This window comes from Mustela lutreola, chromosome 16 (assembly GCF_030435805.1).
Source record: "Mustela lutreola isolate mMusLut2 chromosome 16, mMusLut2.pri, whole genome shotgun sequence".
Classification (NCBI taxonomy): Eukaryota; Metazoa; Chordata; class Mammalia; order Carnivora; family Mustelidae; genus Mustela; species Mustela lutreola.
In genome coordinates this window covers 4,293,879-4,416,812 of record NC_081305.1, presented here as the reverse complement: position 1 = coordinate 4,416,812, position 122,934 = coordinate 4,293,879, and the positions used below count along the sequence as shown (strand labels likewise).

General features: G+C 53.9%; 5 protein-coding genes across 8 annotated transcripts; 2 read left to right on the top strand and 3 right to left on the bottom strand.

The window, feature by feature from the left end:
- Positions 1 to 6,734: 6,734 nt before the first annotated feature.
- Positions 6,735 to 57,023, bottom strand: MBTPS1 (membrane bound transcription factor peptidase, site 1). The gene is made up of 23 exons (XM_059150623.1): positions 56,866 to 57,023; positions 44,655 to 45,144; positions 43,771 to 44,028; positions 40,588 to 40,791; positions 38,747 to 38,857; positions 38,195 to 38,304; positions 36,614 to 36,730; positions 36,113 to 36,180; positions 32,598 to 32,700; positions 31,031 to 31,182; positions 28,076 to 28,237; positions 25,401 to 25,545; positions 22,156 to 22,338; positions 21,406 to 21,578; positions 20,114 to 20,229; positions 19,444 to 19,600; positions 18,714 to 18,838; positions 17,980 to 18,057; positions 15,608 to 15,748; positions 13,462 to 13,593; positions 12,291 to 12,417; positions 9,096 to 9,226; positions 6,735 to 7,524 (listed from the first exon to the last, which is right to left on the bottom strand). The coding sequence occupies exons 2-23, from the start codon at positions 44,815 to 44,817 to the stop codon at positions 7,328 to 7,330; spliced, it is 3,153 nt and encodes a 1,050-aa protein (XP_059006606.1). The 5' UTR covers positions 44,818 to 45,144; positions 56,866 to 57,023; the 3' UTR covers positions 6,735 to 7,327.
- A 2,755-nt stretch (positions 57,024 to 59,778) lies between these two features.
- Positions 59,779 to 78,846, bottom strand: HSDL1 (hydroxysteroid dehydrogenase like 1). The gene is made up of 6 exons (XM_059150630.1): positions 78,724 to 78,846; positions 71,175 to 71,244; positions 67,432 to 67,657; positions 66,319 to 66,764; positions 65,868 to 66,095; positions 59,779 to 61,249 (listed from the first exon to the last, which is right to left on the bottom strand). Exons 3-6 carry the CDS (start codon positions 67,649 to 67,651, stop codon positions 61,151 to 61,153), a joined length of 993 nt encoding a protein of 330 aa, XP_059006613.1. The 5' UTR covers positions 67,652 to 67,657; positions 71,175 to 71,244; positions 78,724 to 78,846; the 3' UTR covers positions 59,779 to 61,150.
- Positions 78,847 to 78,946: 100 nt separating this feature from the next.
- DNAAF1 (dynein axonemal assembly factor 1) lies at positions 78,947 to 100,466 on the top strand. Its single transcript, XM_059150629.1, has 12 exons — positions 78,947 to 79,210; positions 81,697 to 81,832; positions 82,309 to 82,400; positions 84,572 to 84,793; positions 84,916 to 85,082; positions 87,360 to 87,481; positions 90,515 to 90,681; positions 93,598 to 93,864; positions 96,758 to 96,867; positions 98,259 to 98,318; positions 99,120 to 99,480; positions 100,095 to 100,466. Exons 1-12 carry the CDS (start codon positions 79,087 to 79,089, stop codon positions 100,190 to 100,192), a joined length of 1,926 nt encoding a protein of 641 aa, XP_059006612.1. The 5' UTR covers positions 78,947 to 79,086; the 3' UTR covers positions 100,193 to 100,466.
- TAF1C (TATA-box binding protein associated factor, RNA polymerase I subunit C) lies at positions 100,359 to 110,029 on the bottom strand. 3 transcript variants are annotated; one of them, XM_059150626.1, is made up of 15 exons: positions 109,868 to 110,029; positions 107,539 to 107,677; positions 106,175 to 106,256; positions 105,893 to 105,990; positions 105,731 to 105,820; positions 105,564 to 105,637; positions 104,731 to 104,969; positions 104,467 to 104,583; positions 104,269 to 104,386; positions 104,106 to 104,177; positions 103,824 to 103,959; positions 103,489 to 103,632; positions 102,436 to 102,610; positions 102,226 to 102,363; positions 100,359 to 102,139 (listed from the first exon to the last, which is right to left on the bottom strand). In XM_059150626.1, exons 2-15 carry the CDS (start codon positions 107,674 to 107,676, stop codon positions 101,166 to 101,168), a joined length of 2,595 nt encoding a protein of 864 aa, XP_059006609.1. In that variant the 5' UTR covers position 107,677; positions 109,868 to 110,029; the 3' UTR covers positions 100,359 to 101,165. The 3 variants fall into 3 exon arrangements, with proteins under 3 accessions (XP_059006609.1, XP_059006610.1, XP_059006611.1); XM_059150627.1 differs by having other exon boundaries at positions 102,226 to 102,360; XM_059150628.1 differs by lacking the exons at positions 104,467 to 104,583; positions 104,731 to 104,969; positions 105,564 to 105,637 and having other exon boundaries at positions 104,343 to 104,386.
- A 5,089-nt stretch (positions 110,030 to 115,118) lies between these two features.
- ADAD2 (adenosine deaminase domain containing 2) lies at positions 115,119 to 121,457 on the top strand. 2 transcript variants are annotated; one of them, XM_059152095.1, is made up of 11 exons: positions 115,119 to 115,396; positions 115,505 to 115,648; positions 118,639 to 118,779; positions 119,076 to 119,123; positions 119,214 to 119,339; positions 119,444 to 119,594; positions 119,701 to 119,868; positions 120,143 to 120,372; positions 120,486 to 120,723; positions 120,981 to 121,101; positions 121,188 to 121,457. In XM_059152095.1, exons 1-11 carry the CDS (start codon positions 115,189 to 115,191, stop codon positions 121,290 to 121,292), a joined length of 1,680 nt encoding a protein of 559 aa, XP_059008078.1. In that variant the 5' UTR covers positions 115,119 to 115,188; the 3' UTR covers positions 121,293 to 121,457. The 2 variants fall into 2 exon arrangements, with proteins under 2 accessions (XP_059008078.1, XP_059008077.1); XM_059152094.1 differs by having other exon boundaries at positions 115,119 to 115,648.
- The last annotated feature ends 1,477 nt before the right edge of the window (positions 121,458 to 122,934 follow it).

Here is a 122,934-nt window from a genome sequence, read left to right as displayed (position 1 = left end):
CTGGGGAGTCCCCACGAAGGCTCAGCCAGGGGTCCTGGGGAAGGCCTCCCTGTTCTGCGGCCCCCGGTCAGAGAGCCGGACGAGACACCTAGGAGAGACCTGTCTGGCTGTGCCGCACGTTGAGACCTCATCTCTTCCTTGCAGAGGTTTTCCAGGAGTGCCTCGAGGTCGGCCCCCTGAGGAGTGGCACCTGGGGCAGGCAGGCGCAGCCCGGGCAGCAGCCCAGGCAGCCGGAGGGCACAGACCAAGCCCAGGACGAAGGCTGAAAAGCTGCACAGCGCTGGCTGGCTCCCCCCACCCCCACCCCCACATCCAGCCCCACATCCAGCCCGAGGCAGTGACAGGAGATCAAGAGCCTCACCAGCGGCTGGCTTTGTACTTCTTAATCTGGGCTGTGGAGCCAGGGGCTCCTCCAGGTCCCTGCCTGGACACCTCATTAGCTGCCCATTAACGTGCATGACTTAGAAATTGGCCACTGGGCTGTGAAATTCCACTGAGGAAAACCTCTTAGTTCTGAGAGGCTTTGATATGCACTCCTGCCGGCCTCCCAGGGCCGCGTGACCTTTCCAGGCTGCCTGGATGCGCCCTGGGGGCCCCATCCGTGTGGGCAGGCGGCTTGGGTAGCCTGCACACCGGGCCTTGGTGGACCAGGTAGGGGGTGGTCGGCCCAGTGCCTGGAGGGACGCAGGACCGGCCCCCATCCGTGTCATCCCAACAGGGGAGCACCTGCCATCAATGGTTCTTCTCCGGGGTGCAGCTCCTTTTCTTGTCCACAGAGTGTGGGTCTGACAGGTTCAGAACTGCAAGGAGAAAGATCTTGTTACCCGGACCTCTGTGCTCACCCACCCGTTAGAAAGTTCTGGAACATGGATGACGATGAGGACGAGTCCCCGGCTCCCCTCGTGCACTGGCTCTGTGGTCTGGGTCTGGGCCTTGCTGGGAGCCCCCGGGAAATAGGATCCCAACGGTTTCCACCCTACAGGGCTGTTGGCAGGATCAGGAGAATGTGCTCTTGGCGCAGACGTGCGCAGCAGGTGTCATTCGGAATAGCGCATGGCAGACTCTGTTACTCCCTCGGTCTGATTCTGAGCTTCCAGAACAGCATTCTCAACACTGGCTGCCCAAGAATCGTGGAAGAACGCTTATGGAGGAACGAGAGGCAGACTCACCCCCAGAGCTTCGGGTGACGGGGTTCAGGGGCAGCGCAGGCCTCCGGATCTCCACAAAGCTCCCTGAGAGCCGCTGAGACGCTGTGGAGGCGGCGCACGGCTCTGGGCAGGCAAGGACCCTGCCTCACCTGTACTCCTGGGCCCATGGCCCCGTTTCCCATGGCTGCCCCGGGGCCTCAGACAGCTTAGCAGAAGCGTCCTGGGGCAAACCAGGAGCCCGTGGCCTGTCACAGGCACCCCATCCACAGCAGACAACCACGGACCCAAAGTTCTCCTGCACAAACTCACCACAGCTTGGGGACTGAGAGACCCAGCGTGCTTGTCTGAGTGATGGCCTGTGAAGATGTCCTCATCCTGATCCCAGACCTGTGAATGCATGAACGGACACAGCAAAAGGGACTCTGCCAATGACAATGAAGGACCTTGGGATGGCGGGAGTGTCCTGCATGAGCCGGGCAGGCCCTCGATATCCTCCCAGCATCCTTACCACAGAGACACAGGAGGGGACGGAGGTCAGAGAGGAGAGGGCGGGGTCAGGACTTTGAAGGTGGAGAAGGGGGAGGAACACAGGCCCCTCTTGTGGCTAGAAAAGGCCTGAGACAGGTTCTCCCCCGGGGGGCCTCCGAACAGAACCAGCGCCACCCACACCTGATTGCAGCCCAAGAGGCTGATTTTGGCTTTCCAACCACCAGAAGTAGAGAATATATATGTTTTCAGCGCCAACTTTGCAGAGACTCGTCACAGTGGCAACATGAAATGGATTCACCCTGGGTTCTGATGGTTGGGCCCCTCAGAGAGGCTGGGTCTCCAGGTGATACAGAGCCCAAGGGCATGGGCCATGCCAAGTGCTGCTGTGCCCTCCTTCTAATGAGAGGCTGGTGCCCAAGTTAGGGCCCAGAACCCAGCTCTGGGGGAGAGAGGGCATTGCACCCTCGCACCCAAAGGCGTAGGCTGTTTCAGCAGCCAGAGAGCAGGCGGAGGGCAGAACAGTGAGGACGGCGCCCGGCCTCAGCAGGCCGTCACCTGGGTCCTGACCCCGCGCTCCTCCTCTTCACCCTGCCCCCACACCTGGGGAGATCTGGGGCTTTGGGTGTAAATCCTGTAATATAAAACCCACCATTGTTAGCCCCTGAAAAGCAGAGTCCAGGGGCGTACAGCACACTCACAATGTTGTGCAACCACTGCCGCCACGTAGTTTCCAGAACATTCCACCTCCCAAAGGAAAGCCCTGTATCTGTCAGGGGGCACTAGGCATCCCTGCCCAGCACACTAGCCAGCTGTCTGTCCCTCAGCCGCCTATCCCGGACATTTCACATACACGCGAGCACACATGTTGTGGCCTTCTGGGTCTGGCTCCCTGCCCTCGGCAGGAGGTTTTCCAGGTTCATGACCAGTACTTCACCCTCTAGTGGCTGACAAATGTCCCAGTGTCTGGATGTGTCACTTTCTGCTCATCCGCTCATCTGCTAAAGCACACACCTGGGTAGTTTTCAGCTTCTGGCTCCTGTGAACAGTGGGGCTGTGAACGGTCACCTACAGGTGTTCTGCTCAAACACCTGTTTTCAATGTGCTGGGTCCACGCCTAGCAGTGGAGTAGCTGGGTTGTATGGTCACTGTTTACCGTGGGGAGCTCTGAAAACAGATTTCAAGGCTCTTCCCAAAGAGCCTGCAATTTAGTAAGCCTGGGGCCAGGCCCAGGAATGTGTATGTCTAAGCTACTCACCTGTAGTGCCCTTTCGCCAGCAAATGAAACCAGCATCCTGTGTGTCATCCTCCGCTTATGAAGGTAGTACCAACCGTGAAAAAGAAAAAAAAAAATCAAGAATCTTACTATTTCTCTGGAAACTTCTATCTCATCTGTCGACGGGTCCTCAACTCCATTCTGTGTCCAGCAAATCTAAGTAGGATCCCCATTAATACCAGTAAGTGGGCATCCTTCCTGCCATGGGGAAAAGGGAAGCCTGGCGTTGAGGGGTCCAGGCCCAGGCCAGAGATGGGCTGGAACTCGGGTCTCACCTTGGTTTTCTCATCTGGGAAGTGGATGGGAGACATCACAGGTGGCTGGGACATCCACATGGCTTCACACAAGCAAGACCCAGGCCAACGCCAGGTGGGTGGGGGGCACTGTGCAGAAAAGGGGCGTGCACTCGCCACTGGGGCACCCTCCTGTGGGGGCAGAGGAGGTACACGGGCACATTCAAGAAGACCTCAGACCCTCATGTCCCCTTACACAGGCAGGGTTGAGGGTGGGGATGGGGCACCCGCCGTCCCCATTGCCAGCTCGCCTCCCTTCAGGGCCTTCCAGGATTCTGCAGACAGGACCCTGCCTGGGTCCTGAGAGAGCAGCACTGGGGACGAGTCGTGGGGCCCAAGTGCCACACCCAACCTGGCCCCGCAGGGACCCCAGGGATGTACCTGTGGTTGTGGTGGGTTGACTGCCCTATTTTGTTTCTTTTTTAAAGATGTAGCTGTGCTCTAGGACGATGAGAGCTCATGCCAGGGCAACAATAACTCCCTATAAGCAGGGAGTTGGCCCACTCTGGGATGGGGACATCCTCTCCAGAACATGCTGGTGCAACCACTGACCAGGGGTTTCTTCTGGGAGAGGGCATCTGTTTCCCAGACCCCAGCATCCACCGGTTCTCTTCGGAGACCTTGTCCCCTTCCAAGGAAGCGCCCCCCTCGCCCCGACTGAAGACCTCTGAGCTCAGCCTCACCCACTCCACTTTCCCCTCCGTCCTCTCACGGTTCTGCCCAAGGCCTCTGTGTCCAGTCATCCTCCTAGCATGTCACTGTCCCGAAAGAGAGGCACTCATGCTGAGTTCCAATCCTGCCTGCACCAGAGGTGAGGCTCTGGGACAGCTACTGTCCCCCACCCCCACCGTGCACGGAGACTCAGTGCACAGAGTCTGCTGGGTGCGGTCAGCCTGCTGCACAGCTCCTGCCGGCAGGCTTCGGGCTCCCACACAGGAGAGGATCCACCTCTTTTCTCCTACGTTATGCCTTTATAAACACGACGCCTTTGGGCAGGCTCATTATAGCACAGGCTGCCAGCTCCCAGGCACACCCCTACCCACCCCCAGGGCTCCAGGATGGCTGTGAAGCTGCCCCGTCCTCAGAGGCCCACTAAGGTCTTCACACGGTCGCTAGTGAACTTCACCCTGCTACATCACCCCCCACATGGTTTCCCGTCATGGAGCCACGGTAACCGCAGGTCCCTAAAAATCCTGCTACACTAACAACTCTCCAATTCTCGTCCTGTCCCAACTCTGCAAGCCTATGGACCCTATGCCCAAGCCTAAGTCATACACATGTGCGCCCCGGCTAGCACAGTCCACCCCACCTAAACAGGAGAGCCAGTCCCGAAGGCAAGGGTCACACGTGGACACCGACCTGGAGGGCCAGGTGAGGGAGCCTCCCAGCAGGCAGGGACAGGGGGCATCTACCAGGGAGGAGGTGCCCAAGTCTGCAGAAGAAACAGGCACACCCACGGCCTTCAGCCGGCATGGACTCTGCGGTCTAGCACTTTGTTCCACAATCACATGGCGTATCGTGTTAGAGTAACTCCGCAGCAGAACTGGAGAGACAACCTAAGTCACCAAAAATGTCTCTAATTCCAGGGTGTCTGGGTGGCTCAGTGGGTTAAAGCCTCTGCCTTCGGCTCAGGTCATGATCCCAGGGTCCTGGAATCAAGCCCCGCATCGGGCTCTCTGCTCTGCAGGGAGCCTGCTTCCTCCTCTCTCTCTGCCTGCCTGCCTCTCTGCCTGCTTGTGATCTCTGTCAAATGAATAAATAAAAAAAATCTTTTAAAAAAATAAAAAAAAAAGTCTCTAATTCTGTCACTCGCCACCATACACCGGGTTTCAGGCTTTTCTGGAATAATCTAAAGACGTGCTGTCCCCGAGGCAAGGCCTGGGCATTCCAGCCGGTCCCAGCTCCCACAGCCTGCGGTCCTGTGCCCAGCCCGTCTCCTCATTCCCAGGACCTGCCTGGACCTGTGCAGGAGCACAGGCTGGGACCCCCGACTTCCACAGTGCTGAGGTGGGTGGTGAGCTGCCCACACCTGTGGGGGACAGGCAGTGGGACCAGACGGTGCCTGAGCCCTGGGCTCTGACACACCCAAGCTACCCTCGGATGCGCAGCCCACCTGACAACCACGGGGCTACTGTATGCCAAGTGCTGATGTCCTCCGAGCTGCTTGGGGCACAGAGAGCTCTGTGGGGACCTAAGGGATGCCTGCAAAGTCACGAACATGACCTCTGAGGATGGCCCGTCGCAGGGAGAGGTGGGCCTTAGCGACTTCTCCCTCATCCCGTGGCCTGGCCTTCTTCCCAGGACCTCAGCAGCACCCTGATCCCTCGGGTCTCTGCCCCTCCGGTCAGTCTGTCCTCACCTGTGACACGAAGGCTGAGGTCAACCAGTCGGCATACGGAAACAGACCGGACAGGCAGGGGTTAAGTATTACTGGGCTCCCCTGGATGAGGCCATGGTTTCCTATGAATGGTGCCTAAGAGATAAAATGGCCTTCATCAAAAATTAGACACTTTCACGCTTCAAAGGAGACAATCAGGAAAGTGAAAAGACAACCAACAGAATGAGAAAAAACATTTGCAATTCACATACCTGATAAGGAACCTGCACCTAGAATACAAAAACAAGTCTTACTCACACCGTGATAAGAAAAACCCAATTACAAACTAACTCCAGACAGACCCGTCTCTAGAGAAGACATACAGATGGCCCACAAACAGGAAAAGGTGTTCAACATCATTCGTCTTTAGGAAAATGCAAATCCCAACCACAACGAAGACAGCACTTGACACCCACGTTGTGCTAGAAGGACGGTGTGGTCAGGGGCCTGGGTGAGGGCGCAGAGAGGCTGGGACCCTCGGAGCCCGCTCCTGGGAACTCATAATGGCACCCTCGCTTTGAATAGGAAAAGCTTAGCAGTTCCTCAGGAAAGTAAACGTGGTGCTCTAAGATCTTACTCCTGGGTATTTACATGCAACAGAGATGAAAACTGATGTCCGCGCAGAAACTTGTACACAAACATTCTTCGCGTCAGTTCTCCAAGGAGCTAAAAAGTAGAAGAGTCCCAGCGTCTACCGACGGAGGAACAGATATACAAGGCGAGCCCATCCGCACGCCGCGCCGGTGCCCGAAGCCACCACACGAGCGCGTCTTACAAACGTGTACACGGAAAAAAAAATGGGCCACGCATCATGTGATTCCACGCGCGTGAAATGTTCGGGCCAGATATAGCCGGGTACAGGAGGGGCTGCCGTGGGTTGGAAGGGAACGGACACAGCTAGACTTCCTGATGGGACAGCCTGTTTTGGGGGTGAAGAAGTAGTTCTGGAATCACAAGAGTGATAATTACACAACCTTGTGAATATACTGAAAACCACCAAATGGGACACATCGGAGAAGTTTATGGGACGTGAATTAGAGCTCAAACCACACCCTCCACCCCACCTCCCCCTGCCGCCCAGCAGGCTGACGGGGACCCTGTTCCAGGTGTCATCAGGGAGAACCGGGGCAGGTAGAAGAAGAGCCTGTCACACCTTCTTTTCAGCTTCATACAGGTAATGCATATTTATTGAAAATTTTCTTCACCGACAATGGTGAAATCAAGACCCCGAGTTACAAAACATGATGGCAGTTGATACTTAGAAAAATAAAGCAAAGGTCTATGTTTCACAGATCTGTGCAAATTTCCTTCAAATCTGTCTGTCCTTTCATCAAAAAGGAGATCACGGAATCTGTGTTATTTCTCATGATGTCATAGTAAAAAAACCACATTCCACTGACAAAAAAAATAGCTTTGCTTCCAAATAGCTCAAGTCTTTAAAGTGACTTTTCCCAACAATAAATATAGAAAATAGCCTTTGATGAGCACAGTTCAGCTTGGTCAGAGCTTCCGCTGGTGTAAGGCGGCGCACCCGCGCGGGTCGGGGGCCCCCAGCCAGCGTGCCCGAGGCCCCTCCGGGGGTCTCCCCGGAGACTGACCCACCCGCCCCGCCTGCAGGCCCCCGGGAGGCCCGCTGAGGACAGACTGTACGAGACCACGGCTGGAGACGTGACCCCTTCCCGGCGGGCTGCCCCTCACGGCCGTCCTCGAAGGCTCTCTTTGGCTCTCAGGGCCAGCGGGTCTGGGGTCACACGGAAGGCGTCTTCGGCGGGTGGGCCTGCTGCACGAGCTGGGGGCGCTTCACCCTGGGCTTCCTGCGCTTCGGCCGGCTCCTGGCCTTGTTGATTTGTACCACGAAGAAGGCCAGGACCACCATGGCTCCCAGGAAGGCAAACACAGGGATGGTCTGGCCCACCTCCTGGTTGTAGCGACCGGGCATGATCCCTGCAAGAGCACAGCGGTAACGGTCAGGGGCACCCGAGCGTCCAGCCACCGCCTCTGCCGCGGAGGCAGACGCGTCAGAAACGAAATGAAATGCATCAGCGAGGCTCATGGGGCAAACGGAATTTTGAAACCTTAGGTGAAGGGACGCAGGTCATGTGCAGAGAACAAATGAGAGATTCTCAGATTAGCAGCCTTGGGAGTGGAGGTGGGGGGTGGGCAGGTGTCCTGAGGTGAGGTCTTTGCTCCTTCCTCTCCCTATGCCCACCTTAGACAAAGCCCAGGACTGACCCTTCTTCTGTCATACACAACCTACACAAAGGGATGCAAAGAGCTGCTTCCGGTTCCTCTAAGAGCACGGGAAGGCGGAGGAGTCTGGACACTGGGCAGGAGACGCTGCTGTCAGATTGGCGGAGTGGGAGGACGGGGAGGGAGGCCAGGCGGCGCGGAAGGACGGCTGGCCACACCCCGACCCTCCTGGGAAAGCCGACCACAGACGGGACATGCGGTCAGAAGTCAAGAGTGGCACCTGGAGGACGCTTGGTTCCAGAATGAACCACCATCGGTACACCGCCTGACTGCAGGCAAGGCCCTCAGGAGCTGGGCGTCACCACACAAGGCCCCCGGGGTTGGAACACATGGGCCACGGCGCCAGTTCCTGGAACCAGGAATCCCACGGGGAGCTATAACCTCTCGAAAGAGCACAGAGCTCTCCAGAAAACAAACAAACAAACAAACAAACAACCTGCTGCCATGCTTTGCTGGAATGACTGGATCCTGGTCGCTCCAGGTAAAAGATGACCTGTCCCAAATGGTCTAGTCAGGCCAAAAGCCACTGCCCGTGGAGGGGACGTTCTGTCACTTGGGATGAGGGGGCACAATCAGATCAGCTGAGAGGCAGAAACACGCTTTCAGGGGAGCGTCCCAGCCCAGGTGGGCCAGAACGGAGAATCAGCAGAGACCTCTAGGCTGAGGGTTTGGAGGCCAGCGTGGCTCAGCCACTGGCCGGGACCCAAACCACCCAAAGACAGAGGTGTTCCCCGCATCAGACACATTTGCCTGCAGAACTTCGACAAGAGTGTGCAAATTACTCTACAGGAACAATTTCAGGTGTAACACCTGGCTATCACAAAAGAACTTTGTTTTTCTGAATTTGAAAATCACGGTAGAAAGTTCTGAAGGGAACACAGTATGTAATCCCTGAGGCCCACTTCTGGCCGTGCTGATTCATACCACAGAGAAAGCACGGGGGCGCCTGGGTGGCTCAGTGGGTTAAGCAGCTGCCTTTGGCTCAGGTCATGATCTCCAGGTCATGATCTCAGGGTCCTGGGATCGAGCCCCGCATCAGGCTCTTTGCTCAGCAGGGAGCCTGCTTCTCTCTCTGCCTACTTGTGATCTTTCTCTGTCAGTGTGTCTGTCAAAGAAATAAATAACATCTTCTAAAAAAAAAGAAAGCACAGACCAGATGCTCCCAGGAAGGCGAAGGCAGGCCTACCTGGCTCGCCTTGAGGGGGTTGGGGGGAACCAGAACAAAGCAAGTAGGGTCTAGCACACCGAAGCCCCTAAGAACTGACCTCCGGGAATGTCCCAGGCACCGCTCTCTCCGGGAGACAACGGCCTCACTTGAGGGCGGTTCGATCGGAAGTTGGGTAATACCACTTTGTCCAGGTCAATGGAGAGCAGCTTCTGGTGTTTCCAAAGATTACTTCATGTAAACAGATCAAAACAGAGTGAAAATAAGCAGTCGCACTAGCTTACGAAGCATAGCCAATACCTGAGAAGTAGGAATGGATTTAAGGAGAAAGGTGAAGCCATGTCCCACCGACACCGACCTAAGCCCAACTGCATAGCACACTACTGACAGCTCCCAGGTCCCAAGACAGAAATGTCAAATCGAGTCTGTACGTGGCCTACTGGGTTCCTAATAGGCCCCCAACGGTCTGCCTCTGCTTCAACTGGACACTTCGTCGCGCAGTGGGAGAGGAAACCACCCATGAACCTCTGAAAGGAGTCTGAAGCCAGAAGCTGAAACCAGGGCTCCAGATTGGTGGGAGCTGGCAGGGATGGCGGGAAAGTGCGTGGACATCTCTGCCAGGGGGTAGCACAGCCAGCAGAGCTTGCTTTCCGAGGAACCCAGATCAGCGCGGCCTAGGAGGCTCCATGGGTGCCAGGAACCAGCCAGCCTCTGTCCTCAAAGATGTCACCACAAGGGAGGATGAGGCAGACACACAATGGCGGAGCCATCAAGAAGAGCCAACCGTGGGAATGCACGTCGGCCTTGCCCGCTGGACCAGGACGAGGAAGAAGGGCGACATGTCTACTCTGTCAACGCTGGCCTCACTATGGTAGCTGCACAGCTAGTCTCATTCCTGATGCTGAGACCCAGCAACATTTTGGGGTCATACCTGATGCACAGAGAGGCTGACACGCTACACAGAGCAGCAGCAAGCTGGCAGGGGTGGGGGGGCGCCCCGATTAGAGCAGCGGGCTGCCAGGGGGCCACATGAAGACTGCTCTGGCCAACTCAGGAGAAAGGAATACAGTGTGTCTGCTGATTACGAGCTCCCTGTTTTTCTACTTCTTACACTCTTGGAAGCAAATAGCTGGCCTTGTACTTCGGCTAACTGAGGCAAAAAAAAAAAAAAACCTCCACTCTCTGGGCACCTGGGTGAAGGGGCACCAGGGGAGCCCGAGTCTGGGAAGGTGCTTGATGCACAGGGAAGGCAGAAGCTCCTCTCAGCTTCCTGCAGCTGGGTAGCTGCTTGGAAAATACCAGTGAGCATGACAACCTCTCCTGCCTCACAGGACTGGACTTTACCGTTGAGGTTCCATCCTCTGAAAATCAAACTGACAAGGTCAAGTTATAGAATCCAGACCAGATAGGACCCTGTGGCTGAACAGATGCGGGCTGTGCTGTATTCTGACATGAGATCCGGCTCTGGAATGTAATTATCTGGCGATGGCACCTTCTAGTTGAACAACGGTGGAAAACAGCACACTGCATTGTGGTCCTCCAACACAAGGACAGAGGGGTCACCCGGCCCACAGGTTCCTCTCGAGTGTGACATTCTTGCAACTGCTCTAAGTAAAGACACCCGGTGCCCAACAATGAAACTCAGAAAGGGGTCATTTCAGAAACAGACAGAAACTCGTGCTCAGCACTGGACTAACGGACACCAGCCCTTTCCAGGGCTGTCTAGAGCCATCTGACGTGGTCTCAGATCTCTCAGCTCCAGAACTGAGACCCAGATGTAGATCTCTGGGGACTGAAAATAATTTTCAGCAAAATGTTTCATGTGAGATAAGGGGGAGCCTGATGGGCGGTTAAGAAGCAATTCCCGGGAGTGCTGGCGGACGCCAACCCCAGGCGCTGCACGGCGTCCATGACGACTGGCTGGTGGCGGCCAGAGGCCCGGCGTGGGCGCACCTAAGGACACAGGACAGCCTTGTCTGCTTCTGAGTCCGCAGCAGCACGGGGGGAGAAACTGGGCTTCGGCAATTCTGGCCAACACGGGCTGTCCCCTGACTAGGAACTGCTGACGACAGCTGGAACAAAGTGTGGCCTGAATGCTACAATAATGGGAGGTTATGAAAAAATGGATGTAAAAATGGAATCTTATCAGAAATGTTTAAATGACAGGATATTAACTAGAATGGAAAACGACTCTGTAATTAAAGTTTCCGGCAGAAACAAGCTGAAGAGAAGATGACGTGAACACTGCACAATCCCACTGTCTTCTGCCGAGCGTGTTCTCCAGAGGACACACGGTCCGCGACTGGTGCACTGAGCAGTCTGTTCACGACGTCCGGGCCTCTTCCTCCCAGCGGATCACTGCGTCGACGGTGGTCCTCTGTCCCCTGCCACCCCTAGCCCCAGCCCACCAAAGCCTGTACACACCAAGACCCAAGCTAAGTGGGCAGCGTGGCAGGGGGAGCCCCGGCGGCCAGGAGGCAGGCGCCGTGCTGCCGGTGAGGCGGACGGCTGCCCGCAGCACTGCGCGAAGGAGAGGCGTGGGAAGACCACCCCCCAGCTGGCTGGGACACAGGTCCCGCCTCACTGTGCCAGGACCCCAAATCAGGACAAGCCCCCATTCTTCTGTCCAGAAACAGGGAGGAGGAGTGAGGGCAGAAAACAAGGAAAACAGCGTGCTCAGTGGGCTGCGGCGCCCAGAGAGAAACAGCAGGAGTAACCCTCGCTGTGGCTTCTGAAAGCGAAGGGAGCAGAGAAGGAGCCGAAGGCGTCCGTGAGACGAAGCAGCAGGCAGACCCGCAGTGTCCGGGCGCCACACGCGGGGGCGACAGGGACTAGGGGAAGGGCGCGGACACGTACTCCAGGCCAGGCCCCAAGCGGGAACGCACACCTCCCCCGAGCAGTCTCGGCCCCCTGGACTGACAGAAGAACCTGTCAGCATTTCAGAATCCACACCACAAACAGGGAGCACTCGCCTCTCGAACCCCAAATCAGAAAAGTCAGAGCTTCTGTTCAAGTGACAGCACTGTCAGACCTCAGCTTTTTAAGCAAGAATCAAGCAAACCTAACACAATGCTAATTACCCAAAGCGCTTCCTTAGTCAGGCAGGACACCACCAGACAGTGTAACTGTAAAGGTCGATATGGGGGCTCGCCAATTAAATAACATCACAAATGGCAAGCTAGAAGATCGGATGATTCGATAATGATGTCAGTAAAATTCCATCCTCTCTTATAAAAAAAGAGTAATGAATCACAAACCCCGCAGAAGGAGTGGAAAAGCACAGGAAAGCACTAACCTGGGAGCCGTCTCGTTTAGAGGCTGTGGCTTGGCCCACGACAGGTGCGGACAGGCCGGCAGAGCCCGAGGCTCCGGGCCTCCCAAACGGGCCTCAAGGACCTTGGAGTACCGGTGCAGGTGGTTCCCTGGGGCGGCAGCAACACCAGCGACACAAAACCACGGTTGTTAGGAAGACGCCAGGAGACAACTGGGAGCCTTAGCCTGTCTGTCTGCCTGCCAACAGGCCCACCACGTACCCTAGTAACCTGGCTCCCAGACGATGACCAGTGCCCCCAGGGGACGCGTGCTCACTGCTCACGGCAAGTGAACAGAGCAGAAGGGCCACTCCCTTTCAAGTGGCCACGCCACTCGCAAGGCCGTGGCTGGGCGACCTTCACTGACCACACTTCCACACACCTGTAGGAATGCTTCTGGAAGAAAAGCTTTCTCTTTTGGAGTGTTTACTTCTCAGGCAAAACAAAAAAAAATGTGCATCTTTAAATTTCAAAATTTCTTCTATTTCTCAGACTTGTGCTGTCCAGTACTGTAGCCGTGTGTGTGGGTACTAAGCACCTGAAATGGCGTGTCACGTTCCAACGGTTTTGGTATAATGGGCCAAAGAACTTCACTAAAATGAATTTCACCCTTTTCCTTTTACTTTTTTAGCGCGGCCACTGGAAGATTTACAATTATATCTGCAGCTCACGCTATGCTTTCGGTGGTCCCAGCGGTGAGGACCTGAACACTCCGGCCTGGTGCGCACATAGGCCAGCCGTGTCCGACACACAGTGGGCAAGGCCACAGGTCGCTGCGGCTCACCAGCCAGTGACCTCGACCAGTTATATCTCTCAGTTATATCTCTCAACTCCTGTCTCCCAGAGCTCTGAGAGGCCCGGGGCAGGTGATCCATGTACCTGGCACTCAGTGAGTGCCCAGGAACGCTGGCCCTTCTCCCCACAGAACCCCAGGAGCCACGGCTCCATCTGAGAGGGCGTGATACATGCTGACTTGGGGACGCGCCACGGCTCCATCTGAGAGGGCGTGATACATGCTGACTTGGGGACACGCAAGAACCTCGGCGTTTGCGGCCTTTCTGTCCCCACAACAAGCTGCCTGCAAACGCTGGCGACAGCCGGGGGCTCACCTCCTGGCTCTGTCCCTCGCAGGCACGATGGCCCACGCACACTCACCTTCCATCCTCTCTGGAGTGGCGGAGCCGGCTCCGCTGGGAGGGCGCTGCCGGTTCCCGGAATGACTGAGGCTGGGAGGGGTCACCCCGTAAGACGTGTACTGAAGGAGTGCATCAAGGAGCCAAAAGCAGTCTGTGGGTTCAATGGGCATGCCGTTTAGGGATTAGAGTGTTTTCAAGGAATGCCTATAGGAAATTAAAAGCCCCCCAAGTGAGGAGAAACAGGACAAGAGGAGGTCACCTATTCCTGAGAAGCCCACACCCTCTGCAGTCAGCGCCAGCCCACAAACACCAGCACGATGGACAGGACCTGACCGTGGGCTTCACTCCTAGCCCCGGGGCTCACGTGGGTCAGTGCCACTGGGCACTGGGCTAGACAGGCTACCCAAGCGCCACCTGACTCTGGGCCCCTCACCAAGAGGACAGAAATCCCACCCAGGGATGGCTGGACCACATGACACCTGCTGAGCAAAGAATTGCTCAGAAGAACAGGGCCCCAAAGCTGCTGCCCGTTCCCGGAGGCTGTCCTGGGGGAACTATCGGGATCTACACTTTGAGGGGTGAGCCGAAACCACTGAGTGCACGCCACTGGAAGTGAGTTCAAGGTCAACACAAGGGCAGAGTCTAGTAATCTGGGCCACTGGGCCCCACACACAGCACACGGGAACAGGAAGCAGTCATTCTGAGGGACCCAGCAGAGAGTCCAGGCGCTGGGCTGCGGCCCACGGCTCATCACAGGCCCACACAAGGGTCCGTGGGTCAGGACACGGAGACGATGTGGTGTCTGGAAACCGGGCCCCACTGCCTCCACGCAGGTTCGGCCCACGCCTGCCACCGCAGACCCGGTGCCACCAGCAGGGGCTGTACAGGCCACTGACAGGCGAGGGGCCAGCCAGGAGCTTTGCTCCCTCAAGGGCCCTCTGGCTGCATGCGAGAAGCACGGCCGCCAGCAGACTTCGAACCAGGACAGTCCTCTCAGGCATTTAAAATTTTAATAAAGACTCTTACCAGATCTCCAGTCTTAAAAGGAAATCTCTACGGAAATAAAACATTAATCTTCTTTCAACTGTGACTTTAACCTTTTTTAAAAAGATCAACCATAGGGCGCCTGGGTGGCTCAGTGGGTTAAGCTGCTGCCTTCGGCTCGGGTCATGATCTCAGAGTCCTGGGATCGAGTCCCGCATCGGGCTCTCTGCTCAGCGGAGAGTCTGCTTCTCTCTCTCTCTATCTGCCTGCCTCTCCATCTACTTGTGATTTCTCTCTGTCAAATAAATAAATAAAATCTTTGAAAAAAAAAAAAAAAAAGATCAACCATATTCTAAAAGATTTACACAAAATGCTAGGAATTCAGTCAAGCTCAACTTCACTCAGAGATGCACGCACACTCAGCTCACGCTCCAGGGGCTCGGCCCTCTGCTCCAGCAGGGCTCCTATTTGCAAACGTGAGACTCCGGCCTCCTCCCCAGCCCTGTCATCCGGGGAGCCCGAAGGCGAGCTTCAGACCTGGCTGTGTCGGCACCTCACCAGGCCAAGACACGCAACGCTTTCACCTCCCGTTTCCTCCTTCCCAGCGAGAAATAAACAGTCTGCGTCCAGGCTCGAAACCCCCAATGTGGAGGATGCACGGATACCGAAAAAGCGGACGAATGCCAAGGACCAGGCCCTCCTCGCCAGTTCCCCAAACTGAGGAGGGTACCGAACGCCCCAACTAATGAAGGCTCCCAACGGCCAAATCCCAAGTCTGGGAGGAGAGCCAGGCGCTGGCCCTCCGGAAGAGTGGGTCCGACCTGGGAAGGGCACCACACGCCTGGGACGCACAGACCCTGGGGGCGGGCGGGGGCGCAGCAGGCGGGGCAGGCAGAACCAGGCAGAGAGCCTCTCCGCGGACAGACCACGGTCCCAGCGCGGCAGGGAAGGCAGCACAGCCCACACACGTGAGTTCAGCTCACTCTGCGTGTCCAGACTTAGACACCCAGCGAGCGAGCCCCATCACCAAGGCAGCTGGGAGCTGCCCGGCCGCACCAGGCGTGCATGCCCCCGGATCTCCCAGCCCCTTATCGGTGCCTTTCCACGGCCCAGGGGGACAAAAGGTTTGGCCGCCCGTCAGGAAGCCCACGCTGCTTCACGGCCGCACCCCAGGTCCTTACCCCTCTGTCGGTGACTGTCGTCCAGGCAGTTGGAGTCTCCATACAGCACGATGCGACCTCCGCCCTCAGTGGGAATCTGATAGAGTCCCAAAATGGGCACGTTTTCAACAACTGCTGTCTCCTGCTTCAAAACCTCCAATCCTAAAATAATATCACAACAACAACAAAAAAAGCTGAGGAATGAATTATTTTGTTGTTGTTGTTGAGGAATGAAATGATTTTCCAATCGCTACTTGACATTTAATGCACACAATGAAAAAAATAAAGAATGAAAAAGATAAAAATCATAGCAAAATCTAATAATCTCAACAGTGCGAACTTTTACAACAGGAAAACATCTTTAGTGCCACTCATGTGGTTTCAGCGAAACTCACTTCTATGTGTATACACATCTCCATGCCATCCTCACACACCTTCACTTGCAACGGTGGAACACAGTATTCGTAATCCTGAAAACACACATTTATGTCCCCTCTGATTCTGACAAAAGGCCTACGTCCTGGGGCTGCATTCACAAGGGGTCACTGGCCAGGCAGCCCTCGGCACACAGAGGTACCTCTATGGCTTCAGTTACATATTCCTAGGTTTTGCATTTCATTAGTAAAAGCAAGGACAAAGATAATTGATTTTTAGAGCAGATGCCCACCTACTTAAATTCAGACTGAAGGCACTTGTTATATCCGTCTCACAATTACAAATGTTCCAACAGCAGAGCCTTCTTACCTCTCCCAATCAGATTTCACAGTTTGCAGTGGCCAATGAACCAAGAAGTCAAAAACGCATCAGGGCTAGGGGCAGCAAGTGCCCGGGACATCACTGCACACCCTACAAGGCTAGCCCTGAAGCCAAAACGTCCCTCTGCACCGCACAGACGCACACCTTCTGCGTGGTGTTTACCGTGCTGGTGACACCTAAAACCAGTCTGTGGCTATAAAAATACGGCATATCTTGGTCTCTGTGGATAATCCCACAAGGAACTAACTGGAAGAGAAAACAAGATTCTCTTTGTTGGAGGGAAAGACAGAGCAGGAAAACAGATGAACGGGGCAGGTGTGTACTGCGTTGCCATGCGGCCTCGTGGTAAGTCAGAGTTTGTTTCTTTCTGACAAAGGGTCCCCCCTGATTCAGTATAACTCAGATTTCAACATTCTTATTTCATACCCAAAAGATTATTCAACTTACAGGCTACTTGGAAATAAAAAGCCCCTTAGAAAGCACTTCAAGGTAATTAATTTTTATTTTCACCACCAGAACAGCAAAACACACACCCTGAAATCTACAGTGATTCCCCCCACCCTCCCGCCCCCAAACCAGGCAGCGACAAGCCAGTAACGCACACCACTACTCTCACACCCGCACCAGAAACCACGCTGCCCTGGAAGAAACAGATTCCAGAAAGAATCACCAGCCCATGGTAAACTCTGCCTAGCAACTGGGAACACAGAATCATTGATGTGCCTGAAGTTAAAATTCAATCTTATGAACACAGATCTATTTATTGACTGACCTTGCCTTGATGAAGAGGAAAAATCACTCTAGATAATTTAAAAAATACATTCTATTGTATGGATGCAAACGGATGACAGGGAAATTCCTTGTCATTTTTAACCAAAGAAACTGTCCCTAACTTCGAATTATAGGTAATAGCGACCTTCATTAGCAGCAAAACTGCAAGGGAAGAACTTTCTTTCCTTCAAATTCCTTTTTTTCCCCTTCTTCTTAAGATGTTAAGTCATCTCTATATCCAGCGTGGAGCTGAACTCCCGAGCCCCAGATCAAGAGCCGCTGCTCCCCCGACTGAGCCAGCCAAGTGTCCCGCTGACCTTCAAATTCTTAAGAGAATTTTAAAAGATGACTCCGTAATTAATATTCTTCACACAGCTAAGAACTTTAAAACATGGTCAGCAGTTTTCTAAAATTTTAGTGATCTGGCAATCACAGAGACAGAACAATTCACAGATAGTAACAAATTTTAAGCAACTTTGAAGGTTGTTAAAAAGTCACACATATTCAACAGCTGCCCTCCTGAAAGAGTTCTATTTATCTTGCAGTGATCAGCGCCTACAACTATTCAAATTCACGATCTCTGTAGCCCCCAGAGCCACCATCCGGAAGTCCTGCCTAAAGCAGGTAGCATACAATAAGGTTTTTAAAAACACAAAACTGCTAAGAGATAGAGGATAATGAAAATGTTCTGGAAGCAGATAATAGCCGATGCCTGTACATCTCTGTGAATACGAAAGTCACAGAATTATACAACTCAAAAGAGTAAATGTGGGAAAAAAAATTTTTTTTAAAAGTCAACGTGAATTATATGCAAATAAAATGCTTATTTAAAAAAAAAGGAAAGAAACTAAAATAGCTTTCCTTACCTTGGTCTTTAAAAGTCTGTGTTATCACTATGCCATCTTCTGGAAACTTAGCGATGCTGCACCCTGACGCGTAATACACTGGGGAGAGAGCGGGACCGGAGTTAGGGAAAGGCAGGGACAGGCACGCCGTATCAACAGCTACGCGTTCGCCTCAAGTGCAGTCTTTATGTCGAACGGTTTCTCGAACATTGTTTTTAATTCTAAGAGGCTGCTGCTTCCGCCTGTTCACATTTAAATGACAGGTTTAACCCCCAATTCAAGCTGAAAAAATGCTACTAACGTGAGGTCTCGGGCTAGAATTTGGAAGTCCAGGCGTTCAGTCAGGACGAGCGGGGGTAACCGTAATGCTCAGGGTACTGTTCTAGAGATGAGTTACCAAAACTAACCCGTGGGGAAACTTCTCCAAAAGTGATTTCCTGAACAGAATTTTATAAATCAGGGACCCCTGAGGGCTTCCCCCTCCAGGAACACACGTCAGTGCGGTCAAGAACCTGACCAGTGGCACCAAGATCAGGAACGCCCGCAGACAAGACTCTCACTTGAAGAATCTGGAAAAAGTGACAGCTCTACTGCAGGTGTCCTCTTTGAAGACAATGACCCGTTCTGCCTACAGACCCCGCTTCTTCGGGAATCACACCATCCTCTCCCTCGGAAACCGTGTCTTCAGAGACATGTGGCTTATGCTCTCGCATCCTGAGATCATGGGCCCTTTTAAAGAATAAACGAAACCTTACTGTCATGGTTTGCTAAAGTAAAATCCCCTTCGTATAGGCCATCGCTGAACCCCATGTTCCAGACGGAGAGAAGTTCGTTCAGAGCAGGGACATTCGCCCCTCCGGTGTCCGGCATCCACCACTGCCTAGGGAACAAACAGGGGGCTCGGTCTGTGAGGGGTTGCAACCACTCTCCCACCACACCCACACACATCCACACACACACACTCACACACACAAACTCACACTCACTCTCGGTCTTTTCATGATGAGACTAAATGTCGCTGCCAGGATCCAGCCTGGGCACACTAAGGTTTCAGCTGAAACCCCGTCTGGGCTAGAGCGACAATGCAACATACACACTTCAGCCAGCGTACAGAGAAAACCAAAGCTAAACACACTGGACGCCACGCACCATGTGTGCACAAACACACCACTCCAGAGCCTGGACCACAAGCAGGTTTGTGAAGAGATGAGAAAGAAGTCTTTAAAGCTGAAGTCACAAACTCTGAAGAAAAAAATTCAAAATATGTTCTAATGATACCTTCATAAAACACTGGGAATCCCTGATCGATAACTAATCTACTGGGGAGCACCGCTGTGGGGGACACGGAGCCTGCTCCAGCCCAGCGTGAGCCCATCTCCGGCCACGGAAGGACCGCCTTTACACCAATCCTCTGAAGTACGTGCTGGACAGAATTTAATCCTCAAAAGGCCAAATTTCTTATCAAATACCAACTCCCATCAGTACCTTGTGTTTTCATCGTAAAACTTGACTTTCCTCATGACAGACGTGTTGTACCAATCACTGAAGACAATGAGCGAAAGGCCATTGTCCACATCCCGTCTCAGCTTGGCGACCTCCTCAGGGAAGTACTCCTCCTCGCTGTCCACCATGAGCAGAGTTCCTGAGGGACAGATTGTGGGTGGTGAGACTCTGTGCCTCTGACCCGTGGGACTCGTGGCTTCAAAAACACACTCATTTCCCTGGCGTCCGCATCTCAAGCTCCAGCTTCTAATATTTTGGTCTGAGACCCCCATACCCCTCTAAAAGGGGTTAAAAACAGAGGACAAGGGTCCAAAGCACAGTCACCTACTGTGACTCCTTCGTGTGTGACACCCAGGTACACAGGTGTCACTCGATGGAGAAGCAGCAAAATGCAGCGCTAATTTCTTTCAATTAAAATGAATACCTAAAACGCACAAATATCCTTGTCCCGAGTTTGCCAGTGTCCCCTTTCCCCAAAGGTTACCACTGTCACTGTTGGACGGGAAGGCGTGTCACTCTGCCTCAGAGGCCGCTGCAGCCTCCCCGAGGAGGCAGGCCCCCTGCCCGCCCCCTCACCGCCTCTCGCTCAGCCCGCGGTCCGTCCTTCCCCACTGGCGGGAAGGACACGGGGCCGGCGCCCGCGGCGACTCACCATACTGACTCGCGTCGAAGCACGTGAAAGGCGAGCCAAGGACTTCGACGAAGTAGCCCATGCTCCTCAAGTGCTGGTACATGTCCCTGAAGTTGGTGTGGATGTGGTCGCCGTTCCTGAAAGACAGTGCACCCTGCCCTAGATGGCCCCATCCCTGCTGGTGACGATGGCTTAGCCGGCCACACAGCTGGCTTCCCACGCCAGCCGCCTCACACCCCGCGGCTCGCCGCCAGAGGGGCCTGGGGGCTCTCGCCGGCCACACGGAGCTCAGCCTCTGCAGACCAGCGCGCTCCTGGCTGGCACGTGAAACAGGTGGTGCCAGGCAACCTCGATACGGCATGAGCTCGCACTGACCCAAGAGCTGCTCTGCCCTGAAGCGTCATGCTGGCGGCGCCAAGCATAGCGAGCCACCGCCAGACGCGGCACGGGAGCGCAGAGCCTAGTGACATTAACCGGGCAGCACCGACGTGGATCACCTCCCATCCCTCTGCCCGGAGCGCGCTCGTTTTCCCACCGTGCCCTCTCCATAAGCCCCTAGCCAAGCGTCCCATGGAAGCGCCGGGGCCTCCCCGCAGCCCTCCAGAGCCAGCTTGCCCACAGCGTGAACCGTCTTCTCTACGGCGTGACCCCTACCTTGGCCCACCAACTTCTCACCACTCCTGCTCCCCCGCCTCTGGCCCGAGCCTTCCAGAGACATCTTCACGAAGAGCCCATCACACCTGTGAGTGTCCTGCCCCCAGCTTTCAAGGCTCCCTCCTCCCCCACTTCCAGCATTAAGTCCAAACTCCAGTACTTACAGAGAGCCACCGTGGGCCTGGCGTACGGGCCATGAGGAAGCCAAGCCAGCTGCCCTGGAGGGCAGGCCAGGAGGGCCGGCCAAGGGCTGGCATGGGGCAGGGTCTGGACAGTGGAGCAGGACATAGCAGGGCGTCTGGCATGTGAACAAGTCGGGAGAGTCTGAGGCCCAGAGTGCTCAGATCCCTGCTTTTTAAGGTTACCAGGGCTGTTGCATGAGGAACGGACTTTAGGGGAAGAGTGAGACTGGCCAGGAGGCTGCCGTCCAGGCAGGCAAGGACAATGACCTGGGTGTGGACGGGGCGGGGAGCAGAGGCACAGCAGCTGGCCGGGCAGGACTCGGGACACGCTGAGAAGGCAAGACCGAGAAGGTGTGCTGACTGACCCGGCAGAGTAAGGAAAGACAGCAACTGAGGACGAGCTCGGGGGGTGCTAAGTTCGGGCTCCCCTGCTGTGGGAGGATCGGGGGATAAGCGTGGCAGCTGGCGGCTGCTTACCAGTCCAGAGGGTCATTCTTCATCCTCAGGTTATCCCTGGGGAAGTAGCCAGGTGGGTAGCGGAGGTTGTGGTACTGGTCCCAGAGAACTCTCTTGCTCCGTGGAGGAGCGGGAATTATCTTCACCTTAATCGGGAGCTTCACGGTGGAAGTCTGTTCTGCACCATTTTTCGACTGAAATAAATAACAGGCATTCAAACTGCCCCTTTTGCTCAAAAGAAACTTGTCAGGCTTTTGGGTTTAAAAAAATCACTTCTATGTATCAATTTAACGCAAATAATGTGAACACAAGCATCCCCAATGACAAATGTGGGAAGAAACACTCACATGTCACAGTTCACCCCATTAAAATCCTTCCTTTCAGAATTTAAGATGTAAGATTTAAGGCACCTTGTTTCTAAAACCTACCGGACTACACAGGTTTGGCTCCACAGCCCCTTGTAGAGCATGAGTATTTGTGCAATCATTATGAACTTGAACTCTTACACGAGATACTCTTATCTGTTGTTGCTCAGCAAGACCACAGGAGGCAGCTCTACTCACTGCTGAGTGGGCTCTGAAACTCCGGCTGCTGCACAGGCCCGGGCAGCCCCGACCACGGCCCGCAAGCCTCATCACACCCCTCAGCCGGCTTCAAATCCCAGACCCCAGGCACTCGGCCTGCACCTCCTAGCACCACCCCCCCGCTTCCTGGCAGGGGCCGGTGGAAGGTCAAGGGCAGGCCCCCCCTACCCCGCACGCACCCTCTCACCTCAGCCGGGGAAGCCACGGTGACCGTGACGTGGCCCTGCGCAACGCCCTCCCACGAAGCTGCCTTCTTGGTGACAGAGATAGAGATGGCCAAGTAGCCGGACCACGGCCATAACACGGAGGAGTATGAGAAAGCAACTTCGATGTTGTCGCCATTCTGCGGTAAGTAGGGCTGCCAGTCAGGCTGCGGAGAGAAACATGCAGAGGCTTCAGTGAGACGCTCGCCTGCAGCCTTCCGCGTCTCGGCCTCAGACCCCTGCTCCACTCAGCAGCACCAAAGGACACTTACGTTCCGATCCTAAACTACCTACAACCGGGGCAGACTAGGTAAAGTCTGGAACAGCATCTGTTAGAACAGTTTAGAAACAACTAATCGAGACAGTCTCCAATTCTAAAGAGGATTTTTTGCCAAGCTTAAAAAAAAAAAAAGACAATGGTTTGGCAAAGAACTTTTATCTGATAAAGAATGTAAATAAACAAAAACTCTCCAATTTGAGAACAATTTTCAATTATTTGTATGCTCTAAGAATCACAGCAATATATAGGAAGAAAATACTAAAATGGTGTGGATTAACGGTCCAAACTCAGACCACACAGCCAGTGGCCGGGCGGGCAGGTCTCTGCGGGACGCCCAGAGGGAGAGGGGCCTGCGACCGGGCCAAGGGGAGCATGTGAGGAGCATGTGAGGAGGCATGTGAGGAGGCATGTGAGGAGGCATCGGGAAGAAACAGAGACTCGCTCCTACAAAATGGACCCGTATTTCAAACCAACCTAAATTACTCATGTCCCTCCCAAGCCAGAGAGCAATATTCTCCCCAAGTCAGCATATTTAAAAAAAAAAAAAAATCTGAACAAGATGACAAGTGTTTGTAGGATACGGCACCACAAACATCGAGAGAGGAGAGGGATTTGTGACAAATGCTCAGGGGATCACTGGTTAACAACAGAAAAAAGTTAGTTTTTATCCATCTTTTATGACATGTATCAAATGAATTCAACAGTGAAGAGAAAAGTAAGCATCTTACAAGCATAAAAGGAATAGTAATACAAAATAAAATCGAGATTTTTGTCCTACTGTGGAGAGAAAAGTTTCTAATTTTTGAAACAAGAGAAATTATGAAAGATGAAAATTCAAGCATTAGCAAAGTGTGGAACTTGTACAAAATCCAAAAGAACTATGTAAATAACACAACCACTAGCGTCAAAGAGAAAAACACTCATCTGGGAGAAACTGTTACATATAATACAACGATGGTTAATTCTTCTAGGACAGAGAGAGGTTCAGATCGACAGAGAAGCCCTGAGTTCCAGCAGGAAGAACAGGTCACGGGAATGAAAAGCTACCTCACACAAGGGCCGTACAATCGGGGAACCAACCTGGAGAGCGCCACCTCCCAGATAAGCGGAGAAGACCTCAGAAGCAAAACACGCATTTCCTCCCCTCTGAATTTAATGTTAAAAGATGAACCACCTTCAAACAAACCAAACATCCACCAACTGATGCACACACAAACGTGGCTCAACCCCACAACAGGTATCACTCAGCTCCAAAGAGGAACGAAGCACCAACAAGCTAGGACGCAGATGAACCATGAAGACACGCTGCGCGGAAGGCCAGTCACGACGGGCCACACCAGGCGTGACCCCCTGCGTACGGGCTGTCCCGTAGGACAAGAAGCAGCTGCAGAGACAAAAGGCCCTCAGGAGCTGCCCAGGGCTGGGAGGAGGGAGAATGGGGAGCGACTGCTATCGGGGCGTTTCCTTTTCTGGCGATGAGAATGTTCAGGAATTACAGAACATCGATAGTTGTGAATATGCTAGGAGCTCCTGAATCACTTGTTTTAAAAGGCTGCATTTTATGGTATGTGGATTTTATGTCGATTTTTAACAGCCTCATGGAATTAAAATTAAGAGCTGTCCCGAACCGTGCGGACAACGGAGCCCTCTGCAGAGCGCGGGCAGGTCTGCTGACAGCAGCGTCGCAGACCCAACTCCTGGCCAGAGTTCAGTAGCATGTACCAAGGGCCACAGTAACATCCATGCTCTCTGACTTGGGATTCCAATCCAGGGAGTTTACGTTAAAAATGTACTTCAAAAGAAAAGGAAACCACGTATGCAAAGATGCTCAGTGAGACATTTACAGCCAGAAACCCCCAGCTGTCCAAGCCCCGGATGCGGGCCATTTCCCAGAGGGCCCCGGCAGCTAATGTGACACGAAGCTGTCCCAGCTGCAGCCTCTGCGTGTGGACAGATGTGACATCAAGAATTCATACTGTGAAGAAGTGTGATACGGAAACCACTGGCAAGTTTCTGAGCTCTGAGGACAATATTTCAAACCACACCCTAAGGAAGGACACTCAGATTGGTGCTCAGTGGAGATACTCCACCGACGGAGGACGAGGGCCTGAGTGTGAACAGAGTTCTGTTTTGTCTTTTATGGACAACAAAGTAGAAATCTCTTTTAACTTAATGTCTGGATGATGTAAACTTGCACTGCAAACGCCCGTGTTTGTACACTCATTGCAACTATCTTGAAAAGAACAGCTTGTTCCCTGAAGGCTAAAAGAAGGGTTTTGGATTAAAAAACAACAACAGTAGGTAAATTATGATTTAGCACTGCTCTGTAATATCAAATAGCTGTCAGCAAGCACCCCGGACTGTGTGGAGTTACATCTGACAACATAATGAGAGCGGAGAAGACGAGACTGAACTTGGGCCTTACAGAGAACAAAAACACATCCTGGAGATAAAGGCTGGAAAAGAGTACTTTGCCAACAGTGGTCACGTGAGTGTGCTGGGGGCTGAAAGTGATTTCCCTGCTCTCCTTTCCCAGTCCTTTACTATCATGATAACGCTTATGCAGAAAGTAAAAGAAAATTTACAAAAACAAGACTAAAAACAAGAACACCCCTTTCCAACCAGAGGGCCCATTCGTGCTCACTCAAGAATACAGTAATGACAGGTGGCCACTTAATTACAGGTGGGAAATCATATAATGAAGAGTCAAATAAAATTAGTCCATTCGGGAGCCAAGTTTGAGATGCCAAAGTCAAGAAGTACCAAGTTGGCTCCATCAGTTTATTCTGAGCTTATCAGTTTCAGACTCGAGAAAAGAAACCACAGCTTCCACACCCTAGCACCCAGGATAGGAGGAAACCTGCCCTGCTTTAACAGGCGAGAGAGGGAGACTAAAGCACAAAGGCTGGGCCATGTCGGAGTTCACCACAAGCCCGAGAGCAGTGTCACCTTATCTACAATCCTTCCTGTGACGCCCATGCCGTTGAGGATGGTGATGTTGACGATCGTCGGCATCCCTCCATAATAGATGGGCTGGGAGCAGTATGGCCACATGTAGGGACACTCGGTCAGATCGATGTAGCTGGGGCTCAGGCTGAAACAAAGAACACTGGGTCAGAGAAGGACAAAAAGGCACTACAGCTGCAGAAGCGCATCTGTGTGGGGACCCGAGCCCAGGACAGCTGCTCATAGGGCCGCCCTGGGCTGACACCCAAGGACCTACTTTGCAACACTCCCTACGCTCAGAAGCCACCAGGCCAGCCTGCCCAGACTGCTCGTGCGTGGCACGGTGAGCGGGAAACACCTCTTTCCTTCCACGATTCTGGAACTCTGGAGGCCCTGGCTGGCACAGAACCACCCCCAGGGAATACCCAGGACCTAGAGTCTCGAAGGATGGTACGTCACATCCATGGGGCAAAGACAGACGTTTTGGAACGGGAGCTCACAGATGGGTGGCCGTGTGGCAAAGACACAGTAAGATCCCTGTTTCACTCGGACACAAGAATAAGCTCCACACGCACCAGAGAAACTTGAGGATATAAAAGGACGCAAACACAAATTAGAAGAAAACGTGGGTGAATTCCTTGTACTTTCGTGCAGAGAAAAGCTTTCTGTGACTCAAAATCCAGGCTGGCAACACCAGCAAGAACCTAACAAATGTGACTACTGGAAAAACACACTGAACACAACAAACACTTCACGCCAAGTCAAAAAACCGACACACAGAGAGAAAGATCTGCAGTGCGTATTGCTGACAGAGGCTCGGTGACCCTGTTCTGTAAAGAAGTCTTCAAAACTGAGGAACAAAACCACACAGGAAAACAAAAAGAATAAGCAGACGCTTCCCAAGAAAGGGATAGAAATAGCCCTTCAGTACAAAGTGTGCCACCTGGCTCAGAACCAGACACGAAGGAAAGCAGCGCGGAGTGCTGCTCTGTCCCCCATCAGACTATCAGACTAGTCGCTGGTTAAGCACGGACGGCGTCCTGTAGCGGGGGTGAAGCAGGCCCGCACACGCGTGTGGCTGAGGCCTGCCACCAGGCACAACCCTTCTGCGGGGGGAGCAGGGCGGGACCTAACAAACCCCTGCACCGTCTTACCGTGGACCCGGCCACCCCGGCTCTGCCCCTCCCGAGGACAGTCCCCCCCCCCCAACCCCCCCCCCAACCCCCCCCCCCCCCCCCCCCCCCGTGCAGCCACAGTGCGCGGGCGCGGCGGCACTCCCGGCGGCAGGCTGCCATCGGCAGGCTGCCATCAGCAGGCGCCGCAAGTCATCCAAACGCCCACAGAGAAGGAAGCTGCTGAAGAGACAAGGCCCGTCCACACCACGCTGCTGCAAAGGAGAGAGCTCGGCGAGCTGACATGGAGTGATTTCCAGGATGCCGTTAAGTGAAAAAAGCAAGAAGCAAAAAAACACGTGCAGTGATGTTGTTCTTTAACGGAGGAACGTGCACGTGTATCTGCTCATTTGTGCAAAAAGAAACACAAGAAGGATAAACCCCAAACTAATGAGACTGGTACTCACACGGGGTGGGTGGGGACCGGGTGGGGAGATGGGGCAGTGGGAGCAGGAATGGGGTGGGGGGCTTCCCTGTGCACCTCTATGTGGGGGGGGGGTCCACAAAGAGACACAAACTAAAACTGGATCAAAAATGAGCAGGGGGGTGGGGGGAGGCAGCGAAGCACCAGGGAGCACCACAGAGGCATGCGTGGGAGCCGAGAAGCAAGCTGGAGACCTCGGGGCACAGCAGGGCCACGTGCCGCACAGCCAAAGAGAACGAGACACAGACCCTGCACTCCAGTCAGGACATCTGTGTTTCACGACGGATGCACCTCATGAGAGGTATCAGGTAAACTCACATCGAGAGTCAGTCTACTTACTACCCACTACGTAAGTAACCAGCACTCCCAAACGAGTCGTGGTCACGAGCGACAGCAAAAGACAGATGAGCTGCGACAGGCTGGAGGGCCTGGTAAGGCAGGGCAAGAGCACAGGCCTGGATCCCAGCCGGGTGGGCGCAGCGCACCGGGGCCCGGGCACCTGTGAGCCAAGCCTACGGCTTCATCACAGCAGTGTCGGTGCTCCCTGGCTGGTTCCACACGTTCAAGTACAGTCAGCAAAGGTGCTGGCGTCGGGGAAGCTGGGTAAAGGGTATGTGACAACAGCAACACTACCTTTGCAAATTTCTGCAAACCTAAGATTATTTTTAAAAAAAAGCTCCGGGGCGCCTTGCGTGGCTCAGTCGGTTAAGCGACCAACTCTTGATTTCAGCTCAGGTCATGCACTCAGGGTCCTAGAATCGAGCCCTACGCTGGGCTCCGTGCTTAGCAGGGAGTCTGCTTGAGGACTCTCTCCAAAATAAATCTTTAACCAAAAAAAAAAGAGTAAAAAGAAACCAAGTCAGTATCTTAAGCTACATGTGTTCCATGCAGCAAAATGTGAGCTGAACCCTGCTCTAGCTGCAGCGTCCCCATAGCAGCGGCGTCCGCCCTCCCTGAGGGTCCAGCGCAGTGTGATCAGTGTCCAGCTCCAGCCCCGAGGCCAGGATCCCACGCAGGGAGTGGGGGCCCCACCCTCAGAGCCCAGGGCGGGAGGGAGGCCAATGCAGAGGAAGCGTACCAACCTGGCCTGCGGCTTGTAGCTGTTGAGGATCTGATAGGCCCTGAGGAGATCCAGCTTGCCGTGGCCCTGCTCAAACATATTCACGCCAGGAAGCCTCCGGGCGGACGCAATGAGCGCCTGCTTCATGCTGGCCGGGTTCACCAGTTCGCGCTTCTGCACTGTGCTGGACAGAAAATCACAGATTTGCTCATTACCTCTCGGCAGAAGGAGGAAAATCGGGCTATCCCAGTGGACGTGCAGACCTGTGACCTCGGATCTGGCGTCACATCTCCTGGGGGCTGCTTCGGTCAAGCCCATGCGGGTTGAGAACGAACGTGTCATTTCTGCACCTGTCTCAGGACGACTTCTTAGCCACGTACTCAGGGAGCTTCTGCCTGTTTGTACTGAGTCTATCAGAAACACTTACTTTCCCAGCGACACGACTCAACAGACCACAGAGGCGACAGAAGGCAGAAGAGGTCAGAGCGCCTGGCTCCTGAGGGGAAGGGAAGCCGGCTGGCAGAAGAAGTGGACCAGCCGCGACAGCACCTGTAGAAGAAGGAGCGGACACCAGACGGAGCCGCAGAGGACCTCCAGGTGGGACAGGCAGGAGCCACAGGGCCAAGTGACACCCACGGCCTCTGTCTGCTGCGCCGCCTCCCGGCAGGGAAGGCCCAACAGCACGCACACCTGGGCCGCAGTCTCATCAGAACGCACCGGACAAACGAACACACGGCTCTACCTGGCCAGGAGGCCGGGGATGCGCGGATGCCATCGGCGCTGGAGAACGCCAGCACGAACACGCAGTTTCTCTATGCTCACAAATCATCAATACTAGTGTCAACCCCCCAACGTGGGGAACAAAACCCAGAAAACGAAAAAGAGAAACAGACTCTGCACAGCTCCCAAGAATCTATGAGGGCGGCTGGTCTTAGAAGGGTGCGCGGGATTTCTACTCATCCAGGTGGGCCATCCGGTGTCAGGGGAGGCCGAGGTGGTCCAGCGGGACGGAGACCTGAAGAGCTGCCAGGAGCTCGGCCGCAGCCGCACACGCCCACCCCCGCGCTGACAGGCCAGACCAAAGGCCAGGCCCAGCCTCCTCGGGAGGGCTGCCAGGCTGGAGGCGAGCAGACTCGCCTGGGCACACTTCTGAGCTGCAGAGAGACAGGAAGGTCAAAGCCTTCCATGACACCGGAAGCAGCTGTACTTAAAGAAGCTCCTGGCAACGAAAGCCTCCTCTCCTCCCCGATCGCCCGATGAGGGGAGGTCCGCTGGGCTCAGGAGTGGAGCCGAGCCTCAGTCTGGCCCGCAGTCACAGTCGGTGAGGAAGGAGCCAGGGTCTCTGTGCCCGTAAGCAACGGCATAGCTGAACCCTAGTCGAGCGTGCTCCCCACACCAAGTAGGAAAGCCTGCGTGCGCCAGGCGACTCCACGGTCTGCCGGCCCTGGCCGCCGCCTCTCCACACGGAACATGGGGTCAGGAAAACGAATGGAAGAAAAAAGACAGGGTTCTGCTCCAGAGACCACCCCAGCCAGGGTCCGCATTTTCCGGACTATGGCTCTGAACGCTAAGGGAAGAATGGGAAAAGGAAGACCAGGATAGACAGCTGCCTTTATCAAAGATTCTAATTAAAAAACAGCCCAGGTCTCAGAAGCTAAAATCAACATAAACTTACTTGCTTTAAAAAAGAACTTCAAATATAAAAACATTTACTATCATTTCCCTCTTACTTTTAAAATTAACACGGACTACATTAACTGTCCACTACACAGGTTTATGTGAGTCCAACACAAAAGCTCAACCGACACCTCACCCCAGTAGAGAGCGTTTGGGGGGAAAACACCAAACGAGCACGAACTCCAAAGACCTCTCTGTAACCTTCGGACTGAGGCACACAGCCCATCTGACTAAGTCACAGCCCGTGAGCGTCACTTCTGGCCAACTGCCTCTGAGAACATATTCCAACTTCACTCTCTGCAGAAGTAAGGGCCAGTCACCAAGCTCTGTTCCAAGCGTACGAGGGATTCGACGAGACGGACTGATAAATTACACAGAGACGGTCCGTCCCGCGGCCTGACCGCAGCTCCTCGGCTAACGGAGCACATGGAAAGGGGACTCCCTAGGGAAATGAAGAAAGGGGACTCCCTAGGGAAATGAAAGGGGACTCCCTAAGGGAAGGAAGGAAAACATCAGACTTGTTGTGCCCTGCCTGATATACACACTTGTTCGGACTTAACAACTACAGCACGAAATGGGCATGTTAAAAAAATAAAATGGAGGCACAGGGTCCATGGCGAATCCCATACCTTCCTCACTATTGCCGTGAACTATAACCCCTTCTTATTTAAAAAGCTTTATTTGAGAGACAGAAAGAGCGCACGTGTGCACACGCATGAACTGGGGGGGTGGTCAGAGGGAGGGGGAGACTCCTGGCGGAGCAGGGAGCCTGAGGACACGGGGCTCAATGCAGGACCCTGAGATCATGACCCAAGCTGAAAGCAGCCCTTAAACAACTGACTCTTTAAGGGGCCCGTGGGTGGCTCAGCTGGTTAAGCCCCTGCCCTGTGATTTCGGCTCAGGTCATCATCTCAGGGTCCTGAGAACAAGGCCCGGGTCAGGCTCTGGGCCAAGCATGGAACCTGCTTAGGATTTCCTCTTTTCTTCTCCCTCTGCCTCTCCCCCCAGCTCAAATAAATAATTTTTTTTTTTTTGAGGTATTTACCATAAACCAACTGGAACAAAAGCAGATGCTGGAACTGCGTCAGGTGCCGTGCCCTCACACAGTGCTTTCCAGCCCGAGTCAGCGAGTGCTCACACCTGCAAATCCCCCCGCACACAGGACGGGGTGGAGACGCGGAGAGAGAGGGAGGGAGCGAGGTTCCCGGCACGCTCCTCGACCCTCCTGCCTGGCTCGGGACAAGAAGGACCCAGGTCCCGGTCTGTGGGCACCACATCCTCTCTGCTGAGCGGCACTCACCTTACCAGCAAGGTGACGGCGCCGGCGACCACCGGAGAAGCCACGCTGGTCCCTGACAGGGCCCGGCAGCCCCCCTTCACACCGGAGCCCCTCACTCCAGCACCATAGGTGACGATATCGGGCTTCACACGGCCATAGCCTCCCGGGAGTTCCTACGGAGGAGAGAAGCTTGGTTTCCCCCAAAACACAGCACCGGCACGCGGCTACCGCAGTTCGGAGCAGCCACGGGTATTTCCACACGACGTAACCTTAGCCACGCACTGGTTTTATCTGAAATTCACTGCGCTAGAACTCACGCTTAAATGGCCGTGTACAAAATGAAATTATTTTGGGTGTGCTTTATAATAGCCAGTGTAAGAGTAACGCCACAAAGCGACTGAAGGTGAGTATCTAAAAGACCAAAACCTGCAGATTGCTCTAAGGAATTTATGCGTTAGAATTACATTAAAAATATCAGAAAATTAGAATTAAAAATTAAGGAAAAGTGTTTCTTTAAGGGAAAGGATGACACAACACAGCTGGAGATTTCAGTCAGTCAGTCGGTCGGTCAGTCGGTCAGTCGGTCGGGTCAGTCAGTCGGTCGGTCAGTCGGTCAGTCGGTCGGTCAGTCGGTCAGTCGGTCGGTCAGTCAGTCAGTCAGTCAGTCGGCAGAGGGGAAAGAAAACACCCAGAATGATAAACGTAACTGCACCAACAAGATTTTAACTGAGTTCTTGCCCTTTTTAAAAAAATTTTATTTAATTGACAGAGATCACAGGCAGGCAGAGAGAGGAAGGGAAGCAGGCTCCTCACTGAGCAGAGAGCGGATGTGGGGCTCGATCCCAGGACCCTGAGATCAGGACCTGGGCTGAAGGCAGAGGCTCACCCCGCTGAGCCCCCCGGCGCCCCTAGCAGAGAACTCTCTCAAATGTCCTGGAAACGGAGGCAAAACGAGAGTGACGAGCTCTTACGCTGTGTCAGAAAGAAACACGCCAGTCTGAACCGAGCAGGTATTCCCCGCTCTCAAACGTAACTAGGTGTGGGATCCAGACTCAGCGTGGGGCACCGCGTGACCAAGCAGGAACGCTGCTCGAAATGCCGCCACAAAACAAGGCCCTGGTGAATGCCAAGGACACGACCCGTGAGTCAGAGCACCGGGAGGGGCAGACAGGAGCCCCCGCGCGCCACCCGCAGGGGCAGCTCTGCTCTGGGGGTGAAGGAGGACCACTCGGCGGCACCATGAGCCCCAGGGAGCCCAAATGGTGAATGTGCTGGTGCTCCTCGAGCTAACAGGATGATCTGCAGGGCAGCAGAGCTGAGGAAGAGCTGTTCTCACTGGCCTCTCCAGCCTCCTAAGACAAGAAGTACCCTCTTCCCCAGCATGGAGGAAGAACTGCTCACCTTCACCTGGGCGCCACGATGAGACGGCAGATGTCCACGGGGCCCGATCGCTCATCCTGGTGGCCAGGCGAGCCCCCGCAGCCCCGGCCCCTCCCCAGCTCTCCTCCACAGGCACACCTACACGCACACCCACAGCTCGGCCACACACGTCCTGTGCAGCACATCCTGCTAGTGAAGAAAAGCCTACCCAGGTAGTCATTCCCCTCGAAGAGAAGCGGGCGATGTTGTCCTCAAAGTCAATGCCGCCCACTCCAATCACATCCATCTGGTCAGCAGGGTTGTTCAGTGTGCTAGAGCGAGGCACAAAAACACAAGGGAAGAGAAGTCAGTTTACATGAATAATTCAGGGGGTGCCTGGGTGGCTCCGTCGACTAAGCATGTGATTCGTGATTTCGGCTCAGGTCAGGATCGCAGGGTCCTGAGATCGAGCCCCGGGTCAGACTCTGCACTGACACAGTCAGCTCCTCTCCCGTGGCTTCTCGACCCCCACCCCTGTCTCTCTCTCATAAATAAAATCTTAAAAAAAGAAAAGAAAAATGAGTAATTCAGGTAAGGGCCAATACTCCCAGAGAAACCCAAGACGGAATTAGGTTCTCATATGTCTCCTCGTGGCTGTCCGAAGGCCACGCTCTCTGCTGCCCACACACCGGGCTAAGGCCGTTACCTCGGACGTGGAGCACCTCCTCCTTTTATCCCAAGACACTCTTCTCCCTCGTGCTTCCAGGCCCGAGTCCTCTCTCCTAACGGCAAGAGCCGTGAGCTCACGACAGTCACCTGCTCACATGCTCTCACGTCACTCACACACCGCGCCAAGGGCACGCACACCGCCCCCACGAGATCGCACACTTCTCTGGGAAGCAGCGACAGCCACACACTGGCACCTGCCACCACCGTGAAGTCAGAGTTCTCAACTGGCCTGCCTGCCTCCAGGTGGACGGAGGACCGACCCCTCCATCCTCCTCGGGACCTCTCACGGCGCAGACATAAAGAACCACGCGATTCTCCTCGATACCTCAAGTGGGCCGGATCTGCACAGGAATCACAGTGGAGCAAATCTCAACAAAAGGTTTTCATTCTAAAGACAAGAGGTTAAGATAAAACCGAACTGCTGGAAAGTACCAGTTTTAATGCGTGAAACTTCATTTCTGAACTTCACCTACTACAGCTCCATCACCCAAACCAGAACTGTGACAACTCAATAACCACAAGTGACTCATAGGGGTGGAAGGGGTTCCAGAAGCAAGACTCTAGGGCACGCGCTTTCACCCAACTATTCTGAAGCACCCGGACTCAATCCCAGCACGGCCTTCTTAGCTCAGCGGCCACCGACATGCTACCAGCGGGTTACTCAGAGGCCCCAACGGGGATTTTTTTATTGGTTTGTGATAATAACAAAGTCCAAGTGTACCAAGAGTGTAGGATGCCGAGGGGGGCTGGCAGGCGGGGCATCCGTGGGGATGCGAGCATTACTTTCAGAGGCACGGGCAGTGCCCCGCCTGTGACAGACGACAGCTCTCTGAGCACAGCCCCGTCCTCCGCCGAGCGCACCCTGACGCCCAAGCAGGAAAGCATCATGGTGCGGGCTGGGCCGTTCCCAGCATGAGCCCCGTGTGGCTGCACAAGCAGACACGTGAGTCCGATGCAGGGCCCTTTCCAGAATGTTCCTCTGACACACGGAAAATGCACAACTCTTGGCTTGAAGAGTATGACAGCCCACAGAAGTCACAGAATTTCAGAAGAGTGACCAGCGTGGGGCAGAGCAGTCAGATGGCATGTGCAGGGCTGGCTAGAGGGGTGCGGACAGACAGAAAGACAAGCGAGGAGGCTGAGCAGCAAGAACAGGTGATGGGGACAGATAAATTGGGCTATTGCAGGGAGACCCAGGAGGGGACCGGGCCTGGGGAATGCGCGGGGGCCTGAGCGGCTCCAGTTCCCCGGCCGGGGCTGCGGACCCGAGTGGGCCCGCCGTCTGTCCGTGCACGTCATGCATGCACGTTTCCCTGGAACAGCCACGCCCACTTGTCCACACACATCCGGGGCCGCGTTCCCGTTACCAGGGCGGGTGGGTGCTGAAAACGAGCCCCGCACAGCCTGCAAGCCCTCAAGTGTTCACTATGTGAGCCTTCGCAGGAAAGATTTGCCAGTTCCAGGATAGAGTAGCGAGGACCTTAAAAAACAACAGAAAAGCGTTGTCTGATTAGGCACCGATGACCTACAGCAGAGTCTTGAATAAGAAAATTGCCAGAACGTGTCTGAGAAGAACAGAAAACAAAAAACGAGAACAGCCACCACTTCCAAGGGCTCGGTATTGGCAGAGCCTTCCCTGCGGGTCGAAGGTGTCCCTCACAAGCGCCCCTCGCAAGTGCCACCCAGGGTGGCCTCATGCCTATCATGACAGACAGCAAGGCCAAGGCCCAGCGACGAGAGGGCCCCACGGCCTGCGCTCTTCCCACAGTAATGACCTTACACTGTCCAGGCAGGTAGATAGGCTGGAAAGCTGATGGACAGTCTGGGGACTCTGGAGTGAGGGGGGACCAGAAATGGGAGAAGCGGCCAAGGAGAGACTCGCAGAAGGGGCAGTGAGACAACCGGAGGGGACTACGCAGTACCGGGGCGTCCCACAGTGGAGCCGGACACACATGGCAGGCGAAACAGCAAACCAGAACCGTGGGCACCTTCCACGGAGACAGGACCACTACCAACAATCAGGCCGGAACCACGGCTGCTGGCACGTACAGCTCCTGACCTATACCAATGGTCACCTCCCAGAGCTCAGCCCGGCCCTGGGCCCAGGGCTCCTCCTGTCAGTCCGTCAGTCGAGACCCCGGCCTGCACGCCTGGAGGGGTCCGCGCACGATGCAGGGAGCGACTGGAAGAGCACACGCACGCACACACACACTCGTCTCTCCCCACTGGGCTGCAGAGCAGTGGGCGCACTCTGTGTTTTCTTCCTCCCCATGGTCACCTCACCCCGTCACGGCACCAAACCACATACAGGAGGATGACCCACAAGGGAGGCCAGGATTCCAGCACAAGAGAGGACTTACACGTGTCGTCTACAGGAAAATCGGGAGCCGGAGGCGAAAGACTGGACAAGAACGCAGAGCCTGTACCGCAGTGACCGATGTTCCGCATCTCACGCTGCGTTAGTTCAGAACGACCCAGCACAAAGGGGCATTTCTGGGACAGCGTTCTCTCTGCCTCCCTCCGTGTGACCCCACTTGTCAACCCGCAGACGCTGGCCGGGTCTGCATCGCGGCCCACACTCTCCCTCTCCGCCAGCTCTGTAGCAGCTGCGCCCGGTCCGCCCCAAGACGACAGGCCCCTCGTCCCATTTTCTCACACCCGGGCTTTGCACAGAGCGGGTCTCCATAAATACCATGCAATCCACTTATTTCTAGCAGGTCTACTTCCCTGACTGATTTTAGGAAAAAAAAGTAGAATAAAAACTGCAGGCCTCCAAACTGCTTACAGCAAAAAGAAAGTAATAAATAAAAAATTAAACAAAAAGAGGCCAGCCTGAGCTGACCCAGGAGGCGGTGGGCACTGGCTCGTTTCACAGCCTGGCCAGCTGTGCAGGGAACGTCCCCGTGATACACAGTTCAAGACAGATAGAAAAAGGAAAAACAGAGACAGACGAACAACAGATCTGCAGTTCTTTCGGGGGAAACACCTGCAAGTCATCGCTGGGGGAGCACTTACCCATAAAGAGGCCCGTCGTTGCCAATAGCAGAAACCATGATCACGTTGTTAGCTGTTAACTCCCACACCTACGGGATTAGCAGACATTTATTTATGGAAGCAGGCCGGGCTCAATCAACATTCACCACACAACTGTCCAAACTGTCCTGCTCCTCAAGGAAGAAGGCTGACCTTAAAAATGTAACTCTAGACCCTCATGGACATGGACGTTTGCCAACCAGCACTTGCGTGAGTGTTGACGAGACCCAGGGCACGGGGCCTTCAGTCACACAGAGCAGAGCCCGCTCTCCGGGCAGGTTCAGGAACGCGCCGTTCGGAGAAGGAACCGAGCCGGCAGATGTGCCGCTCCCACTGCAAGTCGCCAAAGCTCACGCCACCACCCGCCGTCCTTGCGAGGCAGGCACACTGTGTGTGACAGGCCACCAGCGCACCAGAGATAAAGCGCTCAGAGCAGAAGCAGTCACCAGGCGCCACCGTCCTTCATGTGGGGACACAACCAACCTTGTCGACGAAGGGGTGGTCCATGAAGTCGGGGCCGCCAATGCTGAGGTTCAGCACGTCCATCTTCTTCAGGATGGCGTAATTGAAGGCGTCCAGGAACCAGGAGGTGTAGGACACCTAGTCAACCGCCAGACATGACTTTAGGGGTTTTAGTGGAAGTCTCCAAGGGTGACAACAGAGTTTATTTCTAAGTATCCCTACAGACTCTTAAGCAGCATGATGTATTGGGCGCCTGGGTGGCTCAGTGGGTTAAGCCGCTGCCTTCGGCTCAGGTCATGATCTCAGGGTCCTGGGATCGAGTCCCACATCGGGCTCTCTGCGCGGTGGGGAGCCTGTTTCCTCCTCTCTCTCTCTCTCTCTCTCTGCCTACTTGTGATCTCTCTCTGTCAAATAAATAAATAAATCTTTTAAAAAAAAAAAAAAAGCAGCATGATGTATTAACTCAAATGTCAGAAACGAAAACCAAGAACAAATAATGCTCCAAAATGTGAAGCAGACACCCGGAAACTCTAGGTCCCGGCAGCCGGACTCAAGGGACAGCTGTGCTGTGGGGGCGGCCGCGCTCTCCCAGCCCGCCGTCCAGCACCTCACCCCCCAGTACACCTTCCAGAGTGAACTGAACCCCACAGCTCGGTGCCTCCTCAAAAGGACTGATCACAAGATACATCCCTTTCAGCTGAGCATTTCTACACAGTTTAATGGACTTGTCTCATGTTCCTCATCCCTAACCAGACAGGAGGGAAACGGCATCAAAGTTATCTCACAGAATTATTTCTCGGACAGAGCTGAATCGCCTCATGTACCACCACTCAAGACGTTATTATAAAAAATACAATTAAACTTACAGTAAAAATAGGATTAGTGCAATATTTAAGAATTGTGTTTCTTAAAGGCTTTCATAAATAAGACCTGTTTACATTTGCTCATATGGGCAAACACAGGAGGAGGGAGTACAAGAAATTAAGAAACTATCACATGGGAGACACGAGGAAGGTAAACCCCTGCTGCACAGGGACAGCATTGCGGCAATGTTCCCTGCGTTGTCTTTAGGTATTTCTGAACTGTGCACAATCTGTACAAAATTAAATTTAGAAAATAAGGAACAGGGGTCTCCCCTTTTCTATGACTAGTTCTGAAAAGCCTGGGGACAGGGCCTGCCCAACGTGACACCACATGGTACAGAGGCAGCCTCGAGCCCGTCACAGCCCAGGAGGGGCAGCAACCACACCAACTCGTGATTCCTCCCTCATGTGAAAGCACCAGAACTGTGTCCGTGACGTGGGGGCACAGGAGCCCTGGGCAAGCCCGGAGGACAGGAAGGAACGAGACACAGGGAGTCCCTCCTGTTCAGTGCCCTTGGGGTGGGGTCTTCAGCGTCCAAGTGAGACCAATGAAGGGGTGGGCACTGAAGGGGCAAAGCCACACAGGGGCCACAGAGGGATGGTGTGGCACAGGCAGGACGCCAGAAGCAGCTCAGTTTCGAGGAGGGGTGCTGCTTCTAAATGAACGGGGTCTCCCAAGTTTCACTTTTTATGTTCTGATGTCAACTCCGTAAGCCTCAGGGGTCCTCAAAACACCTACCTGGTTATTGGTAAAGACCCTGAAAATATGGAGTTCCGCATCTGGAGCAAAGCCTTGGCACTCCCGCATGCTGGCTATCACACCTGCCACAAAGGTGCCATGGCCCAGCCCTGCAGACCACAAGGAGAAAAGTCCCAGAACACGGCTGATCCTGGGTGTGAAACCCAGCTGAAAAAGACCACCAACTCAAATGACGCCCTTTCTCTGAGCCCCAGACAACGAAGCTGCGCTACCCCGGAACGCTCCCCCAGCCGGAGCCCACGCCCTGGCTGCCCTGAATCCGGGCCTCGCACCCCCGCCGCCACCGCCCAAACCGGGAGGTCCGTGCGCCTCCACCAGGCAGCCCTCTTGCCTCCGACACTACTTCCTGACATCCCAGGACAGCCCGACAAACTTCTGCCCAAAGGCACATGAAAAACATGGGTCTGTCTCGGTAACGGCTGCCCACGACTGCGTCGTCACAGGCATGCAGAAAACCTCACTCTTAACCCGAACCACCGGGGACAGGAGCGAGGGTCAGAGACCAGGTCACACCACCACAGTGCCACCCACCGTCGTCCAGCGTCCGCTCATTGGTCCAGTTGGTTCTCTCCTTCACATTCTTGAAGTGGGGGTGCTTCTCACTCAGCCCAGTGTCAAAAACAGCAACCCTTACGTTAGCACCTTATTCCGAAAAAAACAACCAAGCACAATCATGTTTAGAAGAATCACCTTTTCGGATCTCGTCTATAAAACACAGTCCGGAGAGTGGAGGGTGATGGGCGCTGGGGAGCGTGCGCGCTGTGGAGAGGGCTGTGAACTGTGTGAGCCTGAGGAGGCACAGACCTGTACGCCTGGGGCTGATAATACATGATACGTTAATAAAAATAATTTTTAAAAAACACGATGTTCGTCCTTGGGACCTGTCACAGAGGACCAGAGATCACCCAACGTCTGCACATTAGGTCAGGTGCCCCACGGGCCCCGGCTGAGCCAAGTCGAGAAGGGGAGACGGGGAGAGATGCCGTCACGTGCTGCCAAGTAAGACCCGCGGTTTCAGGGGAAATCTCTTGGCACATCCCTCCACTGTCACCAGGGCTCAGTCCTCCACACGACGGAGTCTCCGCTTCCGGTGACCTCCCCGGGTCTCCCTCCCCTCATCTCCTTAGAGAGGCGCTATGGAACGAGGGGCACCAAGTAAGAGCACACCTCGGGGGACAGGAGACAATTCCCGTGCCCCCCCTCAGACACCGCTCATTAACCCCCTCTGCACATGGGGCTGCCGGCGACTCGCGGGGCTGAGGGCACGGTAAGGAAAACCGCACGCAGTACACCTCGCTACAACAAGGAGCCTATTTCAGATACGGGCCAAAAGCTACGTGCACCAGTGTTAAGACTGATATTGCCAGATGAGGAAATTCTAGAAAACAGGCAGAAAAACCTAAGACACTCGTATTGTTTAACAGCTAACAGGTGTCACAGAGGTAGGGTCTTTCTGTGCTGACATGTCCACACTATGTTAAATCATCGATTACACTGAGAAAACAAGCAAAACATACTGCTTACATTTAAATAATGCACATGATCTCAAAAACCACTTGGTTTGGGGGGACAGAAAACGCTTTTCTGTTTAGAGAATTTGCTTTGTGAAGAGTTCTCATCCTGAAGAGATAAAACCACGAGGTGACAATCATTTTACTGAAACCCCGGTCCACCGGGCCTGAAGAGTTTAACGGTCTCAGACCTACTGCAGGGCAGGGGCTGGGGAAATCAAGGAAGAGCTCAGGGTCTCCACGGCCAGAGGACATGGGTGAGGACACCAAGACCGGCGGAGACGGATGGGGTGGAAGGGAACTAGAGAAACAGGCTTCCATTTCAGCGGGGGTTCAAACCAGCTCAGTAGTTACGACAGTGATTTTCTGCCGTGATGCACGGGAAAAATACTGTATTGGCTGTTCTATTTCCTAGGATATGGTCACTAATGCCATCTGTTGCTTTGAAACTAAGCAACAGGTGCACGGACTGTAACGCAGCCACTCTGCACAGAGCTCCACTCTCAAGGGATACGCTCATGTTCACGTTGTCACTTCACGATAACCATGTTTGCACTCGATCTCATTCCCTGAGCAGCTGGTGTGTGTTCACCTGCATGTCAACAGGAGAGAAACGTTCCACCATCTACCCCCAACCTCAGAAACGGTACAGAAACACAGTGAAGGTACACAGGATTCAACAACCTAAAAAGGCAGAGCCAGATGCCCAGCACAGCAGAGGTAAAAGGCGGGGCTGCCGGACGTGTGTGGCTCCACACAGAGCGGAAGGGCCGGGGCCCGAGGCCGTGGCTGTGCCAGGCAACCGAGACGGAGGGCGCACGGCCACCAGCCCCATGCGGGTCGCGGGCGAACAGCACGCACCTGTGTAGCCCATCTGCCAGAGCACGTCCGCCTGCAGGGTCTGGGCGACCTGGCGCGGGATGGCTCTCAGCAGCCGTCTACTCGAGTGTCTCCCTGTAGCGTGCCAGAACCCAGAGCCCAGGGAGAGGCTGGCTCTTCGCAGCGGGCGCGACGACTGCCACTTCTGGCTCCACCGGGTTTCGTTACAGGGTGCGACGGGGTCAGCTAGAGCCAAGGAGAGAGAGAGATGAGCCACGGGGCGGCGCGGGGACAGCCCGAGCGGGTGGGGAGGGCACCCACTCTGAGAAGGGCGGCGACCAGCCCTGAACGCCCAGGTGACTGGAGGGGGAGTTCTCTACCCCTGCCAGAGGGCTTTCTCCATACAGTCACACCCACAAGACATCACTTAGCTGTCATCATTGTTCCCCAAGAGTCCTCTACTTGGCCTTTTCTAACTGACGGAAGGCAGACTGGCAGAACCACTGCGTTGAAACACTCAACCGTGGCTGCAGCTGAAGGACTGAGAAATTCCCGAGCTTTCGTGCAACCTGCTCTCACTGAGCCAGAAGGGTTCAAGACAACGACGACGACAACAACAAAACAAAAGGAAGCGAATGGCCCCCTGCGATGGCGAAGCTTCGCAGCACCGCAGCACCGCAGCACCGGGCTCCTGGCACAGGAAGAGGGGCTGCTGTTAACCCACCACACCTGTCTCTGGTCTGACAGCAGCGGGACCTTCTGCCAACTGTGCACCGCTCGCTACTCTCAACACGCTGCCTAGAGTGTCCCCCTTCCAAAGCAGATGCGCTAGAAAGGAGTCGGGGGTTCGGAAGGTGACAAACCGCGTCTTCTCTCGATCCTGCAGGCGGACCAGCCCTGTGCGCACCTGCCCCGTGGCACTGAGTCCATGGGTTCCGCTATCTGTAAGGACTCTACTGGGTGAAAAAATGGAAGAAAAAAGCAAAAGAACCACCACAGGAGGGGTCCTTACCTTTCAGGGCAGTGCTATCATGTGAAAACCTGCATCTCAGATCAGCTTTCAGCAGAACACAGCTATGCTGCTACGACTGACATTGTGTCTCTAGAGCTAAGGCCTACCGTGCAGTCCAGTCTTACCAGGCTCCCCACGAAAGGGTACAGGGACCTGGGAAAACATGTCGTCGTGTCAACTCCATTAAGTAATTATTTGCACAGACCAACTAAAATTATTCTGCACTGAACTCGCCATGCAGACTCTGCTCTTTAAGTCAACAGTGCAGAGGGGTGGGGGTGGGGGTCCCCTGAGTGGCTCAGTGGGTTGAGCCTCTGCCTTCGCTCAGGTCATGGTCCTGGGGTCCTGGGATCGAGCCCCGTGTCGGGTTCCCTGCTCGGCGGGGAGCCTGCTCCCTCCTCTCTCCCTCTGCCTGCCTCTGCCTACTTATGAACTCTTTCAAAAAAAAAAAAAAAAAAAAAAAAATCAACAGTGGGGGACAATACTGGAGGTGTTGACAGAAGACAGGTGTTGTGAGAGTCTGCTCTGTCAGACCAGACTACACCTGAGTAATGAACTTGGCTCTGTAAGAGCAATTCAGAGAGCTTGGAGAGTACTGGAAGGAAAGCAGTTAAAATGGTAAGAGGGCTTGAACCCGTGTCAGGTGAGGGACAAGCTGAAGGATCTGGAGAGGAGAATCCATCAAGGACACCACAGATATCTTGGAAATATCTTTAAACACTGTCTTGCGGCAAACAGGTTGGCTCTATCTTCCAACCCATGGAGAGGGCCAGGGACGGGAGCCAGGGTGGGACAGGCTCCAGCTAAAATAAAGCAGAGCCTGCTCACAACACAGCCAGAGAAACAAGCAGTATTTAACGTCTATTTACATCCTAAAAACTCTGCTAAGCTCTCACACTTGCACTATTTTATTTCATCTTCGTGAGAACTCTTGGAGGTAGGTAGCATTATCTCCAATTTTTGGACAGGAAAAGCTGGAGCCCACGGGAAAGCGGCTCACTACGCAAGGCAGCAGATGGCCACAAGGCCGATTGGGACTGCCAGCAGCGCAGCATGGCCTCAGGGGGCGTCAAGCTCTGTGTCTGACAACCCTGGCGGAGAAGCAGAGAAAGGAACCCGGCCCTGAGAGGTCAGGACTGCTCTGCTAAAGTCAGGCATTTCCATGCTTCTTACAATGTCCTGGGGCTCTTTATGGTAAAAAAGTAAATCAGAAAAGCTCATGTAAGCCACTTATCTGACTAAGTGGACAAGGTCTGGTTTGCTTTTACTTCCTGGATTGCTCTGAGGATACTGCTTTTCAAAGAGAAAAAGCATCACAGAACATCTGGCCTGGCACAGAGAGCTGAGGAAGCTGGACAGCTGACCTCTGGTGCGCCCGAGAGCCGGCGTGTCCCACTATGCAAATTCACACGGCTTCCCCCTGTCCCTTCCTGAACCTCAGGCTCTCATGCCTACTACCTGACAGAAAAATGGAGAAAGAGAACTTTCCTTCTCTTTCCTCCAGGGAAATAAATGACAGTAAATGATAACAGAGCTGGCAATCTGTTACCCTACTTTATCACAAATGGGAAGAAGCCCTTTTTTTGGTAGTAAGTATGCTTCAGAAAATGTTAAGTAATAAACCTATAATTTATTACTTAAGGGTCAGCTCTACCCTGCCGAGCCCAAGCTGTATAGAAGCAGGACCGAATGCGCCCTGGGGCTGAAAGGAGGAGCATCAAGTTCCCTCCGTCCTCACCCCTGCCAGCCTGCCTCACCCCTGCCAGCCTGCGACTGAAACAGGCCGCGCCACCGTGCGTGGTCAGAAGGCTCTCAGAAAAACAAAATGAAACCCATGGAAAGGTTGTTTTCTGAGACGCCTTAAAAATAAAAACACACACTGACAAGCACAGCGCAACCAAGAGGGAGACCCGAAGACCCGCCTTTCACTTTGGGATGTGAGGGGCGCAGGGGACTCCAGGCTCAGCTGAGCACTGGCAAACACGAGCATCACCTCCTGCAAACCTGCAGATTTTTTCCCCACCAAACAGCAGGACATCAGTTTCTAGTTTTTCAGATGCCTGGCAAGAAAATGTTCACCACGGACGAAACTGGATGAAGGGAGTCGGGGCCTCCCCGGACCGCTGCTGGCCGGCCCGCAGGAACACGCGCACTCTGTCCCCGCGCCACAGCCGAGCACGGGCCGCAGCGGAGCCCGAGCCCACGGTACTCACACTCTGCGTACTTGAGCGAACGGAAGACTTTCCGCTGGGGCGTCACCCGTTTGATGTTGGGATGGTCTTCGAGGGTCAGCAGCCCCGCTTTCTGTTTCTCTTTGATCTGAATCACCTCAAAATCACTAGGGTAGTCACTGGATGGGTTGTTTCGAGGAATGATTCTCCAGTTGTCTATTTCACTGCTCTTCAGGGCACTTGAAATAAAAGAATTTCTAGCTTTGGCTGTAAAGTATCCATTGAAAGCCACGATGTATTCTGAAATCAATGACCACAAATAAAAATAAGAATTTATGTCCCTGTATTGTAACATAAGAGTACACCTCCTCTCAGAGCTCCCTGGCAAAAGAAAACCTACAGATCCTAAAACTGACAGTAGGAGGAGCAGTAAACCAAGACTGATCTAAATGACCTACACAGCAGTCCTCAGGGCTCTAAGGTCAAGTGATCTGTATGAGCCCCCGATCACAGAATTCACCCCTTAAAATCAGATCCCTGTGCTGTTTTTCAAAAAGCAAAACTCAAGGGAATTCTGAATATATGGCAAAAAAATGCGTGTAACTTTTTCAAACAGGAGAAAGGGATTCGGAAGGAAGGCTCGGTTCGACTTTCCTGAGCATTTGGCATCTCTCAACGCCCCACCCGCAGCGGCGACAATGGCACCTATTCCACAGAATCAGGTTTTAGGGAAGAGATTCCCACTGCCAATGCATCCCGGGAAAGCCAACTTCAGCAGAGAGAACATCTAAGCACTGCGCACTCACCTCATGTGAAATCGTAGAAAAGAGGGAAATGACTTTTTTGGCAAAAGCTAATTATTTAGAGTTAAGTTTTTTGTTTTTTGTTTTTTTTTAATGGGGAGGGGGCTAAAATAGTATCATTACCATATTCCACAACCGTTGAGGAGAATTCCACCTTCAACGTCAGATGGGAACAGCCAGGGCACGGGGCCTTTTCAAAAGACTTCTTCTCCAACCTGTCCCCCAGATGTTTCCTCCCGCAAAGCAAAACCACGAGCAGAAGCAGCCAGATGTTCACAAGCTTCATGGTCAAAAGTGAATATGGTCATAAAATCACATAAATTCAAATCACACTTTTTTCTTCCTTGATTATAAGTTAATTTTTGTTTCGACAAAATGCTGAAACATTATTGATCAGCCATTTTACAGTCTTGTCCAACATAAAAAGAAGTTAAATTTCATGGCCTTTTGTGGTTTGGCCTGGAAAGAGGCTTTCATTTCTTTCTCCGTTTCTTCTCCATCTTGGGCCTCAGGCTCCCCTCACTCTGGCCCAGACGACTGAGTCCTCCCCTCCATCTGCAGCACAGAAGCACGGTCCGGCGGGCGAGCGGTCACTGCGGCAGCTCTGGGCGGCCTACGGAATGGAACGGAATGGAACAGAGCCAGCGCGCGGGAGTCGGACCCACACGCACCCAGGCCAGAGCGCCGCGGAGACCGCAGCAAGCAGACAGAGGGCTCAGGCGCCGAACACCTTATCATTTCTTTAGTCACTCCTCACTTCTCTAAGGGAAAAAGGTTTTAAGGCAGCTTCAAAATTCAGAAAGGTTAAAACAAAGGAGAAAAACGAGCAAACTGAGCATAACAAACAACGCCAGGAACACTGAGCCCCTAGCAGCCGGGGAGGGGGCTCAGTCCCACACATCGTCCTCCGCGCTGTCCCCACCTCACTCTCCGGTCTCACCCTGTGCAACCCTCCGGCTCCAGGGCTCTTCCTCCACAGCAGTTTATTCATTCCGTAAGTAGGCTCCACACGGAGCGTGGAGCCCAACGTGGGGCTTGAACTCACGACCTTGAGATCAAGACCTGAGCTGAGAGAGTCGGACGCTGAACCGGCTGAGCCACCCAGGCGCGCAGGAACAGCAGTTTAATTCCCCATACGTTTTGCCAAGTCTTCCGGCAAGAGCTTGGTAGATACATCCTCACCTTCTACCATAAAATAATTCCTAAGGACAAACTAATTTGCATCCAAGTCAAATCCTTACCACTTTCTTTTAGAGAAACTATGTTTTAAAATTATTCGAACGACTACCTTTCAGATTTTGAAATATTTCCTGCCAATTTTATGAAGAGGGCATAGAAGGATTCACGCGGTCATCCAGTGTATTTTACATGAAGCCTCACCTTAAAGGGATCTAACCTGCTAAATAGGTTGTAAAACCAGATTCCCTCTTTCCCGGAAGTAATACAAGAGAAAATGTCTGTGAGGTACACTGCTGCCAAAGAAAGTGTTATCTGAGTGTTAAATTACATACGGGCACAGATACCTTTCAAATATCTGAATGGCAGAAAAATGATCATTCTTCACAATGGCAAAAAAAGGAAAGAAAATGATGCCAGCTGTAGCACGTCCAGAAAGATCTGTTGCACTGATCCTACCAGAAACATAAATCATCCAGCGAGGGGAACACAATCAATTGAACAGGACAGGCCTTATACTGCTAACCTGTTTCTAAAAAGAAAACACTCAGGACCAAGAGTCAGTCAGCCCTCTTTAAACAGAGGTACAGAATTAAAAACCCTTCCTTCTGGCAGCAACTGGTACTTTGGAGTAACGAGGACTTTGTGGCTTATGGAATTATTCATACGTGCATCTATTCACAGGAAAACACTCATAGTTAGAGTTTCTAAAACAGCCTGTAGGGTTACTCTCTAGGACTTCACCGCTGGAGGCCCGCACGACCCTGAAAGCGGGCCTTCTCCGGCACTAGAGACTAAGGCAGGTTGAATGAAGCTCATCAGACAGAAACGAAATTCTAAAAGTTATTTCCGTATCAACAAGAAGAACAACAATAAAAATGCCAAACCACAAGAACAAAGTAATTAACACCAGAGATCAGAACAGAAAGCGTAAAGAAAGGCAACAGGGGGCGCCAAAAAAGCCACTCCCAACATACTGCGTGGCGATACGCTTGGGAGCGAACCCCAATTTTTTCGGCTTATACCTGGTATCTGCAGCAATGGCCCATCACGGCACAGAGTCACAGGAGGGACATGCGTCCGTTACAGGACGAGTGGTCACAGAAGACAGAGCTCAGCACCAGTGAGAAGACTTCTCATGTCATGTTACATGAACTTACAGTGCAAACGACTTAAACAGGTCTCTCAATGAAGGGAAGTTTTTAGAAAAATAAATCTCTTTCTCTCTCCTGCCTCGAGCTGAAGAATCTATGACATATTTGGGCTACATGTAACAAGTATTAGTGAATGAAACTAGTAAGCCCATCTTATCTAATTGTGTCACATCTACTGTCACTAAACCTACTCTTAATTCACACAAGGGTCCGGACAGCTACTACACAGCGCAGCCCGTGTGGAAGCGAAGGCTGGCATTCTACAACTGGGCCAGGAGACCAACTTCACAAGACAGAGGAACAGGAAGAAAAGGTCTGAGGGTTTTTAAACTTTAAAAATCCCTAAGATAATCAGCTCTCTCCCATAAAGAAAACTTTCTACAATCGTATATCGTGCTTATTACCAAGATCAAGGTGGGATCCAGCAAAGCGGCTGATAATGAGCACAAACAGCTGAACAGAGCAGGAAGACACTGGAGAGGAGGCCCGCGCAGGGCCAGGATGCTGCACCAAGAGCTCCTCTGGGTGAAACGCGAGCTCCTGCGGACGAGCCGGGGGGCACCCTCGCAGAACCTGAGCCAGCAGAGCCACAAGCATGGAAATGAGGAGGAAGAAGGGGAGCAGCCTGAACGAAGCTACATCACAGACCAGAAAAACACAGGATGTGCAAAGGATCAGCGAGTCATCGCACGCGGAGGGAGACCACGGTGTGCCAGTCTGGGGATGTAAAGACGGTGGGAAGCAGGCAGGGCAAGCAGGTGTGACCTCTGAGCAGAAGGAAGCACCGAGAGTGGAGTGCGCAGAGCCGGCCGGGGCTGCTGAGCAGCTCCGCTCACCCGCCCAGCTCCTTTAAGGTGCGAGTCACAGAGCCACTGAGCAGGCGGCAGGGACACAGCAGCCAACAAAACCCAACCCAAGCCTCCGAGCTCACGGCGCTGACCCAGTGTGTGTGTGTGTGTGTGTGTGTGTGTGTGCCAGCCTGGGAGGGGGCCTCTGAGGAAGGACCCAGCGGAAGCAGGAAGCTGGCCAGGCCAGCTGGGCAGAGTACTGGCGGCACTGGGCACGGCGAATCCAAGGGCCCAAGGCAAGGAACATGCGCTCTGTGTAAGGAAAGCGAAGGGGCCGGTGCGGCTGGAGCAGGGAGAGGAGGCGGAAATCAGACAAAACGGGAGATGGGACTGGTGGGGAGACAAACCGGGGAGGGCCCTGCAGGTCAGAGAAAGGACCTCAGCTTTCACTCCGAGTGGGAGAGAAAGCAGGATCTGGGCAGAGAAGCCACCCGAGCTGGTCTGCCCGTGAACTGGTTCACTCTGGCTTCTGTAAGGAGGGGGGCACAGGCAGACACAGGAGACGGACTAGACGGCTCCCATGACGCCGCCGGCTCAGGCCGGGGCAGAAGGAGCAATGAAGGGGGGGCACGTGACGGAGGTGACCGCAGTGAGACAATCTGCGGACAGCCAGACTGGGGGGCGCACCCGAGGAGCCAAGGACGACACCGAGGCCTTCCATCCTAACACAGGCGGGCGTCCGCCCCTGATGGAGATGGAGAAGGTGCAGGCAAAGCTGGTCTGGGGAAGACTGGCAGGTGCTGAGCTCTGACCATGTACCCGCCCCTAACTCCAAAGCCACCAGCAGCCCCCAGGCGGAAAAGTGCCAAGGGGCTAAGGCTGGAAACACTGAGACAAGGACACACCTCTCTTCGGTTTGGATACGGCTGACCTGCTTACAGTCTTTCAAGGTGAATAAAATCTAGGTTCTAAGAAGACATTCTTGTCGAAGACCCATGGCTCCTAAAAAATTCTGACAACAGGGGCACCTGGGTGGCTCAGAGGGTCTCTGCCTTCAGCTCAGGTCGTGATCCCACAGTCCTGGGATCGAGCCCCATGTTGGGCTCTCTGCTCGGTGGGGAGCCTGCTTCCTCCTCTCTCTCTGCCGGCCTCTCTGCCTGCTTGTGACCTCTCTGTCAAATAAATAAAAATTCTGAAAAAAAAAAAAATTCTGACAACAGATACTGAAGTTTCTGTGGTTTCCCAATCCCAGAATAAGAGGACTTCGAAATATAAATTTGCTTTTAAGAAAACAAAACCGTCACCAGGGGCACAGAGGCTGGCAAACAACGCCACCAGCACCGAGGTCGCAGGGCCGGCCGCCACACTGCTGGCCTGTTCTGAAGACAGCCCGTCCCCACACTGTCCCACAGGGGCTTCAGGGGCGCTGACCACAGCTCCCGCAACTGAAACATGGCCTCGCCTGTGCCAACAAGCAGTCATCCCACCGGCTCTCACGACGCGACACAAACCTTCGGAGCACCACCCCGAGCTGGCCTCACCATCTAGCCACGAGCATGGCAGCGGCTACGCGGCATATAAAAAGAGGCGCAGACATACATACGCAGGAAAAGACATACTTTTTAACAAGAGTTCTGTCCTTCCTTTTCTTCCTCCCTTTCTGCATAATCCAGCCGACGGCAAGAAGGTGAGATGCTGACGGAGAGCCATGGCGGCCTGGTGGCTGGGGCAGGGGGATGGCGTCTTGAGAGACAAGGAAGGCGTGCGGGGCAGAGGCACCAGGAAAGGGGGTCAGAGCCTGACTGGGGTGATAGCCGTGAAAGCAGGAAACTCATCAAATAAATATTTACAGATAATGGGAAGCAGCTTTCTATTGGCAGAGAAGAAAGGCATAGGTACGAATACGGGAAAACACCTGAAAGACCCACGCAGGATCAGACTGAAGCTGAAGCACCAGTGTGAACTCTGGGTTCTCATTACACAGACAGACAGATGTAGAAATGAACATATGGGAGAGTGTGTGTGTGTGTGCGTGTGTGCGCGCATTTCCTAGCTCTGTCTACTGCAAGGGCACGGGAGAAGTGGCAGCCCAACAGGAGGGAGCCCATCCAGTAGTACCCAGAACTGGTTTCCTTTTCTTTTTCTCTTTTTTTAAGATTCATTAATTTGAGAGAGGGAGAGAGAACACGCTCGCACGAGGAGACAGACGGAAAGGAGAGTAACTCAAGTAGACACTGTGCTGACCACGGATCCCCACATTGGTGCTCCATCCTGTGACCCCAAGGTCAGACCTGGGCCAAAACCAAGAGTCAGATGCTGATGGCACCACCCAGGCCCCCCAGAACTGGTTTTCTAAATGTCATTCTCCATTGCAAGAAACCAGGCTCCTGGTTCCAGGCGAGTGGCCAGCGGAGTCTGGAACATCGTGGGCCACAGAGTGAGGAAGCGCTCCGAGAGTGACGGGAGTGTGTCTGAGGACCAGAGAGGCCAGAGAGGGGCAGCCGGAGCATCAAAATAAACAATGAAAGTAACAGATGTTAAGCCACTGCAGAAAATACAAAACAAGCATCCACAGTAACATTCATAAGCAAGCTGGAAGCCTGAAGAATGAGGTATTCACAGAGTCCCAGCATGCCTCCCAACAACATCCTGATTTCCAAAGGGACAAGCTGCTTCTCCTACAACAGAGAAGCTTCACCAACTTGGCCAGCCAGGGCACAAACGGACCCAGGTACATGGAGCAGGTGACTCAAGAGGCCAGCACCGCCTGGCGGGTCCTGCCAAAGACACACAACCTGAGTCACATCAGGAGGAAAGAGCAGAAGCCAACAAGGGACAGTCTTCAAAGCCAACGCCTGGAATTCTCAAAATTACCAAGGAAGGTGAGGCAAGCCAAGGAATGCTAAGACACAGCTGCAGACAGAAGGAGACTCAGGAGACTCGACCGGTAACTGAACCTGAGGTTCTCAACTAGGTCCCTCGGCCGTGAAGGCACTGCCAGAACAGCTGGCAAACCTGGACAGGAGCCCGCCTGGGACGACACGGCGGGGGCGGGGTTGGGGGGGTATTGGGACTCATTTCCTGCACCTGAAGGCTGCGCTTTGATTGCGTAAGGACTGTGCGTGCAGGAAATGCCCCGTGAAGTATCTGGGGATAATTGGTATCAGGTCTGCAACTTGCTTTCACAAATGGTTCAGAGGGGGAAAAGGCTCGGTGCTGTTCCTGGAACCTTTCTGGTAGATTGAAATTGTTTCCAAAATATGAAGAAAAAAAAAAAAAAGAAGAAGAAGAAGAAAGAGAAAAAGAAGTCTTATATTTAGTCTCAGCTGATAGGAATGAATGAGAAAGATGGCAGTATTAAATTTTAAAAAGGTGGAGAGGGCAATTGAGGCTCTCTTCTGGTACTCCGTCTGAGCTGCCCACTGTGCACGACCAGACTACACACCATGTCAGACAGACTCACGCATGTCAACCGTCACACAGAATGACATCCTAACAGCCCAACAGATGTGACTGAGCTAGTCAAAGGGAAACTCAAACTCATTCCCCTTCTAACGAATTGAAAGGACGCCTGAAAAGTTTCATGGCAAAGTAAATTTGTTAAAACTGACTGCAGTGTTCCCACTATTTACATTAGATCAAGAAACTTCTTGAAAACTGAAATGTCAATGACACAGACTATCCTAGTACTTTTCAGGGCTCATCAGCTGGTGTTCTGATATTCTCACACACTGGAAGTGATCCCCCGAAGTCTGGCTAGCACCTATCACACACGGAGTTACTGCAGCGCAGCTGTGCCTGACATCCGACTTGTTCATAACCGCAGGTCCGTACCTCCCACTCCCCTTCACCTATTTCTCCTGCCCCGCAACCCCTCCCCGCTCTGGTAACCAACAGTTCCCTGAACTTATCAGTCACTATCTGTTTTGTTTGTTTATAAAAATCAAGTAACATTGTCAGAGACATAAACTGAGACACCAGGATAAAACACAAATCATGTTTAAGAAGTCAAGCCAATAAAAGGAGGACTCTCATATGTTGTGAGTGAACGTAAAAAAAAAACTGCTACCTTTTAGAACATTTACCAATATGTATTAAAAGTCTTAAAAATGGAAAACCGTTTCCTAATAAATCCAGAAATAACGATAAAAACTTAACACAAAGAGCATTTATTCTGCGGCAGGCACGATCTTAAGCAACCTTCACAACCTGTAACTAACCCCCTGCTTCCAGATGAGAACACGGAGGTGCCCACAGTGGCTCAGCACCGTGCCTAGAGCCAAGTGGCAGTGAGTGGGAAAGCCAGGCTGGAACTCGACTAGTCTGGCATGGAGGCCACCCTCTTAGAAGGCAGGTTACCCTGCTTTTCTAAAACCTCCCCTGGAAAGGCGCTCTGGTGGCACACTTGGTAAGTGTCCAACTCTTGGTTTCAACACTGGTCCAGATCTCAGGGTCACAGGACCAAGCTCTGTGTGGGGCTCTGTATTCAGGCCGAGTCTGCTTGATACTCCTTCCGTCTCCCTCTGCCCCTCCGCTCAGCTCAAAAGCGCACGCATGCACATACTCTCTCTTTAAAATCTTTTTAAAAGGGGCACCCGGGTGGCTCAGTGGGTAGGGCCTCTGCCTTCCGCTCAGGTCATGATCTCAGGGACCTGGGATCGAGCCCCGTGTCGGGCTCTCTGCTCAGCAGGGGGAGCCTGCTTCCCCCTTTCTCTCCGCCTGCCTCTCCACCTGCTTGTGATCTCTGTCAAATAAATAAATAAAATCTTTTAAAAAAAATTTTTTTTAAAGAATAAAACAAAATAAAATCTCCCCTAGAAATTCATTCCACAGAAGTGTGAATCTGAAAGCATACAGTGATTTACACCCAAAGATTACAACCAGGAAAAGCTACAGAGTATCCAAATGTGCAACAGCAGACCAGCTAACTGATTAAATTAACCGGGACTCCGAAATGCTGTGCAGCTACAGCAAAAGACATTCCTCTGGAAGGCTGCACAACAGTCCCCTAAGCGATCCACATCCTCATCCCCAGAAGCCGTAAACGTCACTCGATACGGCCAAAGAGATTCTGCACGTTTGATTAAACTAAGGATCTTAAAACAGGAAGTGTATTCTGGATTATCCAAGCGGGACCAACGTAATTGCGAGAGTCTTTACAAGACGCAGGCCCACTAAGCTACTTCTCCACCGAAAGCAGAAGAGATGATGGAAGCCCAGAGGCTGAGACAGTAAGAAGAGGAGGCCAGGAGCCAAGGACCGCAGGTGCCCCTAGAAACCCACAAAGGGAAGGAAACAATCTCTCCTGGAGCCTCCAGAAGGACTGAAGCCCTCCCGACACCCTAACATCAGCCCAGCGACACTGATTTTGGACAACCGACCTCCAGAACCGTAAGATAATAAACTGGTGTAGTTTTAAACCACAAAGTTTATAGAAATTTGTTAGCACAGCCACAGGTCTCGAATATACTTCCCAAAGAATACGGGGAAAGGATAATGCAATATTAAGTAAAACAGCGCACAATGACCCAAATTTCTATTTTTAGATAATGTATCTATATGCACAGGAGAAAAGGAACAGGAGAAGATCTCTGCCACAAGATAACATGGTCCTCCGTCTCCATGCCAGCAGTACAGGGAGTTAGGGTCTTAGTTCTAGTATTTACAATTTTACAAAGAGCCTGTTACACTTCCATAATTAGGTAAAATAACTACTTAGGTACTTTACTAAACCTTTTAAAATAAATTTTATAGAAAAACAAATTTTCTGGTTAAGTCAAAATAAAGGCTAGGGTTGTTTTTTTTTTTTTTTTTAATAAATTGTTTATCTTTAAGTAATCTCTAAGATGCCTAACATGGAGCTCAAATTCACAACCCTGAGAGTGAGTCACACCCTCCACTAACTGAGCCAGCCAGGCACCCCAAAGACTTGGTTTTATCTGTACACACAGAGCTTAAAAGGGATCCATTTCCTAGGAATTGTGTTAAAAAATCTGTCTGTGTCTACCTTAGAGCTCCAGGCCAAGCTTTTTGCTCATTCATTCTGAACAGGCTTATCATGGGCCGTATCACCTACTCAGATGGCCTGCTTAGAGCTGTTACTGGATCCACGGTTTACTAGATTTAATTCCTATAAATTCTTTACGTAGGTGACCTGGTGATCTTTCCAAACAAAGGTATGCCCTGTAAGATGGTATTTGCACAATTATGGATTTTCTGTTAGTAAGTATTCCTCTAAGGCAGGTGTAATCCAAAACATATTTGACATCAAATACTAAATGGAAAATAAACAGTTTGAACAATACATGCCAGGAAGAAGGTTTAAGGAGCTATGAGCAAAAACGAGACCAAGGAGAGGAAATGTGTTCGTGACCTGGGCAAACCGCTGGTCTGGCAGCTAACACTCCGTGCGGCTCAGGTGCCTCGACTTTGCATTATAAGAGAGTATCACTCAGATTATAATTCTGGGTATGGCTAAAGTATATCTGAAATCATTTCTTTGCAAATAAGAACACAATTCAGGGCAGAGGAAATCACTGATATCACCTGACAGTCATCTAGGTACACAGACACACCGCTTTTTCTAATGAACCTTTACTGAAATAGCGCCAGAGAAAACGGAATCGTGTTTGGGCCACGAGAGAGTAGCATTCAGTTCAGTTCAACTTTGGCTGTACAAGTACCACTTTCATAACTAATTGCGTCCTTGCTGTACTACCATTGTTTAACCGGCTAACATTCAAACGATGCCAGACAGCACTATCTTGAAATAAAGGTGTGTTCTTCAGGCTGACCGAACCACTCCTTCTGGCACATTCTGTCCATTGGCTTTTGTAAGGGGACAAAACAAGCAATTCGGCCCAAAGAGTCAACAATGCCAGAGTGAAGAGGTGCTTGTCTACACTGTCCTTCCTTCTTCCACAAGTGCTGTGCCCATCTCCTTATTCTCCGGATCCTCAGTCACCCAGTACTAGCGAGCTGCAGGAGGCAGACACCTCCAAAGCCAGTACTCTCACTTTACTAGAAACTCATTTCCTAAAGCAAAGACACCGTCAGGATTAGTAACTCCAGGTAATCCAGATCTCTGCAGCACGTCAAAACTGATTAGGCCACAGAGGAGGGAAAATCGACCTGTTCTTACCACCTCCTTGGCCTGTCTCAGGCAAGATGCTGAAGCATACCAAGCACCCCACCCAACCCCCAAATGCAAGGTCTAGCTTCCCATCCCTAATTAAGATTTCAGGTCACGAAGGGTTGGAGAGTTGTCGTTTTTCCAATGAAATACAAATAGTATCTCAACTCTCTCCTGGTGCAAAGAGGCAATTGCAAATCTCCCCCTAAAAACCCCACACGGGACACAGGTGGAAGCCAGGTGCAGTTCACCTGCGTGTTCGCCCTCCTACCTTGTTATTCCATTTGTGACACCTAACTGTGGCTGCCACACCGAAGAGGCAGTAGGTGGGACAGAGCAGTAACTATCTACCCTGAGAATGATAGAAGACGGAATCAAACATGTGAGTTTGAAGGGAATGCTAAAAACTTAGCCAGAAGAGCTCTAACTTGATCCCACTGGGCCCCAGGTGTTTCAAAGGTTCTGCAAGCACTAGATGAAAATTTCTCTTTTTTCACGGATACAGCCAACTCTTGAATATGAGAGATGCACGGGGAGTGCAATGCAGAGGCCTAACGGGCACGAGTCCCACTGACCGAGGCCGCTTGCAGACACAAAGGCCACAGATGATCCCACCTTAGTGAAATAGTCGAGAGACAAGTCCAGGGAGTCAGAGAGCAGATTAGTGACTGCCTGGGGCTAGGGTCAGAAATGGGTAGTGACTGAACATGGGCACCGGGATCTTTCAGGGGTGACGAAAATGTTCTAAGAGTGCGTTGTTGTGGGGAGGACCACACAACTACGCATTTATGCGGGGGGGGGGGGCTGTTTGAGGGCGGTCACTGAATAAGTACACTTAAAAGAGGTGAATTTGGGGCGCCTGGGTGGCTCAGTGGTTTGGGCTGCTGCCTTCGGCTCGGGTCATGATCTCAGGGTCCTGGGATCGAGCCCCGCATCGGGCTCCCTGCTCCGCAGGAAGCCTGCTTCCCTCTCTCTCCCTCTCTCTCTCTGCCTGCCTCTCTGCCTACTTGTGATATCTGTCTTTCAAATAAATAAATAAAATCTTAAAAAAAAAAAAAAAAAAAAGAGGTGAATTTTATGGTATGTAAATTTGACCTGAACAAAGCTCCCACTTAAAATAGAGAGAGAGAGAGAGAGTGGGGTTATGGACACTGGGGAGGGTATGTGCTCTGGTGAGTGCTGTGAAGTGTGTAAACCTGGCGATTCACAGACAGTACCCCTGGGGCTGATAATACATTATATGTTAATAAAAAGAAATTTTTTTAAATCGTAAAATAGAGACAGAACGTATGCTGCAGATTAAAAAAAAAAAAAGTTGTTAAGAATCAGCTCCGCAAGCTCCTCACTCCGAGACAAATGCAAACGGAGACCCCGCAGGGGGCGGCTTACGGCACGGCGAAGGCTAATGCAGGGCCCCGGGAAGACCGATTGTACGGAGTTCAGCTCGGCGATCCCACGCCACTCTGCTGCACTTGGAAGCGTCGCTCGGAACCTAAAGTATTTAACGTAATGTGCACAGACAACCTGGCCGCCATTCCCAGGGGCTCTCCCCAAAACGAAGGGCAAGCATCTTCATAAAAACGATGTGGAAAATCTCCCATCCGCTATCCCGGTCGCGGGGAGCACAGACACCACAGGGCAAGGCAGGAGCCCCTCGGGCCGTCCTTGCCCAGCAGCTTCCCGCACCGCACTGCTGAAAGCCGGCACGCCGGGCCGGGAGCTCGGACCCGGTCGCTGGAAACGTGACCGCGGCCCCTGCGGGAGCCGGCCCGGAACCGCGGGTGCGCCGGGCGCGCGGCTTCACTGCGCTCAGCCCATCTCCCCGGAGGAAACGCGAGGCTGAGCAAGCTAGCGCCGCGCGAGAGCCCGCAGACAGGCCCCGCACCGGCTCTCTCGGGTGCGGGAAAACGTCTCGTGCCCCGCCCCGCGCTCCGGTGCGGCTCCCGCAGGGTCCAGGGACGCAGGGAGGCCCCGGCCGCCGCCGGCGCACACCCCCAGCCTCGGGGCCTCGGGCGCGCGGGCGGCTGCACAGGCCGGCGGGTGGGGGAGCGGCGCTCCGGGCAGCGAGCCGCCACCGAACCTACCTGCGGCCGCCTCAGGCTCGGGTCCGGCGGGCCCGGGATAACGGCGCCTCCGCGGCGAACACGCCTCGCGTCTCCATTCGGGGCTGTTTACTCCCAAGTCTCGCGAGACTGCGCGGCCGGGGCGGGGAGACCGACGGCGGAGAGCGCCGGGAGCGCCAGCCCCGCCCGCCGTGCGTCCCCTGCGTGCCCGGCGCCGGCCTGCGTGCGCGCTCCGGACGCCGGGGGACGCCGGGCCCGGGGCTGGCCGACGGACGAAAGTCTCGCGACACTTGCGGCCCGGGACGGGGCGGGGCAGGAGGGGGAAAGGGGGCGTGGCGAGCCTTGGGTCCAGGTCGGGGGCGGCGCTGGTGGGAGGTGGGATGGGCCCTGGGTTTGGGGTCCGAAAGCGGCCGCGCGCGGCCCGGGCCCACGGATGACGGTCCTGGCGGAGCCGCCAGCGTTTGCCGTAAACTCCCGAGAGCTCCGAGCGCAGCGCCCTGTCCCTGGGGCCCGGGGCCGGGCTCGGGCGGCACCCCCAGGCACGGCCCTCTGCAGGCCTCGGCCCATTTGCCCGACGCGGCCGGCTCCGGCCCGGGGACCCGCACTGGAAGGCGAAACCCCCGCCGCAGCTGCGCTTGCTCCGCCCCAGTCCGCGCGTGGCCGGGACCCTGATGCCCGGCGGCTACCCCAGTGGACGAAACGAGGCTCGGTGCGTTCGACTGGGAAACGCTGGCCTCCCCCAGACGGATCGCGGGCCCTCCTCCGCCCACGTGCCGGAGGGGCCGCGCTCGGCGCTGGGCACGGGTTGGGGGCGGGAAGCGTGGTTTTGGTCGTGCGGTTGGAAGATGATGTGCTGCACGGCCGGGGAACACCGAACCCCCCGCAGCCCCGCGGTAGCGCAGAGGGGCGCCGGCCGTGCAGCACCGCGGGGCACTCGGTGTTCCTGGGTCGTTCTAACCGGACGGGCTTCCACACTGCGTTAGCACCCCGTCACTCACGGGCTTTCATCTCGGGCAAGGCGCAGCGCGGCTCTTCCACCTCACCTGCCCTACCCGAAAGTACCCACCTCCCAGCGTGAGGGTTGAACGAAACGCGGGTTCGGTACATCTAGACCCGCCCGCACCTGATGAAGTTCTTCTTCCCATTCTGAGATCGCCCCGATGTTGGGAACTTCGGAGAATTCTGGACTCTTTGGCATGGTAAATCTCGATGTTAAGCAGTGCCTGCTACCACCAAGTAATACACTTGATCTTAAACTTAACTGTGGTGTTCTAAAGTGGGGTGAATTGGTCTAAGCCACGGTTCTCTTAACAGGCCTTGAAGTCACTGTGCCACTGAATACACAACCCAAGTGTCACAGGCTGACTTGGCTAGTGAGCTGCAAACACCCTTGTCACGGGATAGTGAAGCCCCAAAGCAGGGAAAAGCACACTGCTGCCAGCCCCCAGAACCCTATAAACTGAAGGGGGGATGAGATGAGCAACGGAGGTTTGGAAATCAAAGAAAGGATGAGAGCCACAGGATCCTGTCCGTCTTCCACCACTCCCGGTTCTGAAATCACTGCATGCTTTATGGGTATAATAAAGAATTTGCAAATTCCACGGGAAGGTAAACCTTTATTCAAACTAAGTACTATTTGAAAGAATAACAGCTGAGCCAGTAGTGAGACAGGCACACAGGCAGACTGGTCTTGGTTGAGGAGGGCACGTGGTGTCCAGACTGATGACACCGCCCAAACCCCCTGGTTGCAAAATGCGGTAAGGTTCTGAGTAATGGAGATTAAAACAGAAAGACTCCTCCGAAGAGCTCCCTCTTTGCTGACTCCCTTTCCACTCTTCCTCCAACCCACCACAATCAACCTTTCATCCCCACCATGAGGTAAAATGGCTCATGGAACACCAGCAGCAACCTACAGGGTGCTGAAGTCAATGATCAAAATCTACTTTCATCTACTCAACCTATCAGGGGAATGAGATCAAGAAATCTAGTTAGTCCTTTCGAAAGACTTAACAGACACGTGGTTGGGCACAAGTTTCTTGCTGAATTACAAGCTTTTAATGAATTACTACCGCAGGTGTTCATTGATTAACTTTTCGGTAATTTTAAAGTAATTGTTTCTATGGGGGAAATATCTCTCGTCCCAAATACACACATGGAACAAAACCTCTTCCGCAGGAAGCAGAAGCAGCCGTTTTTACTGTTAAATTTTCAGTTCACAGATTATTTTAAAGGTTCTTAATTTCCCATATTCTTAGTAAGAAACCCCATCTCCAGTGGCCCAATGATGATTCTCAAATGGGTTCTGGGAAAAGGTGTATTATCAGAGGAAACCTAAGGAAGATTCTTGGTTTTGATCTTTCACTAGCTTTACACCCAACAGCTTTTGCACTGGTCCTGCCAAGCAGAGAATTTGCAAACATCACTGACATGATTTACTTATTCTCATCATGTAACAGTGACTCCCTACATCACCTATAAATAGAAGACACGGCTGAGTCCCATAACTCCTGGGAGGAAAACAAGGTGCTTGTACATGTACAGCTGCAGCTGCTTACTACATGTCAATTACAATTCAGGTCGATGTGGCAGAAGTCAAATTTTCTCTAGTCTTAATGACCATAGGTTGACTATTAGGGGAAGGAAAATTGCTGAATGTGACAAAAGGCAGGCCTCCAAGAGGACTCCCATCAGCACCTTCTGTGCTGCATAACACCGCAAGCAAGTTTTCACATCTGAAAGGTCTTCTTTTGTGTAATGAGGGCCTGGTCTATACGTGGAAGAGCTTCTGAATTCAACCACTGAGCATTTGAGTCCCAAGTGAGATCGGGAAATACTGAGGCAATGGCAGTGGCAAAATCGTGGGTGTGACATAAAGGCATGCCCAGGTCTAACTCCTGATGGAATACCATACTCAGAAGAAGACAATTCCAACAATTCCTGATTTCAGCCAATTTACTAGTTTCTGCATCAGTGTCACAGTAATAAGCTCCAAATTCTTAACTTGCACACAGTGTCACATTAATATAGAGATTTGTCGTTGCTGAAGCACTAGAGAGTGGTCCCCAAAAATGTCTGGCTTTGTGAGGTCTGAGCCAAAAACATTTATTTCACAGTAGGTGTCAAAGCTAACCCCTATCGTGGGGGAGGGGGTTGCACACAACGATCACCCCAACAAAAGCGTTCACTGTAATGCGTAGATTTGTTACACAAGCCAATGAGTTTCTAACTTATTTTAACACATACATCATATCACACACATCATTTGTCCATATTTTAACCACTATTCCCTAAGTAACTGATGCTTACTCCCATAACTCTACTATAAGAGAATATTACATAGAAAAGTGTATGAAAACCAGATATAACAAGCTCTGAAGGGCTAAATTTCAGTTATAAAATGGGTCACAGGCTGAGAAACCACCACTTAACCACAACAATTATAAATCAAGAGATGACTAAGGGTCGACCATCGTAGGTTCGATTCTAAGGATGAATTAATTCCACAGGAGATTAAAAAAAAACAACCAACAGAATGTATAATATTACACACGGCAAACTTATAGCCCAAAATCGGGTAGGCATGTTTAGTATGAAGAGGAATAAGCTAGAAGAATTTCAAGACCCCGTAAGGTTCCACATTAAGCCACCTTAGCAAGACATCTTTTTTACAGTAACTGCCCCATAAATGAACTTGCCCAGATGTACAGAACATACACACACACAATTCCCTAGTGGAATATCACTTGAAGAGCAGCATTTTCATACACAGAGTCAAACAGAGCTATACAATAGGACACACGTGGATTTCTACTGCTAATTACTGCTAATTAGCGATCTTACTTATAAAATAACACTTTTAAATACTCTTTCCTGATGAACATTCAAAAAACAATACTGGAATTCATCTACAGAAATAAATTCCCGTAAACAACATTTGAAAGTTCGAGAGCTAACAAGTACTATGTATTTCAGTAACGGATTGCTGTAGCTCCTAGAACAACATAAATCACACAGCTTGGAGAGAGTGTAGAGGGAAAAAAAAAAGCATCACAATTTAGGTTCCCTCGATACGTTCCTGTGCCTCGGTCACTGTGTGCCCTGTGCCATCCACGTGATGCGGCCCTCGTGGTTTTTCCACAGCATTCTCTAAAAGTATTATGTGTGCTTTGCAAATGATGAGTCAACAGTATGCTACATAACCAGTAATAGAAGAAAATACTGAAGGTAAATTAAGCGTGTTCTTCCAAACGTCAGAATACTGCAGGTTCCCAGGAGGTGGCGAAACTTCCCAAACCATCAGGCAGTTTCACGCTTTGCAGGATAAGGCCTCCTTACGTAAAGAACGATTGAGAACATTTGCTCCCCACACCCAGAGCCACTCGGGCATATACTGTGCAAAAAGAAACTAAAAATGAAAGAGAAAAAGGTTAGAAGGTTAGAACCCAAAGCATAGACCTTAAGTGTCAATATATGACTCAATGCAATAAATGCCACCAAATTAAATACAAAAAAAGAAAAAAAAAATCCTCAGGTGCTCTTATACCAAGCACCTACTTTGGCCTAAGAACCTATGCTAGAATCCATGCGAGTACAAGAAACAGGACCGCCGCCCACCCCACGTCCCCGCCCCAATGAGAGGGACAGACAGGCGCAGCACTACAATCCCATCCTTACTTAAGTGGGTACCAGTAACATATCCACTTGGTTAAGAATGACAAAAACCACTCCGGGAATAAAAGGTAGGTGAAATGGATCAATGCATCCACGATCAGTACAGTGTGAGAAAACTGGGCTGTGAGGGGCACACTGGGCTGAAATTAGTCAAAAGCGCTGTGACAAAAAGAAATCAAAAACGCTGGGACACTGGGCTGCAGTCCTGAGACGTGATGGGGACAGCCTGGGCACACGGGGAGGCGGTCCTGCTGACCAAGCTCTACTCCAAGGCCTCTCTGCCAGGGCCCTTCCCCCACCCCCGCCCCCAGGGGAATATATGGCAACGTCCAGAAACGTTCCTGCTTATCACACGTGGGTGCTGCTGCTACTGGCATCCAGTGGGCAGAGGTTGGGAACGCTGCTGAACATTCTAGAGTGCCCAGGAGAGCGTCCCCACGAGGGATTATCCAACACCAAAGGCCAACAGCGCCGATGGGGGGAACCCTGTGCTGTGCTGACGGGTCTGTCCAAGACGGAGCGGAGCACAAGCTCTACTTGTATGGAAAGGAAGGGAGATGAATGGGAGGCCTGACTCAGTCATTACAGCGTACAACACTGGATCTTGGGGTTGTGAGTTCAAGCCCCAGAATGCACACAGAGCTTACTTTAAAAAAAAAAATCGGAAAGAAAGGGAGATGAACACGCCACTGACAAGTGCTAAAATGCTAGCCTTGAACAGAAATAAAATAACAGAGGTCACCCTGGACCCAGGGAAGCCGCACTGAACTGGACGAGGTCCCAGTATCAGGGACAGCCACAGCCGGCCACCGCAGGTTCCAGAGAAGCTCTGGCTGACCTCCTCAGAGACAGGAGCCCTGTATCTGCATCTGGCCAGGAGCCAGGGGAAACGTTCTGGGGACATGACTAACATCTCTCTGGACCTCGTTAAAGAGCCAGGATTTTGTGAGGGAAATACTGGGGTACCTTCCTTGGAGCTGCTGTTTTTTTTTTTGTTTTTTTTTTAAAGATTTATTTATTTATTTGACAGAGAGAGATTACAAGTAGGCAGAGAGGCAGGCAGAGAGAGAGAGGAGGAAGCAGGCTCCCTGCTGAGCAGAGAGCCCGATGTGGGACTCGATCCCAGGACCCTGAGATCATGACCTGAGCCGAAGGCAGCGGCTTAACCCACTGAGCCACCCAGGCGCCCTGGAGCTGCTGTTTTAAAGGGAAAGACTCTAAGTGTAAGGAGATAAAAGAAGTCAGCTTCGGGTCGCGTAGGAGCACCCTGGAAGTAGGGATGCACTCACCCTGGAAGGAGGGATGCACTCAAACGCAGAGGCACCTGCGACAGACTACAGAGCTGGACCGCCTCTTCCGAAAACACTGGTGCCCCTGCTGTCCTGGTTTTGCTTTCCACGGTTTCAGTTACCCACGGCCAAGGTCAACTGTGGTCCAGAAGCAGATGATCCTCCTGACCCAGCGCCCTGTCAACAGCCACCTAACGCGACGTCCCCTTACTCCCTGTCCTCACACAGGCATCTGATCATCTCACGTTCATCTCAACAAGAAGGCCACGAACTGTACAGGTATTTCCAGAGAGACCACATTCACGTAGCTTTGATTACAGGACACCGTTATGACTGCTCTATTTTATTACCAGGAATCGGTGTTAACCTCTCACTGTGCCTCACTGATAAACTAGACTTTATCACAGGTCTGCCCGAACAGGGAAAAACACAGTTTTTATAGGGTCCAACACTACCTACGGCTCCAGGCGGCCACTGGATGCCATGGAACATATCCCCGCTGATAAGGGGAAGACTACCATGCATTTATTCAGCATTTATTTAGTGGAGAAGCTATCAACAACCAGAAATCTGTTTGTTCTTAATTTCCGCTCAACACGGCCACTGTCTGTCACAGGGGACCAGCAGCAGGACACACCCTGCCAGGTTCCTACAGGGCTACGCCTGGAACCGCTGCTGGCACACCACTTCTGGCTGATCCTAATGGGGTCTTAGCACCCCAGGGAGCAGGATGGAAAGAGCTAATGGAAGAGGAGAGAACTGCATCCTCTAGGTACTGACAGATTAGAAACTAAAGGGCTGACTCATGCACTTGTTTAGAGGGGGAGCGAGTGAGAGCGGAGAGCGGAGGGCTGGGTCTTTGGCTCTGGAAGGCTCTGTGCGCGTTCAGAGACCTGACTCACCAGTCCAGGCCTGAGAAAGGAGCTGTGCTCCCCTGCGACAAAAGCCAACAGTAACTGACAGCCCCTGTGGGGACCCAGAGCCAGAAGAGGACGTCAGCGGCCGATACCACGGACAACCGGACGGAACTCTGCACTGGCAATGCTTCGGTGTCTCCCAGACACTGGGATGGGAAGGACGTAGGTAAGAAATGGGGGTGGGAAGGAAGGAAAAGATCCCCAAGAACTTGGGCTGGACGCTCAGCCAGAGTTATTCCGAAGGGGGAAACAAAGCTACAGTGCCGGGGTATGGTTTGAGGCTCCCTTCCTGGCTGGCCGCGGGTATGGGAACCTGGGCTGTGCAGGAGGGCCCGGACCTCAGCTGCTGGCCTGCCTCTCCCCTGAACCTGCATCCCCAGGGCCTTGTCAAGGCCAAGTAGCTCCCCTCACCTCTAAATGCCACATCGTCTTTCTCCAAGAGCAACACAGACACACTACATGGGAACAGATACGCCTCAAGCGGGTAGGAATTCAGAGCAGACTGCACGCCAGTCCAGAGCTCAGCTGCCCCCAACCCTCTTGCCTGTCCCTGTGGCTTTCTCTGTCTTCCTACACCAGGAACACAGCCCCTGGAGTTATAAGCAAGACTGGTCAAGTTGTCAAGTTAGTGGCTTATCAACCTAACACATAAGCATGTGTTTCTGGCCTCCACGTCAAGTAACCCAAACAGAAGGCCAGAGGCTCTTCCGCCAGCCTTACTCTGTGTTACAAAGCTGAAAACTCAGCCTCATGCAATTCTGAAAATGGGAAGAAAGGCTCCCAAAACAACACTGATAACAAGTTAACTATTAAAGCCAAGACATCCGACTGCTTTGTAGCTGCTTTAAGTGCAAAGCATTTTTTTCTGTTTTCTGCTCACAAATCGTTAAGACATCTCGCATAACACAGAGAAGATGCCATCGTCTAACTCCATGAATCCCAAGAAAGTACAAAAGGCCAACTCATACAGCTCCTGCGTGGGAACGGGGCTGCGCAGACATCCGTAAGGGCTGGGGCCCGGCAAGGAGTGAGGGCTCCCCCCCGACCGCTGAGCAAGCTCATCACAAAGAACCACTGACACAGACTGAGCACCGGCTCAGATCAGTAAAAGGCTGTGAAACCACTCTAGAGGCCATCCCCGCAGGGGCTCCCGAAAGGGTCAGGGCACAGCAGCAGCGCCCTGCTCTCCACCCCCGACACTCTCACTTCAAACCTCCTCGCTCTGCAAGCCCCCACCTCCCGGGAGTCAGCAGACGACAGCCCCTGCTCGCCACTGTGGCTTCCCTGCCGCCCCCTCCACGGTGCTCTGGGTCCTGCCCGCGCTGCCGGGAAGCACACCTTCTCTCCCCTGTCTTCAGGCCATTCTCCTGCGCATCCCCTTCCCGCCAGCACTTGCTCCCAGCCACGTCTCTGCTGCTGTCAACGGATTAACAAATACACCTGCTTCCTCCGTCCCAGTCCACCTGCCTGCCGCACCCCACAGCCTTATTTGCAGAGCCTGCGATTTCCAACTCACCTGCCCGCTGCAATCCACAGCTCCCTGAAGAGCTCCCAAAACTGCCTCCATACAAGACACTGAGCATTTTCCAGATCCTAGAGCCCACACAGGCCAGCTTTCCCTCTTTACTCAAGCCCTAACGTGGAAGACTGACCAGGATGAGCACAGACATTTCTTTACATGGTGTGTCTGGCACATCAAACTTCCTCCAGCAAACTCCTTATGGGCTAAACATTAACAGAGGAGTGAATAAATCAAGCTCCTTCTTACTAAAGAAACTTTCAGCCAAATATTTCGATAAAAGGAAAAACTAATTGCTGCTTTTCTTATCTATGGATGTGGTGATGGCAAATTTAATAATCTTTATGCAAAGAGCCCCCAGGAATCCTGAGTAATTTATACTCCTGCCACTTCCTAGACTAAAGCAGCATTCTTCCATCTCTACGGGGCCACACGAATCAAACTATCAGTAAGAGCAGCACGGAGAATTTCAGCGACTTCACCAGAACCACTATGAGTGTCAGGTTTAAGAATCAGAATGTGCAATTCCCCCGTTTCAGCAGCAGGCTCCAGTCGGATCGCCACGTATCATTCCGAAAGGTTGAGGCTGCATCAACCTAATTGTAAGAGTTGAGCGCATCCTGTTACCTGGATAGAATGGGACCAGTATCCTGTGGTCCTTTTCGAGATGCCAAGGGTAGAAACGGCATGGTGCGCGTACACTTTGGGCGAAGGCACCAGCCACGGGCACTTGTGCAGAAAGCTGCCAGGTGCAGTCACGTTGGTTGCCACATAGAATGGGATGAGACTCTGTACAAAGATGCCTTTGGAAGCATACTCATACTGCAGGGCTCTGCTGAAGTGGTCTAAATAAGCCTGTTGAGACAGAGCAGGGGCAAAGACTTAGTGGGCGGGGGTGTTTGGGGGGGGAACTTGGAAGAAAATTCAGAAGAAAACAGCCTTGCTTATTACCATGTCAGGTAAAAGTACAGCAGAAATAGACACGAGTTGGACACAAAAGGCTCCGCAAACTGGACCGAACCATATAAGCAATGTCCTCCTGCTTTATGACTTCGCTTTCCAATCGGGAATACATTACCTTAGAAGCAGAATACGCAGCCAGCTGGGGCGTCGGCTTGCAGCAGGAGCCGGAAGAGATGGTGACAACGGCACCCTTCTTTCTCTCCACCATCCCTGGTAACACCATATGGACCATCAAACTAGCTGCAGCAATATTTACATTGATGATGTCCCAGAGTTTGTCCTCGGAGACCTGAGTAAAATACTGGGGGTAGGGATAAAACACGCCTACGTTATTCACCAAGATGCCAATGTCTTTGTCTTTCAGAGCTTCTCGAATCGGGTCGTAGATCTCGCGGCCGCTGCTAAAGTCCGCAACTATGACCTCGGTTTCCACTTTGTAGGTGTCGGCTATGTCTTTCGCTACCGTCTGCAGCTTGTCTTGGCTGCGGCTGATCAAGATGATATTGAGGCCACGGCTTGCCAGTTCCTCTGCGTAGGCTCTTCCAATCCCATCAGTCGCACCTGCGATACAGGCCAGGGAAAGTGAGCGGGCTCATCTCATGCTGGGACCTTCAGAGCAAACCTTAAATCTCCTGTTTCTGGGTTTCAGCTGAGAAGGGGTCACACTAGAAATCAACCCAGTTCTCACACTGGTCACTGTGTCGGGTACAGTGTCGCATCCAAGTATCACCGACACCTTTAGTCAAACACTCTCGCAGACACCCTGACAAGCAGGGGAAGGGAGCTTCAGGTTCACCGAGCTGGGTAGGAGACACAGCAGGAAATGGTTTTCAAACTTGTATCTGGCTTACATGAGTGTTAGGGAGGTAATAACTCCCTATTATAATGATAATAATGATACATCAAAAGATGGGAAATAATGATAAATCAAAATGAAATTTAAAATAAGGGAGCGGACGGTGACAATTTCTAAGGACAATCTCAAAAGGGACCGAAGGTGGGCTGAGGCAGGACTGGGAACAGGAGGACAGAGCAAGAAGGACAAACATCGTTCCAAGAGGAGGGCGCTAAGAAACGGTGACCGGCATCATGACAGAGCTGTGTTCCCAAGAACACATCACGGTGAATTCAGTGACTCCTCAAATAAGGCAGCCCACTGAGAACGCAGCCTCAACAGGAGAGATGACTGTGCTCTGAAATCGGGCCAGGACCACATCTCCTTTCTTACCACTCACGACTGCCCATCTTCCGTACTGCTTGATCAGATCCGCTCTGCTCACCAGGCGCGGGATGAAATGCAGCCTGACCAGACTATAGAAATCACAGATGACCGTGATGCTTTTCCTAGCCGTGTACCAGGCTCCGACCAAGGCCAGAGCTTCCATGTAGCAATTGCAGGACCTGGCGATCTCCCTATACAAGAGGTAGAAGCTGTCCACGGCAGCCATGGCGGCCTGCACGGAAGAGGAAAGAGAGAGGTGCTCTTTTGTTCTTTGCTTGATTATGTCAGTGGAACACGCAGAGTCGGAATGAAGACAGACATCCAAGGATGTCAGAGCTTGTCAGTGAGGCACTCAAATAACGGAAGCGTTTCAAACGCACGTACCCCAGGGACCCGCTCAATGTAGAGTCTCGTTACCATCTGCAGCTCCGGAAGTCCTTTCCTCCCAAGGAGATCAGTCAACGTGTAACTACCAAGAGCTTTGAGATTCCTATGAAAATCCAGGCACTGTGGGGCATGTTGTAGATACAGAGATAAACACAATATGCTCTGTGCCCTAAAAAAGCTCCTCGCCCGGCAGTGACAGACACAGACTTCCAATTCCTGTAACAGCTCAGAGGTGTGTTTACGTGTCTGCTCCCCCGTCATCAGCCCTCAGAGGGCCGCCCGCCCACGCGGAGACAGAGCCGGAGGAGCAGCAGCACGAAGACGGCGCCTTGGCCAAAAAGAGCTCACGGTCCATTTGAGGTAAAAATTACCTATAGCGAACTTTCACATAAATTATATTAGATATACGTAATACGCATAAACGTTGATTTACAAAGAAATACAAAAAATTACCCAAAAAATTACCAAAAAATCCCAAGCTTGAGGAACTTTTTTTTTTTTTTTAATTCTATTTATTTCTTTGACAGAGACACAGCGAGAGAGGGAACACAAGCATGAGGAGTGGGAGAGGGAGAACCAGATTCCCCTGCTGAACAGGGAGCCCAATGTGGGGCTCGATCCCAGGACCCCGGGATCACGACCTGAGCTGAAGGCAGACACTTCATCGACTGAGCCCCCCAAGCACCCAAGGAATGGGTTTTCTGAAACAACAAGAAAGCGAGCACTCCTCAGTCTTACTGCTATCACGGGCACCCCATCTCTGCCCTGCGCCTTACAGCTAAGGAAAGAGTCCCGTACGACTCCTGTACGTACCCACGTGGCAAGCATTTACAAAGTCCTTACTACGTTGCATGGACCGTGACTGATGCAAAGGATTCCAATATGAGTTAAACTGCACCCAGGAGAACAGAAGGACACTTAAGAAACTATTTTAAATGCCGTATGAACGGCTTTATGTGTCCCTGTGGTGGGAGACTTGACCCTGCAGAGGCAAAGGCCTGGTGCCACCACGGCTGATGAACTTGGGTCCTAGCCCAGACCTGAGAACCACGGAGGCGGGATCCAGCTGCGTGCTGTCTCCGAGGGACGAGCAGCGAAGGGATCCCAAGAGCCTGCAGTTACATTACGGGGAGCTCTGATGCGCACGGACTCAAAGGTTTCCTTATTACACGAAGGCTCTGATACGCACGGACTCAAAGATTTCCTTATTACACGAAGGAAAAGTTGACTTTAATCCAAAATATGTATGTAACATTTATGGGAATGGCCGCTCTTCAAAGTCCCCTTGAAACAGAAAAAAAAAAAAAATCGTGAAGCTAAGAGAATTCCCAATGACAGCAGCAAAAATGGGCCTAAGATGAAGGAAGAATGAGGGAAGGCGCCGCCGAAGGGCGATGCAGGCCTGAAGAGGTTCTGCAGAGTGACAATGCGCGAAGCGGGAAAAAACCAACCAGCCACTGAAATGGAACACATTCTAAGAGCGGCAGCGTCCTGCGATAAAAGGCCTAAGATAATGGAAAACCTGTTGACCACAGAGAAGGGTATGTGAATGTATACATACACACAGGGGTAGATACATCAAAGTATAATCCAAATTACAAACCAAGAAAGGACACGTGGAATCAGGACAGAAAACTGGAGACAGGAGCAGACAGTAGGATTCCCAAATGCCCCACAACAAGGACACAATCTCTCAAGCCGGAAGGGGCACACGGCTACCATATTACTAACTGAACTGACGTCACATGACTTTAAAGGAGTGTTTTCCCCAAATGGCAGAGAGAACAACGGAAGCTGGGCCATCTCAGTTCCTGTCTGTACAGGCCATATCCTGGGGTTCTGCTCACAGAGACGTACCCCCACAAGAATGCCAAGACTGATCAGGAAAAGAAAACACTATAAACTTTATGAACGCCACAAGCCAAATCTGTAATAATTTAACAACAATTAAATGCTCCTTTGGGGGGCACCTGGGTGGCTCAGTGGGTTAAGGCCTCTGCCTTCGGCTCAGGTCATGATCCCAGGGTCCTGGGATCGAGCCCTGCATTGGTCTCTCTGCTCCATGAGGAGCCTGCTTCTCCCTCTCTCTCTACCTGCCTCTCTGTTTAGTTGTGATCTCTGTCTGTGAAATAAATAAATAAAATCTTTAAAAAAAAAAAATGCTCCTTTGGGGTAATTTGTCTTCAAGGACCATACTGGCTGAGATTTTCTGAGGTCTGAAGTTATCAGCATCAACGGAATGTGGGCTGAAGAGGCCCTTCCTGTCCTGACCAGTCTGCCCTAGAGAAGGCAACAACACCGGGAGGGCTGCTCCCAGACCCGCGCAAATACATTCCCAGTTAGCATCATGTCTCAAATACGTCCACTCTCTTCCCGCGGTGCAGGAATGCCCCTCCAAGCTTCCAGCCACTAGAGAGGAGGAGGAGTGTCGTGTGACCCTTGTCAAGGGCCCTTGCTCTGCAGCTCAGTACACAGCCAAGTCCCTGCGGAGGGAGCTGGCGGACTGGGCATGCCCTTGACCTGGCATGCCCCCAGCGTGCCTGCAATGGCAGCAGCCCTCAAACAAATGACCGAAACAGTAATTTCTTCCAAGAAAGGACATAAAAATGAAATCCCATGTTAAACCTTCCCTTTGAGGAGTTCCTGAAATAAATCCTTCAAAGTGTGCATGTGCCTTCTGCTGTTAACTAATCTAATACGAAGCCACAAGGAAAGTAAAAGCAAAAAAGTATAATATTTGTGGGTACTAGTCCTTTTCCAACACAGTGTAATAAAATTAGGGATAACGAAACAACAACAAAAAAATCTGGATTCTTAGAATATTCGATCTGTTCTCCTAATAACAGATGGGTGGGGGCACCTGGGTGGCTCAGTGGGTTAAGCCTTCGGCTCAGGTCGTGATGTCCGGGTCCTGGGACGGAGCCCTGCGTCGGGATCCTGCTCAGCGGGGAGCCTGCTTCTCCCTCTGCCTCTCCTCCCTGCTCCTACTCTCTCTCGGCCTCTCTCTCTCTCTAATAAATAAATAAATAAATCTTAAAAAAAAAATTATGGGTTGTATTTACGCTACTAAAACACTATTTTCAATGAAAATTTATACCCCACGTATGGAGATCTACGGGGCTGCCAGCGAAGCCGTACTTGTGGGGAAGGTAAGTGCAGGGTCCACAAGGTTCTCCCTAAACAGGAGCAGGTCAGACGCGGCCCACGGCACGGCCTCCTGCTGACGGGAAGCTGTGGAAAGGGCACTTCTTCCCCCTCAAACACAATTTTTCCCAAGAGTCTGAACGTTTGGAAGGAAAAACAATCAAAAGTGGCCTGACACACAGAAGATTCCTGATTCTTCTGCTGGGGTCCTTACCCACCTTGGTTTTCTCTGCCCTTCCCTCTGCCGGTTCTGGGTGTTCAAGAGGAAGCTGGCGTCTTCAGGCCGACCTGCGAACAAACACGACATGAAACAAAGTCCTTTCTTTCGCCCTCACACCTCGGCAGATAGCTTGATAGACACATGAGCCAAAGCTTTTCAAAATTAAGGAAACACAAATTTTTATGCCATGAATCCCCTGTGCAGACGGCAAAGCCCTTCCTCATAGCAGAAAAAGGAAGACACCGACGCGTCTGAAGGAAGCCTCGGCTGGAACGTGCCTGCTTTTCCCGCACCTTCTCTCTTAAGGAACAGTTCATCAAACGGAAGGAAACCAGTTCCAACAGCTGGGAGAGAGGTGGCGCTCTGCACAGACACTGGGAGCTCCGGACACAAAGCCCAGGAGCAGGTGGGGAGGGGGAGCAGACCCGGCCATCCTCACTCTCGGGCCGCCTCACACTCTCTCTCTCTCTCTCTTCCACGGCTCTGCCTGCAGGGCCCCTGGGCTCCCACAGGGGCTGCGGCCCCACAATGCCACCTTCCTGGCGGATTCCGGCTGGCCAAGGGAGCCCAGGCATCCCGCACTGTCTCATCAGCAGGCAGAGGTGGCGGGAAGACGAGTCCCTCCGTACGGGCAGCAGCCCCTTCTAGCACTTTCAGAATGCAGAAGAAAGGGACCTCTGGCCCCCCTTCCCCTTCCTCCCACCCTGGACGCTGCCTTCCACCACTCTGCTTCTGAAGCCCCCCCCCCAGCACGCTGAGCTGCTCCAGGGCTGAGGCCAAACCCTACTCCTCTCTGCTTCCAGCCCCTTCCACCACAGGTAGCCCACGGCAAGGCAGCCACTACATGAAGCCACACTACGGGACTCTAGTTCAGCTCTCAGCCTATGCACTTTCTCATTCGCCAACTGGCAAGGGGACCACCAAACTCCCCCTACAGAAAGAAAACCCCACATGCAAAACCCGCCAGCGAACCCCCACTCAGGTGCAACAGAAAGGTGCACCCACTTCAGAGACATGGAGAACAGTGGTCTCAAGGGCCTTGGACCTGGCAGGCCCTGGCTTTCTGGCTCCGCCAGTCACACTCCCCTCCAGCCGTCCTGTCACAGGGGGACCAGGACAATATTCAACAACGCAGTTCCCCCGCAGGCAAGCACCTTAAACACAGACTGTCACGGCTACCTCTGTTTTCCATCACGGAGAATCTGAGGGCTGCCAGTGTTCTAGGCCGGGTCTACAGCCTTGGGGGACAGCATGCCATCTCCTCACTCCCCAGACATGGCTCAAGATGCAGACCTGACTCACAGCCACCAAACTCACAGAAGACTGACATATTCAAACACCCCATTTACTTACAAACAATAACCTGTGTAGGCAGAATTCACCAAGATAAACAGCGCGACTCAGGGCACAGTGGCGAGGGCACTGCTGGGCTTCCAGACCCTCCTGAGCAGAGAGGAGCCAAGGGCACAGTCACTACAAAAGGACCAGCCCGCCAAGGAACGGTAACAAATTCAACAGACTCCCAGCACAGGAAGTGCACCCGAGGGTGCCAAGGCGGCTGGAAGGGAAGGCCAGATTGTGAAAGGTCTTTGTGCCAAACAGAAGCGTGTGGACTGACTCTCTGAGTTAAGTCCCTTTTGCCACAGCAGGAAGCCGATCGGGTTTGTCGTAAAAGGTGGCTGGCAGCAGAGGGGGCAGCTGTGCGGATGCGGGCAGGAAGTGAAGGGTCTGGGACCCTCTTCCTTCCAGAAGGGGACAAGGCAAGGCTGAACAGAGACCACATGGCTTTGTGAAGACTCGTGCTGCTTCTCAGACAGACCAGACCTTCTCCTACATACGTTCCCAGCCTGATGGACTGGAAGTGGAAAACGACAGGACAGCAGACCTTCCCGACATCCTGTCAGCCCTCTCCCCACCCTGAGTACATGATGGAAAATAATGTCTTCCTAATGAAAGAAGAAATCAAGACTTTCCCCAAAGCCATTAATAACCAGGAAATCTCACAGAAATCCAGGTTTAAAGGAGTTTATTACACACTTAAGCCCAGAACCCTACCAAGATACCTAGCTGCACTTACCCCGCTATGAGGGTTTGACTAGGCCACTTCTCGGCAGACAGGTACTAGCCTAGAACGAAGTGAAGCCCACTATTTAGAAAGCAGCACTGCACCACAGTAAAATCCCGGCCCCCACCCAATCTGCTTGTAGAAGTTATAAAGCTTTGTTTTCCTGCCACTACAGAAAACTCAGTCATCAGTGAACCCAGTAGGAGAAAAGCAGGTGGAGGAAGAGAGAGAGAGCTGTCCCCCAAATAGGAAAAGAGCAATTCCCTATTGTCTGCCAGGCAACATTCATCAGCGCTGACGCATCAAATACGTGAAGGTCGTCCAGGTATACTACGAACTTTGGGTGATGGTGATGTGTCCATGCAGGTTCCTCCCTGACTTAAAAAAAAAAAAAAAGGCACCATTCTGGTGAGTGACCTTGACAGTGGGGGAATGCCCCGCGTGTGCGGGATCAGGGGTCCGCGGGCCGTCTCTGTACCTTTCCCTCTGTTTTAAGGTAAACCTCAAATTGCTCCCAGAGGGTCCTAAAACAAACCCTAAAGGGTAACTGTGTAAGCACAAAAGTGTCATGGGATAATTACAGTCAAAACTCCAAGGGGCAAGTCTCACGTGAGGCAAACTCCTCACGTCTTCAGAGGATGGCTATGGGGGCGCCTGGCTGCTCAGTCCGTAGAACGGACGACTCTGGATCTCCCGGTCACACGTTCAAGCCCTAAGCTGGGTGTAGAAATAATAAAAGAAATAAAATTTTAAAACAGAACAGAACAAAGGCCTGCTGTGACATGTAACATTCTCCTGACCCAGAGCTGAGCGGGCTCAGCCCAGCAGTGACAAGAGCCGGCAAACCTCACATGAAACCTTCACGAAGCAAGAGTTCTGGGGCACAAGTAGGCTCCACCACGGACATCACCAAGTTACCTAAACAAATGCGGCCCGACGGCAAAAGGCCATCAGACAGGCGGGCCAGATGCTTTCACACTTTCATGGAAACCAGCTAGCATGATGGGAGAAGACAGAGAAGCCCCACCAAACAAAGGCAGCGTGGGGCACCCAAGGTGGCCCTGGGAGCTGGCCACGCCCTAATCCTCCACCTCACGAATGCCCCACCTTTGCCCCACCTTCCGTGGCAAAGAGGCCTTTGCAGATGTGATTAAGCTGAAGACCTTAAAAGGAGCAGCTGATCCTGGATGATCCGGGTGGGGGCCACGGTGACCACGCACGTGGCCTTGGAGGAAGGAGGCAGGTCAAAGTCGGGGGGATGCGGTCAAGAAGCAGAGGTCAAGGAGACAGGCAGGATTTCAAGACAGGAGGCTGCTGGACTTGATGGGGAGAGGGGTTACCCTCTAGAACGCAGGCACCTCTAGCATCTGGCAAAGGCAGGAAAGAGGTTCTCCCCAGAGCCTCTGGGAGTGACACAGCCTTGCTGACATCCTGGTGTTAGCCCGAGACGGATGCCAGACCTCCGACCTCCAGACCGGTGAGAAGTCTGCGGTAATCTGTTACAGCAACAATAGGAAACTAGGACGGACGATGGAAGACCAGGGAGACGGTCCGGCTCGTCTTCCGGACAGTACAGAGACAAGCTGCAAAGCCCGCACATCCCTTAAACCAAAAGCTTCTCGTGTTCGCAGGAGCCACAAACAGCCTCAGAGATTCCTATGATATTCCCCCCGAGCGGGGCAAGCCTGAGGTGGTCCTCCCCACCCCCATCCACAGCCGCCACTGTCCAGCTTTTCAAAAAGGCTCCAGGGCTGGGGGCTTATTTCTCGTTAAGGTTTTTCATAAAGATCTTACTTCTCTCACCTGGAGTCTGCATCTGTTTTGCTGTAGGCACTCAATCCTACACCAGCTCAACCCTCCACTCGGTGCCGGTGCTCACTGATAAGCGCCAGCGCCCGCCAGGCGTGGGGTGAAGGGGAGCCCTGCGCCGCTTCCCGCTCCTCCTTTGGCCACTGCACCGACACCCCGAGTTCCCATCTCCCGGTCTCCCCCACAAGGCCCTTCCCGCACCACTCTGGGTTCCGTTCGGCTGTTTCCCTTGTCTCTTGGTTCCCCACCCAGAGCACAAGCTTCTCAAGGGCAGGTGTATCCAAAACTAATTTTGCTGCCACTTGAAAAAACTGAAAAATATGCACAGAAGTTGTAAAACCTATTACACATACTTCAAAGAATAACCAAAGACCCGTGAGGCCACCCCACTCAGGAGCCCCCTAGCTTCTCCCCTGATCCCACCATCACCTTCTGGGCCCCCCAGGAGGGTTACCACCCTCCTCAATTCTGACCTCCCGGTTCCCTTGCCCTTAAAAAAAAAAAAAAAAAAAAAAAAGTTGTACGGTTACCCAGCAACTTTTCTGAAAGAAAAGTGTTCTGTTTTGTCTGGTTTGGAACTTTCTCTAAAGGAATCACAGCGTGAGTATTCTGGTGGCTTTTTTTTCACTCAGCGCTGTCTTCGAGACTTGTCCCTGTGATATACTTTCCCCGCGCACAACTGAGTCACGGGACAAACGTACCAGGATTCCCACGGCCATTCTATCGCTGATGGGCATTTGGGCTGGTGTTTTTCTGGCTTTTACCCTACAGTTAGGAACAGAGGTGCTGAACACACAGGTGCCCAAGTCCGTTGAAGGGACATACTGGAGTCACGCTGCCGGGCCACAGGGCCCCGCTGCATTCTGGCAGGCACTGCCCAAGCTGCTGGGCCAATCCCCACGGCACAGGCACAGTCAGCCAGCGTTAGTTCACAGTGTCCTCCCCAACTGGATGCACCAGTAGGTTCACCTTCGGCCCCCAGGGTGGCCTTGTAAGGGGGGGGTAACACTCTGGCTTTAACTTTCATTTCCTGATGACTGGTAAGGTTGACTGCATCCTTATGAAGCTTCTCTGCTATCTGTGAGCCTGTTCCTAGCTTTTGCCCTTACTTCTACTGTGTTGTCTCCCTTCTCCCTCTACGTTCTAGATACTGTCTCTCTGTTTGCTCGCCTTGTAGTGCTTTTGATGAACTAACACCTTGATTACACGACAGACAAACAGATCTATCTTTTTCCTGTATGCTTTGTGCTTTGTTGGGTTTCAGGTAAGAAATCCCCTCTTAGCCCCAGGACATAAAGGCATTTTCCATGATTGTTTTCTCGAATTTTTCACAATTTTGCTTTGCAGGTTTACGCTTTTAACCCTCCTGCGAGGGCTCGGTGGTGGTGTGAGGCTGGGATCGCCCCCACCATTAATATTCCTCCTCAGCAGCTGGTGTAAGTCTGTATAAAACATCTGTTTAAATAAATAGAAGCAAATACAGCTTTGGGTTCAAAGCTCAGATTTCACTCTTGAGGAGAAAGAAAAACGTAAGGAGCTTCTCAACCTGTGTCCGCACTCTCACAAAGTTCCTGCGGCGTGTCAGGACATTCTGGAGTTTCCTCCCCTTCCTTTGCCCACTTCCGGGCTACCACTAACCTGAACTCACGCGGAGCTCGGCAGAAAGGGCAGAAATGGGAGTTCTCATCCGAGATCCAATAAGCCTGGGTTTCAGGGCTCCATTTGGAATTTAAATAACAACGGCATCCATTCCTAGGTATCCACCCAAGATAGCTTACACAAAAAACTTGTAGAGCCTACCGCAGGCAGCTCTGTTCACAATAGATGACACAGGGGAATAACCCAAATGTCTATCAACAGGCAAATGGGTAAACAGAATGCGATCTGTCCGCATAATGGAGTATCAGACAGCAATAAAAAGACGGAAGTGGGGGCGTGCCGCTGAAACAGACCCGAAAACACCACACTCAGCGGAAGACCAAACACCGTCTGATCCAATCTATATGAACGGTTCAGATCAGGCAAATCCAGGGACAGAGAGTAGAACAGGGTGGCCAGAGCAAAGGCACAGCGGGAACGGGGAGTGACTGCTAACGGGGGTAGGATATTTTTCGAGGATGCTGGGAATGTTCTGGAATTAAACGGTGGGGGCTGTGGCACATAGTGAATGCACTGCTGTGAAGAGCACACTTTTAAAATGGCTAAGGGGATGAATTTTACGTCCTACGAATTTTCTGCCAATTTTTAAAATCGACTTAAAAAATACTGATTTGTTGAACTCTCTGCTCCTAGAATATTACTGTAGTGACTAAACCACAGACTCTGAAAATAGACTTCCTGGAGTCGGATCAAGGCTCTCCCCCTCCCAAGAGCTGTGCTGGATGAAGCTGAAGTTACTTCACCTCCGCGTTTTCCTCACGTTACCCGATGTTACCGAAACACGGAGATAAGAGGTCCAGCCTAAGATTTTAAGAATTAAACGAAGTCATACACGTAAAGCAGAGAACAGTCCCCAAACTAAAATGCTCAGTAAACCTTAGCTATTAGCTCCTCTAACTCCAGTGTTCAAGGTGAGCTAGCACCGGTCAGGGTTAGAACTCAGAGCTGGCTTTAAGCAAAGGGCTGGGTTTTGTTTGTTTGTTTTTCTTTCTTTCTTTTTTTCTTTTTCTTTTTTTTTTTAAAGATTTATTTGAGAGAGAGCAAGAGAGAGCACGACCAGGGGAAGCAGCAAAGGGGAGGGAGAAGCAGGCTGTCTGCCTGATCCCAGGACCCCCAAATCATGACCAGATCTGCAGGCAGCCAATTGAACCGACTGAAACACCCAGATGCCCCTAAGCAAAAAGCTCTGTCCCTCACACCTCACTGTTCTCTCAAACCTTAGGGGGCTGAGTTACAGTCACCCATTTACAGATGGGGAAACTGAGGCCGGCAGAGATGCAAGTGACATACCCAGGCCCCCAAGGGAATTCGGATCGAGGTCTACGGAAGTCCAGAGGCCTGGCTAGCCGCCCCATTGTGAGACCCCCGCGGCGGGATTCCTGCGGGCATCACCGCCAGGGCTCCAGGGCTTGCTTGGGTCCGCCGGGCTGCACGTTCCTCTGAAGCAGGGGCGGCTTCATGCATCTCCCAAGCCTTCCTCTCCCCGGCAGCCGGCAGCGCCCAGCAAACCCCAGCAAACCGCCGCGCTTCCTTCCAGAGCGCCCTGATTGCGAATTACTCCTAATTCAGAACAAAGACGACCACAAATGCCACTCCAACCATGTCCCCCAGAAAGGAGCACGGACAAAGGGGTGAGCCTCGGAGCCCCGCTGGGAGCCCCGGGCTGGGGTCCGCGGCCAGAGGGGCCGCGCTCGGGTGGGTGGGGTCCCGGGTCCGCCGCGTCCTGGGGGAGGGGGCGGACCCAGGACCGAGGGTCCTCCGGGGGTGCGACTCCGGGATGGAGCCGGGAAGGGGCGCCGTGGGGCTGGGGGGCGAGTCTGGAAGGAGGGGTGTCGAGGCGGGGGTCCGAGGGGACGGAGAGACGAAGGGGGTCCGGGGTGCCGATGGCGCCGAGGGGTACGGTCCCGGGGGGCGTGGCGGGGCGCACCGGGAGGCACGGGCCGAGGGACAGCAAGTGGGGCCGGGCCCCCGGGCCGGGCGCGGGGAGGCGCGGGGTGAGGTGGGGGCGTGGTACCTGCAGAGGCGGCGCAGTCTCGGAGCCGGTCCCGCCAGAGCCGCGCGGCCACCGCCCCCGTCCCCAGCAACACCCCCGTCACCACCGCCGCCGCCGCCGCAGTTGCCGCGGGCCGCGCCCCCACGTGACCCGCGCACGCGCCGGGGGGCGGGGCCGTTGCGTGGCCCGCCCCTGGCGTCCCGACGTGTCGCCCCCCCCCCCCCAGTGCGCGTGCGCGGCGGTTGCCGTGGAGACCAGACAAGCGTTGGGCTGCCAACGACTCGGGCGCTAGTGGTCGGCGGGGAAGGAAAGCAGAGCTCCCCGACCCGGCCGGGGGCGGTCGCGACCCAGCGGAACCGGGTGTCCGGTGTATCCGGAGGAAGCATGCACCCCGAGGCCTCGGAGCCCGTGGTGGACGGGCCGGCGGAGCAGGGCGGCGCGCAGGAGCCAGGCGTGGAGGAGTCGGCGGGAGACCACGGGGACGCGGGCCCGCGGGGCCGCAAGGAAGGTGCAGACCGCCGGCCCGAGGGAGCCGAGGGGGGCGGTGGGCTGACCCAGCGCCACCCCTACCCTTGCCGGCCGGCGGTAACGGTAGTCATGACAGCAGGAGCGCCCGCACCTCCCGAGCCGCGCTCCCGCCCCCCGCGGTGCGCGCTCCTCCCCCACTTCGTGCGGCGAAGACACCGAGACCCGCAGGGGTCCCGCAGGGGTCCCGGAGCTTGCTCCAAAGACGTCCCCCTCCTGCGGTCCACGGTAGAACGGACCCCGCTGGACAGTCCGACCCGGAGCGCCGGCCCTTCCCAGCACGCCCGTCTCCCCGTGGTCACACACACCGGTGGCGTGTTTTCAATGTATCCCTCCATTGCTATCACCCTGTAAGAGCAAAGGTGCTGGGGCAGGACGTCCTGGCTGGGTCCGCAGAGCCCGGTCCAGTGCCTGACCCACCGTGGAGCGGGAACGAGGAGCTGGTGGTTCCGGGGTCACTGGGTGACTCCTCACCAGTCTCCCAGACACACTTCAGCCTCTGCTCCCACTTTGGGGCCCTAAAGGAAATTGTTTAACGACTAGATAAGCTACTTGATCTGTGTTTCACTTTTTTAAAAGATTTTGTTTGACAGAGATCACAAGCAGGCAGAGAGGGAAGCAGGCTCCCTACTGAATAGAGAGACCGATGCCGGGCTCGATCCCAGGACTCTGGGATCACGACCTGAGCCGAAGGCAGAGGCTTTAACCCACTGAGCCACCCAGGCACCCTGTGTTTCATTTTTTGAACCAGCTCAACAAACACGGAGCTTTAACTGTCCAGGCACGCCCTGTATGGGGAGCCCTGTAGCTCTCTGGAAAGAGCAGGCTTTGGAGCCACTCCCGCTGGATCCAGGTTACAGCTCCACAACTTGCCAGCTTTATGGCTGTCACCCCAAAGTTTAACCTCTCTGCCCGTGGCCTACTTGTCCATAGGCAGGGATCATTACAGTTAGGCTTCCGGGTTACAGTGGGCCATTAAGCAAGGCTAGTTCTCCTATTCAGATAATCATGATGTATATTGAGTCCCTCTTCCTAATTTATTCCACAGACACTTATCTGGTGCCTCTTGTGGCTGGGCATTGTGTGCGGTGGGAAATGGAAGAGTGTAAGACACACTCCCACACGCAGAGCATTTAGTCTGGTTCAATAGACCACAGGAACACAGCGCCCAGCAGCCAGCGGCTCTTAGAAATTAAGTGCATTTGAACTGGCTGATTTTGATTGACCTTTAAACAAAATTAAGTGACTTTGAATGTGCTCTTTCTCTTTTTACCAGAGATATTTTCACCACTTTTGTTTCTTTTCCCGTGGCTTTTCTTTTGCGCGCTTTTCAAAAGGAAGAGGGAACGTTTATCACTAAGAATTGAAAAGGATGAACATTTTATCATTTTAAGTCTTTTCTTTTTAGATTTTATTTATTTATTTATTTGACAGACAAGGATCACAGGTAGACAGAGAGGCAGGCAGAGAGAGAGGAGGAAGCATGCTCCCTGCTGAGTAGGGAGCCCCAGGCGGGGCTCCATCCCAGGACCCTGGGGTCATGACCTAAGCCAACGGCAGAGGCTCAACCCACTGAGCCACCCAGGGACCCCAAGTCATATTTTTAAATTGAAGAAATAAGACATTTCAGATAAAGTTGGTGCTCCTTTTGCCCTCCTTCCCCCCGATTCTCAGTCCCATTCCCTTTTCTCTTCCCTTTGGAATTTTGTGTGGATTCTTTAAATCATCTATATCTCTCTCTCATTCATATATATATATATATATATATATATATATATAATATGTCCTTCAACAATACATAATGCATTGGTTTATATGTTTTTAACTTACATAAATGGCCCCCTGTGCTTATTATGAAACTTGCTTTATCATCTCATACATGTTTCTGAGAATTTCTGCCATTTATTAATGTAGCTCTGATACATTCTTCTCCAAGGCAGAATCCTAACCCATTGTTTAACCATTCACAATGGGGAGACATTTGCACTGTTGACAGTCTTTGGCTGTTAAAAGGGATGCAATGATGAGTATCTTTGTACCCGTGTCCTTGTGCCCCTGTACCCGAGATTTAATTTTTTATATTGATTGATTGATTGATTGATCTATTTATTTGGTAGACAGCGAGAGAGGGAACACAAGCAGTGGGAATGGGAGAGGGAGAAGCAGGCCTCCCAGCAGAGCAGGGAGCCCAATGTGGGGCCCAATCCCAGGACTCTGGGACTACGACCCGAGCTGAAAGCAGGCGCTTAATGAATGAGCCACCCAGGTGCCCTCAAGTACCTGAGGGTTCAGAGAGGACCTGCCCAGAACTGACATTTCCACGGTCCTTGCCAATGCTTTACACGCTGTCACACGCTTCAAGGGTACTCCCGGTCCATACTAAAAGCAGACATTTATTAATCAAGTTGAAAATGGGCAAACTTTCTATACATCCCTTCATCTCTGTAGAGCAAATCTCTTCTTTTATAGAAATTAATGATCCGAAGGAAATATGTGTGGGTCCTTCTGCCACATCCTACCCAAGTGAGCAGAAACAGAGCGGTGACAGCAGGTCGGACAGTCGCTTCACACACCAGAGAGATGACAAGGAAGACTGTGGCCCCAGGTATGCTGTTGCCAATTACAGTACACATGTACCGAGGAAGGTAGGTAGTGTCATCACCTCTTTGTATAGACAAGGAAATTGAGGCTCCCAGAGATTAAACAGTTGCCCTAGTGTCTGAGAATCAGTATCAGAGTCAGAGCAGCTCTGCCTCTATGACACAGCTAACCACAATGTATTAAACTTTAATGCCAGCCCTGGAGAGAGAAACATCAGTAGTTCTTGATGACACTATTAAAAGTATTTTTATTAGAACATACATTGCAATTTTTAAGAATGCTGAAAGTAATGATATTGGATGAGGCCGTGAAAGGCATGCAAAAAAAGAATTTAAAATAGCTTATCGGGCCAAAAAAAAAAAAAAGTTATCAGTCATGCAGGCTATTTTGAAATTTAAGGAAGAAATGGGTGTGGTAGCGAAGTTTTGGAATATATTTCACAACAGACAAATTGCGATCAATTTCTTGTTCACTTAACAGAATGACTAAAAGTTTTCTGCAAAAACTCTGCAAGCAACACAAGCTTTATATCACCCCGGCACTGAATGATACACTATATTTACACTTTAAAGGTAAGGACCAGTAGAGGTATGTTGTGTCAGGGTGAAGACTCTAGAGGTATACAAAATTTCTTGCTGGGATCCTCTGGAGTTCTCAAAATCCACTGAAGTAGAAATTTCAGAGTTGAGTGAAGATTTGTAGAAAAGCAATCATCTTCCGTTGACATGTCTTCCCTGACTGGAGTTTATGAAGGGGGCCACCGACTCTGCAGATAGCAAGGAAGCATGTTGATATCCTTTATTGTTATTTTCTGAAGGACCTACACATATTTCAAGCCAGCAATCTAGTGCTGGACATTGGGCTTGGGGGGACGTGTCTTGAAAGAGGAGAGTAGTCGATGCCTCCCAGATCAGAGAAGCATGACCAGTGGCATCCAGGGGGACCCAGGCTTGGCGTGCGGGGTCACATGTAAACCTCATCTGGGGTTCGCAGACCCAGCTAATTCCAGCAAAGATGAAGAGGAGGGACAGCTTCCGCTGCCTCTGCGTGCAGGGTGGCCGACCTGCTCCCTAGGTCCTCTGTGTGGTCCTCATTCAGTCACTGCACGTTCACCGAGATCCTCTGTGCTCAGTGCTGGAGATCCGGAGACACAGATGGCCAAGATGCCTTGGGTGTCCTGGGGATGGGGCAGCCACTGTGAGACCCATGAAGGACACCAGCAGCACACACATTTTAAAGAAATGCAAGGAATGTAATGACTCCTAACTGGTCTCCTCACCTCCACGTGGCCCCCTCCGAAATTCTGCACCCAAAGTGGAGGTGTCACAGTGCCTGGAATGACAGCAGGGTGGACCCCAGGGGACCCGATATTTAACAGGTAGGAAGGAGAGGATCTCACGGGTCAAAGTGGGAAGAAGGTAGAAAACTAGGAAGGACATATGCCCATATAATCTCGCGCTGCCACAGACCAGATCGTCCCCAAGGCTAGTAACCTGAAACAAATGCATTATCTGGTACTGTTTCTGAGGACCGGGACCCGGGGAGTAGCTAGCTTAGCTGGGTCACTCTGGCTCACAAGGGATACTGTAGCTTTTTTTTTTTTTTTTAAGATTTTATTTATTTGACAGACAGAGATCACAGGTAGGCAGAGAGACAGGCAGAGAGAGAGAGGAGGAAGCAGGCTCCCCGCTGAGCAGACTCCATCCCAAAACTCTGAGATCATGACCTGAGCGGAAGGCAAAGGCTTAACCCACTGAGCCACCCAGGCGCCCCAATACTGTAACTTTTTAATTAAAACTTTTATAACTTTTCAAATAGCAGATGAATCCTGAATTACAGACTGACGGTGAGTTACCAAAGCAAAGAGCATTTGTTTTCCTAACCTTAAATTTGGCTCCTAAAACTGAAAAATAAAACAAAAACCACAGCTGGAGGGCACCTGGATTGCTCAGTGGTCAAGTGTCTGCCTTGGGGGCAGGTTGGTCGTGACCCCGGGAGTCCTGGGATCGAGCCCCAGCTGGGACTCCCCCAGGTCTGGATCCCTGCTCAGCAGGAATCCTGTTTCTCCCTCTCCTTCTGCCACTCCCCCTGCTTGTGCTTGCTCGCTCTCTCTGTCAAATAAATAAAATCTGAAAAATAAAAAGAGGGAAAGCCCCACAGTTTGTCCTCGCTTGGGTCTTAGCCAGACCCCGTGCTCATGGCATAGCCTCCCCGGGCTGCCTCTTTCCCGGGCTTGGCCCTGCTTTCCTTTGGTTCATTTGAGGCAGGTTGCCCCTCACCTCCAACCACTCCCAGCCGAGAAGGGAAAGCAGCCGCTGCGGCGCTAGGCTCCACCCGACGGAGCTGGCAATTCCAGCGGAAAGACTCCCTCTCTCCACTGGAGTCAGGGAAACCTCCCAGAGTTCATCCAAGTTGGCCTTGCTTGGCTAAGTGTGACCAGTGCAGAGAGATTGCTGTGACTCTGATTGACCGCCCAGGGAGCCATGGTGCGTGGTGTGTGTATATGGGCAGGGGGGCAGTATCAGCAGACCTGGGGGAGCCTGACCTGGGGCTCGATCCCAGGACTCCGGGGTCATGACCTACCTGAGCCCAAGGCAGGTCCCCAAAGAAAAGCAACAGTGGGGTCGCTAGAGGAAGGAGGTGTGGCTGGAGGGCTGGTAGTCAGCCAAGCACAAGAGTGACCCCGAGCCTCGCGTGCGTGTGCGTGGAGGAGCGAATCCGACGCCCCCCTCCTCCTCCCTAGGTTTTGATCGCATCGAGAACCTGGAGGAGTACACGGGGCTGCGCTGCCTCTGGCTGGAGTGCAACGGGATACAGAAGATCGAGAACCTGCACGCCCAGACCGAACTGCGCTGCCTCTTCTTGCAAGTGAATTTGCTGCATAAAATCGAGAACTTAGAACCTCTGCAGAAACTGGATGCTCTTAACCTGAGCAACAATTACATCAAGACCATTGAAAACCTCTGTAAGATGCCACGCGAGGGGTCTGGATGCCCTTGTGCCCACTGCTTTTCCCCGGGGGCCGGAGGGGGCTTCTGAAAGGTGTGTAGAGCCCCATTGCTCACTTCCGCTGACCTCGCCTTGCAGCCTGTCTGCCGGTCCTGAACACGCTGCAGATGGCCCACAATCACTTGGAGACCGTGGAAGACATTCAGCATCTAAAGGCGTGCTTGAAACTCTGCGTCCTTGACCTCTCCCACAATAAGCTGAGCGATCCGGACATCCTGAGCGTCCTGGAGAGCATGCCTGATTTGGTAAAATGTGCATTCCTTAGAGACCCGATCTCTAGAGCCTTCCACTCCCCTCCTCGCCTCCCTTTGGTCCTTCACCCCGCCTGTGCTCTTGGGGTCTTTAGCTGGAGTACCGCGCGTGCCAGATACTGTGTCATTCCGCTCACAGATCTCAGACCCATAAGCACTTCTTTTCCTGATGGGTCTCCCTCCCCTTAATCTGTCAAGGAATCCAGTTCCTTTCTCAGAACTCTGCCACACTCTGGATTTGGTTGATGGCCTCCCCGTGGCGTCCTGTAGCCTGGTCTGCTCAGACCTGTATTTCTCGGGCAATGCCCGCAGAGCCGAGGCATGTTCATTTCAGTGTTTCCTTGGGACGGGGGTCGCTGCGCCCCATCACAGGGCCTGTGAAGTCTGCTTGCCTCCCTCACTTGTAACTCGAACACAGCCAGATGGGGCTCCGGGGTCGCCCCCCTGCTGCAGCCAAGGTAGAGCCCCCTCCCTCCCTCTCCATTCTCGGAGCGTGAGCCATTCCTTCAGGAGCCACGCGGTGGCCATGGTCCAGCCCTCTTGTTCCTGTCTCATTTATTAGCTGGAGCGCTTCTTCCACGAGGAACTCCCTCGTCACCTAGTGGTTCCCCAATATATAGTTCATACAGAAAGGGCCATGATGAAGTTTTGGTTCTTTCTTTTCCATTCATGGATTTTCAGAGAAAGGAGCTGAGCCCTAGCAAACCACTAATGGTGACAAGGGATGGATCCTTCCGTGGGGTCATCATGAACTCGCAGGTTTATGTCTGCCATATTTGATAGGATGTAACCCTGGGTGTCATTTTAATTTTGGATATTTAGACAGTCCCATCTTCCGACCTGTGGCCAACCCCTGGCCTGTGGACCCCCTGATGGCTTCCTTGCTTTCCCGTGTGCCCGTATTGTCATGTGCTCTGGGGAACATATGAAAACTAGAACCCCAAAACCCCGAGTTCACTGTTTACCGATCAGAGTCCATACTATGTAAGGAAAAAATGAGTCCATTTTAAGAAAAATAGTAAGGAAATCATAGTTCAGGAACAACTTTCTAGTAGATCATCAAGCAGGACTAGTTAGAATTGCCAGCACACAACCATCAAATAAAGCTGTATCATAAAATACTTTTTTATTTTCTTTTCGTTTAACTGCTGTGATGAAGTACCAGAGACTGGGTGGCGCAAACAAATTTGTTTATTTATTTGGAGAAACTGTTATTTTGGAGAATTTTGGAGAAATTGTTTATTTGGAGAACTGTTATTGGAGAAATTTATTTCCTCCTGATTCTAGAGGGTGGAAGTGGTCCAGGATCACAGCGTCAGGGGGTGGGGGGGGGGGTAGTGGTTTCTCCCGAGGCCTCTCCTGATGTCCCAGGTCCTCCCACTGTCTCCTCTATGTGTCTGTGTCCCAGTCCCCCGTTCTAAGGACACCCATCAGGCTGGACTAGGGCCTACCCCAAGGACCGCATATAATCTGATTCACCCCTTTAAAGGCCCTTTTTTTTTTAAAAAAAATATTTTCTTTATTTATTTGAGGGAGAGACAGTGAGAGAGAGCATGAGAGGGAGAAGGTCAGAGGGAGAAGCCGACTCCCCACAGAGCTGGGAGCTGCATGTGGGACTCGACCCCGGGACTCCGGGATCATGACCCGAGCCAAAGGCAGTTGCTTAACCAACTGAGCCACCCAGGTGCCCGAAGGCCCTTTCTTCAAATGCAGCGACAGTCTGAGGTGTGGGGGTTAGAAATTGGTTTGAGGACAGGTGATGCCACACGGGTCCCAAAGACATCCAGCAGATGCGTGAGCCTGGCGAGCGGGCGCCCCCCATCCTTTCCCTACCCACGCTCCCCGTCCCGCCCCCACCCCCCACCCCCCGCCCACCCTGCTGCTGTGTACGCTCTCCTAAAATCGGTGCTGGCTGGGAAGGAGAGAAATCAATCAATCAGCCTGAGGTTACTGTCAGCAAAAGAGCTTGGGTGAGCAAAACAATGTCCTCGCTGAGTTGGACAGACCTTCGGATGTGTTTTCCAAGATTGTTCTGGAAGGACACTTGAGATCTCAGGTCTGGAGTTCAAATACAAGAAAGGGCTGCTCCATGATCAGGACGGGTCTGACGGCATGAAAGCAAGGACAACCTTCTGGCTTTCCTAATAAAGTCCTCAGGAGGGGACAGGGACTCAGATGTCGCATTTATGGATTCTCGGAGCGCAGCACATGTAAGCTCTTTGAATCCCACCCATGGTTTATTGATCAGTCTGCTTCTGCCTGTGCTTCCAGCGCGTCCTGAACTTGATGGGAAACCCCGTTATCAGGCACATCGCTAATTATCGAAAGACCGTCACTGTTCGACTAAAACATTTAACGTACCTGGATGACAGACCAGTTTTCCCCAAGGACAGGTAAGGAGGAGAGAAGCCTTTGGGTCACATTTTTATATGGCAGCATTGAGCACACTTAAGAGTGAACTTGTACAACGTTTCTGACTTGTGAGCATTTTCACACATTACATATTCTTCGGAAACAAGTTTCAGGGTTACGTCATTGTTCATGACAAGAAATTCCCTACTTTTGAGCACAGATTTTTTTCTTCATAATCCTCTGCTAACTATCCTTGCACACAAGTCTCTGACCTCCATGTTGATTTCCATAGGGTGGGATTCTAATAGTCGTATTATTGGATTAAAGACTGTGGTTTGAGCCTTGTTCAAAGTATTTTCTGTAAGTATTTTCTGTTTTCTAGAAAGTTTATAACAGCTCATGACTTCACCTGATAGAGCCGTGTAAAAGAAATCTTCACCGGGTGAACTGATGAGTAGAGATTGCGTCTCCTCTTATTTTGGGGGTAACTGATGAGGTCCGGCGCTCTTACTGTGTTTGTCGGGCAGGCGGATCTCTTCCTCTGGGAGCCTTCCGTTTGTAACTTCCTCTCAGTATCCTTTTGGAAGTCCTTTGGTTATTGGTTCGTAGGAGCTCTTTTTTTGTGTTAAGAATATTGAGCACAGACTGCCCTGTGTGTGTTGTCGCTGCTTTAATATCTACGTTTTTAATTTAGGTCACTATTCCTTCGCCTTAGAATAAAACCTCAGTAACACAGGCTGCTCGAAGGGAAGGGCAGTTTGAACTGTAAAGCACACAGCATTTCAGAAACCATGCGGCTGCTAGTATGTTTTTGAATTCACAAAGTTAAGGAAACAAATATCTCAAAGAGAAGGGAGAGCCTGTACGCCAACCAGGTCACAAAACAAGACCACCTGCTTCTGGGAAGTCCGGGTGGCAGAGAGGAGGCGCACCCAGTTCCGCGGCACCAAGCCCTGGGGGCAACGGTGGGGAGACACCAAGCAGAAGCTGGGTGAGGGTTTTGGAGCCCAGCCCCGAAGCCCTGAGTTCTGTTCCCTCAGACAGGCTCACTAACCTCCCCAGCCTCACGTTTCCTCATCAGGAAAGTGGGGACAATATGACCTCAGGGTGCTTGTGAGTAACAGGTGAGATTTGAGAAGCACAGGAGGGTCAGAAGGAGTGAGCCAGTGGGAATGGCTGCGACTAAGGACTCTGAGCCTCATCCAGGGGGACAGGAACTGGCCCCCGTGCGTAGAGCCACTCGGTTCAGGGGTCGGGCTCCCCTGGGTTTGAGTCTTCATTCCTCCCATCCCTAGTGGTCCCACGCCAGCCACTCGCTGTTCTCCCTGCCTGGGGAGCTCCTCACAGGGGTTTGCGTGTGTCCCCTCCCCCGTCACCTCAGGAAGCCCTCCCCGACCCAGCCCCCATCTCAGGAGCACCTTTCCCACCTGGTGTCTCTTTAACCGGATTTCGCTTCTTAGGATACACCAGCCTCTCATATACCCGTTTCCTTCTTTAGGGTCTGTCTGTCCCCATAAAAAGGCAGCGGGTATTGTCACCTCTTACGTTCCCTGCTGTATCCCCAGCCCCTGGACGGGTTCTCCCACTTCAAGTGTGTGACTCAACGGTCTCTACTACATTCGCAGAGTTGGGCAACTAAGACCGCATCAATTCTACAATATTTCTATCGCCCCCAAAGAATAACCTTTACTTGTTAGCTGAGAGTCCTCATTCTTCCCTCTGCCAGTCCCTGTCTCTAGGGGACTTTTCCTGTTCTGAACGCTTCATATTGGCGGACTCATACCGCATGTGGTCTCGCGTGACCGGCTGCTTTCACTCAGCATCATAGTGTCAAGGTTCACGCACACTGCAGCGTGTGTCCATAACTCCTTCCAACATCACGTCCCCAGACAGGATTCCCCTTGGACACCCCACGTTGTATTTATCCATCAGCCGATGGACTTGGGCTGGTTTCCACTTTGGGACTATTGTGAAGGGCACTGCTGCGGACACTGACGAAGGCTTTCGTGTGGACGTTTGTTTTCAGCTGCGTAGAGCAGACACTTGGGAGCACGGCGCCGGCTGGCCGGGGAGGATTTCTTATAGCTCTGTAGCTTTCAGGCTCTTCCAAGCTGGCGGCGTGGGCCCGCGTTCCCAGCAGCCACGGGAGGCCACCTCCTCGCCAATGTCTGGTGGCAGCATGTGGGATTTCAGCTGTTCTGACAGGTGTGCTGTGGTACCTCGCCGCTGTAACCACAGTTCCCCAATGTCACAGCATCTTCAGCTGCTCTGCCATCTGCCTGCCTTCTTGGGTGAAGTGTCTAGGTCATTAGGTCATTTCCCACTTTTTTTTTTTTTTTTTTTTTTTTTGAGGTTTCATAGTTGCCTGTTTGGGATATAAGCCATTTATCAGTTATCTTACCCATGAATATTTTCTCCCAATCTGAGGCTTTTCATTTCATTCTTTGAAATTCCCCCTACTTTTAGATCGTGTTGTCTTTGCAGTCATGAGTCATGGAAGTTCTTTATGTATGCTCTATACACGTCCCTCCGTAGGCATTTGATCGCAGACCCGTCCCTCATTCCATGGGGTACCTTTTTACCCTGTTTATGGCGTTCTTTTTGTCTCAAACATTTTTAATTTTTTTAAAGATATTTATTTATTAGAGAGAGAGATCACAAGTAGGCAGAGAGGCAGGAAGGTGGGGGGAGCAGACTCCCTGCTGAGCAAAGAGCCCGATGTGGGGCTGAATCCCAGGACCCTGAGATCATGACCCGAGCTGAAGACAGAGGCTTAGCCCATTGAGCCACTCAGGTGCCCCTCAAACATTTTTAATTTTGATGGAGGCCGACTTCTCTATTTTTCCTTTTATCACTGGTGCTGTTGGCATCCCATGGAGAAGGCTCTGGAAACCACCAAGGACGGAGGTGTGCACGTAGGAACTGGTATCCTTGTGCCCACGTGTCCCGCGTGCCCTCAGTTTGGTTTGGGGGAAATGAGCGTGTTTGGCGAGACGGTCTGTTTTGAATTTACTGTCGACCAGTGAAGATTCAGATCTCCCCACTTTCTGATTCTTGGTTGTTCTCCTCCACAGAGCTTGTGCGGAGGCCTGGGCCAGGGGCGGGCTCGCCGCTGAGAAAGAGGAGAGACAGCAGTGGGAGAGCCGAGAGCGGAAGAAGATACAGGAGAGCATCGAGGCGCTGGCGATGATCAAGCGGCGGGCGCGCGAGAGAAGGAGGCAGAAAGGCAGCCCGGAGGGAGGTACGGGTGTGGGTTGGGAGCGGCACCCAGGGCTCCGTGTCGACGGCAAGTCTGCGCTGGGGAACTTGGTCTTTCATCCTGGGGATTCGTTTCCGACCTTGGATTCACACACATGTTGGGATCCACGTGCCTGTGGCCTCACTCACCCGCCAAGGGTGGGGAAGAGCCCTAGCATGAATGGACAGTTTCAATCCACTTTCAGGGATAGAAGCTCAGTTGTGTTAAAATAGCCTCCGTTTTCCCAAATAAGCGATATATTACTGTTCTTGGACTATGCTAAGAAATTACCGTAAATTTAGGGACTTGAAAAACAACACATTTTATCATCATTTTGTAGCTCACAAGTGTGATGGCGGGTCTCATGGGGCTACAATCAAAGTGCAGGCAGGGCTGCGTTCCTTCTGGAAACTCCAGGGGGAAATCTGTTCTTCAGTCTTTTCCAGCTTCCAGAGGAGCCCTCATCCCCGGGCCTGTGGCCCCTCCCCCACCTTCCTAGGCAGGACCTTCAAGTCTCTCTCTCTAGCTCTGACACCCTGCCCCCTCCTGCCCCCCTCTCTTAAGGTGTGGGGACACCGAGCCCACCGGGATAATCTAGGATCATCGCTCCATCTCAGGGTCCTAATCTCATCTGCTAAGTCCCTTTAACTACATGAGGTCACATAATGACAGGTTCTGGGATTAGCAGGCAGATGCCTTTGTGGGGCCATTATTCCGTCTACCGCAAAGGAACGTCGTGAGTTCTTTTGAAAGCAGTGTGGCGGTGTACTGATTTCCTGCTGACCCCAGGTAGGGCCACGGATGGCAATAACACCAGCCAGCCTCTAGACCAAGGGCTCAGTCTGTGCCTTCCGAATCTCAGTCACGTGGTTATTAAGGTTTTCCATTCGTACTACTGCTCCCTTAAATCCACCGTTTGTCTGCAGGGAGTGGAGTAAAGAAATAGGTTTTGGCACCCACAGGTCAGGCCCACGGACTTCCTCGCATGCAGACATTGTCGCAGGTGCCCACAGGGAGAGCACAGGGTTCTGCTCCTCTGAGGAGCCCACGCCTCCCCTGGGGAGTTGCAGAGGACAGCCAGATGCCCGTGCTTGGGATTCAGTTGGAAACTGGGAAATCAAATAAGGTTAGCTGTGTTGGGTGACATCAATCTAGAAGAGCCCTGAAAACCAGCCTTGCCATGGCAGGTGACAGGAGGTGGTCAGCCATGAAAAGGGGGATGCTAGTGGCATCAGCTTGGTGGCTCATGTGGGGGCAAGGTGGCCCTAGTCCTGGGGAGCCAGGGAGGAAGCCGCAGCCCGGGGTCTGGAGAATCACCATGGAAAAACACAGGAGGCCCTGGACCTTTCTTTTCATTGACATGAAAATCACATAACATAAAACTGACCCTTCCGATGGGGCATTTGGTACGGTCACAGCGTGGGGCAACCAGCACCTCTGTCTGTTTCCAAAACATTGTCATCATCCGAGAATAAAACCTTGTGCCGGTGAGCAGTGATTACCCCCCTCCCCCGACAATGCTGTCTACCACCAGCCCCTGATGACCACCACCCATGTTTCTGGGTGCTTCGTATACATGGCGCTCTCCGTAAGATGTGGCCTTTGCGTCTGGCTCCTCTCACCCGGCCTGGTGCTTTGGGGTGCCTCCAGGTGATGGCATGATCCGAACTTCGCTCCTTTTAATGGCCCACCACGACAATTCAGTTCTGTGAACTCCAAATGGTGGCAGCACGCCTTCTCTGTGGCACAGACCGTGCTCCCTCTGATTAGCTCGGACTAGAGCCAACAATCTGGGCGGTTGTATGAAGCCTGCCAAACCCTCGAAAGGTTCGGCATCACGATTCCTCCCTTGGCAGGATCACAACAGGCCTGGGAGATGTTCTCGGCCCTGGTTGGTCTATTCCAGGATCTCAGAACCTGTCTCCCAACCTTGCCCTCTCTCACCCAGTTTCAAGAATCTGTCTGCTCCCAGGTTATGGTAAATGAACCCCCCTATCTCCCCAATCTATTGCCCCAAATCCAGGGCTCAAAGTCACCTGCCCACACCCGATGCCCCTGGTGTTTGTTAAAGGCTTCTAGGGAGAGAGTGAACCCCGGGTCCTGCTGATCCAAGCCCAGTGCAGGATCCTAGGGACGGTCCTCAGGCCACCTTAATGAGTAAGGACCCTCTTCCTCATCCTGTACCCAGTAGAGGAGCTGGAGTCTCCATGTGTGTTTTTAAATGAAATTGACTGTTTCTCGCCTAATTACGAAACGTGAACCCAACCACACATAGGAAACAAGAAAGCACCAGTAATAATTGCAGCAAGAACCACTCAGGATTTCCCATGAGCACTTCCCGGCTTTTCCCCACGCATGTAACATTTACGGATTTTGTAGAACAATGGCATAACTCTATTGTTTTCTGCCTATTGTTTCAATTAGCATAATGTATTTTCCATAAAGCAGACATCCTCCTAAAGCATTTTTCCTGGTCCGCTTTCCATTTTGGTATTTTTCAGAGTTTCAGAAAAGCTTGTATTGTGCCTGCTTAGAATGGATGGTGTTCAACATTTACACACACACACCCACACACACACACACCCGTTCTGCGGAGCCATTTCAAAGTCACGGTAGACTTCAAGGCTGGTAAGCCCAGTGCTTCGGTGTGCCATCTCCTAAGAGCCCTCGGCACGTTCTTGAGGCGTGTCGCATGCCGCTAGACGGCTGTGCTGAGCGCCACCCCCCACCCCACCTCCACCGAGGACACTGAGCTCTGCTTCCTCCGTGCTCAGCACGCACTGACAGATGCCTTCGCTGCATCCCTGACCGTCCCCTGAGCTCACCCCCAGAAGTTCACAGCATGTCCCCAAGAGACGTCCAGACCCCCCTGCCCTCCCAGGCCGTTTTGTGGCTCACCCTTGGACTTCTCCTGTTCAGGGGACGAGCGGGAGCCAGAGGAGAGCAAGCTCGCGGATGGCAGCGTGCCAGGGACGGAGGAGCCTCGTGAGGAGGAGGAGAGGCAGCAGAAAATGGAGCAATTTGTCAGGGAGAGCTTTGAGGCCAAGGATGAGCTCTTCCCAGAGAAACTGAATCTTGGGGAGGAGCTGCCGGTGGAGGTCAGCAGCGAGACGGAAGGCCGGGAGCCAGCGGGGCCACACCTGGAGGAGGCCGTGAGGCCGGCGCCCCCCGGAGCTGCTTGCGAAGGTAAGGAGCTGAGGGCCACGTGCGTGCACCCCTGGTGAACCTGGGGGACGGTTTCCGACGGCTGTGCCTTTAGGATACAGTAGACTTGTCTCATCTGCTAGCGCAGCGCTGCTCATGGAAATACAGTGGGGCCAGAACCGCATTTTCTAGTCAACAGAGTAAAAAAGAATGTTGGGTGAAACACCAACATTCTGTTATAATCGAACCTGATAGATCTGAAATATATTCACCTGACTCAATTTAAAATTCTCTGTGAGATACTTTGATCAGCCCCGTGTCCTCAAAGCCCAGAGCATATTTGATATCTCGGGGCCAGTGATGATTCAAGATTCAGTGGTTCGAAGGAGAGGGAGTTGTTTTTCCACTGCTTTTACACTTCAGGTGTGAAGTGTAAATGAATTAAAAATAAAAACCAAATACGAACTTTAGTGCCCCGGGAGCACAGGTGACATGTCTAGTGCCTGGGAGCCAGCCCTCTGTGGCTTCGTGGCCGCCGCAGGGGGTGATGTAGATCTAGGCAATGCAGGCGCCCTGGCAGGGTCAGCCACGCTCCTTGGGTCCCGCTGACTAACGTGTAAACCCAGCACTTGCCCGGGATGCCGTGAGCCGGACCTGGAGCGTGTCCAGCCATAGGGTCTTGAGAGATGGGGAACATTTTGTCCCCCTGAGCAGCATGTGGGGTCCGTTTGAGGAGTTTGGCTGGGCTGGCCCAAAACACAGATTCCCAGAAGGAAGGCTCCCCACTGTCTGGGAAACACCCAGGAGTAACGCTGTCTGCTGACCGCCAAGGACATGGACCCAGCCAGATGGGCAAGGGCCATACCACACCCCAGGGTGCCAGGCATGGCTGAATTCTCTTTCCAGCCAGAGGATCTGGACAGAGCAGACGATCCTCAATAATTAACCCAACAGAGCCCTGCCCTCTCCCCACCTCCAGATAGCGCCCCACTATCCACGGGGATTTAGAGCCGCATCCTTTTCTCCATTAGCATCTGAAAAACTGCTCCTGTAGTCTGGTCTTGCACAGGCTGTGTGTGGGAGAGAAAAACGTACATCAGGAAGGGGACATACGTAGGAAGGGACGGACCCAGCCCCATCAGGAGCTCACGGACACTGTTCCTGCCGGGGGTGAGCCCCAGCAATTTGCCAGGGATCCTGGCCAGGGGAGCGAGAGGCGGTGGGAGGAAAGAGGAAGCAGCAGGAGGAGCAAGTAAGCTCTCAGGGCAGGCCCAGCCCTCGGACACCACAGGAATGAATGTCCCAAGTGAATGGTCAAGGCCACAGTCACGGGACGAGAACAGTGACCCCTGGTGCTGGGCTCACCCCTGCAGGTGCTCGTCTCAAGCTCTCCAGACTCCAACATGAGGCTGGAATGCATCTCTGAGAAGCACGACTTGTTCCGAATGACTTTTTCCTTTGGAAACACTCATGGGCTGCTCTGTACCCTCGCGAGGCTTCGCGGCATGGGGCTGCTAACCGCCCCAGGGCCTGGTCATCCTTGTTTCTGGAAGAGGATGTCTACCAAAAGGGTCCTGTTTTCACTCCAGCTTCCCACGGAGGGAGACAGGCCAGGCTGTATTGTTTAAAAGGTGCAGTGGGGGCCTGGCCACGTGCTGCAGAGCAGGTGTCGCTGTGCACTCCCCTGCACGCCCACCCCCTCGGAAGCCTTTGCTTGGGAGCTACAGCTGGCGTGGGAGCAGAGTGGCCCAAGAGGGACCCCAGCCTTTACCATTTGGAAGGGGTGGAGGGCGCATTGGAAGAGGAGCTGGTTGGCCGTGGTGTAGACGCAAGACACGGCCAGCTCTGTTCACGCGACGTGCATTGGGGTGCTCTCGTGTGGCCCCCACATCTTATGGGAGTGGAAACAGAGGCCCAGAAGAGTGAAGTAACTTGCAGATGGTTTTGCGGGAACAGAGACCCAGCCGCTGCCTTGACAATCTTCCGGTGGCTGGGAAGCTGGAGACCGCGGCGCCACAAGCAGGACAAGGACAAGGAATACAGGAGGAAGGGCTGGCAGAGGCGAAGAGGACGGGAGCAGTGATTACAAGCACTGAATCGGAGAAGCCATGGGGACGGCCTGCGGAGACGGACGGCTGGGCCTAGCGAGGGAAGGTCTAGAGGTCCCAGCTGGGGTCACCCACAACAGCAGCCTCAGAAGCCCTCGGGGGCTCTCGGAGCCAAACTGGACCTACCTGTGATGAGCGAAGTTGGGCCACGGATCTCTAATGATGGAAGCCACAAGGCCAAAGAGCAGGGAGAACAGAACCCAAGGACAGGGCCTTGGGGACCTCAAAAACTGGAAGCCTGGAGTGGGGAGAGGAACCCATGCCAACTCCATGATCGCAGGCACCCCTGTGCTCATTCCTCTGAAGATTTTATCTGAGAGAGGCAGAGATTACAAGAGCACACGTGGGAAGGAGAGACTCCCCGCTGAGCAAAGCCCGATCCCAGGATACTGGATCACGACCGGGGCTGAAGGCAGACAACCCACTGAGCCACCCAGCGCTCTGCCCTTTCACTCTTTAATGGGCCTTCCTGACACTTCCGCCACTGGCTGCGGGGCAGCTCCTCCTGGGCAGGGCCATGACCCCGGACTCCAGCCCACGGCCCCTGCACCTCCCCAGGTGGCCTTTTCCTCCTCGCCCACCAATCAGGCCTTTTCCCACACCTGCTCCCCGGCTGGTACTTCCATCTTGGAGTCATGGCCAAGTTCCAGCAAGAGGATGGCGCGCTCCTCTCCCTCTCCTTTCTCTTTAGATGGAACCCTGTCTTAAGCTGGATTCTCGCAGCTTCTGTCCCCGGGGCTGGCCTCCCTCTGCCCTTCAGCTTGTCAGCCTGACCACTGCGCGTGAAGCTCGCCCCAAGGCGAGTAATCTTGTGTTCTTGTCCTCAGAACCGGACCCCCAGACTGTGGCTGCCGGGGGTGCAGCAGGCACGGAGCTGGGCGGAGACGAAGATCTGGAGACCATCAGACTGGAGGTGAAGGAGAAGCTCTGCATCGATGTACGTACGCAGCGGTCTGGAGAGAGGGCTGTGCTCCGCGGCGGGTACCGGTCAGGCAAAAACCCTTCAAGTCCTCGCTAAGCAAAGTGCTCTGTGGCCAATGGGGCCGACCTTCCTGAGCCGGTCAGAATGCACCGCAGACGCTCCGGCCAGACCGGCCTTATAACATGATACCCCCAGGTTCATTCATGTGCATGTCCGAGATCGAGGGGTGCTGGGCCAAATGTCTCCCCTCTAGCCCCCCACAAAGCTTGGTTTGTTTTCCCTGAAGTCACACAGCGAAGCAACTCTGTGCAGCGAGCTTTCTGCAGAATTGTTGAGAACAGGACACTTGTCAGCAGGGCCTCCTCCCTCCGCGGTTAGGTGCCTGGCCTCCTGCCGCCCGGCTTCCTTGGGGACACCCCTCCTCCCAGCTCTTCCCGCCTTAGGACTGGTGGCAGGAGCAGGTACAATAGGAGTTCACCCATTTCCTCATGACCCCCAGGAAGCGTACTGGGAGAGTGGGGCATGAGAAGTGGGGAGACATTGGTCACCCCTCAGCCTCACAGCCGCGGGCAGCCAAGGCTCACTAGGGGCCCCCCCAGAAAGACGCCCGCAGCCTTGCCCCTCCCTGCCCACTCCCCCGGTAAAGTGCACAATTCCATGTGGCTCAGGAGACACAGACACTGTCAGTGCTCAGAGCGGGTTTCCAGTTGCGGAACCCACACGCGTATCGTTAAGAAACAGCACTGGGACGAGAGAACCAGCTCTGTCTGGGATGACCCACAGAATTCATGGTTCTTATTCTGCCTGGCACCGTTCTAGACAGATCACGTCCTGATGGACTGAACCTTCTGGTAACTCTAAGAGGCCGTAGGCACCATCATCATCCCCATTTCACAGATGAGGAGACTGAGAAACAGGTGAAGCAGGTTGCCCAAGGCTGCATGGCCACGCTGTGGTGGGGCAGGAACACCAAGCAGGGCAGTGGGGCTCCACAGGTCCTCCCTCTAACTGCACAGTGCACCGCCTAATTAACAATAATTAATTAATGCACTGCCCACCCCGCGTGCTGGCTTGGCAGCTGTGGAGGAAGATACAATCGCACAGCCACAGCACAATCACTCCCCACCCCGTCTGGGGAGGCCTGGACTACACTCACGTTACACCACGCAGAGGCCTGGGAAACGCCTGTGTTGTCTCCCCTATGACGTGCTGGCGGAGTCTTTGATGACCAAGGCATTCCTCCCGACCTCCTCCTCCGCCACGGTCCAGGCACCCGCGCGGAGTGCCCTCGGCTCACCAGAGGACTCCCACCCCTTCCTCGCCCCTCCTGCACGCTCCACTTGCAAACGACCCTCGCAGGACCTTGTGCCTGTCCCTGACTGACAGGGGCTTATTTGTTCTTCCAGGACCTGCCTGACTTGGAAGATGTGGACACAGGCGAGCCTCTGGAAGGCCAGGATGATGAGGTTATCAGCCCCGCGTCCCCACCATCAGCCCAGTGTCACTGTCCCTCTGGTCCTGTTAGAAAGCACAGCTCCATGCACGTCAGGTGCCCCCACACCTCTGCACCCCAGAGCCTGCCTCTGCCAAGCAGGTGCAGAGCTGCCCGCTCCCAGACGAAGCACCTGGGTCTTCTGGAACGTACCTACTGGCACTGATTTTTTAATAACTCCTCGTCGTACACGCTCACCGGGGAAAACTTTTCTGTCCTGAGGTGGCTGGTGTTTGCTTTTGGGGTGCCTGCCCCGTAGCGACACACACACAGGGAAGGGCAGTGGACGAGGCAGGACTGGGAGGGGTGGTTCTCCTGCATGAATGGGCGCTGCCGGGGCCTGGGTGCGAGGACAGGGCGAGACCATCTCTGGGCAGCTCATCACCAAGGGAGGAAGTTCACAGCGGCCGACAGTTCCCATGGGGAACTCCTCCCCTCCCAGGAGGCTCCGTCCCCGCGGAGCCTATGGCAGCCGGAGGCCCAAGCTCCCAGTGCAGCCGACTCACGGCCCCGGGAGCACGTTGGCGTGGCTGGCCCTGACGGAGGGCTGGAGAGGAGCCCTGCTGGAGCGCTCACCACCCCTTCAGGGGCTTGGGGACGGCTGGCCACAGGGCATCGGTCCTGCAGCCTCGGACACACGTCCCATGGGTGGAGGGTGGGGCTCCCTCAGGCCTTTCTTGTACGTGACAACAGAGTGTTTTATAGCAGCGCCGGCACTGGGCGTTTTATAGCGACTATCCTGAAAGCCGCAATTTCCACTCATCTTTTTTAACAGATGTGCTTTCCAAAGATCACAGCCGTCTCGAGCTGGAGTGATGACAGTGACCCTGAACTGGACCACTCCTCACTCCCAGTGCCAGAAGACACCTCTGATGCCCTTTCAAACATATTCGCCATTCCCAGAGACACGTGGAGGACGGCTGAGACGCCCTTCATTGCCATCTGTGACACAGCAGCCAAGAGGGACTCGGAAACCCCAACAGGAGACACCAAGGCCCCACGCCTGCTGATCCAGGAGCTCCCCGGCGAGCCAGCTCCAGGCCAGCCATCAATGCCCCCAACCTGCCATCGGGACGCCCCACTGCCTGCTCCCAGCGAGGACAAGGACAGTGACCTACTTCCAGCCTCTCCCCCAGGTAATGCCACCCTGATTTAAAGACCACAGGGGCCCAGGTCCCCTGCTACCCACCCCGGTGGGGGGAGCAGCTGCTGGGCCAGAGGCCACTCACCACAGACCGCGGAGGCCACTGTGGATCGCGTCTCTGCCCATGGCTGCTGCTGGCCCTGCCGGAGAAGCCGCACAGCTGACCTGCTCCTGCCTGGCCTGACCAGGACTGCCAATCACCACGGGGGTCTGGAGAACCCGGGTTTTCACCCCCGTCCACACCACCCGATTCTCAGCCTCTCCAGACCCAGACTTCTGAGGGTGGGCAGGCTCTGGTGACACGAGGACAGGGAGTGTGGGACAAAATGACGGGGACGGCTGGCCTGCGGCTACAAGGCGGCCAGAGCACCCGGCTGGGTGGGACAAGCCACCAGCTGACCAGTCGGCCTGGCCGGGAATTGGAGGCCTGGGCTCATGGCCCGGGAGAGGCACATGGGGGACGTGGGGCAGCGCGGAGTTGTCGCTGAGCCTCTGCTGAGCCCAGGAGGTTCTGACTCGACACTAGCCGGCGGCCAGGCTCAGTGCCTGACTCGAGGGCGAGCACAGGTCCCGAGAACACAGCTGCCTTCTCTCCTGCCTCCTTAGGTGAGGTCCCTGAAGAGAATGAGGCGCAGGATGAGACAGAGCGCACTGAGCCCGAGGCGGGTGAAGACCGGGAGGACATTGAGTTTGGCTTGGACTGAAGCCCAAGGTGGCCCTTCCACCCCTAGACTAATGGGGACAGAGAGCCCACAGCTAGGCCCCCCCATGGGTACAGGTCACCCTCTTGGCTGGGCTCCCCTTCCTTCCAAAGAGTCATAGTTCCTGAGAGCACTTGGCGCATGCCCCCCCCATTCATCGACCCCATGCAAGTGTGCATCACCGTGTTGCTGTGCTCAAAGCAGAGCGCGACATCCCCGGGGTCTCAGGGGCGGACGTGTGTAACCGAGCATTACAGGCATTTTAGTATCCGCGTGAGTCCCGTGTTACTGGGTCGTTTCACATCCACGCAAGTCCTGTGCAATTCCTTCCACCAGGTTCCCTGAGAAAAGCAGCAACCTCCACGTGCGAGGAGAAATCTAGAGCAAACGCTGGTGTCTTGGGACATTCTGAGGGCGGGTTTCCCCACAGGGGAGCAAAGTGTTCCACGGAACCACATGCTTCAGAGAAAGGACTGTAGGGGGCGCTGCCGGCCCCAGAAACCCCGTCATTCCCAACCCCGCGCCGCTGCCAGGCTTATTCAGTTCCTAAACGTGGGTTCCAAGTGTCCCCCTCCACGAAACGTCCGATCACAGTGGGCGCCGCTTAACCAACACAGACTGAGCGGCCAGCGCCGGCAGCTTGGACTCCCTGCAAGTACGGTGAGGAGCAGGTGCCCTTCCGTCACCCCGGTGTCTTGGGGGGAGGGGACAATAGCCCCAGCTCCTGGGCAGCACGGCCCACCGTCTCCTGGAGGGAATCCCCATGACACAGCCCTTCAGGACAGGACCACGAGGGCCTACTCAATTTGCCTTCTGGAATGATCTAGCAAAAGCATAAGGAGAGGAAACAATTATCCTGCTGTTCCCGTTGCTCTGGAAACGCAGGCCTGTGCCCCGGGGACTGTTCTCTTTCCACTTCCCAGCTTCCAACCACAGAAGGCACAGCAGGTCCAGGATGAAGGGCTCCCTCGGGCCCTCAGAAGCCCATGCGCGGCTTCTTCCGCTGGGGCTGAGAGCCAGAGGGGACAGGTGCCCGCTGCCTGGAGGGGGTGGCCCGGAGGCTGGAGGTCTGGGAAGAAGACACGGCGGCACCTCTCAGGGTGGTCCTTCGTGGTGGCAGCTCGGCTGTGCGTTCCTGGAGGGTCTGGGAGCTGGAGGGTGTGGCCTGGAGGCTGGGGCTCTGGGAGAGGGATGAGCAGACACCACGTGGGCTGTCCCCTCCGAGCGGCAGCTTCGCCATGTAGTCGCGGAGAGTCTGCTGCCGCTCTGAGGGGACACCCTGAGCCCATAGCTCCTGAGTGGACTCATGGGAGGGCGGGGTCACCGGTGGTTGCAGCTTGGCTTCGGGGGATGCCCGGTCTGGGCTATGAGGGGGGCTGGTGGCATCCGAGAGACCCAGGCGGCCACTGAGCGAGGAGAAGGTGCTGGACAGTTGAGTCCGGCGCTTGTGCCGCTTGGGCAGTCTGCTGGGCCCGGAGCTCCGGCCCTGCTGCCTCTCCCACCAGGCGGCCATCTGGCCTTCCCAAGCCGCCTCCAAACGTGCACTGAGCTCGTCCTCGGGGCCCGGCTCGGGGGCAGGGGGTGGCTCCGCAGAGGGGAGTGGGCCCAGGTCCCTCTGCTGCAGCAGCCGCCCTCCAGCCATGGCCGCTCGGAGACCCTCTGGCCCCTTGCGCTCCCCTGTCCTCTGCTCCATGCAGCCCAGCAGACGGCGGTGGGAAAAGGTGGGTGCAGCCCACACAGGGGGAGGCGGGGGCACTTTCAGCAGGGCCTTCAGCCATCGGCTGCAGCACGCAGTGGCCTGTGGAGTCCAGGAAGCCGTGGGGGCATGGAGGGTAGCCCCAGGGTCTGCCTGGAGGCGGAGGCGCTGGTGGAAGATATCCCCGGCTGCTGAGAGCTGGAAGAGCGACAGGACTGGCTCGGAAGCCGGGAAAGGGATGGTGGCAGCCAGACCTGGACATGAGAGTGACAGTGACGCCAAGGTCCAGCAGGGCACCCCCGCCCCCCCCCCCCAGATGCACTCCCCAGCCCCAGCGCACCTATGGTTGGCGCTTTCAGACGCTCCTGCAGCCGCCACTGACTCTTGGGCTCCAGCAGGGGAAACGCGGAGAGGGAGTCGCTGCTGGAAGGGAGAGACTGGGGGTGCCCCGCCAGCCTGGGTGCAGAGGCCCCCTCTCCTGGAGGAAAGCCAGACAGCTGAGGCCCTGCCCTTCGTCCCGCCCGCCTCCTGCCCCAGCCCAGACTCCTACCTGTAAGGTGTAGTAGCCGCAGGTGCCCGCGCTGGGCGCCCAGGAGCAGCGGCCGGGGGCAGCCGGGCCGTGGCGGGGGCAGCAGCTGGGCCCACAGGGGAGCCGAGGGGAGCTCATGGTTCCACTTCAGCATGGGCACCAAGGGGAGGCGCTCGTCCACCAGGTAGAGAGAAAACTGGGGGCCGATAGGAAATGAGAAGCGTGACCGAGGGAGAACCTGACGGAGGGGGACGAGACAGGGCAGGGGAAGGACGTGATGGTGCGACGCTGGGGGGAGGGACAAGGCCAGACCGAAGGACACTACAGTGGGGGTGAGTGGGGCTTGTAGGGGGAGGCTACGCGCAAAGGCGACTGGGAAGGGGGGGGCTGTGAACGAGGGGGAGGAACGCAACGGGGGGGGGGGGGGGACAGCAGCCAAGGAAGGTGATGGGGATGGGTACACGCGTGCATGTGTGTGTGTGTGTGTCGGGTGTGTTTGTGTGTGTGCCTGAGTGTGAAGTCCGCACACCCCAGACGGCCGTGACCGAGGCAGGAGAAAGCATGTGATGGGACAAGAAGCTCCGCGTGGCTCTCAAGAGGAGTTCAAGGCCCGGGGCTATCCCAGCAGCGTGACCGCCCTGATGCGCCAAGTAGCGCCACACGGGGGAAGCTCCCCGGTACATCACTTGGAGTGCCACACGGCAGTGACTCTCAGGAAAGGCGCAGTCTTGTCACGCAGACTGCTACCAGGCCTTCCCTGAAGCTGTGCAACCCTGGGACCTGTGCACCAGAGGCGCCAGTTAACAGCCTGGAGTCCTGGCGGGTGGGTGGGGGGCAGCCCCTCGGACCACCTCCCCTTCTCCTGAACACACAGGGAAACTGTGCCACGTAGCACAGACTACTCCCCTGACACCCGTGCCTTTCCTCCTGCACCGTGGGGCCTCCCCACAAGGCCGTTCCCACCCGTCTGTTAGCACACGCCAGCCACAGACTCAACAGAGTCTCCCGATCCGTTTTGCCGGAGCTGTCCTCCTGGACACGGTGCGCCGGGCCGCGGGGGCAGGTGTGGCTCACCTGCGTACAGATGAGATGGAGAGTGGGAAGCAGGGGCTCGGGGCTGCACGTCCCCAGATACTGGGTCAGCAGGACACGTTCTCCTTTCTGGCATGATGCCTCTGCGCCCCCACGAAAAAGCAGCAGACCACAGCCGGGTGGGCCCTGGGGGAGAAACCCAGGTCAGCCCTCCCACAGCTTGGGGCTGTGGCAAGACTCCGACCAGTCCTCGCCCCGGGCGGGCAAGGCTCATGGCCCTGCCACTCTTCATGCCCTCTGGGGAAGATGCCCGGCCCCGGCCCTCACCATATCTGCTCTGCCCCACAGCTGTGCCTGTGCCGGTCCCCTCCGCTCACCTGAGTGTCAATAATTTTCACTCCTGTGCGGTCCCCTACAGTCAGCACCCGGGGATGAGCGGTGAAGTCTGCCCAGCGCCAGGAAGAATGGTCACAGAACACAAGGGTCTCAGGGTCCTTGTAGACTTGCTGCAGCCTTGGGGAGACAGACCAGCCATGATGGGGAGATGGGCTGACATGGAGGGGCCCAGGGTCCAGAACACATTGCACAGGGAGCACGGGCTGTGGTTCGGGGGGAGCTGTGTGTGGCGGTGGAGGGTTTTCACAGAAAAGGGGCATTACCCGTCCTGGGGGGTCCACAGACAGACGGCTCCGGAACGGCTGCAGACAGCCAGCTCCCCGGGCAGGTGCGGGCTGTAGGGCACAAGCAGGATCAGCTGACCGCCCCCCCCCAACCTTTACCCACACCCAGCTCCGTGCACACCACCCCAGCCGAGCCCCTCACCTGAGGCTGATCCCAGTGGCCCCCTTCCCGACCTGCAGCACCGGGAGAGGGGCAGGCTGCCCCTGCTTACTGACCTTCCACAGGGCGCAGTGGTAGTCAGAGCGGACAGCCAGCAGGGCTGAGGGACGGAGAAGATCAGAGTGAGGGAGCAAGTCAGCAAGGGAGGGAGGCATGGAGGGAGGTGTCCAAAGGACTCACTTTCCCCTTGCACAGTGCGGGTCACCACCTGCCGGACAGGTCCTCGGAGCTGGATGTGGCCAGGGTCCCTGAGAGCCTGAGCATCACCGCTTGAGGTCAGACTGACCTCTTGGAAACCTGGGCCTCTGGCTAAGGATAGGTATATGAGCTCTGGTCACTGCAAGTCCCCCAACATCCTGCCAGTCTCTGGGACCAGGCCGAGAGCACCCCCTCCGCCAGAGAGAGCCGCCTCTACCCCGTCATCGCCCCCCTGAGAAAGGATACAGAGCTTGTCTAGAGCACCTCCTGCAGGGTAGACCAACTGTCCCACCTGGGGCGTCCTCCCGGGCACCCAGGCCAAAGCACCCCCGGTGAACGCGTCGTCCAGGAGCAGCTGCTCCCACCGCACGGCCAGCTCCTCGTGCAGCAGCTCCCCCAGGAGGCTGGCCACTGACTTGCCCAGGACGGGGCCCCCGAGGATGGAGAAGCGGCGCTGTCGGTAGCTGAGGAAAGCCCAGGGGCAGCTGGGGACGAGGCAATGGCATGAGGATCAGGCGGCAACAGTGACCGAGAGGAGGACTAGGTCCCATCCCAAGAGAGGCCAGGCCAGCAGGTGCGCGCGTTTGTTTTTAGTTAACCTAGAATTTCTTCCTTCGGAAAACGATTCCACCCTCTTCCCTGCTGCAAGAGTGGTCCGAGGTCACCCCTGGCCGCGGTGATCGGCTCATGGAGGAGCCAGACACCCAGGCCACGCCAACCACACCTTTCTCAGGGCTTTGGGTAGTGCCTCAAGAAAAACACTAGCTTCTTCCTTGAAGTCATAAGCCATCTCACTGCCCCTTAGGAATAGTTCGTCCGGGAACTGAGCCAAGCAAAGCCAAGAGAAGGAGAAAAGAAAGAGACAGAGCCCTAATCATGTTATTCCAACACCTAGATGCAGCCAAACCTGCAGTTCATAAATCGAATTCCCTCTTCCACTTAGAGTTTGGTGCGAGGAACTGAAGCCCCTGACCACATGGGGCAGAGAAACAACTGTGAGGGGAACCTGGACCCCCCTGGCTGCTTCCACATCACCCCAGCTAGGCCTCCCAGCCCGTCCTTTCTCACTAGCCACTTGCCCCCAGGGCTGGTGTCCACCGAGGTCCTGGAGTAGGCTCTTCACACTGACCACTGTCTTCTTCTTAGAACGGCTCTGTGTGGAAAGGCCTTGTCAAGCTCGCACATCCGAGGTTACCCAGACAAGAAGTGGGGCGCCCCCTCTCCTGGCTGGGCAGAGGTTACTCACCCGTGCTCCCTCCAGTTTGAAATTCTCCAGCATCAGCTTCCCCAGGGGTGCAAAGGCTATGTCCCCATGGTCCCACAGGAAGCGGCTGAGCTGCGGGAAGGGAGGCTGGGTCACCACGCACAGCCCCCACCACCCAGCACTGCCCGCTGTGGGGCTACTCACCTGTTCCGTAACGTCCAGCACGGCTCGGGGCTTCCTTCGGAATGTGAAACCTCCCCGGAAAAGCAGGTCCTGGGCAGTCACCCCAGGGTCCCAGGGATCTGACGGAAGAATGAGGCCGGAGAAGGGGTTTGTTCAGGAACCAGAGAGGCCTCACAGGTGGGGGCAGGTGTCCTAGGTGACTGAAATTCACCAGCAGGGAGGGAAGGCCTCTGTGGGGGAGGCAGGGGACAGAAGGGACTCGGGGAACAGCTTGGAAGGAGCCCCAGGAACCAAGACACTTACCAGGACCAGGAGGCAGCAGAGGAAGGGGCCCGGGGGTCTCTGGCTCCCAGAGCAGCTGCGTGGCCATGTGCGGCGCCCCATTCTGAAGAAACACAAGCCCAAAAGGAACACAGTGAACACAGCCCCAGGCCGGGCGCACACTTTTTTTTTTAATTTTTTTTTTTTTTTAAAGATTTCATTTATTTGACAGAGATCACAAGTAGACAGAGAGGCAGGCAGAAAGAGAGGAGGAAGCAGGCTCCCCGCCAAGCAGATGTGGGGCTTGATCCCAGGACCCTGGGATCATGACCTGAGCCGGAGGCAGAGGCTTTAACCCACAGAGCCACCCAGGCGCCCTGGGGCGCACACTTTTAAAAAAATTTTTTGTTTTTTAATTTTTTTATTTTAATTTTTAAAATTTTTAAATTTATTTTTATTTTATTTTAATTTTTACTTTAAGTAGGCTCCACGCCCAACATGGGGCTTGAACTCACGACCCTGATGTCAAGAGTTGCATCCTCTACCGACTAAGCCAGCCAGGTGCCTCTTCGTTTACCTTTAATGCATAAGCACATATCTTACTAACTCATCGGTATAACAATCATCGCCGCTTTACTGGTGAAGAAGTGGAGGCACCAGGAGGCTCGCTCCAGGAAACAGCTGGTTAAGAGAAGGGGCTGGGAGCCTGGGCCAGTCCCTACCTCTGAGCTGCAGCTCCCCCCAGCCCTGTGCCATCACTGGCTGACCCAAGAACCGCCTGATTCTCACATCCACTCAGGAGACCTCATGGTTACTGACTGGGGGGAGCCCACAGGCCACTCTGCTCCCCAGCGCTGGGCTTGTCCAAGACCACTCAGCTCCGACACTCGGGGGTACAGGAGGCAGCGAGCTGGGCTCCCAGAGGGGACCGAATGGACATTAAACCCTTCTTCATCGGGGACCCTCCCCTCTGCCAGGCATCACCCTTAAGCAGCCTATCTCCAAGTGGGAGCCAGATGGCTTAGGCCTCCAGGGAAAGCCCCTTGTCCCTCGTGTCTGGGGAGGCCTCTCCTCGCCTCCTGTCTCCTCACCACCACTTTCTCCCCACTCTGCTCCGTGAGCCTCCTCTGGGTTTCGGGCAGTGCTCTTGTCACACAGGGTGATGATTTTATCCTTTGGTTGTTTGTCCTACTGGACCTAACCCTAAGTCCCCCAAAGGCAAGGGATGCCTCTGACTCATGCTGGATTTCCGAGGCCTAATGAGGCTCCCCCTTCCCCACGTGCACTGCAGGGGCTCAATAGTGAGCATCTGCTGAGCAAAGGCAGGAAAGGAAAACCAAGGAAGAGGCAGCAGCCTGTGCTCTGGAGAGAGGGGCCTCAGCCAGGGCTCTCCCCCGGATCTTCACCTCAGAGTTGTCGGGCGGGGACTCCGGCAGCATCAGGGCGTCTCTCCAGCTACACATGAAGGACAAGTCAGGGACATTACTCAGACCAAGGGGGCTAGCCATGAACAGTGTGGGTCGAAGGGAGCTGGGGAAGTCCATCCTGGAAAACAAGAACCACACAGCACGTCTTCTCAGAGGTTTGAACCTGAGCATGCCTTCCAGGGTCTCTGGGAGAGGAACAACTGCCCTAACAGGGCTGTATTTTGAATTTTATTTCAGAAAGATAATAAAGAATAAATAAAGACACAGCCTACTGCCAGATATTAATAAGTGCTCAATTAAAACCAACCAGCCAACCAGGAGGCAGGGGAGGGCAATGTGATAGGCAGCGGCAGCCAGGGAAAGCCTCGCTCAGGAGGGGGCACTTGGCACAGCCTGAACCTAAGGAAGAAAAGAACTGTGCAGACAACGGGAACGAGGGGTCCTGCCAGAATGAAGAGCAAGTACAAAAGTCCTGGGGCAGAACAGTGTGTGAGAAACAGCTGGGAAGCCAACAGAATGAATGAGGGGGAGCACGGGAGGGAGGAGATGTAGTCAGATACGTGGTGTGGGGGCGGCTTCTACTGTGGCTCTCAGCCCCACCTGTAGCTACCCTATTACAACCACTGGTGGGGAAATGATGCACCCTCCACCCCAGGCTGCTCTCCCCAAGAGCAACTCAAGTTCCCCCCAAACCAGGACAGAGTCTTCTTCCTCTGTCTTCCCATGGTCAAGTATAGTACCTTGTGGGAAATGCAACTGACCCTGTGTTGAATAACAATAAATTTATGTCAAAGGAAAACAAAATAGAATAAATTTACATCCAGGGGTTGTGCCAGATTCAAACTGCTCAAGAAAAATAAGCAGCCACGCCTTCCCTCTTCTTCCACTAACCACAAATGTAACAGCAGTGGTCACTTCCTGAGCACCAGCAGCCGCCCCAGACGGACGACCTGTTTTATTCGTCTGTTGCCCCTGTTTCGGAGCTCTCGAAACCGAAGCTCAGGGAACAGCAAACCCCCACCAAGGCCAACAGCTTGGTCCCCCCATCCAATCCAAAGTCCAAGTTCTGAACCCCTCCGCTGCCATGCATCCACAAGGAAGCAAGCATTAGCAGGAGTCTCGGAAACCAAAAATCTCTTTCCCTTGGAACTGCCACTGCATTTTATCAACCTATTCTGATAAATAAACTTATCGTTTCATTCCGCACATGCAGATACTGTCGGCACCGCGCAGGACACCCGTCCCCCAGTAAAAGCCAGTAAATACTTCTCAAACGATCGAACGTGCGTAGCTCATGGCCCACCAGCCTCACCCTAACGGCGGCCTCTATGTATAACCTCATCTCTTTGGTGAGACGGGGCGCTCTCCCGGGGCAGGGGCCGTATCTGATTCATTCCTGAGTTCCGAAGGTGGGCGGCTGCCCTCACTCTCTTTGCCAAAACCGAACAGGAGAGGGCGGTGGCACGAACCCAGGAGGCGCTCCGTGAATCCTTCTGCCCGGTCCTGACTGCGGCGCGGGAGCACCCACGGCACCGGCGGCGGCCGCACCCCCGACAAACCCACGGCACCGGCGGCGGCCGCACCCCCGACAAACCCACGTGCGCCCGTCTCCAGCTCACCTCCGCCTCCCCCTTGCGCCCGGGCTCCAGTCCCACTGACCTCCTCCGGGACTGCCCCATCGGCAAACCCTCTCTCGGTTCCGAATGGACGCCGGCACCCTTCCCACCCACCTACAAAATCCTACCCATCCTTCAGATTTCCAGACAGCAGGCCTCCCGCGGCTCCTCGGCCCAGCACCTTGGCCTTCCCCCACAGCCCGCACGGCGGCGTGGGACTCGATGCCGAGAGCCCCCAAACCGCTCCCGCAGTCCCCATGGGGAAGGGGCTTCCTCTCTTCCCAGCACCTCGCTGTTCGCGCCACAGCACCAACCGGGACTTACACATCGAACGGGAAGGCCCAGAAGGGAGTGAGCCTCACACCCAGCCGGGCAGGCAGAGGGCGCCGGTGGAGCTCCCGACCCCCGAAAAGCCCCTCGACGAAGCAGCCTCTCTTCGCGCCCTCACCTCCGACCACCGCGGGGGACCCGCGGGGACCGCTGTGTGCCGGGCAGCCGCCGCCAGGCTTGGCACTGGTGGGGGCCTCCGGCTGCGCGGCGCAGGAGCGGACGACCCGCCGTGCAGCTGTGGGGCCACCTGTGCCAGCGTCACACAGCGTGCAGCCCGCGGACCCGCGCACCCGCCAGGCCCGAGCTCCGCTCCCGGCCCGGGGCCTCCCCCTCCCTGCCCTCCCCGCGGCGCGCGCGCTTACGTGGCCCGGGCCCCGCGGTGCTCGTCGGGGACTGGGAATTCCACGGGACGCTCGGCCGACCCACGAGCCACGAGCCACGAGCCACGAGGGAGCGGGCCAACGACACCCCGCCTCCGGGGCACGGGATGGAACGAGAGGGCGAATTAACGGTCTTCCGGGCAGGACCGGAAGTGCTCCCTCGGAGGTAGGAAGTCCCGCCTCCTAGCGTACCTTCCGCGGGCGTCCTAGAGCGCCACCTCTTGGACGGAGGGGGAATGGGCGTGAAGCCGCTGCCTTGCGCAGTAGGAGTATAGTCCCGCGAATTCAAGTCTGCGTGCTCTTAAGGCCTGTCTGACGCGGGTTCAAATCCTATGTCTGCTCAACTTCCTGTTTCTCAGGCCTGTTCTTGGGTATTAAACTAATTCATTCAGCAAACACTGAGCACCAATATGAGCTAGGCACTGTATTAGTGAGTAAAAATCCAATTAATTGGCCTCCTATCTTATGAAGCAGGCTTTACAACTAGGGGTACAGGAACCCAATGGTCGAGCAAGTATAGCTCTAGGCATTGTTTCTCAAATTCTAGCTTTCATTGCATCACCTGCGTGGGGTGTAAAAGACTTTCTGGATGGGGTGGGACCTGTTGATCTGTGTTGCTAAATTCCCAGGTGATGCTGAGTGTGCTTGTCAGAAGTACACGCTTTTAGGAACAAATATGCAATCAAAAATTTACCATTATCTTAACCCAATAGCTCTCAAACTCGAGCATGCAACAGAATCCCATGGAGGGCTTTTTAAACTAGTTTGCTGGGACCCACTCCCAGAATTTCCTGTTCAGTAGGTCTGGGATGTGAATCAAGAATTTGCATTTCTAATGAGTTCCCAGGGAATACTGATGCTGCTGGTCCAGGCATCCCACTTTAAGAACTGTTATTTTTAAAAAATCGACTTCCAATTGCACAGCAAAAGAAACAGTTAACAAAACCAAAAGACAACTGACAGAATGGGAGAAGATATTTGCAAGCGACATATCAGATAAAGGGCTAGTATCCAAAATCTATAAAGAGCTTATCAAACTCAATACCCAAAGAATAATCCAATCAAGAAATGGGCAGAGGACATGAGCAGACATTTATGCAAAGAAGACACCCAGATGGCCAACAGACACATGAAAAAGTGCTCCACATCACTCAGCATCAGGGAAATACAAATCAAAACCACAATGAGATACCACCTTACACCAGTCAGAATGGCTAAAATTAACAAGTCAGGAAATGACAGATGCTGACGAGGATGCGGAGAAAGGGGAACACTCCTACACTGTTGGTGGGAATGCAAGCTGGAAAACAGCATGGAGGTTCCTCAAAAGTTGAAAATAGAGCTACCAGCAATTGCACTACTGGGTATTTACTGTAAAGATACAAACTTAGTGATCCGAAGGGGCATGTACACCCAAATGTTCATAGCAGCAATGTCTACAATAGCCAAACTATGGAAAGAACCTAGATGTCCATCAACAGATGACTGGATAAAGAAGAGGTGGTATATATACACAATGGAATACTATGCAGCCATCAAAAGAAATGAAACCTTGCCATTTGCAACAACGTGGATGGAACTAGAGGGTATTATGCTGAGCAAAATAAGTCAATTGGAGAAAGACAATTCTCATATGATCTCCCTGATACGAGGAAGTGGAGATGCAACATGGGGGGTTAAGAGGATAGGAAAAGAATAAATGAAACAAGATGGGATTGGGAGGGAGACAAACCATAAGAGACTCTTAATCTCACAAAACAAACTGAGGGTTGCCAGGGGGAAGGGGATAGGGAGGGAGAGGGTGGTTGGTTATGGACATTGGGGAGGGTGTGTGCTATGGTGAGTGCTGTGAACCTGGCGATTCACAGACCTGTACCCCTGGGGCTAATAATACATTATATGTTTATTTTAAAAAATTTTTAAAAATCGATTTCCAAATTCACGGCATCCTTCTGTACAGTTTTTAATCTGGGAGGTGTTTGAGATCAGACACTTGCCTTTCCACACTGTGGAGTACTGCCTGAGCTGGGTGCTGAATGAGCGGGAAATTCCAAAAAAGCAGAGTTCCTACAGGAGAGAGTCCCCATTAGACTGAGAAAAGTGGGTTCAATAAGAAGTAGTGATGGAAGGATGCAGAAGGGGGCCTTTTGGGAGCTGACAAGACTGCGTTCATCTCAGTGCTGATTACGTGGATGTGTTCAGGGTGTGAAAATTCACCAAATGATCTGTACACTTTTCTGTACATGAGGTATATTTCAGTAAAGCAGTTTTAAAAAAAAAAAATCTGATGCTTTATCACACTGAAACTTCCCAATGCACCTTCCCAGTTGTCTTACAATGTGGAAGTCACTCTATGAGGTCAGGAATTCTTCTGGGCTGGTCACTGCCATACCCCCAAAACACCTGGGAGAGTGGATGCTTGGTAAGTACTAGAGTTATTGGAAGGGAATTATTGGAATGAAATGAGATGGTTCTTCTGAGAAAATGCCAGCACTTTTATTTAAACTGAAAAAAATGAACTCATACTGTTTTTGATAGACACTAATTCTGTTTTAGCCAATTTGTTTGATTAGAAGGGTAGGCTTTGCCAATGAGGTCATTTGGAGAGTGTTTTTCATAAATGGAATAAGTGGAGCTTGCATCTCCATGGTTTTGGGGGAAACACATTGGAAAGATGATTGTAATACATAATAAACTAGAAATTGCTGCTTTTGTAACTATTTAAACTATTTAAACTAAAAACTCGGGGATGTATAGTTTTTCAAAATTGTTTTGAGGTTATATATACCAAAAAAATGAAAGCCATTTATATTAGCCATTTATATTATTTTTAAAAAATGAAAACCATCTGCTGTAACAGATTTCCAAGAACCCAGTGGCCTAAGACAACGTAATATTGTGGGTGCTTGGGTGGCTCAGGTCACCATCTCAGGCTCTGCACACAGCGGGAAGTCTGCTTGAGACTCTCTCTCTCCCTCTACCCAACCCCCCCACTCTCTGTCTCTGAAATCAATACATCTTAAAAACAACAACAACAACAACAACAACAATGCAATACTGTACAGGTTTAGAGGTCAGAAGCCTGAAAATGGGTCTCACTGAGCTAAAACTGAGATTTTTAGCAGAGCTATGTTTCTTTTTGTAGGTTCCTCGGAGAATCTACCTTCTTGTCTTTTCTGTCTTCTGAAAGCTGCCTGCATTCCTTGACTCATAGCACCCCTCCACCTTCACAGCAGTTGAGGCTCAGGATGCCGGCTTTCTGATTCGGCCTTTGTCTCCCTCTTCCCTATTTAGGGACCCTGGCAATTGATTACCCTAAAGCAGTCTCCCTCTTTTTTTAAAGAAGATTTTACTTTTAAGTAATCTCTGCACCCAACGTGGGGCTTGAACTCACAACCCTGAGATCTTGAGTCACGTGCTGCACGTACGGAGTCAGCCAGGTGCCCCCAGTCTTCCTATCCTAAACTCAGCTGATTAGAAACCTTAGTTCCTTTGATAACCATAACGCTCCTCTTGGCATATGATGTAACATGATCCTAGGCGGTGGGAACAAGGACATGGACATCTTTGGTGGACTGTTATTTTACCTATCGCCCCACTATTCTGTATCCCCCTTAGGATACAGAATATCCTCGCTTCTGCATTGCGAGGCCAATTCCATTTCTTCCCATCTTCTTTCCTTTCCCTAAACAAGCTCTTTTTCTTTTTTTTAAATTGACATACACTTACCGTGCAGTAAACTGCACAAGTCTTAAGTGTCCAGCTTATCAAGTTTTTACATACATGTACCCCCCAATAACCACTACCCAGATCAAGACAGAGGACATTTCTGCCACTTGAGAATTCCCTGGTGCTACTTCCTAGTCAACACCCCCTTCAAGTGGTAACCATGACTCTTTTATCCTCATAGATTAAGTTTGCCAGCTCAAGGAATGTCTATCAACGTAATCATGGGGAAGATGCCCTCTTCAGCCTGGTTCCTTTCGCTCAAATGCCTGGGAGATTCACCCAGGTTTTGAATTTAGCAGTAGTTCCTTGCTGTGGGGCTACAGTCTCTGGTAGGACTCTTCCCCGCTTGTCCATGCAGTTGCCGGTGGGGGACGCTTCCGAGCTCAGTAACGCTGTCCCTGTCTCTTCGTGGTGGTAAGCAGCTGCCGCTCCACTTCTGAGCACCTGCCGAGACGCCCCTCTGCCTGCGGAGGCCTGCTTCCACTCTCTGAGCTCTCCCCGAAACCAGAACGGTTCTTCCCGATGCCATTCCTCGAAACGTCTGAGAAGGTGACTGCACCCTGCCCCGCTCTTCCCCAGTCAGATATTCCTGGTCCCTCCACCCGCCTGCTCCGATCAGGCCCCGCTTCCTGGGGAGCGTCGTCAGACCCGAAGGCGGCGATCGCCGGCGGCGGCGGCGGCGGCGGCAGCAGCGACGAACCTCACGGACTGTGCATGGAGGAACGGGCCGAATTTTCCCCGGCGCCGGCTCCTGCAGGACTCCGTGAGAGCTGTGGCCCCCTGAGACCCTTGCGTACTGCATCGTAACAGGCCATAACGTGACCATCTTCACCCCTAACCTCCTCCTGTTTTTTCCTCTTCGTTCCTCGTCCCTCCTCTTCAAGAACTGCCGTTTTGTGGGGTTTCCTATAAAACAACTTAAAATGCCTGCTGAACCACCACCAAACCGGGCGGGGGGCTGCTAAACGGATAATGGGGGCTTCGGGGAGGCCTGCAGGGGACACTTCTTAGATGTAGATCCTGAAGGTGCTGTGGGGCCGCTTCAGTCGAGAGCACCCGCCTGGATCGGCCGCAGACGTTCCCCGCACGCCCTGCCGCCCCCCGCCCCAAGCTTAGCGGTTGGGGCTGGGCGGGTAGGATGGGCGCACTCTGGGGCGGCCCGGGGCGCGGACAAGGCAGCCAGACCCGCACCCCCAACCCCCTTCCCAGGTCTTCCTCTGCAGGACCACCAGCCCGGAGAACCCGGACATGGGAGCGGCCGCCTTTCTCCCCAACCCACTTCCCCGCCTGAAACCCGCACCCCGGAAGTGGGGGTTAGCCAGGAGCCCGCCCACTCTGCGCTCCACCTCCCGGCAGCCGCTACTCAGGAAACTGGCCTTCCAATTGGCTGGACAGAGTGTCCAACCTAGCTCTGCAGGCTTTCATTGGCCAGCAGTGAAGGAGAGGCGGAGCTTGCCGGGCTCTGGCCGCTGAGCCACGTGCTCCTCGCGCAGAGCCGCGCGCACGGGCACGTGTAAAAGGGCGCAGGCATCGTGAGATTGGTCCCGCAGTCCTTTCTGGTCCCGGGTCCGGCCATGGCTTCGGCAACCAGCACCGCCTCAGGCACCGAGGACGGGGGCCGCAGGAAGCCCCGTCTGGCGGCGTCGTTGCAAATCAACCCCAGGCCCAGACCCTGGAGGCCCACGGCCAGCCTGGGCCAAGATCCCTGGGAGCCCGCTGTCCCCCCCAACGCGGAGAACGACGAGGAGGGCGGGCAGCCTCAGGCCTCGGCAGCAGGGGACGGTGGGCCCGGGGAGGGGGCCGGACTCGGGGATCTGGGGGCAGCCCGGGCCCGGGAAGAGCTGGGGGGACAGATGGGGACGTCCCCGAGGGTCTCTGTCCCGCCCGCAGGGCCTGCCGGGGACCTCCCGACGGCGGCCAGGCAGCTGGGCCTGCCGCTCAAGGACCCGCCGCAGGGCCAGGCCGTGGCCTCGCTCGCGCAGTATGCAGCCAGCCTGGGCGTCTCCCTGATCTTCCGAGAGGACCAGACAGCAGGTGAGGCCCGGGGGCCTGGGACCGCGGGGCTCCCTGGGCTAACCTCGCATGAAGTCGGAGGGACCGTGAGCTGGGCCTGAGCCGAGAGCCGAGGCTGACCTGCTGGGAGCCGCCCGGTGCCATCGGACCGGAGAGGCCACAGCAGGGGGAGGGATAGCCCCTCTGAAGCTTGGAGAGGTTAAGTACCCACCCCTTCAGCGCGGGGATTTTTTGAGGGCCAGTTATATGCAATTGGAGTTTCCACGCCCACACCGGAGCGACCCTAGTGAAGGCCAGCTCCTGACCGATGGACCTCCCCAGCACGGTTTGGTAATGGCAGCAGCGCCAGGAGATGTGACCGCTAGCACATCCGTGTGTCCCCCGACCTCTCACTCAGACACACACAGCTGTGGCCCAGGTCCCACATTCCCGTTCCCAACCTTAAAGCAGAGCTTTCCCAGTTTCTAAGGAGATAAGAGACTCTGTCCAGCTTCGGGGCACCTTGGTAAGATTGCCTAGTAGAACCCGAAATGAACAGCTCAAAAAAAGGGACTGTATTAAAAATGGACCTGGAACATGGTTTTTTTTTGTTTGTTTTTGTTTTTGTTTTTTAAAGATTTTTATTTATGTATTTGACAGAGACAGAGATCACAGGTAGGCAGAAAGGCAGGCAGAGAGGGAGAGGGGGAAGCAGGCTCCCTGCTGAGCAGAGAGCCCGATGTGGGGACCCTGGGACCATGACCTGAGCCGAAAGCAGAGGCTTTAACCCACTGAGCCACCCAGGTGCCCAGACCTGGAACACGTTTTAATCAGGGACAGTAAGACAGCAGGCACGGAGAGGATTGTCATGGTGGAAGAATTAAGGACAGATCCCTAGGAACAGGTGGCACGGCTCACCACAGAGGGTCACAGGGGACAGAACCGGGATTGGCCGGGAGGCAGAAGGGCGGGTAGAGAACAATGCAGAGCCTTTGTTGGGGTTTCTGGGGAAGGAATGGTTGAGGCAGGCAGGTACGCTGGGTAAGCTTATGATTGTGTAAGACGAGGCATTGAGTAGTTTTGGTGTTAGGAGGGTGTCCCTACTTGCCCTGTACCTGCCTTGCGGTGATCTAGGATTGATGGTCTGGATTGGTTGGTTTCTTTTCCTATTTTAAGATTTATTATTATTATTTTTTCTATTTGAGAGTAAGCTTATGCACAAGCAGGGTGAGGGGTAGAGGGAGAGGGGAAGCAGACTGCCCCACTGAGCTCGGAGCCCAATGAAGGACTCCGTCACATGACCCAGAGACCGTGTCCTGAGCCAAACTCAAGAGCTGGACAGCCAACCAACAGAGCCACCTGGGTGCCCCTGGACTGGTTGGTTTCTAAACCAAAGGTGTGTTGGCGGGGCACCTGAGTGACTCACTTGGTTGGACATCTGCTCTCAGCTCAGGTCATGATCCCAGGGTCCTGGGATGGAACTCTGCATAGGGCTCCCTGCTCAGCAGGGAGTCTGTTTCTCCCCTTCCCTCTGTCCCTCCCCCCAACTCTGGGATGAGCTGTTCTGTAGCTGCATGTGTCTCTAATCTTCTGTTACGTGACACAGTTCCTTGGCCCACCTTTGTGTGTAGGACACTGATGTTCTTGGAGAGTAAAGGCTGGTGGTTTTGTAGAAAGCCCCTCCACTTGGGTTTATTTCCGTGGGACTCGGTTCAGATTATGATTTGGGGCAGGAAGCGTGCTCAGTAACCTCGCATCCTTGGCTGCACCCCCCGGGAGGCCTGGGATCTGTCTGTCCTGCCACTGGCGGTTGTTAGCTAGGAGACCCTCGGGAGTGGGGGGCCGCCCCGCAGGGGTCTTCATGCTCCCCTCTGTGGTGAATCTGGCACCAGGGACTTCCCTGATGGTCCTGCACCTGCTCGTTGTCATTCGGGATGCCCTCGTAAAGGGAGTAAATCCTGGTGCTGGTGAGAAGTGCTGAGATGCTGGCTCCCTTCTCAAAGGGCAATCCTTTTGGGAGACACTTAGCAGTGAGTCCAGCGGAGAGCCACGAACCAAAATAGGCTCACACACTTTCACCGAGTAATCCCAGTTCCCGGGTTTTCTTCTGCTCCGTGTCATAGCCACACTAGACACCAGAGCATTTGGTCGATGAACCTTCAACCAAGGAGAGTCACAGAGCCGTGTGTGCTGGGAGGGGTGGGTTCTCTGGACTCTGGCCATAAGCATCTTTGCTCCTGACGTCTTTGCCACGAGCCTTTTCACCTTGTAACTCACTGGCCATAAGGCAGTTTTGCCATGAAAGATTTAAAAAACGGATTGACAGTTTTGTGGGACAGTTTGGTTTCATCAAATTGGTTGCCAGTTGGGTTTCATTTGTCCACTGACACAGAATTCCCATTTTAATATTGTATGAGTCGCAGCCCTCCCGGAGGTCCATGCAGAGTCTGAAACCCCGTTTCCCAGAGAATTCTGGACTGTCCACACAAGGGGGACAATTTGCCCGAGGTAATGACAGTGTCGATGCTCCCACAACACGGTGCTTTAGAGCTCTGTCCCAAATATGCAGTTCCGTATTCGGAAACTGATTCCTTTCTTAACAGAGAAAGAAATTTTAGTGAAAAAAGCAAAAGTGCACTGTCAAGCAAGGAGATGTGTAAGACCGTGTGTGAACCGAGAGGGTTTGTAGACCAGACCTCCGGTCCAGTCCATAAGATGAAGGTCCTTCGTTGTGCCGCATTACCACGAAGCCACACTACACGTTTTGATACGCTTTCAAGCATTTTGTATTTTGTGGTCATCATTTTAACTTTGTCATTTATTTCTCACGTGTCATTATGTCCTTTCTGATGAATATCCTTCTGGTTTCTTCTGATTTTCTTTTATGGCGAAATTGCCCGATGACCCACCATAGTTCGGCGGTGCAAGTAGGGGTGGGGTCAGGAGAAGCAGTCTGAGAGGGGCTGGGGCTCAGGGGGCCCCCTGACGGGGACAGAGTGCGGGGCGCTGCTTCAGGGCCCCTCTGTCCACAGACCCATGCCTTCCCTTCTCTGTGCACGCCGAGCTGGATGGGCTGCTCTGCCCCGCGGGCAATGCCGGCAGCAAGTCCGAGGCCAAGCAGCAGGCGGCGCTCTCTGCCCTCCACTACATCCAGAGTCAGCTGGGGAGCCCAGGTAAGCCAGAAAGGTGACCCAAGTGGGAGCGCGCGCAGGGTTGGGTTGTCGCAGAGACCATCTGGTCATCAGGACCTCGCCTACAGGGAGCTGGGGAGGGGGTGCTGTGAGCTGACTGCTGTCAACCCCAGGGGTTGCAGGGAGTGCTGGAGGGGCAGCCCAGCAATTTGGAGTTGCTGGAAGATGATTCCTCCCGCCATTCCCAACAAGGAAACTTCTTGGCTTCCAGGACAAAGGACAGACAGGCAGGCCGGCCCTAGTATGCATGATAACCGATCCCCTTGTCTTTGTTCCAGAGTCTCCAAAGACCCCCAGCAAGCCTCCAGTCGCCCCTCTGAGTGTAGGTAGGTGGGCCCCTGTTGACCCAAGCCCTGGGGTGAAGGGAGGGGCACAGTCTACAGGGTCCCCACCTCCGCCCTCTCCCCACTGTGCAGAGAACATCCTGACCCATGAGCAGCGCTGTGCGGCCGTGGTCAGCGCTGGCTTTGACCGTCTGGTGGACCAGACCTCACCGTACAGGGCCTGTAAGGGGACCGTGGCTGCCATCATCTTGGAGAGAGGTAGGGCTTGCCCGGCCCCCACTTCGGGACCCCTCCCACGCCCCTCTCTACACCATGGACCCCTGGCCTTTTCCGGCATGGCTCTGCCCCCCTTCCCTTAACAGAGGTCCCAGGTGCCAGGGGCCACGCCAAGGAGATCTATGAGCTGGTGGCGCTGGGCACAGGCAGCAGTAGCTGTGCCCGTTGGCTAGACTTCTCCGGGCGGCAGCTCCACGATTGCCACGGGCTGGTCGTGGCCCGCAGGGCGCTGCTCAGGTGAGGGGTGGGCCGGCGGGGGGCACTTGGCTGCAGGCCCTGGCGGGCACACAGGACCCCGCAGCCCGAACCGCTCCTCCGCCTGCCTCCCCCCCCCACCCCCCAGGTTCTTGTTCCGCCAGCTCCTGTTGGTGACCCAGGGTGGCCCCAAGGGCAAGGAACGGTCGGTGCTGACCCCCCAGCCTGGGTCTGGGCCTCCCTTTGCCCTCAAGCCCCGGATCTTCCTGCATCTCTATGTCAGCAACACCCCCCAGGGAGCTGCTCACGATGTCTAGTACGTGGGGGGCCCTGGTGGGACAGGCGGTGCGGGGGTGCCAGAGGAGCCGCCCTCATTCCGTGGGGGGCCCTGGTGGGACAGGCGGTGCGGGGGTGCCAGAGGAGCAGCCCTCATTCCGTGGGGGGCCCTGGTGGGACAGGTGGTGCGGGGGTGCCAGAAGAGCCGCCCTCATTCCGTGGGGGGCCCTGGTGGGACAGGTGGTGCGGGGGTGCCAGCGGAGCCGCCCTCATTCTTGCGTCCTGGGCCTTTGCTCCCTCTGCCACCTCTGCAGCCTCCCACCGAGCTCCGAGGGCAGCCTCCTGCAGAGCCCGCCCTCCCGCCTGCAGGCGCACGTCCGTGGGGAGCTGAAGCCTGTGTGCTACGTGGCCCCCGCGCTCCGGGACACCCACGTAGGCTGCCTCTCGGCCAGTGACAAGCTGGCTCGCTGGGCTGTGCTGGGCCTGGGTGGTGCCCTCCTCGCCCACTTTCTGCCTCCTCTCTATGCCACCAGCCTGGTCCTGGGTGAGGGCCCTGTGGGGCTGGGGGGGAGGGTGGAAGGTGGCGTCTGCGGGGCGGTTATGGGACAGGGCGGTGGTAACTGAGACCTTTTCTTGTGCCCCTCTGCTCCCCCGCAGCCGACCCCTGCCATGACCCCCCAACCCTGAACAGGGCCATCCACACTCGGCCCAACCTAGACAGGGGGCCCTGCCTGCCAGCCCCCTACGCCCGTACCACGTTGCACCTATTTGCGGGGCCTGCTGTGGCCCCCTTGGATCCTACCCCCAACACCTGCCATGGCCTGAGCCTCAACTGGAGCCTGGGGGACACCGACGTCGAGGTCGTGGACGTGGCCACTGGGCGTGTGAAGGCCGAGTAAGAAAGGCCCGTGGGTGGCATGCTGGTGAGGGGCCGTGTCTCCCTGTCCACGGGTCAGAAGCCTGCATCGGGAGACCAGCTTGGGTTCTCATCCCAGCTCTGGGACCTGGGACCTGGGCTGGGGCTTCTGTCACCCACCCTCTGACACCCATGACCCCCCACCCCAACAAAACTGAACAGCGAGAAGGGAGATGGCGTGAGCAGCGTGGTGTGGTCTGTTAGCTCCGTCTCCAGGCTTCTCTCTCCATCTCCAGTGCCGGCCTCGGGCCCCCCTCCCGCCTCTGCAAGGCAGCCTTTCTCCGGGCCTTCCGCCAGGCTGCCAAAGCTCTTGGGATGTCCCACCTCCTGGCCTTGAAGACCTACGAGGCAGCCAAGGTCAGCGCCTTGCCTCCCCTCCAGCCCGCTCTGTCCTGCACCCCCAGCAAGCATGCGATCTCCACCTTCCTCCTGTCCTGTCCTAGGCCGGACCCTACCAGGATGCTCGCAGGCAGCTGTCCCTCCTCCTGGACCAGCAGGGCCTGGGGGCTTGGCCCTCGAAACCACTGGTGGGCAAATTCAGAGGCTGAAACCCATCTCCTGGGCCGAGCTGGATCCTGCGGAAGGAGGATCGCTTCTGGAGAGGGGTGGGGAGGCACGTGGGGGGATGGGGGATGCACAGGGTAAAGTTGGGGTTGCGGGGAGGGGCCTACGTGGTGGGGGTAGGGGCTGTTGCATATTCAGACTGAAATAAAGAGCAGTTTTTGATGCTTCTGCATGTCTTTGGCTCTTAGTTGGGGGGGTGGGGACCTGCAGCCTCTGTAGAAGGGTTCAGGAGTGGGGCAGCTCCATCTAGCCAGCAGAGTGGTGACCCACGGAGTCGGAGAGGATGGCAGGTTTTTCTAGGAAGGTAGCCCCAAAAAGTTCTTGGCAAAAAATAACTGTTCTGGGCACAGAGCTTTCTAGGGGAAAAAGCAAAATGTCTTATCACACAGATCCACTCATCTTTGGGGGAGGACCCAGGTGGCAGCCTCATTGGCCCCGGCTGGAAAATCCCTGGTGGACCAGTAGAGACTGTCTTTCTGGGAACCCTGAAACTGCAGTTAGATTATGTATTAAACCCTGGTTTGGGAACTCAGTCTAAACGACACCATTTGGGGAGTGTGCTTTTAAAAACAGAATTACTTTATTGTGTCACTGGCCACGCTGTGAGGGTGTGGCCCTCTGTGTCCTGGGGCTGGGCTGCACAGTGAGTGTGGGAGCATCCTTCTTGGGTGTGATGGGGGCTTTTACCCAAGGCAAAAGACAAATTATTACATTTCCTTACTTCTACAGCCCACAGACGCGTCCTTGAGACAGGCAGAGGGACATTCCTCTAGGGACTTAAAAGCCTCCTTGGTCATACTTTGCTAAGGGCAGAAGGCAATCCTAGCCCCACCCCCTCCAACCCAGGATCCTCTAAGTCTACTTTAACATATCAAAATGCCTTTAGAAATTTCCTTTATCTCTAAACCACTCTATCTCTATCTCTAAACCACTCTAAAATGACTGTTTTAAGGCACCAAGTGTGCGGTCCTTTGTTACTGCGGCCCTGGGGAGCGGACAGAGGGATCCCTACAGAGTGGGGTCCCCATCCTTCTGTGCCTCTCCAGCTGCTCCCTGGATAACTCAAGGGGCTGCTGCTGGAGCCCGCTTGCCTCCCCGGGCGGCTAGTGCATAGCCTTCCTTGTCCTCCAGGGGGGCTGCTGTCCATCAGCAGGGCTGTCAGGCACTCTCAGGGTCTTGGGTGGGGAGACCACTCACACTTGCACAGGGACACACACTGCATATGTCTGCATGCCTGGGCACCCCGCCAGCCCGGGCGGTGTCCATGGAGCAGGAGCCCAGGGCCCACGGGTGGCTGAAATCCTGCCAGCCCCCCAGTCCCATACCCTGCAGCCCAAGGCTCCCTGCACAATAACACCCCCCCACCACCGCATCTTAAGATTGAGAACTACGGATTGCTCCCCTAGGTGGGCCTTGGGAAGCTGGGTCAACATTCAGGGGCAGGCCAGTGCTGATCTGGAGTCCTGGGAGGGTGCCCCCTCCGCCCAAGCCACCTCTGTGCCCCCAGGTGTGTGTGGCCTTGGCCAGCCACTTAAACATGAGTCGATTCGTCTAGAGAAATAATCAGAAGGCCTGTCTAGGTGGTCTGTTCTCCCCGAGCTGATGCAGGAAAGAGCATTAAGGTTC

What these genes read in the sequence shown, in the direction of transcription:
- MBTPS1 (XM_059150623.1), bottom strand. Translation starts at nt 44,817, where the DNA reads ATGAAGCTTGTGAACATCTGGCTGCTTCTGCTCGTGGTTTTGCTTTGC. An exon ending in ACCACCCCTTCGTCGACAAG is followed by an intron (nt 36,181 to 36,613) that starts GTTGGTTGTGTC and finishes CTAATCCCGTAG; the next exon opens with GTGTGGGAGTTAACAGCTAA. An exon ending in AAGAATGACCCTCTGGACTG is followed by an intron (nt 20,230 to 21,405) that starts GTAAGCAGCCGC and finishes ACTGTCTTTCAG; the next exon opens with GAACGGCGACCACATCCACA.
- HSDL1 (XM_059150630.1), bottom strand. Translation starts at nt 67,651, where the DNA reads ATGGCTGCCGTGGACAGCTTCTACCTCTTGTATAGGGAGATCGCCAGG. An exon ending in CTGCGTATTCTGCTTCTAAG is followed by an intron (nt 66,096 to 66,318) that starts GTAATGTATTCC and finishes CTGTCTCAACAG; the next exon opens with GCTTATTTAGACCACTTCAG. An exon ending in ACTGGTCCCATTCTATCCAG is followed by an intron (nt 61,250 to 65,867) that starts GTAACAGGATGC and finishes TTTCATTTTTAG; the next exon opens with TTTCTTTTTGCACAGTATAT.
- DNAAF1 (XM_059150629.1), top strand. Translation starts at nt 79,087, where the DNA reads ATGCACCCCGAGGCCTCGGAGCCCGTGGTGGACGGGCCGGCGGAGCAG. An exon ending in AAGGAAGACTGTGGCCCCAG is followed by an intron (nt 81,833 to 82,308) that starts GTATGCTGTTGC and finishes TTCACTTAACAG; the next exon opens with AATGACTAAAAGTTTTCTGC. An exon ending in TGGAAGGCCAGGATGATGAG is followed by an intron (nt 98,319 to 99,119) that starts GTTATCAGCCCC and finishes CTTTTTTAACAG; the next exon opens with ATGTGCTTTCCAAAGATCAC.
- TAF1C (XM_059150626.1), bottom strand. Translation starts at nt 107,676, where the DNA reads ATGGACTTCCCCAGCTCCCTTCGACCCACACTGTTCATGGCTAGCCCC. An exon ending in TGCTGGACGTTACGGAACAG is followed by an intron (nt 105,821 to 105,892) that starts GTGAGTAGCCCC and finishes CCCTTCCCGCAG; the next exon opens with CTCAGCCGCTTCCTGTGGGA. An exon ending in TGAAAATTATTGACACTCAG is followed by an intron (nt 103,633 to 103,823) that starts GTGAGCGGAGGG and finishes TTTCTCCCCCAG; the next exon opens with GGCCCACCCGGCTGTGGTCT.
- ADAD2 (XM_059152094.1), top strand. Translation starts at nt 115,189, where the DNA reads ATGGCTTCGGCAACCAGCACCGCCTCAGGCACCGAGGACGGGGGCCGC. An exon ending in TGCCATCATCTTGGAGAGAG is followed by an intron (nt 119,340 to 119,443) that starts GTAGGGCTTGCC and finishes TTCCCTTAACAG; the next exon opens with AGGTCCCAGGTGCCAGGGGC. An exon ending in TGCCACCAGCCTGGTCCTGG is followed by an intron (nt 120,373 to 120,485) that starts GTGAGGGCCCTG and finishes GCTCCCCCGCAG; the next exon opens with CCGACCCCTGCCATGACCCC.